Source organism: Rhinoraja longicauda, chromosome 3 (assembly GCF_053455715.1).
Source record: "Rhinoraja longicauda isolate Sanriku21f chromosome 3, sRhiLon1.1, whole genome shotgun sequence".
In the NCBI taxonomy this organism is placed as follows: Eukaryota; Metazoa; Chordata; class Chondrichthyes; order Rajiformes; family Arhynchobatidae; genus Rhinoraja; species Rhinoraja longicauda.
In genome coordinates this window covers 94,568,470-94,702,136 of record NC_135955.1, presented here as the reverse complement: position 1 = coordinate 94,702,136, position 133,667 = coordinate 94,568,470, and the positions used below count along the sequence as shown (strand labels likewise).

Below are 133,667 nucleotides of genomic sequence, written 5' to 3'. Positions count from 1 at the left end.
ACAATAGGTGCAGGAGGAGGCCATTCGGCCCTTCGAGCCAGCACCGCCATTCAATGTGATCATGGCTGATCATTGTCAATCAGTACCCCGTTCCTGCCTTCTCCCCATACCCCCTGACTCCACTATCCTTAAGAGCTCTATCTAGCTCTCTCTTGAATGCATTCAGAGAATTGGCCTCCACTGCCTTCTGAGGCAGAGAATTCCACAGATTCACAACTCTCTGACTGAAAAAGTTCTTCCTCATCTCAGTTCTAAATGGCCTACCCCTTATTCTTAAACTGTGGCCCCTTGTTCTGGACTCCCCCAACATTGGGAACATGTTTCCTGCCTCTAACGTGTCCAACCCCTTAATAATCTTATTCGTTTCGATAAGATCCCCTCTCATCCTTCTAAATTCCAGTGTATACAAGCCTAGTCGCTCCAGTCTTTCAACATATGACAGTCCCGCCATATGAAGGGATATGGGCCAAACGCAGGCAGGTGGGACTAGTGTAGATGGGACATGTTGGTCGGTCTGGGCAAGTTGGGCCGAAGGGCCTGTTTACACATTGTGTCACTCGATGACTCCTTAACAAAATATACTTAATAGCTAATGAAAAGGTAATGAAGTGTACATTTTTTAAGATGTTAGTGATGATTCGGATATTGATGATGATCACATATAATCTTTTAATTCTGAGGGAAGATTACTGTCACTGATCCAAGATTATTAGATTCTAATTGTTTTCCTGTCCCCATGGGGCTGAAATTCAAGTTTTGTAAATTTAAGCTGCAGTATAATCAAAAGCTTATTTTCCAGTTAAAAATAAGTAATCCTGTTCTTATTTCTTTTAGTTTAATGTTTTTAGTTTTGGAGATACAGCACGGAAACAGGCCCTTCTGCCCACCGAGCCGGAATGGGATAATGATTTTGGATGATCAGCCATGATCATATTGAATGGCGGTGCTGGTTCGAAGGGCCGAATGGCCTAATTCTGCACTTATTTTCTATGTTTCTACGTCCTGGGCACCAACCACCAATCCTCGCACATTAACACTATCCTACACCCACTAGGGACAATTTTACATTTAGACAATAGACAATAGACAATAGGTGCAGGAGTAGGCCATTCGGCCCTTCGAGCCAGCACCACCATTCAATGTAATCATGGCTGATCATTCACAATCATTTCCTGCCTTCTCCCCATACCCCCTGACCCCGCTATCCTTAAGAGCTCTATCTAGCTCCTTCTTGAATGCATTCAGAGAATTGGCCTCCACTGCCTTCTGAGGCAGAGAAATCCACAGATTCACAACTCTCTGGTTGAAAACGTTTTTCCTCATCTCTGTTCTAAATGGCCTACCCCTTATTAGACAATAGACAATAGACAATAGGTGCAGGAGTAGGCCATTCAGCCCTTCGAGCCAGCGCCGCCATTCAATGCGATCATGGCTGATCACTCTCAATCAGTATTCTTAAACTGTGGCCCCTGGTTCTGGACTCCCCCAACATTGGGAACATGTTTCCTGCCTCTAACGTGTCCAACCCCTTAATAATCTTATACGTTTCGATAAGATCCCCTCTCATCCTTCTAAATTCCAGTGTATACAAGCCTAGTCGCTCCAGTCTTTATACCGAGCCAATTAACCTACAAACCCGCACGTCTTTGGAAGTGTGGGAGGAAATTGAAGATCTCAGAGAAAACCCACGCAGGTCACGGGGGGAACGTACAAACTCCGTACAGACAGCGCCCGTAGTTGGGATGGAACCCGGGTCTCTGGCGCTGTGAGGCAGCAACTCTACCGCTGCGCCACCGTGCTGCATAATTGATGGCTGTTCTTTTCCACCAAACACTTGCGCTCTTTCCGCCCAGGTCAGCTGGATCTCCCAGTTGCCGACCATTTTAACTCTCTTTCCCGTACCCACACTGACAACAGAAAGTTGTGAATCTGTGGAATTCTCTGCCACCGAAGGCAGTGGAGGCCAATTCTCCGGATGTTTTTCAAGGGTGAGAGCTAGATTTAGCTCTTAGGGCAAAGGGAATCAAGGGCTTGTATACACTGGAATTTAGAAGGATGAGTGGAGATCTTATCGAAACGTATAAGATTATTAAGGGGTTGGACACGTTAGAAGCAGGAAACATGTTCCCATTGTTGGGGGAGTCCAGAACAAGGGGCCACAGTTTAAGAATAAGGGGTAGGCCATTTAGAACTGAGATGAGGAAAAACTTTTTCAGCCAGAGAGTTGTGAATCTGTGGAATTCTCTGCCTCAGAAGGCAGTGGAGGCCAATTTTCTGAATGCATTCAAGAGAGATCTAGATAGAGCTCTTAAGGATAGCGGAGTCAGGGGGTATGGGGAGAAGGCAGGAACGAGGTACTGATTGAGAATGATCAGCCATGATCATATTGAATGGCGGTGCTGGCTCGAAGGGCCGAATGGCCTCCTCCTGCACCTATTGTCTATTGTTTATTGTTTATTGATATGGGGGAAAAAGCAGGAACGGGTTACTGATTGTGAATGATCAGCCATGATCACAGTGAATGGCGGTGCTGGCTCGAAGGGCCGAATGGCCTACTCCTGCACCTATTTTTCTATGTTTTTATATTTCTATGTCGTGGGCCTCCTCCATTGACAGAGTGAGGCCACGCACACAAACTGGAGAAATACTGCCTCATGTTCCGCTGACACCCCGAGCCTACAACCCAATTCTCAACCCCATTCATCCACGACTCCTTTCTCCACCTCCCACCCCCTCCCTCCCCCTCCCTCCCCCTCCCTCCCCCTCCCTCCCTCTCCTCATCCTCCTCCTCTATGTCCCACCTGGACTCGCACCCGTTTCTCCCCTCCCCCCTCCCCTGCCACTTACATTCCTCCCTCTAGCTTCATAATTCACAACTCCAATCCTATTCTCTCAGACCTTCTGGCTTGTCGTCTCTGGCCTTTGTCCAACCATCACTCTGTCAAAAAAAACCCTGGCAACTGAACCATCCTATCACCAACTGGAGAGCAATCCTGATCTATTATCTATCTCATTGGAGACCCTCGGACTATCTTTATTCGGACTTTACTGGACTTTATCTTGCACTAAACGTTATTCCCTTTATCATGTACACTGTGGACGGCTCGACTGTAATCGTGTATTGTCTTTCCGCTGACTGGCTAGCACGCAACAAAAGCTTTTCACTGTACTAATAAATATGCAATATACAATAAACTAGCTTTTAACTATACAATAAACTAAACTCCTGTATCCACCTATCACTTGCCAGGCATTGTCCCGCACTCACCAGCTTTCCTCCCCACCACCCCCAACACGCTCAGTCTGAAGAAGGGTCCCGACCCGAAACGTCACCTATCCATGTTCTCCAGAGATGCTGCCTGACCTGCTGAGTTACTCCAGCCTTTTGTGTCTACCTTACATACGTGTACACATACAGTAGCTACAATCGTGTGTAGCTGGTGAATCTTGGCATGTCTATGCGGCATCTGTGGTACTGTGAAGATTTTGAAGATCTATTTGATTCAGGTCCCCACTGACAAAAGACCTTACCTCCTTGATCACAGAAACATACAAAATAGGTGCAGGGGGAGGCCATTCGGCCCTTCGAGCCAGCACCGCCATTCATTGTGATTATGGCTGATCGTCCACAATCAGTAACCCGTGCCTGCCTTCTCCCCATATCCCTTGATTAAGGATAGCGGAGTCAGGGGGTATGGGGAGAAGGCAGGAATGGGTTACTGATTGAGAATGATCAGCCATGATCACATTGACCAGATTGATCCCTGGGATGGCAGGACTTTCATATGAAGAAAGACTGGATAGACTGGGCTTGTACTCGCTGGAATTTAGAAGACTGAGGGGGGAATCTTATAGAAACATATAAAATTCTTAAGGGGTTGGAGAGGCTAGATGCGGGAAGATTGTTCCCGATGTTGGGGAAGTCCAGAACCAGGGGTCACAGCTTAAGGATAAGGGGGAAGTCTTTTAGGACCGAGATGAGAAAACATTTCTTCACACAGAGAGTGGTGAGTCTGTGGAATTCTCTGCCACAGAAGGTAGTTGAGGCCAGTTCATTGGCTATATTTAAGAGGTAGTTAGATGTGGCCCTTGTGACTAAAGGGATCAGGAGGTATGGAGAGAAGGCAGGTACAGGTTACTGAGCTGGATGATCAGCCATGATCATATTGAATGGCGGTGCAGGCTCGAAGGGCCGAATGGCCTACTCCTGCACCTATTTTCTATGTTTCTATGTTTCTATGCTGGCTCGAAGGGCCGAATGGCCTACTCTTGCACCTATTGTCTATTGATTCCACTAGCCCCTAGAGCTCTGTCTAAATCTCTTTAAAATCCATCCAGTTAATTGGCCTCCACTGCCCTCTGTGGCAGAGAATTCCACAAATTCACAACTCTCTGGGTGAAAAAGTTCCTTTTCACCTCAGTTTTAAATGGCCTCCCCTTTATTCTAAGACTGTGTGGCCCCTGGTTCTAGACTCCCCCAACATTGGGAACATTTGTTCCTGCATCTAGCTTGTCCAGTCCTTTTATAATTTCGCACGTCTCTATAAGATCCCTCTCATTCTTCTAAACTCCAGTGAATACAGTGAATAAACTAAACTAAACTGAACCGAACTGAAACAATTCAAATAGAATTGAATTGAAAACTAATCTAAACTAAACTAAACTAAACTAAACTAGACTAACATCGCCCGGTACGGCCGCGGGACGGTTCAGCGCCAGGTGCGGCTCGGCCGTGGGGCCTTCCATCGCCCGGCGCGGCTCGGCCGCGGGACTTTACATCACTGGTGCGGCTCGGCCGTGGGGCCTTCCATCGCCCGGTGCGGCTCGGCCGCGGGGCCTTCCATCGCCCGGTGTGGTTCGGCCGCGGGGCCTTCCATCGCCCGGTGCGGCTCAGCCGCGGGGGCCTTCCATCGATCGGTGTGGCTCGGCCGCGGGGCCTTCCATCGCCCGGCGCGGCCCGGCCGCGGGACCTAACATCGCCCGGCGCGGCTCGACCGCAGGACTTTACATCGCTGGTGCGGCTCGGCCGCGGGACTTTACATCGCTGGGGCGGCTCGGCCGCGGGGCCTTCCATCGCCCGGCGCGGCTCGGCTGCGGGACTTAGCTGCGCACAGTACGGCCGCGGGGCCTTCCATCGCCCGGCTCGGCCGCGGGATGTTTCAGCGCCCGGTGCGGCTCGGCCGCGGGGACTTCCATCCCCTTGCGGGGACTGTGCGGGTCGGTCGCGGACGAGCTGTCTGTCCGTGGGCGTGGGGAAGAGAGCGGAAGTTTTGTTGCCTCCATCACAGTGAGGGGGTGTTTGGAGTCACTGTGATGGACGTTATGTGTTGGGGTCATGTGTCTTGGGTTCTTTTTTTTGTGTGACTGCTGGTAACGTAATTTCGTTCGGTACCTCGGTACCGAATGACAAATAAAGCTCTGTATCCTAAACTAAACTAAACTAAACTAAACCAAACTAAACTAAACTAAACTGAGGTAGACACAAAATGCTGGAGTAACTCAGCGGGTCAGGCAGCATCTCAGGAGAGAAGGAATGAGTGACGTTTCGGGTTGAGACCCTTCTTCAGGTTGATAGAGCTCTAGGAGCTCTAGGGGCTAGTGGAATCAAAGGATATGGGGAGAAGGCAGGCACGGGTTACTGATTGAGAATGATCAGCCATGATCACAATGAATGGCGGTGCTGGCTCGAAGGGCCGAATGGCCTCCTCCTGCACCTATTTTCTATGTTTCTATGTTTCAGACTGATGCTAAACCAAATGTAAACTAAATCTAAACTAAACTAATCTAATCTAATCTATTCTATTCTATTCTATTCAAATCTAAACTAATCCAAACTGAACTAAGCTCTGGTGCACTGAATGTTTTCAGCGGAAGCCGTTTGATTGTAAAGTCTCCCTAGTTGCTTGTGCTGTGAATCTGTAGACAACCCCCCTGTGGGCAATTCACCGTTTGGGCTTCCATTAGGGGATAGGTCAGATGTGTACATCTTGTTTGATGAGTGAAAATGCCACAAGCAAAGAGAGATAAAGGTAGAGCGAGAGAGAGAGAGAGAGAGAGAGCAAATACTTGTGAGAGCTGTTCCTTTGTGAATGTCAGGTATCGGAGAGCTGGAATGTGCTGATAATCAAAGAACATTCACTTGCACACTTGGTTCAAGATGCCACGAACAATATCAATCATCTTCAAGTAACAAAGCCGCATTATTATAAATATAGCAAGCCTTCGGGAGCCGAAACCAAGTGATGTACACTTGTGCAGCGGCACCCATCTTTCATCTTGAACGCACTGCTAAGAGGGCGACATTTTAAAGCTTCCTTCACCTTGAAAGAAAGATTGAAAAGGAATCTCGAGTGGAAACAGGCCCTTCGGCCCATCTTAATGTCATACCAGCCAAAGGTAGTAGTGTTCAGAGTCGTGGAGTTGTACAGCATGGAAACAGGCCCTTCGGCCCAAGTCGACCATGCCGACCAAAAGGCCCCATCCATTCAAGGTCCATTTGCCCAAAACTGGTCCGGTTGAATTTTACCTATCCGCGTAACTATCTAAATGTTTCTTTAAATATTGTTATTAAGTCATCGTCACAGAGAGCTATTGAGTTATAAACTATTTGCAGAATCTGCGATGGATTAGTTTAGTTTAGTTTAGAGATATAGTGCAGAAACAGGCCCTTCGACCCACTGAGTCCACACCGACCAGCGATCCTCGTACACTAGCAGTATCTAACACACACACAGACACACACACACGGGACATGGAAACATAGAAAATAGGTGCAGGCCCTTCGAGCCAGCACCGCCACTCATTGTGATCGTGGCTGATCATCCACAATCAGTAACCCGTGCCTGCCTTCTCCCCACATCCCTTGATTCCGCTAGCCCCTAGAGCTCTATCTAACTCTCTTTTAAATTCATCCAGTGAAATTGGCCTCCACTGCCCTCTGTGGCAGAGAATTCCACAAATTCACAACTCTCTGGGTGAAAAAGTTCCTTCTCACCTCAGTTTTAAATGGCCTCCCCTTTATTCCAAGACTGTGTGGCCCCTGGTTCTGGACTCCCCCAACATTGGGAACATTTTTCCTGCATCTATAACACATTTACAATTTACAATTTTACAAAAGCCAATTAACCTACAAACCTGCACGTCTTTGGAGTTTGGGAGGAAACCGGAGCACCCGGAGAAAACCCAAGCACGTCACGGGGAGAACGTACAAACTCCGTACAGACAGCACCCGTGGTCAGGATGGAACCCGGGTCCCTGGCGCTGTGAGGCAGCAACTCTACCGCTGCGCCACCATACTGCCCTTAAAGTTCTGTGTGGGTTTCAGGAGTCCACATCAAACCACATTATCAATTATGGACACAAAATGCTGGAGTAACTCAGCGGGCCAGGCAGCGTTTCCGGATGGAACCAAAACGTCACCCATTCCTTCTAACCCAGAGATGCTGCCTGTCCCGTTGAGTTACTCCAGCATTTTGTGTCCATAATTGATAATGTGGTTTGATGTGGACTCCTGAAACCCACACAGAACTTTACCTTTGATGTAGGCCGGCATCTGCAGTTCATTCCTGCACATCATCAATGACTCAGATTCTCCCACCTGCCAAAACTTGCCCATATCCCTTTCTGACACTTGCAGCAAATTCCAGCTTTGTGGTAACAAAATTGGTGTCATTTATCATGGTGTGCGCTACGTGCCATGAAATGATCCCCTATCTGTCTCAGGGAGATGTGTAGAAGCTTCCTGTCCCGTCAGTCTAACGTCAGGAGGTGTTTAGGAGGCTGTGTTGGGACACTAATACCCCTCAGGTCCCTATTAAATCTTACCTCTCTCATCCCGGGAATGATTGGGTTAACGAGTGATGTGTGCCTGATGGCTCTGGGCCTGTACTCGCTGGAGTTTAGAAGGAGGAGTTCATGAATTCATCAGTTCCAGGAGCAGAATTAGGCCATTCAGCCCATCGAGCCCATACTCCGCCATTCAATCGTGGCTGATTTATCTCTCCCTCTCAACCCCATTCTCCTGCCTTCTCCCCATAACCTAGGGGTTGCCAACTATCTCACTCCCAAATACGGGACAGGGTGACGTCGCCGCCCCGCGACCCACGTGACCTCACCCAGCCAGCGGCCACGTGCTCCCGCTCCACCAATGGCAGCCGCCCGGGCCGGAAAGTGGGTTGCTGCACAACCTCCGTTAGGCGGCGCCCCGGGCCTGCACTGTCTGGACCTAGACTGTCCGGAGCTAAAATGTCGGAAACCTAGAGTGTCGGGACCTAAACTGTCCGGGCCTACATTGTCCGGGCCTACAGTGTCCGCGCCTACAGTGTCCGGGCCTACAGAGTCGGGACCTACAGTGTTCGGGCCTACAGTGTCCGGGCCTACAGTGTCGGGGCCTACAATGTCCGGGCCTACAGAGTCGGGGCCTACATTGTCCGGGCCTACAGTGTCCGGGCCTACAGTGTCCAGGCCTACAGCGCCCCCCGGGCCTAATACGGGACAAGGGTGGTCCCATACAGGACAAACCAATTTAGACAAAATACGGGATGTCCCGGCTAATACTGGACAGTTGGCAACACTGCCATAACCCTTGATGCCCGTAATAAAGGGGGGGACCTCATTGAAACTTACTGAATAGTGAAAGTCCTGGGCAGAGCGGATTTGGAGTGGATGTTTCCACTCGTCGAAGATTCTAGCACTAGAGGGCGCAGCCTCAGAATAAAAGGACGTACCTTTAGAAAAGAGATGAAAGGGAATATTTTCAGCCAGAGGGTGGAAGTGGTACAAAAAATGGCTCTCTTTAGCAAGGAAAATGCGTGATGTTCCGGTTATGGTGGCAGGACTTTAGACTTTTAGTAGAGATACAGCGCAGAGGGAGGCCCTTCAGCCCACCGTGTCCGTGCCGACCAGCGATCACCCCGCACACTAACACTGTCCTACACACACTGGGGACAATTTATGGTTTTATCTCCCCCCCCAGGGAATGAGCGCTGAAGGTGGCGGGGCCAGGGGAGGGCCGACAGTTGCCGGGACGACCAGAACGGTGGCGACGGCTGCAAGGGGCCTCTGCGTCCCGCTGTAGCTGAGACTGGGAAATGGCGCCAGAATCAATGGCACCTCTTGCGTGTGGACTCAGCGGGCTGTTCTGTACACACTGTACTAACCGAAGGGTTGAGCTTATGCGTGGTGACGGTCTTGCAGTACTACAGGGCCCTAGTGAGACCGCACCTGGAGTATTGTGTGCAGTTTTGGTCTCCAAATTTGAGGAAGGATATTCTTGCTATTGAGGGCGTGCAGCGTAGGTTTAATAGGTTAATTCCCGGAATGGCGGGACTGTCATATGTTGAAAGACTGGAGCGGCTGGGCTTGTATACACTGGAATTTAGAAGGATGAGAGGGGATCTTATTGAAACGTTTAAGATTATTAAGGGATTGGACACGTTAGAGGCAAGAAACATGTTCCCAATGTTGGGGGAGTCCCGAACCAGGGGCCACAGTTTAAGAATAAGGGGTAAGCCATTTAGAACGGAGATGAGGAAAAACAATTTCAGTCAGTTGTAAATCTGTGGAATTCTCTGCCTCAGAAGGCAGTGGAGGCCAATTCTCTGGATGCTTTCAAGAGAGAGCTAGATAGGGTTCTTAATGATAGCGGAGTCAGGGGGTATGGGGAGAAGGCAGGAACGGGGTACTGATTGTGGATGATCAGCCATGATCACATTGAATGGCGGTTTATTCACAAAATGCTGGAGTAACTCAGCAGGTCAGGCAGCATCTCGGGAGAGAAGGAATGGGTGACGTTTCGGGTCGAGACCCTTCTTCCTTGGGACTTGCCTGCGCCTCCATCTTCTGCCTTTGTACCAGCATCTGCAGTTATTTTCTTATACATTGAATGGCGGTGCTGGCTCGAAGGGCCGAATGGCCTACTCCTGCACCTATTATTTATTGTGTTTTGTCTATTGCTGAGCTGTATGCAAAAAAATGTATTTCACTGTACCTTAGGTACACGTGATAATAAAGAAACCGTCAACCATTGAAACAGTGAGAGAAATCTTAGATCGGTCTGGATAGTCATAGAGTGATACAGCGTGGGAACAGGCCCCTCGGCCCAACTTGTCCACACCGGCCTAGATGTCCCAGCTATATCTAGGGTTGCCAACTATCTCACTCCCAAATAAGCGACAAGGTGACGTCACCTCCCCGCGCCCCACGTGACCTCACCCAGCCGGCGGCCACGTGCTCCCGCTCCCGCTCCACCAATGGCGGCCGCCCGGGCCGGGAGGCGGGTTGCTACGCAACCTCCGTCAGGCGGCACACAGGCCTCCGGGCCTACAGTGTCCGGAACCTACACTGTCCGGGCCTACACTGTCCGGGCCTACACTGTCTGCACCTACAGTGTCCGGGCCTACAGCGCCCCCCGGGCCTAATACGGGACAAGGGCTGTCCCATGCGGGACAAACCAATTTAGCCCAAAATACGGGATGTCCCGGCTAATACGGGACAGTTGGCAACCCTGCCCATATCCCTCTAAACCTGTCCTATCCATGTACCTGCCCAATTGCCTCTTATACGTTGCGATAGTCCCAGCCTCAACTACCTCCTCCGGCAGCTCGTTCCATACACCCGCCACTCTTTCCGTGAAACAGTTACCCCTCAGATTCCTATAAAATCTTTCCCCCTTCACCTTAAACCTATGCCCTCTTGTTTTTGATTCTCCTATCCTGGGTAAGAGACTCTGTGCGTCTACCCGATCTATTCCTCTCATAATTTTATATTAATATTATTCTTCATAATTTTATAAGATCGCCCCTCAACTTCCTGCGGTCCAGGGAATAGAGTGCCAGCCTACACAACCTCCCCTATAGCTCAGACCTTCCCGTCCTGGCAACACGCTCGTAAATCTTCTTTGCACCCTTTCCAGCTTGACAACATCTTTCTCTCAACATGGTGCCCAAAACTGAACACAATACTCCAAATGCGCCCTCACCAACAACTTGTGCGGCACGGTGGAGCAGCGGTAGAGTTGCTGCCTTACAGCGAAAGCAGCGCCGGAGACTCAGGTTTGATCCTGACTACGGGCACCATCTGTACGGAGTTTGTACGTTCTCCCCGGGACCTGCGTGGGTTTTCTCCGAGATCTTCGGTTTTCTCCCACACTCCAAAGACGTACAGGTTTGTAGGTTAATTGGCTGGGTTAATTAAATGTAAAAACTGTCCCTAGTGTGTGTAGAGGATAGTGTTAGTGTGCGGGGATCGCTGGGCGGCGCGGACCCGGTGGGCCGAAGGGCCTGTTTCCACGCTGTATCTCTAAATCTAAAATCTTATTCAACTGCGATACGACCTCCCAACTTCTATACTCAATACTCTAACTGATGAAGGCCAACGTGCCAAAAGCCTTTTTGACCACCTGACCTACCTGCGTCTCCACCTTCAAGGAACTCTGTACCTGAGCTCCTAGAATCTGAAGAAGGGTCTCGACCCGAAACGTCGCCCATTCTTCTCTCCAGAGATGCTGCCTGACCCGCTGAGTTACTTCAGCATTTTGTGATACCTTCGATTTGTACCGGCATCTGCAGTTATTTCCCTGCACTCCTAGATCCCTCTGGACTACATTCAATGTGTATACACCGTACCATTCAATGTGTATACACTGGAATTTAGAAGGATGAGAGGAGATCTTATCGAAACGTATAAGATTATTAAGGGGTTGGACACGTTAGAGGCAGGAAACATGTTCCCAATGTTGGGGGAGTCCAGAACAAAGGGCCACAGTTTAAGAATAAGGGGTAGGCCATTTAGAACTGAGATGAGGAAGAACTTTTTCAGTCAGAGTTGTGAATCTGTGGAATTCTCTGCCTCAGAAGGCAGTGGAGGCCAATTCTCTGAATGCATTCAAGAGAGAGCTGGATAGAGCTCTTAAGGATAGCGGAGTCAGGGGGTATGGGGAGAAGGCAGGAACGGGGTACTGATTGAGAATGATCAGCCATGATCACATTGAATGGCGGTGCTGGCTTGAAGGGCCGAATGGCCTCCTCTTGCACCTATTGTCTATTGTCTATTGTCGGTCCTGCCCGCGTTAGACTTTCCAAAATGCAACAGCTCACATTTCTCTGTATGAATGATGTGAAAACACAGAACATTGACTCCTTCAATTGTAAATATGTCCTTTTTTTTTTGGTTTTAGTTTCGCTTTTACTGATACGTTCGAGGCATTCTATGGAGTCCAATTAACTATCACATCTGAGGTGGAAAGCACGGTATTGTGACTATTAGTCCAGATCTGAACCTGTGCAATTAGGGACAGGAATCTTTGCCCCTTCGCTCAAATCCGATACCAATAACGATGGTAAAATCCGGGAAGATTAAAGCAAATGTTTAGTGCCGTCACCACCCTCCAGAGCTGACGGAGTTAGCGTAACGTATTCCGAATCAGAAAAATTAGACCACCTAAATTACTCTTGGGAAAGTTATTGCAGAAACAAAGAGGTTTGTTAAAGAAATCCTGATCCATTTTTGCTGGAGACTTTCCTCTGCAGTTTGCACGGTGTCCCTTTTTTCCAAGTCCGCTTCGTAAGGCAGCGTTGTGGAATGGAAGATGTCACGTTTCTCTCCCCTGGTCTCCCCACTAGTCCGCTCGAGAGCGGGGTTTAGCATCCGCCCTGTAGCTGCAGGGAGGAAAGTCAAGTCAGGGGAGCAATGGAACACAAAGCCAGACGCAGGTCTTTTTCACCACCCTCTGACTGAAGAAATCTCCCCCTCATCTCCTTCCCAAAGGAACGTCCTTTAATTCTGAGGCTCTCACCGCTAACCAACACTTTCCTACACACCCCAGGGACAGTTTACGATTATACCAAGCCAATTGACCAACAAACCTGGATGTCTTTGGAGCGTGGGAGGAAACCGGAGCATCTGGAGAAAACCCAAGCTGGCTACATCCCACACCTTACTCCCCAATCTGACCAACTCCCAGTCCCGTTACTCCCCCATGCTGGCTACCTCCCAGTCCGTTACTCCCTAAGCTGACCAATTCCCAGTCCGTTACTCCCCAAGCTGGCTACATCCCAGTCCCATTACTCCCCCAAGCTGGCTACATCCCAGTCCCATTACTCCCCCACGCTGGCTACATCCCAGTCCCATTACTCCCCCACGCTGGCTACATCCCAGTCCCATTACTCCCCCACGCTGGCTACATCCCAGTCCCATTACTCCCCCACGCTGGCTACATCCCAGTCCCATTACTCCCCCACGCTGGCTACATCCTATCAATTTACTCCCCCAAGCTGACCAACTCCCAGTCCGTTACTCCTGCAAGCTGACTACATCCCACCCCTTACTCCCCCAAGCTAGCTACATCCCATTCTCATTACTCCCAAGCTGGCTTCCACCCATTACTTACTTCCGCAAACTGTCTGCCTCCCATCCACCTTACTCCCCCAAGCTGGCTACATTCCACCCCTTACTCCCCCAAGCTGGCTACATTCCACCCCTTACTCCCCCAAGCTGGCTACATTCCACCCCTTACTCCCCCAAGCTGGCTACATTCCACCCCTTACTCCCCCAAGCTGGCTACATTCCACCCCTTACTCCCCCAAGCTGGCTACATCCCATCCACCTTACTCCCACAAACTGGCTACATCCCATCCACCTTACTCCCACAAGCTGGCTACCTCCCATTCCCATTACTCCCCCACGCTAACTATCTCCCAGTCCGTTACTCCTGCAAACTGTCTACCCCCCATTCCCCTTACTCCCCCAAGCTGGCTACCTCCCACCCCTTACTCCCCCAGGTGGACTGCCTACAATTCCCCTTACTCCCCTAAGCTGTCTATGTCCCATTCCCCTTACTCCCCCAAGCTAACTACCTCCCAGTCCGTTACTCCTGCAAACTGGCTACCCCCCACCCCTTACTACCCCAAGCTGGCTTCCACCCATCACTTACTTCTGCAAACTGTCTACCTCTTAGAGTTTGTTGTTATATATATATATATATATATTTCTTTTATAAGACAAGGGGGATGTTGTGATATTGCCTGGGACTACTTTGTGTATCCCAAGGACTACTTTGTTTGCATGTGCAGGAGTGCGTATATAAGAGGTTGGTGTGATTGGGTGGTCACTCTGGATCCAGATGACCACGGAATAAACAGCCTGGAGTTGAGCTCCAGCATTGTAACCTTTTATACACGTGTACTTGTGGTCCGTCCAGAGTCACTAAAGGCACAACAGGTACCGGACCACGAAGTACAACACCTCCCATTCCCCTTCCTCCCACAAGCTGGCTGCCTCCCCATGTGATCATGGCTGATCATCCACAATCAGTATCCCCGTTCCCGGTTTCTCCCCATATCCCTTGATTCCGTTAGCCCGAAGAGCTCTTATCTAATTCTCTCTTGAGGAGAGAGTACTCACCAATACATTGGTTGCATCTGCGATATAGTTTCAGCGAGTGGTTTGTTGTGGGTCTCAGGCAACAATAAGCTTAACAATCCGGCCATTACCATGGAACACCCCATTAGAATGAAGGCCAAAATGCCACTATGTGCAACTGCAAGAACAGCAAGGCACAAATACATTTTCATACGTACACACATTGGAACAATGACATTCTTACTTCAGATCACTGAGTTTAGACCAGATCCAGTTAAAACAATCTAGCTGGTTCATATTCCACACAGTCTGAGGAAGGGTCTCGACCCGAAACGTCACCCATTCCTTCCTTCCCTCTAGAGATGCTGCCTGACCCGCTGAATTACTCCAGCTTTTGTGTCTATATCAACCTGAAAATTCTACCCTTTCAGGGACTAATATAGTCTAGAGAAGGGTCTCGACCCGAAAACGTCCCCTATTCCTTTACTCCAGAAAAGATTGTGTGACGAAGAATATTTTATGTTTCTCTCTTTAGGTTACAAAAAGAGACACAGAGTGCTGGAGTAACTCAGCAGGTCAGGCAGCATCTGTGGAGAACGTGGATAGGTGACGTTTCACAGAGTGCTGGAGTAACTCAGCGGGTCAGGCAGCATCTGTGGAGAACGTGGATAGGTGACGTTTCACAGAGTGCTGGAGTAACTCAGCGGGTCAGGCAGCATCTGTGGAGAACATGGATAGGTGACGTTTCACAGAGTGCTGGAGTAACTCAGCGGGTCAGGCAGCATCTCTGGGGAACATGGATAGGTGACGTTTCAGGTCAGGGCCCTTCTTCAAACTCACGCGGTTACGGGGAGATTGTGCGGCTCCCAAGGTCAGGATTGAACCAGGGTCCCTGTAGCTGAGAGCCAGTGGCTCTGCCAGCTGTGACACTGTGCTGCCCAATAAAAAGAGGGTGTCACGGTGGCACAGCGGTAGAGTCGCTGCCTCACAGCGCCAGAGACCTGGGTTCGATCCTGACTACGGGTGCTGTCTGTGTGGAGTTTGTACGTTCTCCCCGTGAGGTTTTCCCCAGGTGAACCAGTTTCCTTCCACCCTCCAAAGACGAGTTAATTGTCGTCTGTAAATTGTACCGAGTACGTAGGATAGAACTAGCGTACGGGGAGATCACTGGTCGGCACGGACTCGGTGGGCCGAAGGGCCTGTTTCCGCGCTGCATCTCCAAAGACTAAAGTCTAACTAGTTTACGGGGGGATCGCTGGTCGGCACGGACACGGTGGGCCGAAGGGCCAGTTTCCGCGCTGTATCTCTAAACTCGACTGAACTAAAAAAAAACAAAGACCTCACAGTCTACTTCCCAAGTTGACCTAACGCTTAAAACAGCGAAGACAGACACAGGCAGCTGGAGTAAACAGCTGGAGCAACAACTCAGTGGGTCAGGCAGCATCTCTGGACTATTCTTCAGACTTAGGGGAAAGGGCACTGAGAGATATCGATGGGACTTAGAACAAACGGATGGATATTCAAGGCAGGGAGGGATATGGAAGGTATGCAACAAAAAAAACGATGATCATGGAATGGTGGAGCGCACAATGGTCCATTGTTGGCTGTGGGAGAGGTGATAACGAGTTATACAGTTGTACAGGGCATTGGTGAGACCACACCTGGAGTATTGCGTACAGTTTTGGTCTCCTAATCTGAGGAAAGACATTCTTGCCATAGAGGGAGTACAGAGAAGGTTCACCAGATTGATTCCTGGGATGGCAGGACTTTCATATGAAGAAAGACTGGATAGACTCGGCTTGTACTCGCTGGAATTTAGAAGATTGAGGGGGGATCTTATAGAAACGCACAAAATTCTTAAGGAGTTGGAGAGGGTAGATGCAGGAAGATTGTTCCCGATGTTGGGGAAGTCCAGAACAAGAAGTCACAGTTTAAGGATAAGGGGGAAGTCTTTTAGGACCGAGATGAGAAAGTTTTTTTTCACACAGAGAGTGGTGAATCTGTGGAATTCTCTGCCACAGAAGGTAGTTGAGGCCAGTTCATTGGCTATATTTAAGAGGGAGTTAGATGTGGCCCTTGTGGCTAAAGGGATCAGGAGGTATGGAGAGAAGGCAGGTACGGGATACTGAGTTGGATGATCAGCCATGATCATATTGAATGGCGGTGCAGGCTTGAAGGGCCGAATGGCCTACTCCTGCACCTATTTTCTATGTTTCTATGTTTCTACAGACTATGGAACTCAACAGGACAACGGTAAAACTGGGATGGAGAGAGAGGGAAAGTAAGGGTTACTTGAAGTTAGAGAAGTCAATGTTCATACCGCTGGGCTGTAACCTGCCAAGCAAAATATGAGGTGCTGTTCCTCCAATTTGCGCTGGGCCTCTCTCTGACAATGGAGGAGGCCCAGGACAGACAGGTCAGTGTGGGAGTGGGAGGGGGAATTAAAGTGTTTGGCAACTGGGAGATCAGGTAGGTTTGGGCGGACTGAGCGGAGATGTTCAGCGAAACGATCGCCGAGCCTGCGCTCGGTCTCGCCGATGTACAGGAGTCCACCCCTGGAACGACGGATACAGTAGATGTGGTTGGAGGAGGTGCAGGTGAACCTCTGCCTCAACTGAAAGGACTGTCGGGGTCCCTGGACAGAGTCTAGGGGGGGAGGTACAGGGACAGGTGCAGCAACTCAAAACAGCTATGTTTCTTAACTACTGTATATATTAAGTGTGAGAGGAATAAATCGGGTAATGCACAGAATCTTTTGCCCAGAGTGGTGGGAATCGAGGACCAGAGGACATAGGTTCAAGGTGAAGGGGAAAAGATTTAATAGGAATCTGAGGGGTAACTTTTTCACACAGAGGGTGGTGGGTGTATGGAACGAGCTGCCAGAGGAGGTAGTTGAGGCTGGGACTATCCCAACGTTTAAGAGACAGTCGGACAGGTACATGGATAGGACAGGTTTGGAGGGATATGGGCCAAGCGTAGGCAGGTGGGACTAGTGTAGCTGGGACATTGTTGGCCGGTGTGGGCAAGTTGGGCCGAAGGGCCTGTTTCCTGTTTCCCTGTCTTTCAAGAGAGAACAAGATAGAGCTCTTTAAGATTTAGATTTAGATTTAGATTTGGAGATACAGGGCGGAAACGGGCCCTTCGGCCCACCGAGTCCGCGCCGCCCAGCGATCCCCGCACACTAACACTATCCTACACACACTAGGGACATTTTTTACATTTACCCAGTCAATTAACCTACGTACCTGCACATCTTTGGAGTGTGGGAGGAAACCGAAGATCTCGGAGAAAACCCACGCAGGTCACGGGGAGAACGTGCAAACTCCGTACAGACGGCGCCCGTAGTCAGGATCGAACCTGAGTCCCCGGCGCTGCATTCGCTGTAAGGCGGCAACTCTACCGCTGCGCCACTGTGCCGCAGGAGTCAGGGGGTACGGGGAGAAAGCAGGAACGGGGTACTGATTGTGGATAATCAGCCACGATCACATTGAATGACGGTGCTGGCTCGAAGGGCCGAAGGGCCGAATGGCCTCCTCCTGCACCTATTGTCTATTGTCTGTATCACTCTGTGACTCTACAAAAATTGCAAAATGCACATAAAGTCTGAATCTCTCACGTACCCATGTAGACAAAGTAGGGTGAGATGACAGTGCCGATTCTGGAGGTCATGGAACATGCTCCGACGCCCATGTTCCTGACCACAGTGGGGTACAACTCCAGTGAGTAGATGTAGATGATGGTGAAGGCCGCAGTCACGCCTGATTTTCCTGCCATCACCAACGTCGTAGTCACCAATTGAAGAGCTGTGGAACATGTGGATAAGTGTGAGGTTATCCACTCTGGTGGCAAGAACAGAAAGGCAGAGTATTATCTGAATGGTGTCAAGTTAGGAACAGGGTATGAAATGTAAAGGATATGAAATGTAAAGATTTAATGAATAATGATTGGGAGAAAAAGTTATGTTAGTCCGGGGGGGGGGCTGGAGAACCACCAATTGATGACTGCGGGATTCATGTGTGTATTCAGGGCGTGTGCCATGACCCGTAAAATGGAGGGAGGTAATGCTGTTTTCTTTTTTATAAACAGCATTAGTAGGGGGTTATTTTGGGGGGGGGGGGGGGGGGGGGGGGGTGTACAGCAACATGGTGAATTTTAAGGAAACTCCCCCAAGGAACCATGAGAAACGAGGTGTTATAGATAGGAGTAATTTTGTTAAGTATAATGGTTAAATTACTGAACTTTTTGAGTTTTAATGTTAATGGGTTAAATGGGCCGGTAAAAAGAAAAAGAATTTTAACATATATTTAAAAAATGAAGATAGATATAGCTTTCTTTGCAGGAAACTCATTTAACAGAGATAGAACATCAGACATTAAAAAGAGACTGGGTGGGAACGATTATTGCAGCTTCATTTAATTCAAAATCATTTAAATCATCATCATTGGTCCAAAAACGCTCACCAAATCCACCCAAAACTTCATCCTCAACATTGATGGTCTCCCAGTATCCACCTCACCTCACATCCGGAATCTTGGAATCATCTTTGATCAAACCCTCTCCTTCGACAAACACATCAAACACATCACAAAGACAGCCTTCTTCCATCTCAAAAACATTGCCCGTCTCCGTCCATCCCTCTCCTCCACAGCTGCAGAAACCCTCATCCACGCCTTCATCACCTCCCGTCTGGACTATTGCAACAGCCTCCTCTATGGCGCACCCTCAAAAATCATCAGTAAACTTCAATACATTCAAAACTCCGCTGCCCGTCTACTCACCCACACCCCGATCCGTGACCATATCACCCCCGTCCTTTACAAACTCCACTGGCTCCCCATCCCCCAGAGAATCCAGTACAAAATCCTCCTCATAACCTACAAAGCCCTCCATAACCTGGCCCCATCCTACCTGACCGACCTCCTCCACAGGCACACTCCCACCTGCACCCTCCGCTCTGCTGCTGCCAATCTCCTGTCACCCCCCATCCGGACCAAACTCAGATCCTGGGGGGACAGGGCTTTCTCCATCGCTGCTCCCACCCTATGGAACTCACTACCCCAAACCGTTAGAGACTCCTCCTCACTCACCACATTCAAAACATCGCTGAAGTCTCACCTGTTCAGTACTGCCTTCAACCACTGAAGGTCACCTCACCTTCTGTCTCCTTTCTCTGTTCGTTTATTTATTTACTTATTTATCTATTTATTCATTTCGCTATGTTCTCTAAATCTCTGTAAAGCGTCTTTGAGTATATGAAAAGCGCTATATAAATAAAATGCATTATTATTATTATTATTAAAAGCGAGGGGAGTTGCAATTTTGATCAATAAAACATTACCAATCAAAATACAAAATACAATTATTGATCCTGCGGGAAGATATGTGATTATACATTGCCAACTCTTTTCGGAATTATGGACCTTGATGAATATTTATGCACCAAATGAAAATGATATAAAATTTATACAAGAAACTTTTTTGAATCTGGCCGATCCATGCTCACGATAAAATACTAATAGGTGGAGACTTTAATTTTTGTTTAGACCCAGTTTTAGATAGATCAGTTAGGACAGTTACAAAAACGAAAATAGCAAAATTAACTTTGTCATTGATGAAAGATTTAAATCTAACCGATATATGGAGAAGACTTAACCCAAGAGAAAGAGATTATTCTTTTTACTCATAGAGACATAAAACTTATTCGAGGATTGATCTCTTTTTATTATCAACAAACATACAGGACAGAGTGAAAAATGTTGAATATAAAGCAAGAATATTATCAGATCACTCCCCTTTAACAATGTCAATGGTAATGATGGATAAAGAGGAAATGACTTATAGATGGAGATTTAATTCAACATTATTAAATCGAGAAGATTTTTGTGAGTTTATGAGAAGACATATTCAATTTTTTTTAGATACAAATTTATCTCAGTTGATGATAAATTTGTTATATGGGATGCAATGAAAGCATATTTGAGAGGACAGATAATAAGTTATACTTCCAAAATTAAGAAAGAATATATGGCCGAAGTAGAGCAATTGGAGAAAGAAATTACAAAATTAGAAAAAGAATCTCAAAGGTATGTAACGGAAGAGAAACGAAGACAACTTATCAATAAGAAGTTACAATATAATACATTACAGACATACCGAACAGAAAAAGCAATTATGAGAACTAAACAGAGGTACTATGAGTTAGGAGAGAGATCACATAAGGTCCTTGCCTGGCAGTTGAAAGCCGAACAGTCTTCGAGAACGATTAACGCCATTAGAATAAATACAAATAAAATTACTTATAAACCTTTAAAAATTAATGAAACCTTTAAAAAAAATTATTCTGAACTATATCACAGAATCACAAAAAGATACTAATGAGATAGAATTTTTTTTAGCACAAATAAACCTTCCTAAATTAAATTTAGAAGAACAGATGGGATTAGATATACCTTTTTCATTAAAAGAGGTCAAAGAAGTTTTAATATCACTACAGAGTAATAAATCCCCAGGAGAAGATGGGTCCCCACCAGAATTTTATAAAAAATTTAAAGAATTATTAATTCCTCCTTTTATGGAGGTAATACAGCAGGCGAAAAGAACACATAATAATAATAATAATAATAATAATAATAATAATAATAATAATAATAATAATAATAATGCATTACATTTATATAGCGCTTTTCATATACTCAAAGACGCTTTACAGGGATTTAGAGAACATAGGGAAGTGAATAAATAGATAAATAAGTAAACGAACAGAGAAAGGAGACAGAAGGTGAAGTGACGGTCAGTGGTTGAAGGCAGTACTGAACAGGTGAGACTTCAGTGATGTTTTGAATGTGGTGAGTGTGGAGGAGTCTCTGACGGTTTGGGGTAGTGAGTTCCATAGGGTGGGAGCAGCGATGGAGAAAGCCCTGTCCCCCCAGGATCTGAGTTTGGTCCGGATGTGGGGGGATAGGAGATTGGCAGCAGCAGAGCGGATGGTGCAGGTGGGAGTGTGCCTGTGGAGGAGGTCGGTCAGGTAGGATGGGGCCATAACCTCCCAGAGTCTTTTACGACAGCGATTTTAACAGTAATACCAAAAAAAGATAGGGACCCTTTAAAACCAACATCATATAGACCTATATCTTTGCTGAATACAGATTATAAAATAGTAGCAAAAATTTTATCTAATAGATTGTCTAAGTATTTACCAAAATTAGTACATATGGATCAAACTGGATTTATTAAAAAATAGACATTCTGCAGATAACGTAACTAGGTTACTTAGTATAATGCATTTGGCACAAAAGAGGAATGAAATAAGTGTAGCAGTAGCTTTGGATGCAGAAAAAGCATTTGATAGGTTAGAGTGGGATTTTTTATATAAAGTATTGGAAAAATATGGGTTAGGAACAACTTTTATAAACTGGATTAAAGCTCTAAATGTGAATCCCAAAGCTAAAGTAGTGACAAATGGCCAAATTTCAACACCGTTTCAATTACAAAGGTCAACTAGACAAGGATGCCCATTATCACCTGCTTTATTTGACCTGGCGATAGAACCGTTAACTGAACTAATTAGAACTGACCCAGATATTAAGGGTTTTAAAGTCAATCAGGAAGAATTTATGATTAACTTATTTGCAGATGATAATAATAATAATAATAATAATAATAATATTCATTTATTGTCATTGCAACGAGTACAACGAAATTAAAAAATAGCCAATCCTGACGGTGCGTACAAACATATATGCAATAAATGCAAAAACAAATAAATACAATTATATTAAGTACAAAGATTTTTTAACGGTGTTGCGTAGTGCAGAAGGTAGTGTTCAGTTCTCGTATGGCCCTGGGGTAAAAACTGTTCTTAAGTCTGTTTGTTCGGGATTTGATCGACCTGAAACGTTGACCAGAGGGCAGATGAACAAACAGACGGTGGCCGGGGTGGGATGGATCTTTTATTATTTTGCCTGCTCTACTGAGGCAGCGTAGGCTGAACAGGTGCTCCAGGGAGGGCAGTGAGCAGCCGATGATCTTCTGGGCCGTTGTGATGACCCTCTGAAGGGCCTTCCTGTCCTTTTCTGAGCAGCTGGCATACCATGTGGTTATACAGTATGCCAGCACACTCTCGATGGAGCAGCGATAGAAGGACATCATGAGCTTCTCCTGCAGGTTGGTTTTCCTGAGGATCCTCAGGAAGTGGAGTCTCTGCTGTGCCTTCTTTACTGTGGTGATGGTGTTGGTAGACCAGGTAAGATCCTCTGCGATGTGCGTACCCAGGAACCTGAAAGCGGGTACCCTTTCCACACAGACCCCATTGATGTAGAGTGGGTCGTATTCTGCACTGGTTTTCCTGAAGTCAATTATAAGTTCCTTTGTTTTGGAGGAGTTCAGGACAAGATTGTTCACTGAACACCATGCTGCCAGCCTTTGGATTTCATCCCTATAGGCTGTCTCATCTCCTTCTGAGATGAGTCCAACCACAGTCGTGTCATCCGCGAACTTGATGATGGTGTTGGTGGGATGGGTGGGGGCGCAGTCGTGAGTGTAGAGGGAGTAAAGGATGGGGCTCAACACACAGCCCTGTGGTGAGCCGGTGCTCAGTGTAATGGTGGAGGAGAGGTGAGGGCCTATTTTGACGGTCTGGGGGCGGTTGGTCAGGAAGTCCTTGATCCATTGGCAGATGGTTTGGGAAAATCCAAGGTCAGAAAGTTTGGTGACCAGTCTGCTCGGGATGACCGTGTTAAAGGCAGAGCTGAAGTCGAGGAAGAGCATCCTCACATAGCTCCCCTGGTGTTCAAGGTGGGTCAGTGCAGTGTGAAGAGCAGTGTCGATGGCATCCCCTGTAGACCTATTTGCTCTGTAGGCAAACTGGTGTGGGTCGAAGGTGGGTGGGAGGCTGGCTTTGATGTGCTGCAGGACCAGTCTCTCGAAGCACTTTGTGATGACCGGTGTGAGTGCTACCGGACGGTAGTCGTTAAGGCCGCTGATGACAGACTTTTTCGGCAGTGGGATGATTGTGGCGGACTTCAGGCAGGGAGGGATGGTGGATTTTAAAAGGGACAGGTTGAAGATTTTTGTGAAGACCTCAGATAATTGGTCTGCACATTCCTTCAGCACTCTGCCCGTCACACCATCGGGGCCTGCAGCTTTCCTGGGATTCACTGCTCTGAGCACGCGCTTAACATCATACTCCTGCACAGTGAAGGTGTTGCTGTCAGGTGCTGGAGAGGGTGTTATGTCTGCCACTGCAGCTTTCACCTCGAAACGAGCAAAGAAACAGTTAAGTTCCTCTGCCAGCGAGGCGTCGCCGTCGGCAGTCGTGCGGTTGCTGGTCTTGTAGTTGGTGATGTGCTGGATGCCTTGCCATACCCGCCGTGGGTCATTGTTGGTAAAGTGGTCCTCAATCTTCCTCTTGTAGGACGCTTTGGCATCCTTGATGCCTCTCTTCAGGTTGGTTCTAGCAGCACTGTATAGAGCTCTATCACTAGACCTGAAGGCGGTGTTACGGTCCTTGAGGAGAGACCTGACATCCTTTGTCATCCAGGGCTTCTGATTGGGATACAACCGGATACGTTTGTCGACGGTGACATTGTCAACACAGTTTTGGATGTAGCAGAGTACAGTTGATGTATACTCCTCTAAGTCCTGATCCTCAAAAATATCCCAGTTGGTCCTTTCGAAGCAATCCTGCAGCTGCGAGGAAGCTCCTTCAGGCCATGTCTTAACAGTCTTTATGGTGACTGGAGCTTTCCTCCTGAGTGGGGTGTATGCTGGAGTTAAGAATATGGACAGGTGATCTGACTGCCCCAGGTGTGGTAGTGGTGCTGACCTGAAACCCTTCTTAATATTTGAATAAACCTTGTCTTGTGTGTTTTCCCCCTGGTAGCACATCTTATGTGTTGTTCAAGTTTCGGGAGAACTGACTTTAGGTCTGCATGATTGAAGTCCCCGGCTATGATGTGGGCTGCTTCTGGATATGTGCTCTGTTGTGAGTTTATTGCACCGAGCAGGTAGCCTAAAGCTGTGCTAGCGTTAGCATTCGGTGGGATGTAGACTGCTGTTACTATAACCCCTGTAAATTCACGGGGAAGGTAAAAAGGGCCTGCATTTAACTGTTAGGGACTCCAGATCAGGAGAACAATGGCTATCTATGATTTGGATGTTAGTGCACCAGTTGTTGTGCACGTAAATGCATAACCCCCCCCCCCCCCCCCCCCTTGCTCTTACCGGAGTCGATGTTTCTGTCCCAACGAAACGCTGTACGCCCGGCTAGCTCAATGGCTCCATCTGGGATAAGTGGATGAAGCCATGTCTCTGTTACTAAGAGAATGCAACAGTCCTCCACGAGTTTGTTTGCTGATATCTGTAGTTTTAGTTCGTCCATTTTGTTGATGATGGATCTGGCGTTGGTGAGAAACATGCTGGGTAGCGGTGGTTTGTGTGGCTGTCTCTTTAGCTTGGCAAGTATACCGGACCGGCGTCCTCGCTTTTGCTTCCTGTTTCTCCTCCGCCTGCGACGCCTGTTCGCGCCGACAACTATCCACGGAGAGCCCGGTGTCCTGGCTATCTCTTCCGGTATATTTTGCGGGTGTGGAAATTCGCTCATAAGGTCCCGATTGCACTGGAATCCTATGATCAGAAGATCCTTGCGGTTGTAAGTAGGATTTGCCTGATTTGCCTGATTTGCATGACTAAAATTGACTAACAGACATAACACAGATAACACACATAAAACGCACCGAAAGGGAGAGCTGTGAGCCGCTGCGTCCGTGCGCGCCGCCATCTTGCAAATGGCGAATATACTTAACAAAACCATTAGATTTGTTGCGCAAACTATCTTTTAGATTAGAAGAATATGGAAAAATATCAGGTTATAAAATAAATTGGGATAAAAGTGAAATTCTACCCTTTACTAAAGGAGATTACACTCAATGTCGATTACTAACCCAATTTAGATGGCCATTAATTGGTATAAAGTATTTAGATATAAGAATTGATAATGATATGAAGAACTTATATAAATTAAATTATTTATTATTACTAAGAAAAATAAAAGAAGACCTTGATAAATGGATGACATTACCAATAACATTAATAGGAAGAGTTAATGCCGTTAAAATGAATATATTTCCGAAGTTACAATATTTATTCCAAACATTACCAATACAAGTACCACAGAAGTTTTTTCAAGAGTCAAATAAATATGTGCGGAAATTTCTCTGGAAAGGTAAGATGTCAAGAATATCGTTGGAAAAATTGACATGGAAGTTTGATTCAGGAGGATTACAACTTCCGAACTTTAAGAATTATTATAAAGCAAACCAACTGAGATTTATTGCATCTCTTTTTGAAGAAAAAAACCCGGCATGGACAAGAATAGAACTAGACAAAATAGGAGAAAATATACCAGAAGACTTTATATATAAATGGGAACCTAAATTGATACGGGGACTGAAAGAATCTCCATTATTAAAATACTTGATCGGATTATGGAATAAGGTAAATTTTGAGGATGAAACAAAAAAATCTTTATTAGGAAAGACTACTTTGATTCAAAATAGATTGATACCTTTTACAATGGATAATCAGCTTCTATATAGGTGGCATCAAAAAGGGATTAGATATATAGGTGATTGCTTTGAAAAAGGTATATTGATGTCATTTGAACAATTGAAAAATAAATATCATATATCAAATAATTCTCTTTTCTGTTACTTTCAATGAAGAGCTTATTTAAAAGATAAATTGGGTCAAACAATGTTATTGCCGAAATCTAAGGAAATTGAAAACCTAATTCAAAAAGGACAAATTAAAAAATTTACTTCTATTATATATAATCTAATTCAAAAAAAGGCCCCTAAACAAGGAATTCATATATCAAGGCGAAAATGGGAAACGGATTTGAATATTAATATTGATGGAACAAATTGGTCAAAACTATGCCTTGACAATATGAAAAATACAATAAATGTTCGGTTTAGACTAGTACAATATAACTTTCTGCATCAATTATATATCACACCACAAAAATTAAAGAGAATAAATTCAAGTTTATCTGACCAATGTTTTCGGTGCAATCAAGAAATTGGTACTTTTTTTCATTCTACTTGGTCCTGTTCAAAAATACAACCTTTTTGGACAAATTTAAGAAGTTTTCTAGAACAGATTATCGGAATACAACTTCCATACAACCCAAGATTTTTGTTATTGGGTGATGTTGAAGGAATAAGACCACAACGTAAAATGAATAAATATCAGAAAGAATTTATAAAAATTGCATTAGCAGTAGCCAAAAAAACTATCGCAGTTACTTGGAAATCAGATTCCTATTTAAGTATGGACCTTTGGAATAATGAAATTTCTAACTGTATCCCACTTGAAAAAATTACTTATAACTTAAGGAACAAATATAATACTTTTTAAAATATCTGGCGTCCTTATCTACAAAAGAGGGGCCTATATATATAGAAGAATTGTTCATATTCTCAATGGTTCTTTTGGGAGCGATGTACGTAAATATACAGTTTATTCTGTTTGGAATTCCATGGGGCGTGTGCAGGACCCCCAACACCCAGGCAATCTTTAATCTTTTTTTCTTTTCTTCTTTTTTCTTATTTGGGGTTAGTATAAGGGGGGGGGGGGGGGGGGGGGAAGGGTGGGAGGGCTTGTTTTCTAAAAAGTTCTGTAAAAAAATATATAATAATAAATAAATAAATAAATAAAGTTAGGAACAGGGGACGTACAACGAGACCTGGGTGTCCTAGTGCATCAGTCACTGAAAGGATGTAGGTACAGCAGGCAGTGAAGAAAGCCAATGGAATGTTGGCCTTCATAACAAGGGGAGTTGAGTATAGGAGCAAAGAGGTCCTTCTGCAGTTGTACAGGGCCCTAGTGAGACCGCACCTGGAGTACTGTGTGCAGTTTTGGTCTCCAAATTTGAGGAAGGATATTCTTGCTATTGAGGGCATGCAGCGTAGGTTTACTAGGTTAATTCCTGGAATGGTGGGACTGTCATATGTTGAAAGACTGGAACGACTAGGCTTGTATACACTGGAATTTAGAAGGATGAGAGGAGATCTTATCGAAACGTATAAGATTATTAAGGGGTTGGACACGTTAGAGGCAGGAAACATGTTCCCAATGTTGGGGGAGTCCAGAACCAGGGGCAACCAGAAGAAGGTTGTGATCCTTACTTGAAGGGACGAGGTGAAGGAGCAGCAGCATGGTGCCGCTGAACAGGAAGGGGACGGCCGTGGCGAACCGCCGCGGTGAGACGCGCATCAGCCTCCACACCATCACGTACACCAGGGTTTCGCTGGCAGCGGAGATGAAGCAGTTGATGTACGGGTCTCCGTGCAGGTTGGGCGTGTTGAGGGCCAACCCGTAATAGCCAATGGTACAGATCAGCCTGAGAGACGACAAAAGGAGACACAAGGTGTGTAAAGCTCATAGCGCTGACAGTAACAATGCAAGCACGGTAGAGTTGCTGCCTTACAGCGAATGCAGCGCCGGAGACCCGGGTTCCATCCCGACTACGGGCGCTGTCCGTGCGGAGTTTGCACGTTCTCCCCGTGACCTGCGTGGGTTTTCTCTGAGATCTCCGGTTTCCTCCCACACTCGAAAGATGTGCAGGTTTGTAGGTTAATTGGCTTGGTAAATGTAAAAATTGTCCCCAGTGGGTGTAGGATAGTGTTAATGTGCGTGGATCGCTGGTCGCCGCGGACCCGGTAGGCCGAAGGGCCTGTTTCCACGCTGTATCTCTAAACTAAACTAAACTAAACTATAGCAGGCGTGAAGAAAGCTAATGGCATGTTGGCCTTCATTGCGAGAGGATTTGAGTTTAGGAGCAAGGGGTTCCTTCTGCAGTTGTTCAGGGCCCTGGTGAGACCACACTTGGAGTAAATGTGTGCAGTTTTGGTCTCCTAATTTGAGGAAGGACATTCTTGCTATTGAGGGAGTGCAGCGTAGGTTCACCAGGTTAATTCCCGGGATGGCGGGACTGACATATGATGAAAGAATGGATCGACTGGGCTTGTATTCCCTGGAATTTTGAAGGATGAGAGGGGATCTTATAGAAACATGTACAATTCTTAGAGGATTGGACAGCTTGGATGCAGGAAAAATGTTCCTGATGTTGGGGGGAGTCCAGAACCAAATGTCACAGTTTAAGAATAAGGGGGAGGCCATTTAGGACTGAGATGAGGAAAAACGTTTTCACCCGGAGAGTTGTGAATCTGTGGAATTCTCTGCCACAGAAGGCAGTGGAGGCCAATTCACTGGATGTTTTCAAAAGAGAGTTAGATCTAAGGCTAATGCAAATCAAGAGATATGGGGATAAGTAGGAACAGGGTACTGATTATGGATGATCAGCCATGATCGTATTGAATGGCGGTGGTGGCTCGAAGGGCTGAATGGTCTACTCCTGCACCTGTTTTCTATGTTTCTAAAACTATCAGTGGAGTAGATCGGGTAGATCGGTTGAGCAGGCTTGGGCTGTTATAGCAAAGGTGTTATCGAGCTGGTAAGGGAGCAGAGAAAATTTACCAGGATGTTGCCAGGACTAGAGGGTGTGAGCTACAGGGAGAGGTTGAGCAGGCTGGGACTCTATTCCTTGGAGCGCAGGAGGATGAGGGGTGATCTTATAGAGGTGTACAAAATCATGAGAGGAATAGATCGGGTAGATGCGCAGAGTCTCTTGCCCAGAGTAGGGGAATCGCGGACCAGAGGACATAGGTGAGGGGGGTGGGGGGGAAAGATTTAATAGGGATCTGAGGGGTAACTTTTTCACACAAAGGGTGGTGGGTGTATGGAACGAGCTGCCGGAGGAGGTAGTTGAGGGTGGGACTATCCCATCGTTTAAGAAACATTTAAACAGGTACATGGATAGGACAGGTTTGGAGGGATATGGGCCAATTGCAGGCAGGTGGGACTAGTGTAGCTGGGACATTGTTGGCCGGTGTGGGCAAGTTGGGCCAAAGGGCCTGTTTCCATGCTGTTTCACTCTATGACTCTATGTCTCTTATGCCTCTCTGGCTTCACATTCTCCAGAGATGGTGCCTGACCCATGGAGTACTGTGTGCAGTTGTACAGGGCCCTAGTGAGACCACACCTGGAGTACTGTGTGCAGCTTTGGTCTCCAAATTTGAGGAAGGATATTCTTGCTATTGAGGGCGTGCAGTGTAGGTTTAATAGGTTAATTCCCGGAATGGCGGGACTGACATATGTTGAAAGACTGGAGCGACTAGGCTTGTGTACACTGGAATTTAGAAGGATGAGAGGAGATCTTATCGAAACGTATAAGATTATCAAGGGGTTGGACACGTTAGAGGTAGGAAACATGTTCCCAATGTTGGGGGAGTCCAGAACCAGGGGCCACAGTTTAAGAATAAGGGGTAGGCCATTTAGAACGGAGATGAGGAAAAACTTTTTCAGTCAGAGAGTTGTGAATCTGTGGAATTCGCTGCCTCAGAAGGCAGTAGAGGCCAGTTCTCTGAATGCATTCAAGAGAGAGCTAGATAGAGCTCTTAAGGATAGCGGAGTCAGGGGGTATGGGGAGAAGGCAGGAACGGGGTACTGATTGAGAATGATCAGCCATGATCACATTGAATGGCAGTGCTGGCTCGAAGGGCCGAATGGCCTCCTCCTGCACCTATTGTCTATTGTCTATAACACTGTGTACCTTTTATTTGTAAAGCAGCATCTGTGTCTAAGTTTATTGTTACTTCAGGTTACAACAGTTCAAAGGATACGTTCTGATGGGCTCCACGGCTACGCTGGGCCAGGCTGATCCTGCAACGTCGCCATGACAACGGGCCTTCATGGTCAGGCCAAGATCCCTGCACTTACAACAACTGGGACTTGGAAATGGCCCCAAACTGGCGGCTCTGTACACTGTCTCAGTGTACGACTGCCACACACCAGTACTGCACCTGAGATTCTTATCTAATACGTGTCTAAGTGTTTATGTACGGTGATACTTGTACTGAACTGTAGACAAAGATGAATTTCACTGTACCTCGGTACGTGTGAAAAAATAAAGTGCCATTGAACCGTTGAACCATTGAAGGCCACACTCACCACATCCATAACAAAATGAGTGTGACAATCCTGATGTTGGATGTGGCGATCAAATCCAGATAACTCCGTGAATGATTATTTGAGTCCTGTAGAGAAAATGCATTGGTCAGTTTAGGTTAGAGATACAGCACGGAAAAGGCCCTTCGGCCCACCGAATCCGCACCGAACAGCAATCCCTGCACACGAGCAACATAGAAACATAGAAGACAGGTGCAGGAGGAGGCCATTCGGCCCTTCGAGCCAGCACCGCCATTCATAGAAACATAGAAAACATATGCAGCGGGAGGCCATTCGGCCCCGTCGAGCCAGCACCGCCATTCATAGAAACATAGAAAGTAGGTGCAGGAGGAGGCCATGCGTGGGTTTTCTCCGAGATTTTCGGTTTCCTCCCACACTCCAAAGACATACAGGTTTGTAGGTTAATTGGCTGGGCAAATGCAAAAAATTGTCCCTAGTGGGTATAGGATAGTGTTAGTGTGTGGGGATCGCTGGGCGGCACGGACCCGGTGGGCCGAAGGGCCTGTTTCCGCGCTGTATCTCTGAATCGAAATCGAAATCGAAATCTAAAAAAACTCTACCGCTGCCCAGTGGCGCCCCCTTCTGCGTGTACGCGTTCTGTTCATTTAACTGCAGATGGTGGTGGGGGCCTGGAACACGCTGCCAGGGGTGGTGTTGAAGGCAGATACGAGAGTGGCGTTTAAGAGACTTTGGAATAGGCACATGAAAATGCAGGGAATGTATGGATATGCAATATGTGTGCAGGCAAGGTAAGAGTTGATCAGAGCATTAGGTTTGGCAATAGACAATAGACAATAGACAATAGGTGCAGGAGGAGGCCATTCAGCCCTTCGAGCCAGCACCGTCATTCAATGCGATCATGGCTGATCACTCTCAATCAGTACCCCGTTCCTGCCTTCTCCCCATACCCCCTCACTCTGCTATCCTTAAGAGCTCTTTCGTGCTCTCTCTTGAATGCATTCAGAGAATTGGCCTCCACTGCCTTCTGAGGCAGAGAATTCCACACCTTCACCACTCTCTGACTGAAAAAGTTCTTCCTCATCTCCGTTCTAAATGGCCTACCCCTTATTCTTAAACTGTGGCCCCTTGTTCTGGACTCCCCCAACATTGGGAACATGTTTCCTGCCTCTAATGTGTCCAATCCCCTAATTATCATATATGTTTCAATAAGATCCCCCCTCATCCTTCTAAATTCCAGTGTATACAAGGCATAGACATTGTGGCTGAAGGGCCTGTTCCTGTGCTGAATTGTTAGTCATAGAGTCACAGAGTGATACAGTGTGGAAACAGGCCCTTCAGCCCAACTCGCCCACACCCACCAACAATGTCCCAGCTACCACATTAGTAATCCACATTAGGCAGGAAATGGTTTTGTGTAGACTGATGGGACTGAAGGCGGATCAATCCCCAGGGCCTGATGGTCTGCATCCCAGGGTACTTAAGGAGGTGGCGCTAGAAATTGTGGACGCAATTTTCCAATGTTCTATAGATTCAGGATCAGTTCCTGTGGATTGGAGGGTAGCTAATGTTGTCCCACTTTTTAAGAAAGGAGGGAGAGAGAAAACAGGAAATTATAAACCAGTTAGTCTGACATCAGTGGTGGGGAAGATGCTGGAGTCAATTATAAAAGACGAAATTGCTGTACATTTGGATAGCAGTACCAGGATCGTTCCGAGTCAGCATGGATTTACGAAGGGGAAATCATGCTTGACTAATCTTCTGGAATTCTTTGAGGATGTAACTAGGAAAATTGACAGGGGAGAGCCGGTGGATGTAGTGTACCTCGACTTTCAGAAAGCCTTCGACAAGGTTCCACATAGGAGATTAGTGGGAAAAATTAGAGCACATGGTATTGGAGGTAGGGTACTGACATGGATAGAAAATTGGTTGACAGACAGAAAGCAAAGAGTGGGGATAAATGGGTCCCTTTCAGAATGGCAGGCAGTAACTAGTGGGGTACCGCAAGGCTCGGTGCTGGGACCACAGCTATTTACAATATACATTAACGACTTGGATGAAGGGATTAAAAGTACCATTAGCAAACTTGCAGATGATACAAAGCTGGGTGGTAGTGTGAACTGTAAGGAAGATGCTATGAGGTTGCAGGGTGACTTGGACAGGTTGTGTGAGTGGGTGGATGCATGGCAGATGCAGTTTAATGTGGATAAGTGTGAGGTTATCCACTTTGGTGGTAAGAATACAAAAGGCAGAGTATTATCTGAATGGTGTCGTTAGGAAAAGGGGACATACAACGAGATCTGGGTGTCCTAGTGCATCAGTCACTGAAAGGAAGCATGCAGGTACAGCAGGCAGTGAAGAAAGCCAATGGAATGTTGGTCTTCATAACAAGAGGAGTTGAGTATAGGAGCAAAGAGGTCCTTCTGCAGTTGTACAGGGCCCTAGTGAGACTGCACCTGGTGTACTGTGTGCAGTTTTGGTCTCCAAATTTGAGGAAGGATATTCTTGCTATTGAGGGCGTGCAGCATAGGTTTACTAGGTTAATTCCCGGAATGGCAGGACTGTCATATGTTGAAAGACTGGAGCGACTAGGCTTGTATACACTGGAATTTAGAAGGATGAGAGGGGATCTTATCGAAACGTATAAGATTATTAAGGGGTTGGACACGTTAGAGGCAGGAAACATGTTCCCAATGTTGGGGGAGTCCAGAACAAGGGGCCACAGATTAAGAATAAGGGGTAGGCCATTTAGAACGGAGATGAGGAAAAACTTTTGCAGTCAGAGAGTTGTGAATCTGTGGAATTCTCTGCCTCAGAAGGCAGTGGAGGCCAATTCTCTGAATGCATTCAAGAGAGAGCTAGATAGAACTCTTAAGGATAGCGGAGTCGGGGGGTATGGGGAGAAGGCAGGAACGGGGTACTGATTGAGAATGATCAACCATGATCACATTGATTGGCGGTGCTGGCTCGAAGGGTGGAATGGCCTACTCCCACACCTATTGTCTATTGTCTATTGTCTACCCTAGTCTCACCTGCCTGCACTAGGTCCATAACCCTCCAAACCTGTCCTATCCATGTACCTGTCCAATTGTTTCTTAAACGATGGGATAGTCCCAGCCTCAACTAACTCCTCTGGCAGCTTGTTCCATACACCCACCACCCTGTGTGTGTAAAAGCTACCCCTCGGATTCCTATTAAATCTTTTCCCCTTCACCTTGAACCTATGTCCTCTGGTCCTCGATTCCCCTACTCTGGGTAAAAGACTCTGCGCGTCTACCCGATCTATTCCTCTCATGATTTTGTACACCTCTATAAGATCTCCCCTCATCCTCCTGCGCTCCATGGAATAGAGACCCAGCCTACTCAACCTCTCCCTGTAGCTCACACCCTCTAGTCCTAGCAACATCCTCGTCAATCTTTCCTGAAACCTCTCAAGCTTTCACGTCCTATATTCTAATGGTCCTGTCATCAAGGAATCCACATTCGGTCAACAACCGAAATGTTCTTTACGTTTATGTTTAAGTTTGTTATTGGTACGTGTACCAGGTTTGAGAGAAAAGCCTTGTTTTGCGTATGATCCAAACGGATCAGATGTACCATAAAGGTTATGTTAAAGCTGTACAAGACCTTAGTGAAGCTACCCCTCATCCTCCTGCGCTCCAAGGAATAGAGTCCCAGCCTGCTCAACCTCCCCCTATAGCTCACACCCTCTAGTCCTGGCAACATCCTCGTATATCTTCTCTGTACCCTTTCCAGCTTGACAACATCTTTCCCTTCAACACGGTGCCTAAAACTGAACACAATACTCTAAATGCGGCCTCACCCACGTCTTATACAACTGCAACAAGACCTCCCATCAGCCCAACTAAACCTGCCCGACCCATGTGCCTGTCTAACTGTTAGTCCCTGCCTCAACCACCTCCTCTGGCAGCTCGTTCCATACACCCACCACCCTTTGCACAAAAGGTCCCTATTAAATCTTTCCCCACTCACCTTAAACCTGTGTCCTCTGATCCACAATTCCCCTCCTCCGGGCAAGAGACCCTGTGCATATAAGGGGCGTGGCTGTGTTCTGCAGCTGCGGCTCACCGGCAGTCTCTCCGTATTTTTTTGTGTTTTTTTGTCATTGTCGATGTTAAATGTACGTTTTGTTTTATTTTTAATTCTGTGTATGTAGGGGGGTGGTGGGGGGGGTGGGGGAAACCTTTTTTTAAATCTCCTCCTCAACGGAGATGCGACCTTTACCGTGTCGTATCTCCGTTCGCGCTACGGCCTAACATCGTGGAGTCGGCGGCCTCCAGCTGGGATCGACCTCGAAGACTCCGGTCGCAGGGCCTGGACTTACCATCTCGGAGGCTTCGGACCGTTGGGCCCTGCAGACCGCAACATCTGGAGCTCGCAGGTCCCTGGTTGGCGACCGGCTTTTGGGAGCTCCAGCCGTAGCAGCTTCGACCGCCCCGAAGCGCAAGGTACGATCAACCCGCCCGCAGGCCCTTCATCGCCCTGCTCGGCTCGGCCGCGGCATTTTCCATCACCCGGTGGGGGCTCAGGACTCTCATCGCCCTGCGTGGCTCGGCCGCAGCACTTTCCATCGCCCGGTGGGGGCTCAGGACTTTCATCGGCCTGCTCGGCTCGGCCCTGGGACTTTCCATCGCCCGGTGGGGGCTTCAAGGGGTTGGGAGCCTCGATCGCCTCGTGGCGCCACGGGAGAAGAATGAGGAGGAGATAAGACTTTGCCTTCCATCACAGTGAGGGTATGCCTGGAGCAATCACTGTGATGGCTCTTTTGTGTAAAAAATTGTATCTGTGTGTCTTGTGCTTTTTGATGTCTGCTGCCGGACCCTGACGTGAGAGGACGCTGGCGTTGAGTATTGGCCGCTTTTCCGTCAGGATAGTTTGTCTGTTTGTTTCTATGTTAATTGTATTTGTAAAGCGCTTTGAGCATGTGATAAGGCGCTATATAAAATAAATATATTATTATTATTATTATTATCTACCCGATCCATTCTGCTCATGATTTTATACACCACTGCAACGGATCGTTCGCACAGCTGAGAAGGTTGTTGGCTGCAACCTTCCCCCCCATTGATGAACTGTACACTGCAAGGGCCAGGAAGCGAGCGGGCAAGATCATCTCTGACCCCTCTCACCCTGGCCACAAACTCTTCGAAGCACTTCCCTCTGGAAGGAGACTCCGGACTGTCAAAGCAGCCACAGCCGGACATAAAAACAGCTTCTCTCCACGAGTGGTAGTTCTACTCAACAACCAAAGTCTGTAGTCTCTTTTTTGCTCTGGTTTATTTTCACCCACATGTTTAGACCGTAATGGTGTATCATTATTGTTTTGATGTGGTTATGTTTTATTCTTAATTGTTAACTGTATGTTTGTGTTGTCATTTGTGAGCGGAGCACCAAGGCACATTCCTTGTATATGCACATACTTGGCCAATAAACCTATTCATTCATTCATTCATTCATTCACTATAAGATCGGCCCTCAATAGACAATAGACAATAGGTGCAGGAGGAGGCCATTCAGCCCTTCAAGCCCGCACCGCCATTCAATGTGATCATGGCTGATCATTCTCAATCAGTACCCCGTTCCTACCTTCTCCCCATACCCCCTGACTCCGCTATCCTTAAGAGCTCTATCTAGCTCTCTCATGAATGCATTCAGAGAATTGGCCTCCTCTGCCTTCTGAGGCAGAGAATTCCACAGATTTACAACTGTCTGACTGAAAAAGTTTTTCCTCATCTCAGTTCTAAATGGCCTACCCCTTATTCTTAAACTGCGGCCCCTGGTTCTGGACTCCCCCAACATTGGGAACATGTTTTCTGCCTCTAACTTGTCCAACCCCTTAATAATCTTATATGTTTCGATAAGACCCCTCTCATCCTTCTAAATTCCAGTGTATACAAGCCTAGTCGCTCCAGTCGTTCAACATATGACAGTCCTGCCATTCCGGGAATTAACCTAGTAAACCTACGCTGCACGCCCTCAATAGCAAGAATATCCTTCCTCAAATTTGGAGACCAAAACTGCACACAGTACTCCAGGTGCGGTCTCACTAGGGCCCTGTACAACTGCAGAAGGACCTCTTTGCTCCGATACCCAACTCCTCTTGTTATGAAGGCCAACATTCCATTGGCTTTCTTCACTGCCTGCTGTACCTGCATGCTTCCTTTCAGTGACTGATGCACTAGGACACCCAGATCTCGTTGTACGTCCCCTGTTCCTAACTTGACACCATTCAGTTACGTCATCCTCCTGCGCTCCAAGGAATAGAGTCCCAGCCTGCTCAACCTCTCCTTATAGCACAGACCCTTGAGTCCTGGCAACTTCCTCGTAAATCTAATGTAGAAAATAGGAAATAGGTGCAGGAGGAGGCCGTTTGGCCCTTTGAGCCAGATGTGGTCATTACTTTACCATCTTTGCTATCACCACATGTTGCTTGTACACACGCCAGAATATTCTTCGATAACATTTAGACAGGTACATGGATAAGACGGATTTGGAGGGATATGGGCCAAGCGCAGGCAGGTGGGACTAGTGTAGCTGGGACATGTTGGCTGGCGTGGGCAAGTTTGGCCGAAGGGCCTGTTTCATATCATATATCATATCGTATATATACAGCCGGAAACAGGCCTTTTCGGCCCACCAAGTCCGTGCCGCCCAGCGATCCCCGTACATTAACACTATCCTACACCCACTAGGGACAATTTTTACATTTTACATTTACCCAGCCAATTAACCTACATACCTGTACGTCTTTGGAGTGTGGGAGGAAACCGAAGATCTCGGAGAAAACCCACGCAGGTCACGGGGAGAACGTACAAACTCCTTACAGTGCAGCACCCGTAGTCAGGATCGAACCTGAGTCTCCGGCGCTGCATTCGCTGTAAAGCAGCAACTCTACCGCTGCGCTACCGTGCTGTATCACTCTATGACTCTATAACAGATAATGAAAAGTGCTCAGTTACCATGTCACTGTGAATGGCGCTAAATATCGGTCCAACATGCGAGACTCCGTTTTTCCTGGCGGCATATTTCAGTATTGCCTCAGCGTCCTCCGTTCGACCTTGAGTGAGTAACCACCTGGGCGATTCAGGTATACACCTGCAATCAAACCGAAACCACCTCTGAGTTCAGGAAAGGAATGACACACCCAGAGAGCTGGAGTAACTCAGCGGGTCAGGCAGCATCTCTGGAGAACGTGGATAGGTGACGTTTCACAGAGTGCTGGAGTAACTCAGCGGGTCAGGCAGCATCTCTGGGGAGAAGGAATGGTGGGACCGGGGAAAAAGGTAGGAGGATCCTCATAAGCTCATAGGTTCTAGGAGCAGAATTAGGCCATTCGGCCCATCAAGTCCACTCCACCATTCGATCATGGCTGATCTATCTCTCTCCCTCTTGAAAGTATCACAAAATGCTGGAGTAACTCAGCGGGTCGAGCAGCATCTCTGGAGAGAAGGAATGGGTGACGTTTCGGGTCGAGACCCTTCTTCAGACCGATGTCAGGAGGGGCGGAACAAGGAAAGGATATAGGTGGAGACAGGAAGACAGTGGGAGAACCGGGAAGGGGGAGGGGATAGAGAGGGGAAGTAGGGACTACCTTAAGTGGGAGAAGTCAATGTTCATACTGCTGGGGTGTAAACTACCCAAGCGAAATATGAGGTGCTGTTCCTCCAATTTGGAGTGGGCCTCACTATGACACTGGAGGAGGCCCATGACAGAAACAAGGAGGCAGATTATTATCTCAATGGAGTTAGGTTAGGTAAGGGGGAGGTGCAGCGAGACCTGGGTGTCCTTGTACACCAGTCACTGAAAGTTGGCGTGCAGGTACAGCAGGCAGTGAAGAAAACTAATGGAATGTTGGCCTTCATAACAAGAGGATTTCAGTACAGGTGTAAAGAGGTCCTTCTGCAGTTGTATAGGGCCCTGGTGAGACCACATCTGGAGTATTGTGTACAGTTTTGGTCTCCTAATTTGAGGAAGAACATCCTTGTAATTGAGGCAGTGCAGCGTAGGTTCACCAGATTGCTCCCTGGGATGGCAGGACTGTCATATGAGGAAAGATTGAAAAGACTGGGCTTGTATTCACTGGAGTTTAGAAGGATGAGAGGGGATCTTATAGAAACATATAAAATTATAAAAGGACTGGACAAGCTAGATGCAGGAAAAATGTTCCCAATGTTGGGCGAGTCCAGAACCAGGGGCCACAGTCTAAGAATAAAGGGGAGGCCATTTAAAACTGAGGTGAGAAAAAACTTTTTCACCCAGAGAGTTGTGAATTTGTGGAATTCTCTGCCACAGAGGGCAGTGGAAACCAAATCACTGGATGGATTTAAGAGAGAGGTAGAGAGAGCTCTGGGGGCTAGTGGAATCAAGGTATATGGGGAGAAGGCAGGCACAGGTTATTGATTGGGGACGATCACAATAGACAATAGACAATAGACAATAGTGCAGGAGTAGGCCATTCGGCCCTTCGAGCCAGCACCACCATTCAATGTAATCATGGCTGATCATTTTCAATCAGTACCCCGTTCCTGCCTTCTCCCCATACCCCCTGACTCCGCTATCCTTAAGAGCTCTATCTAGCTCTCTCTTGAATGCATTCAGAGAATTGGCCTCCACTGCCTTCTGAGGCAGATAATTCCACAGAGAATTCCACAATGAATGGCGGTGCTGGCTCGAAGGGCCGAAGGGCCGAATGGCCTCCTCCTGCACCTATTTTCTATGTTTCTATGAATGAGTGGGTGAACCTAAGATAAGCGTTTGTCGGAACTGGGCCAGTACTCGCTGGAGTTTAGAAGAATGAGGGGGGGCCTCATCGAAAAATACAGAATAGTGAAAGGCCTGGATAGAGTGGATGTGGGGAGGATGTTTCCACTAGTGGGAGAGTCTAGGACCAGAGGGCTCAGCCTCAGAATTAAAGGACGTTCCTTTAGGAAAGAGATGAGGAGGAATGTCTTTTGTCAGAGGGCGGTGAATCTGTGGAATTCATGGCGGCACGGTGGCGCAGTGGTAGAGTTGCTGCCTTACAGCAAATGCAGCGCCGGAGACTCAGGTCCGATCCCGACTACGGGCGCCGTCTGTACGGAGTTTGTACGTTCTCCCCGTGACCTGCGTGGGTTTTCTCCGAGATCTTCGGTTTCCTCCCACACTCCAAAGACGCACAGGTATGTAGGTTAATTGGCTGGGGAAATGTAAAAATTGTCCCTAGTGTGTGTAGGATAGTGTTAGTGTGCGGGGATCGCTGGGCGGCGCGGACCCGGTGGGCCGAAGGGCCTGTTTCCGCGCTGTATCTCTAAATCTAATTTTTTTTTTAAATTGCCACAGACGGCTGTGGAGGCCACAAGTCAGTGGATATTTTTAAGGTGGATGTTGGCAGATCATTGATTAGTACGGGTGTCAGGGGTTATGGGGAGAAGGCAGGAGAATGGGGTTAGGAGGGAGAGATAAATCAGCCATGATTGAATGGCGGAGTAGACTTGATGGGCCGAGTGGCTTAATTTTGCTCCAAGCACTTATGGCCTTATGATGTTATGACCTAAATCCGATGAATGATGAATAAATCCACTTACCACCAGAGGGGGATGAAGAGAAACTCTGGCAGGGTCAGGGTTAGCAGCAGCATCCTCCAGTCTCGGATATAGTAGGCAAGAATCGGCAGGAGAATGTAGCCAAAGGCATAAAACATACAGATACCAAGTGTGGAGAAAGCAATCCTCTCCGATTTGCTGAGGATTTCAATCCCTGTCGCAAAAGAAAAGTCTATCAGTGAAGGCAAATTAGCAGCCAGCATCATCAGTAGGGACGCCAACTATCTCACTCCCAAATACGGGACAAGGTGGCGTCACCGCCCCGCGCCCCACGTGACCTCACCCAGCCAGCGGCCATGTGCTCCTGCTCCACCAATGGTGACGGCCTGAGCCGGGAGGCGGGATGCTACACAACCTCCGTTAGGTGGCACCCGGGCCTCCGGACCTACACTGTTTGGGCCTACAACGGCCCACAGGCCTACAGTGTCCAGGCCTACGCTGTCCTGACCTACACTGTCCGATCCTACACTGTTCAAACCTACACTGTCCGGGCCTACACTGTCCGGGCCTACACTGTCCGAACCTACACTGTCCGGACCTACACTGTCCGGACCTACAGTGTCCGATCCTACACTGTCCGAACCTACACTCTCCGGACCTGCACTGTCTGGACCTACACTGTTTGGGTCTACACTGTCCGGACCTACACTGTCTGGGCCTATACTGTTTGGGCCTACACTGTCCGGACCTACACTGTCCGGGCCTACACTCTCCGGGCCTACACTGTCCGGACCTACACTGTCCGGGCCTACACTCTCCGGGCCTACACTGTCCGGACCGACACTGTCCGAACCTACAGTGTCCGAACCTACAGTGTCCGAACCTACAGTGTCCGGACCTACACTGTCCGAAACTACAGCTTCTGAGCCTACACTGTCCGGACCTACGCTGTCCGAACCTGCAGAGTCCGGGCCTACACTGTCTGGGCCTACACTGTCCGGACCTACACTGATCGGACCTACACTGTCTGGACCTACGCTGTCCGAACCTACAGAGTCCGGGCCTACACTGTCCGAATCTACAGTGTCCGGACTTACACTGTCCGGGCCTACACTGTCTGGGCCTACACTGTCCGGGCCTACAGCATCCAGGCCTACAGCGTGCGAGCCTACAGTGTCCGGACCTATAGTCTCTGGGCTAATACGGGACAAGGGCGGTCCCGTACGGGACAAACCACTTTAGCTCAAAATACGGGATGTCCCGGCTAATACAGGACAATTGGCAACCCTAATCATCAGAGACCCGCACCACCCTGACTACCCCTGAAATCGGGAAGAAGGTACAGGTGCCTGAAAACGGTAACGTCCAGGTTCAGGATCAGCTTTACCCAACAACCTGCCACGTACACATCTAATCCAATTTTCAAATTCGCAGAAGACGCTACCATTGTGGGCCGGATGTCAAATAACGATGGGACGGAATACAGGAAGGAGATCGAGACCTTCGTGTCCTGGTGCCGAGACAACAACCTTTCCCTCAACGTCAGCAAGACAAAGGAGATAGTGATGGGCTTCGGGAAGTGAAGTGGTCTACACGCCCAGTCTGCAGTGACGGTGCCAAAGTAGAGACGGTCAAAATCTTCCAATTCCTAGGAGTCAACATCAAAAGATCATAAGGAATAGGAGTAGAATTAGGCCATTCGGCCCATCAAGTCTCCTCCACCATTCAACATGGCTGATCTATCTCTCCGTCCTAACCCCATTCTCCTGCCTTCTCCCCATAATCAAAAATCTATCTATCTCCGCCTTAAAAATATCAACTGACTTGGCCTCCACAGCCTTCTGTGGCAAAGAATTCCACAGATTCACCGCCCTCTGACTAAAGAAATTTCTCCTCAGCTCCTTCCTAAAAGAACGTCCTTTAATTCTGAGGCTGTGACCTCTAGTCCTAGACTCTCCCACTAGTGGAAACATCCTGTCCACATCAACTCTATCCGGGCCTTTCACTATTCTTCTAATATCACCACCATCTTCTCGGCTTCTTCTTGGCAATGACCAAGATAGCACACCAATGCCTCTACTTCCCTTAGAAGGCTTAGGATGTTCGGCGTGTCCCCTAGAACTCTCACCAACTTCTACAGATGCGCCGTAGGAAACATTTTATTGGGATGCATCACAGCTTGGTTTGGGAACGGCTCCATCCAAGACCGCAAGGATCTGCAGCAAATTGTGGACGCAGCCCAGACCATCACACAAACCAACCTCCCTTCCACTGACTCCATCTACACCTCACGCTGCCTCGGCAAGGCCAGCAGCACAATCAAGGACCAGTCTCACCCCGGCCACTCCCTCTTCTCCCCTCTCCCATCGGGCAAGATGTACAGAAGTGTGAAAACGCACACCTCCAGATTCAGGGGCAGTTTCTTCCCGGCTGTTATCAGGCAACTGAACCATCCTACCACAACCAGAGAGCAGTGCTGAACTAATAGAAACATAGAAACATAGAAAATAGGTGCAGGAGGAGGCCATTCGGCCCTTCGAGCCAGCACCACCATTCATTGTGATCATGGCTGATCGTCCCCAATCAATAACCCGTGCCTGCCTTCTCCCCATATCCATTGATTCCACTGGCCCCTAGAGCTCTAGCTAACTCTCTTTTAAATTCATCCAGAGAATTGGCCTCCACTGCCCTCTGTGGCAGAGAATTCCACAAATTCACAACTCTCTGGGTGAAAACGTTTCTTCTCACCTCAGCTTTTAAATGGCCTCCCCTTTATTCGAAGACTGTGTGGCCCCTGGTTCCGGGCTCCCCCAACATCGGGAACATTTTTCCTGCATCCAGCTTGTTCTACAATCTACCTCTTTGACAACTCTCAGACTATTCTTAATCAAACTGCACTGGCTTTACCTTGCACTAAATGTTATTCCCTCAGCATGTGTCTGTACACTGTGGACGGCTCGATTGTAATCATGTATTGTCTTTCTGCTGACCGGTCGGCACGCAACAAATGCTTTTTCACTGTGACAATAAACTAAACTAACGAACTTACAACCTTCGGGCTATTAAACACTAGAATCAATGAAGCCCTGAACTGGACAGAATGGATGTTGTGAGGTTGTTTGCACTAGTGGGAGAATCTAGGAGCACAGGTCAGAGCCTCAGAATGAAAGGACGTCCCTTTGGGAAGACGAGGAGGAATTTCTTCAGTCAGAGGGTTGGTGAATCTGTGGAATTCTTTGCCACAGACGGCTGTGGAGGCCACGTCAGTGGGTATCTTTAAGGCAGAGATGGATAGACTCTTGACTTGTACGGGTGTCAAGGGTTACGGGGAGAAGGCAGGAGAATGGGGTTAGGAGGGAGAGATAGATCAGCCATGATTGAATGGCGGAGTAGACCTGATTGACTAATCCTGCTCCTATCAGAGAGGGAGAGAGAATGAGAAAGATAAAGAAAGAGAAAGGGGGAAAGGAAGAAAAATGGAAAGATGGAAGGAAAGAATGAATGAAAGAGAGCATGGAAGCAGGCCTTTCGGCCCACCGAGTCCATGCCGACCATCGATCGCCCCTTCACACCAGTTCTATGTTATCCCACTCTCTCATCCACTCACGACACGCTGGTGGACATTTTACAGAGGACCAATTAACCTACAAACCCGCACGTCTTTGGGATGTGGGAGGAAACCGGAGCGCCCGGAGAAAACCCACGTGGTCAGGGGGAGATCGTACAAACTCCACAACCGCGCAGATGGCAGCAGGGGTCAGGATTGAACCTGGCTCCCCGGCGCTGTGAAGCAGCGGCTCTACCCGCTGCGCCACAGTCAGCTCGGTGAGACTGACGCCGTTTCCCTCATAGACACAGAGTGCTGGAGTAACTCAGCGGGTCAGGCAGCATCTGTGGAGAACATGGATAGGTGACGTTTCACAGAGTGCTGGAGTAACTCAGCGGGTCAGGCAGCTTCTCTGGAGAGAAGGAATGGGTGACGTTCTGGGTCGAGACCCTTCTTCAGACTGACGTCAGGGGAAAGGGAGGTACACAGATAAGGAAGTGATAGGGCGTGAAAACAGGGTCAAGGGAATGAAGTTCAAGGAAATGTAGAATAGATCATTGTTGGTGGAGAGCAGGTAACAGTAAAGCAAACAGAGATAAAATGTAGTGTTGTTTTCCTTTCCCTGCTCACTGCCAGACCTGCTGAGCGCTGACGGAATTTCCTTCAGTTGAGTTTAGTTTATTGTCCCGTGTACCGAGGTACAGTGAAAAGCTTTTGTTGCGTGCTAACCAGCCAGCGGAAAGACAATACATGATTACAATGGAATGTTGGCCTTCATAACAAGGAGTTGAGTATAGGAGCAAAGAGGTCCTTCTGCAGTTGCACAGGGCCCTAGTGAGACCACACCTGGAGTACTGTGTGCAGTTTTGGTCTCCAAATTTGAGGAAGGATATTCTTGCTATTGAGGGCGTGCAGCGTAGGTTCACTAGGTTAATTCCCGGAATGGCGGGACTGTCATATGTTGAAAGACTGGAGCGACTAGGCTTGTATACACTGGAATTTAGAAGGATGAGAGGAGATCTTATCGAAACGTATAAGATTATTAAGGGGTTGGACACGTTAGAGGCAGGAAACATGTTCCCAATGTCGGGGGAGTCCAGAACCAGGGGCCACAGTTTAAGAATAAGGTGTAGGCCATTTAGAACTGAGATGAGGAAAAACTTTTTCAGTCAGAGAGTTGTGAATCTGTGGAATTCTCTGCCTCAGAAGGCAGTGGAGGCCAATTCTCTGAATGCATTCAAGAGAGAGCTAGATAGAGCTCTTAAGGATAGCGGAGTCAGGGGGTATGGGGAGAAGGCAGGAACGGGGTACTGATTGAGAATGATCAGCCATGATCACACTGAATGGCGGTGCTGGCTCGAAGGGCCGAATGGCCTCCTCCTGCACCGATTGTCTATTGTCTATTGCCTATTGTCTATTGTCTACAATCGAGCCATTCACAGTGTACAGATACATGATAAGGGAATAACGTTCAGTGCAAGGTAAAGCCAGCAAGGTCTGATCAAGGATAGTCCGAGGGTCACCAATGAGGTAGATAGTAGTTCAGCACTGCTCTCTGGTTGTGGTAGGATGGTTCAGTTGCCTGATAACAGCTGGGAAGAAACTGCCCCTGCTTGCATTATCTTCACACGGCACGCTGGGAAGACAGTGAAAGGTAACATTTCCTTACCGAGTACAAACGTTGAGATATAACTTGAGATTTCTCCCATGCCAACAAAAAAATACAGAACGCAGAACATTTCCCAGCTTTGGGAAGCCAGTTGGAGAAGGCTTGGGATGGTCCTCAGGGCTATGGCTCCAAAGAGAACTATTTTTCGTCCATACCTTTGAACAACAAGGATAAATATCACTTCAAACACGAACAAGTTAGGCTCCAGTTTCAGATTCAGTTTAATTTATTGTCTCGTGTACCGAGCGAGGGACAGTGATAAGCTTTTGTTGCGTGCCAACCAGTCAGCGGAAAGACAATACATGATTACAATCGAGCCGTCCACAGTGTACAGATTACATGATAAGGGAATAACGTTTAATGCAATGTAAAGCCAGCAAAGTCTTAAGATCAAGGGACTGAGTCGTGAGGGCGTGCAGCGTAGGTTCACTAGGTTAATTCCCGGAATGGCGGGACTGTCGTATGTTGAAAGGCTGGAGCAATTAGGCTTGTATACACTGGAATTTAGAAGGATGAGGGGGGATCTTATTGAAACATATAAGATAATTAGGGGATTGGACACATTAGAGGCAGGAAACATGTTCCCAATGTTAGGGGAGTCCAGAACAAGGGGCCACAGTTTAAGAATAAGGGGTAGGCCATTTAGAACGGAGATGAGGAAGAACTTTTTCAGTCAGAGAGTGGTGAAGGTGTGGAATTCTCTGCCTCAGAAGGCAGTGGAGGCCAGTTCGTTGGATGCTTTCAAGAGAGAGCTGGATAGAGCTCTTAAGGATAGCGGAGTCAGGGGGTATGGGGAGGAGGCAGGAACGGGGTACTGATTGAGAGTGATCAGCCATGATCGCATTGAATGGCGGTGCTGGCTCGAAGGGCTGAATGGCCTCCTCCTGCACCTATTGTCTATTGTCTATTGTCTATTGACCCGCTGAGGTACACCCGCACTTTGTGTATTTAAAAAAAATAAACCAGCATCTGCAGTTCCTTTTGTCCCTCTCCATGTAGCCAATACCCTCTAATCCAGCCAGTATTCTGGTAAACCTCTTCTGCACTCTCTCCAAAGCCTCCACATATAAAATTCTTAAGGGGTTGGAGAGGCTAGATGCAGGAAGATTGTTCCCGATGTTGGGGAAGTCCAGAACCAGGGGTCACAGCTTAAGGATAAGGGGGAAGTCTTTTAGGACCGAGATGAGAAAACATTTCTTCACACAGAGTGGTGAGTCTGTGGAATTCTCTGCCACAGAAGGTAGTTGAGGCCAGTTCATTGGCTATATTTAAGAGGGAGTTAGATGTGGCCCTTGTGGCTAAAGGGATCAGGGGGTATGGAGAGAAGGCAGGTACAGGATACTGAGTTGGATGATCAGCCATGATCATATTGAATGGCGGTGCAGGCTCGAAGGGCCGAATGGCCTACTCCTGCAACTATTTTCTATGTTTCTATCTCTGGAGAACATGGGTGATGTTTTGGGCCAGGCCACTACTTCAGGCTGAGTAACTTCAGCACTTTGTATCTTCTGCAAGCTCTCCGGAGCAGTTGGGCAAGAATATGTAGGAAAAAAACTGCAGGTGCTGGTTTAAATCGAATGTAGAAACAAAATGCTGGAGTAACTCAGTGGGTCAGGCAGCATCTCGGGAGAGAAGGAATGGGTGACGTTTCGGGTCGAGACCCTTCTTCAGACTGAGGGGAGGGGGCGGGACAAAGGTAGGATGTAGTCGGAGACAGGAAGACTAGTGGGAGAACTGGGAAGGAGGAGGGGATAGAGAGGGGAAGTAGGGACTACCTGAAGTTGGAGAAGTCAATGTTCATACCGCTGGGGTGTAAACTACCCAAGCGAAATATGAGGTGGTGCCAAAGGGCCGAATGGCCTCCTCCTGCACCTATTGTCTATTGTCTATTGTCTCCTCCCTTATTCCAGTGATTGCAGTGGTATCTTGTGTCTCAAAACAAAATCCGGAATTGTCACATCGAACAGGAGGCCCGAGAGGTCAGGGCAGGAAAAAAAGTCAACTGTTGACAAATACAAGATGGATGTTAGCGTGCTCTTGCTTATAGCAGTCCGTACCTGTCGGAGATTTGTCCCGAGATTACCGAGCCCAGCAGCACTCCCAGGAAAAAGACCGATGTTGTAAATGGTCCTTTCCAGTTCTGGTCACAAACCAGATCCCACTACAGTCAAGGAGGGGAGACAAAGGCACAGAGATTACCGTGTGTATGTGGCTGTTAACTCTGTTAAAATACCTCAAGAAAACCTTTAAATATTCACTTCATCTTCTTGCAACGGTTCCCTGTGATTTGCTAAGAGTAAATCTAATAGTATTAGACCAAGTGGACCCGTTGGGCCCAAACCTCTCCTGCATCGGTGCAGCACCCTCTCCTCCACCCCTCTCCCCTCCCCCTCCGACCCTTCCCCTCCGCACACCATCCCCCTCAACCCCCCTTATCCCCCCTCCCCCTTCCCCCTGCCTCCCTCCTTCCCCTCCCCCCCTCTCCCCTCTCCACCCCTCTCCCCTCCCCTCCCTCTCCCACCCTTCCTCTCCCCCTTCCCCTCCCCCCACACCATCCCCCCATCCCCCTCCCCCTCCACCCCTCCCCTCCCCCTCCCACCCTTCCTCTCCCCCCTTCCCCTCCCCCCACACCATCCCCCCATCCCCCTCCCCCTCCACCCCTCCCCTCCCCCTCCCACCCTTCCCCTCCCCCCTTCCCCTCCCCCCACACCATCCCCCCATCCCCCTCCCCCTCCACCCCTCCCCTCCCCCTCCCACCCTTCCCCTCCCCCCTTCCCCCCCCCCCACACCATCCCCCCCATCCCCCTCCCCCTCCACCCCTCCCCTCCCCCTCCCACCCTTCCGCTCCCCCTTCCCCTCCCCCACACCATCCCCCCATCCCCCTCCCCCTCCACCCCTCCCCTCCCCCTCCCACCCTTCCCCTCCCCCCTTCCCCTTCCCCCACACCATCCCCCCCATCCCCCTCCCCCTCCACCCCTACCCCCTCCCCTCCCCCTCCCACCCTTCCCCTCCCCCCTTCCCCTCCCCCACACCATCCCCCCCATCCCCCTCCCCCTCCACCCCTACCCCCTCCCCTCCCCTCCCACCCTTCCCCTCCCCCCTTCCCCTCCCCCCACACCATCCCCCCATCCCCCTCCCCCTCCACCCCTCCCCTCCCCCTCCCACCCTTCCCCTTTCCCCCTTCCCCTCCCCTACACCATCCACCTCAACCCCCCTTATCCCCCTCCCCCTTCCCCCCCACCCCCACCCCTCTCCACCTCTCCCCTCCCCTCCCCTCCCACCCTTCCTCTCCCCTTCCCCTCCCCCCACACCATCCCCCCATCCCCCTCCCCCTCCACCCCTCCCCTCCCCCTCCCACCCTTCCCCTCCCCCCTTCCCCTCCCCCCACACCATCCCCCCATCCCCCTCCCCCTCCACCCCTCCCCTCCCCCTCCCACCCTTCCCCTTTCCCCCTTCCCCTCCCCTACACCATCCCCCTTAACCCCCCTTATCCCCTCCCCTTCCCCCCCACCCCCACCCCCCTCCACCTCTCCCCTCCCCTCCCCTCCCCCTCCCACCCTTCCCCTCCCCCTTCCCCTCACCCACTCCATCCCCCTCCACCCCTCTCCCCTCCCCTCCCCCTTCCTTCCCCTCCCCCCCCCACTCCATCCCCCTCAACCCCCCTTATCCCCCCTCCCTGCCCCCCCCTCCCTCCCATTAGAGGGAGAATCTGGAAGCAAAGGTCATGGCGTCAGAATAAAAGGACGTTTCTTTAGATAGGAGATGAGGAGGAATTTCTTTAGTCAGAGGGTGGTGAATCTGTGGAATTCTTTGCCACAGAAGGCTGTGGAGGCCAAGTCAGTGGATATTTTTAAGGTAGAGGTAGATAGATTCTTGATTAGTACGGGTGTAGATCATCTTTGATTGAAGGAGGGAGAGATAGATCAGCCATGCTTGAATGACTTGATGGGCCGAATGGCCTAATTCTGCTCCTGCAACGTGTGATCTGTCTGTTTGTGACTCTGCCAACCTCTATATTTAGTGTGAGCATACGAACCTAAACTGGCAATCTTGCATCGGCAGCGATGTAGGCCGAGGCCTCGTGATGACTCGAACACAGGGTTGAATGATTTGTGTGTCTGGTCCTGCACGTTCACTTGTGAGGAGCCTCGTCTCTGGGGTGTGGGAGGAAACCGAAGATCTCGGAGAAAACCCACGCAGGTCACGGGGAGAACGTACAAACTCCGTACAGACAGCGCCCGTAGTCGGGGATGGAACCCGGGTCTCTGGCGATGTGTGAGGCAGCAACTCTACCGCTGCTCCACCGTGCACCCTCTCCAAAGCCTCCACTTCTTCACAGTGATTAGTGTGGGCCTGTAAGGGAGGGTTGTGGAGCAGAGGGAGCAGGGAGTGCAGGCACTCAGTTTCCTGAAGGTAGACTCAAGTTAGTTGAAATTGGGGGAACAACGCCTCATTTTTCGCTTGGGCAGCTTGCAACCCAGCGGTATGAACATTGATTTAGTTTAGAGATACAGCGCGGAAACAGGCCCTTTCAGCCCACCGGGTCCGCGCCGACCAGCGATCCCCGCACACTAACACTATCCTACACCCACTAGGGACAATTTTTACATTTACCGAGCCAATTAACCTACAAACCTGCACGTCTTTGGAGTGTGAGAGGAAACCGAAGGTCTCGGAGAAAACCCACGCAGGTCACGGGGAGAACGTACAAACTCCGTACAGACAGCACCCGAAGCTGGGATGGAACCCGGGTCTCCGGCGCTGCATTCTCTGTAAGGCGGCAACTCTAACGTTACTCCAGCATTTTGTGTCTGTCTTCCTGAAGTACAGTTCCTACTTGCATCACAGGTAGGCAGGGTAGTGAAGAGGGCTTTTGGCGCATCGCTTGTCGTCAGTCGGGGAACTGGGTACAACAGCAAGGGACGCAAAAGAATTGCAGATGCTGGTTTACCAAAAAGACACAAAGTGCTGGAGTGACTTATCTGGTCAGGCATCATCTCTGGAGAGCGTGAATAGGTGAATAGGTGACGTTTCAGGTTGGTCACCCATCCACAGGAAGATGAGACATTATGTTCCAGTTGTACAAAACATTGGTGAGGCCGCAACAGACTAATTGTGTTCAGTCTTGGTCAAGCTTGTGTGGGAAGGATGCCATCAAACTGAAAAGAGTGCAAACGATTTTTGTTTAGGTTTCCAGGATACAAGGACCTGAGTTACAGGGGAGAGATTTGGCAGGCTAGGACTTTATTCCTTGGAGTGCAGGAGGCAGAGGGGCGATCTTATAGAGGTGTATAACATCACGAGGGGAAGTGATAGGGTGAAAGCACAGAGTCTCTTGCCCAGTGTAGCAGGATCAAGAACCAAGAGGACAGAGGTTTAAGGTGAGGGGGGAAAACTAGACCAAGTGGACCCATTGGGCCCAAACCTCTCCTGCATTGATGCCGCACTCTCTCCTCCCCCCCCTTCCCCAACCTCGCCCCCCTCCCCAACCTCGCCCCCTCCACAACCTCCATCCCCCCTCCCTCCCCCCTCCCCCCCCTCCCCTCCCCCTCCTCCCTCCCCAACCTCCCCCCCTTCCCCAACCTCCATCCCCCCTCCCCCCAACCCCCTCCCCCCACCCCCCTCCCCAACCTCCCCCCCTCCCCAACCTCCCCCCTCCCCAACCTCCATCCCCCTCCCCCCTCCCCCTCCCTCCCCCCTCCCCCCTCCCCAACCTCCCCCCCTCCACAACCCCCCCCCCAACCTCCATCCCCCTCTCCCCTCCCCCCCCTCCCCAACCTCCCCCCCCAACCTCCATCACCTCTCCCCCTCCCGCCCCCTCCCCTGCCCCTCCTCTCCTTCCCCTCCCCCCTTCTGCTCCTCCCCACTCCATTCCCCTCAACCCCCCCTTATCCTCCCTCCTCCCCCCCTCCCCCCTCCATTCCTCCCTCCCCCCTCCCTCCCTGGGAGATAGATTTAAACTTTAAAATGTGAATAACTTTAAAGATATAATGCCGATTTCAATTAAACCTTTTAAAAAAATTAATTTAATTTAAATTTCCATTGGCACCAAAGGGACGACGGTGAGTAAGGGGGGCCTAAAATTGTCGTGCTATCGTGTACCGTTTTGGCTGTAGTTCAGGAACAAACAAACAAACAAACACGAGTTTTAGTGTATAGATAGTCATAGAGTCATACAGAGTGGAAACAGGCCCTTCGGCCCAACCTGCCCATGCCGACCAACATGTCCCAGCTACATTAGTCCCACCTGCCTAAATCTGCCCCATATCCCTCCAAACCTGTCCTATCCAAGTACCTGTCTAAATGTTTCTTAAACGTTGGGATAGTCCCAGTCTCAACTACCTCCTCCGGTAGCTCGTTCCACACACCCATCACCCTTTGTGTGAAAAAATTACCCCTCAGATTCCTATAAAATATCTCTCCCCCCCTCACCTTAAACCTATGCCCTCTGATTCTCGATTCCCCTACTCTGGGCAAGAGACTCTGTGCATCTACCCGATCTATTCCTCTTGTAATTTTATACACCTCTATAAGATCACCCCTCATCCTCCTGCACTCCAAGGAATAGAGACCCAGCCTGCTCAACCTCTCCCTATAGCTCACACCCTCTAGTCCTGGCAACATCCTCGTAAATCTTCTCTGCATCCTTTCCATCTTAATAACTTTCCAATAACATGTAGCCCAGAACAGCTCAATACTCTAAATGTAACCCTCACCAATGTTTTATATAACTGCAGCATGACCTCCCAACTTCTGTACTCAATACTCTGACTGATGAAGGCCAATCTGCCAAATCTGAGGGGCAACGTTTTTATTCAGAAGGTGATTGGTGCATGGAACGAGCTTTCTAACTTCAGATAGCCCTTGCTTTCCCTCTCTCTCCACGCCCTCCCCCATCACAGTTCTCCTACCAGTCTTACTGTCTCCAATAGGGTTGCCAACTTCCTCACTCCCAAATAAGGGACAAAGGGTGGCGTCACCGCCCCGCGCCGCACGTGACCTCACCCAGCCAGCGGCCATGTGCTCTTACTCCACCAATGACAGCCGCCCGGGCCGGGAGGCGGGTTGCTACGCAACCTCCGTTAGGCGAACACACTTGGCCCAGCTCCCCGAATACATTCCATTAGCTTACACTGTCCCGGCCTACAGCAGCCCCCGGGCCTACAGTATCCCAGCCTACAGCGCCCCCTGGGCCTACAGTGTCTGGGCCTACAGTGTCCCGGGCCTACAGTGTCCGAACCTACAGTGTCCATGCCTACAGTGTCCGGGCCTACAGTATCCCGGGCCTACAGTGTCCGGGCTTACAGTGTCCATGCCTACAGTGTCCGGGCCTACAGTGTCCGAGCCTACAGTGTCCGGGCCTACAGGGGCCAAACACAAGCAGCTGGGACTAGCGTAGATGGGGCATCTTGGTCAGTGTGGGCAAGTTGAGGCGAAGGGCCTGTTTCCACGCTGTATCACTCTACAATGACACGGTGGCGCAGCGGTAGAGTTGCGGCCTGTCAGCGCCAGAGACCGAGATTCAATCCCGACTATGGGTGCCACCTGTACGGGGTTTGTACGTTCTCCCCGTGACCATGAGGGGTTTCCCCCCGGGTGTTCCGGTCTCCTCCCACACTCCAAAAGTCGTACAGGTTTGTAGGTTTAATTAGCATCGGTAAAACTGGACAAAACTGGGCCAATTGTGTGCGAGATAGTGTTGGTGTGGAGCTGATCATTGGCCGGCATAGACTCGGTGGGCCGAAGGGCCTGTTTCCACGCTGTATCTCGAGTTGTGAATCTGTAAGTCGAGTTGTGAATTTGTGGAATTCTCTGCCGCAGAGGGCAGTGGAGGCCAATTCACTGGATGAATTTAAGAGAGAGTTAGATAGAGCTCTAGGGGCTAGCGGAATCGAGGGGATACGGGGAGAAGGCAGGCACGGGTTACTGATTGTGGACGATCAGCCATGATCACAATGAATGGCGGTGCAGGCTCGAAGGGCCGAATGGCCTCCTCCTGCACCTATTTTCTATGTTTCTATGTAAGTACGGACACAGCCTACTGAGACCACTCGTGCCAGAGAGGCCAGGTTTTGGCGCAAGTGCCAGCACGCAGCTGGGCGTAACAGCCCGGTCTGTCCCGCGAACCCCCGTCCCCTCGTCCCCGCCTCGCCGCGCCGCGCCCCGCCTCACCTGCGTGACGATAGTGGAGGCGTATCTCTCCGTGCTGAACACCCATCCGTCCAGGCATCGCTCGGTGGCAAGTCCCGAGCGGTTGGAGCCAGCGTCCGACTGGCCTGCCTTGTACCTGGAGCACCGGCTGTACGCCCTCTGACCTCCCGCCTCGTCGGTGGGCAGCGGCAGGCTCAGGTTGTCGAAGAAGGCCTCCCCCCCCGCGGTGGAGTTACCCAGCCGGCAGCGGTGCGGGGGCGTGTCTGCCAGGAACACCATGGAGAGAGCCAGGTACCCATTGGGAATCATAATGACACTGAGAGAGAGGAAAACGCCCCTCTGATATGGCCCCCACTCCCCCAGGAAAGAAATCGCCTCGTCGTAACTTTCCATCCTCTCTCTTCAAAAAAAAACCACCGCTGTATTTTTCTCAACAATAGCCGTTTTGACTTCTTGGGCGAGTGGAATAAATGCAAACTTTGATTCCAGTCAGAGTTTAAAGCTTCCTCCCATTTATCACACCTGCTACACTGGACAATCAAAGGGGCTGATTTAGAAATGACTTTCAGTCTAGCAACGTTCAATATTTACAAAACGTGCTGTGGACTAATCTGCTCACAGTCTCCTCAGCTTTTCTTTTTCTTCAAAGCAGCACCGTGGGGTTTTAAATGCTCGCAAGGTTAATTCCACAGACGTTACTCGATCTAACAAAGTTCTTGGAAATGAACCAGTGCCTCCCACAGATTTCTTTTTAGTTGAAACCAAACAAAGGATTGGTTGATTTCTCGCGGTCCGTCAAGCTCTGCCTCTGTCCCTTCACCAATAGACGGTCCGACATTTCAGGAGTGGCGTTCCCTGAATGTGAATGAGACCAACAGCTGGAGATTTGGATCAGGGCCTCGTGAGTTCCCTAGACTGCAGGGTGCCTGCTGCAAAGATACCGCACGGAAACAGGCCCTTCGGCCCACCGGGTCCGTGCCGACCACCGACGGTCCGTCCGCATCGATCGCCCTCCGGGGGGGGGGCGGCACGGTAGGGCAGCGGGATAGTTGCTGCCTCGCAGGGCCAGAGACCCGGGTTTGATCCTGACCACGGGTACTGTCTGTAGTAGGGGTCGCCCAACTTTACAACTCCCAAATACGGGACAAGGTGACGTCACCGCCCCGCGCCCCACGTGACCTCACCCAGCCGGGCCTACAGTGTCCGGGCCTACAGTGTCCAGGCCTACAGTGTCCGGGCCTACAGTGTGCGAGCCTACAGTGTCCGGGCCTACAGTGTCCGGGCCTACAGTGTCCGGGCCTACCGTGTCCAGGCCTACAGTGTCCGGGCCTACAGTGTCCGGGCCTACAGTGTCCAGGCCTACAGTGTCCGGGCCTACAGTGTGCGAGCCTACAGTGTCCGGGCCTACAGTGTCCGGGCCTACAGTGTCCGGGCCTACCGTGTCCAGGCCTACAGTGTCCGGGCCTACGGTGTCCAGGCCTACAGTGTCCTGGCCTACAGTGTCCGGGCCTACAGTGTCCGGACCTACAGTGTCCGGGCCTACAGTGTCCGGGCCTACAGTGTCCGGGCCTACAGTGTCCGGACCTACACTGTCCGGGCCTACAGTGTCCGGGCCTACAGTGCCCCCCCCCCCCCCCAGGCCTAATACGGGACAAGGGCGGTCCCATACGGGACAAACAAATTTAGCCCAAACTACGGGATGTCCCAGCTAATACGGGACAGTTGGCAACCGTAGTCTGTACGGAGTTTGTACGTTCTCCCCGTGACTGTGTGCGTTTTCTCCGGGTGCTCCGGTTTCCTCCCACATTCCAAAAGCATACAGGTTTGTCGGTTAATTGGCATCGGTAAAGATTGTAAATTGCTTTCCAGTGTGTGCAGGATAGTGCTGGTGTACGCTGGCTGGATGGCTGGTCAGCACATACTCGGTGAGCCGAAGGGACTGTTTTCATGCTGTATCTCCAAACTAAACTAAATATTAACTCCACGTTATCCCATTTCCTTAACCAAGAAAACTGGTGGTGAGGACAAGCCAGAACAAAACAGAGCCGGCAACAGATGACCTCGGGAAGGGTGGAGCCCACAAAGGTCCATTGTTGGCTGGGCTAGTGGAATCAAGGGATATGGGGAGAAGGCAGGCATGGGTTACTGATTGTGGACGATCAGCCATGATCACAAAGAATGGCGGTGCTGGCTCGAAGGGCCAAATGGCCTCCTCCTGCACCTATTTTCTATGTTTCTAGTGCGGGTGTCAGGGGTTACGGGGAGAAGGCAGCAGAATGGGGTTAGGAGGGAGAGATAGAGCAGCCATGATTGAATGGCGGAGTCGACTGGATGGGCCGAATGGCCTAATTGTGGTCCTGACTTATGGTCTTACTGTGGTCAGTGCATGCAAGGCGGAGGGTTGCAGCTGTTACACTTGGCACAGATTCTGCTTCTGGGCTGAATCTGTGGTCAAACTGCCTCGGGAGAGAAGCCAACATAATCAAAGACTTGTCACGCTCCGGTCACTCCCTCTTCTCCCTGTACCTGCCCGGCAGAAGGTACAGAAGCTTGAAAGCTTGAAAGCGCGCACCACCAGACTCAGGGACAGCTTCTTCCCCTCTGTTATCAGGCTTCTGAACGGCCCTTCCATAAGCTGGTAGTTGAGGCCAGTTCATTGGCTATATTTAAGAGGGAGTTAGATGTGGCCCTTGTGGCTAAAGGGATCAGGGGGTATGGAGAGAAGGCAGGTACGGGATACTGAGTTGGATAATCAGCCATGATCATATTGAATGGCGGTGCAGGCTCGAAGGGCCGAATGGCCTACTCCTGCACCTATTTTCTATGTTTCTATGTTTCTAAGCTAGGGCACTGTCCGATTCACCTCTACCCGATTGCGGACATTGGACTTTGTCTCTGGAACTGATGTGCTATAATGCTGAGAACCATACACCGATCAGCGAAAACATTACGACCACTGACAGGCGAAGTGAATAACATTGACTATCTTGTTACAATGGCACCTGTCAAGGGGTGGGATATATTAGGCAGCAAGTGAACAGTCAGTTCTTGAAGTTGACGTGTTGGATGCAGGAGAAATGGGCAGGAGTAAAGACCTGAGCGACTTTGACAAGGGCCAAATTGTTATGGCCAGACGACTGGGTCAGAGCATCTGTGAAACGGCAAGGCTTGTGGGGTGCTCCCGGTCAGCAGTGGTGAGTACCGACCGACAGTGGTCCGAGGAGGGACAAACCACAAACCGGCGACAGACAGGGTGTTGGGCGCCCAAGGCTCATCGATGTGCGAGGGCAACGAAGGCTATCCCGTCTGGTCCGAACCGACAGAAGGTCGACTGTTGTCACGGGAGGAATGGGGCTGCACACGGAGGACAAACAGCATATTGGGCAGGTGGTCATAATGTTTTGGCTCGTCGGGTCATAATGTTTTGGCTGATCAGTGTGTATTCTGCACTCTGTATCTTCCCCTTTGCTCTACCTTATTGTACTTGAGTTTGATCTGATGGTATTTATGTGTGGTAATTTGCATTCTCCATACTGTAATAGTACCTTGCATTACCATTGTACCTGCTACCTTACTGTACCTTAACTGGTACACGTTACAATAAAATACCTTTGTTGTATCTGAACTACTTGGACTACTGAACACTCCCAGATTAGGGTGTAGTCCCGATCTTCCAACCAACCTCATTGCACACATTGGACTTTTTCTCTGTTACTGCAACTCCACAACACCGTAAAACTATATTCTGCACCCACAGAAATATAGAAAAATAGGTGCAGGAGTAGGCCATTCGGCCCTTCGAGTTAGCACCACCATTCAATACAATCGTGGGCGGCACGGTGGCGCAGCGGTAGAGTTGCTGCCTTACAGCGAATGCAGCGCCGGAGACTCAGGTTCCATCCTGACTACGGGCGCCGTCTGTACGGAGTTTGTACGTTCTCCCCGTGACCTGCGTGGGTTTTCTCCGAGATCTTCGGTTTCCTCCCACACTCGTGCAGGTTTGTAGGTTAATTGACTGGGTAAATGTAAAAATTGTCCCTAGTGGGTGTAGGATAGTGTTAGTGTGCGGGGATGCTGCCTGTCCCGTTGAGTTTCTCCAGCACTATCTCCAGTCTATCTTCAGTTGAAACCAGCATCTGCAGTTCCTCCCTCCACAACCTTGTAATTGAGGCAGTGCAGCGTAGGCTCACGAGGTTAATCCCCGGGATGGCGGGACTGTCATATGAGTACATATTGGAAAGACTGGGCTTGTATTCACTGGAGTTTGGAAGGATGAGAGGGGATCTTATAGAAACGTATAAAATTATGAAAGGACTGGACAAGCTAAATGCAGGAAAAATGTTCCCAATGTTGGGGGAGTCCAGAACCAGGGGCCACACAGTCTAAGAATAAAGGGGAGGCCATTTAAAACTGAGGTGAGAAGGAACTTTTTCACCCAGAGAGTTGTGAATTTGTGGAATTCTCTGCCACTGAGGGCAGTGGAGGCCGATTCACTGGATGAATTTAAAAGAGAGTTAGATAGAGCTCTAGGGGCTAGTGGACCAAGGGATATGAGGAGAAGGCAGGCAAGGGTTATTGATTGTGGACGATCAGCCATGATCACAATGAATGGCGGTGCTGGCTCGAAGGGCCGAATGGCCTCCTCCTGCACCTATTGGCTATTGTCTATTGTCTATTGAATGGCGGTGCTGGCTTGAAGGGCTGAATGGCCTCCTCCTGCACCTATTTTCTACGTTTCTATGTAACCTCACCCAATATTTGCTCATACAATGTTTTCACGTTTGCTTAAAACTATTCACAGCTGCACATTTCTCGAATGACGCAAAGTAAGACAGACGTTTATTAAGCAAAATTATATTTATTTAAAATGGTCATTACATTTTGAAATATAACATACAAAGTGTTTTTGAAACATTCATTCATTTCTGGCACACCCTACATTGAAGTAAGCAATCTTTTACAGTCAGTCAGACAGTATTTACTCTTCTGCGCTGTTTGCAGTTTGAGTTCTTAAATACTTTTATCTCCTTTTGTTTTGTCTCATTTCGGCTGCCTTGAATAACGTGCCAGGTTCCTGTGCTGCTTGTATAGTTTTTGCCTTATCTCTAGGCCGAAGGTCAGTCATTCTTGACGCAAATCAACATTTATTTTCCTCTCACAACATTTACTTGGGCTACTGAATTTTTGGATATTTCCAAAAGGGCGGCACGGTGGCGCAGCGGTAGAGTTGCTGCCTCACAGCGCCAGAGACCCGGGTTCCATCCTAACTATGGGTGCTTGTCCGTACGTTCTCCCCGTGACCTGCGTGGGTTTTCTCCGGGTGCTCCGGTTTCCTCCCACACTCCAAAGACGTACTGGTTTGTCGGTTAATAGGTTTCAGTAAAAATCGTAAATTGTCCCTAGTGTGTGTGTGTGTAGGATAGTGTTAGTGTGCAGGGATCGCTGGTCGGTGCAGACTCACTGGGCCAAAGGGCCTGTTTCTGCGCTGTATCTCTAAACTAAACTAAACTAGATAGGGTAGACAGTCAGAACCTTTTTTGTCCGCCGTGTGGAAACATTAAATACTAGAGGGCATGCAGTAGCTTTAAGTTGAGAAGGACGAAGTTTAGTTTAGAGATACAGCGCGGAAACAGGCCCTTCGGCCCACCGGGTCCGCGCCGACCAGCGATCCCCGCACACTAACACTATCCCACACACACTAGGGACAATTTTTACATTTACGCCAAGCCAATTAACCTACAAACCTGCACGTCTTTGGAGTGCGGGAGGAAACCGAAGATCCCGGGGAAAACCCGCGCAGGTCACGGGGAGAACGTGCAAACTCCGTACAGACGGCGCCCGTAGTCGAGATGGAACCCGGGTCTCCGGCGCTGCATTCACTGTAAGGCAGCAACTCTACCGCCGCGCCACCGTGACCGAGATGTGGCGGGGGCAAGTTCTTTTACACAGAGGGTGGTGGGGGCCTGGAACGCGCTGCCAGGGGCGGTGGTGGAGGCAGATACGGTAGTGGCGTAAGTCCCGCTGCTGTGAGACTGCACAACCAGCACTGCTCCCAGCAGACGAGTCAACAGTAACAGGTAAGAGCACACAGAAAACTGATGACAGTTTATGTATCTTTTATTTATAATGAATGCCCTCTTGCTATCCACTTTGCTGCTGCAACACTGTAAATTTCCCTGGTGTGGGACGAATAAAGAAATATATTATTATTATTATTATTATATGCAGGGAATGGATCACATGCAGGCAGGTAAGTGTTGTTCTTGGCATCATGTTCGGCACAGATGTTGCGGGCCGAAGGGCCTGTTCGTTTGCTGCACCGTTCCATGTTCTACATTCTAACGTTCGTGTTCATAAGTGATAGGAGCAGAATTAGGCCGCTCGGCCCATCGAGTCTACTCCGCCATTCAATCATGGCTGATCTATCTCTCCCTCCTAACCCCATTCTCCTGGCCTATTTGGTTAACTTTGCGTTATAACTGTTGGTCTGATGGAGAATCTGTGTGACAGAAATTGAGTAATTTTGTCCGTCGTTTTAGGTCTTCTAACTGTGCAGCGTATTAGATGTAAGATGTACAGAGGAATATATTCGGGTCCAAGTCCATAATTACCTGAAAGTGGCAACACAAAGTAGTTAGAATAAGAAAATAACTGCAGATGCTGGTACAAATCGAAGGTATTTATTCACAAAATGCTGGAGTAACTCAGCGGGTCAGGCAGCATCTCAGGAGAGAAGGAATGGGTGACGTTTCGGGTCGAGACCCTTCTTCAATGGGTGATGTTTCGGGTTGAAGAAGGGTCTCGACCCGAAACGTCACCCATTCCTTCTCTCCCGAGATGCTGCCTGACCCGCTGAGTTAGTCCAGCATTTTGTGAATTAAATACCTTCAAGTAGTTAGAATGGTAAAGAAGCCACATGGTTTAGTTTACTTTAGTTTAGTTTAGAGATACAGCGGGAAAACAGGCCCTTTCGGCCCACCGGGTCCGCGCCGACCAGCGATCCCCGCCCACTAACACCATCCTACACCCACTAGGGACAATTTATTTTTTACATTTACCAAGCCAATTAACCTACAAACCTGCAAGCCTTTGGAGTGTGGGAGGAAACCGAAGATCTCGGGGAAAACCCACGCGGGTCACAGGGAGAACGTACAAACTCCGCGCAGACAGCACCCGTAGTCGGGATGGAACCCGGGTCTCCGGCGCTGCATTCGCTGTAAGGCGGCAACTCTACCGCTGCACCACCATGACCGCCCTTGGTCTACCTCATGATATCCTCGTGTTCATCTGGTGAGGCGATGAGCATAAGAACCATGTTACAGCTTTATGGGACCATTGTAAGTCTGCATGTGGAGTGTTGTGCAGAAAGGAACTGCAGATGTTGGTTTACACCAGATGGACACAAAATGCTGGAGTAACTCGGCGGGTCGGGCAGTATCTCTGGAGAGGAGGAATGGGTGACGTTTCGGGTCGAGACCCTTCTTCATTCTGAGAGTCAGGGGGGAGTGAAACTAGAGGTATGTGAACAGCACCTCATATTTCGCTTGGGCTGCTTACAACCGATCGCTTGTAATGGAGATCTAGCAATGCATCCGGACAATTGTGTGGGAAAGGATGGGGATGGGGAGAGGGTATCGGGCATGGAGTGACGGTGGTGGGAGGAGAATAGAGTGGTCTCAAAACATAAAATGAACGACTGATCATAGTAAATGTTAGGTCTGCCGTGTATCACATCTATCCAAATTACAAATTGGCACAAGTTCAATCCTCACCCTGTTCAATCCTCACCTTGGATGCTGTCTGCGTGGAGTTTGCACGTTCTCACTGTGACGGCGTGGGTTTATTCTGGCTGCTCCGGTTCCATAGGTTCCCAAGTGATAGGAGCAGAATCAGGCCATTCGGCCCATCAAGTCTACTCCCCCTTTCAGTCAGAGGCTGCTTTACCTTTCCCTCTCAATCCTATTATAGAAAATAGGTGCAGGAGGAGGCCATTCGGCCCTTCGAGTCAGCACCGCCATTCATTGTGATCATGGCTGATCATCCACAATCAGTAACCCGTGCCTGCCTTCTCCCCATATCCCTTGATTCCACTAGCCCCTAGAGCTCTGTCTAACTCTCTCTTAAATCCATTCTCCTGCTTTCTCCCCACATCTGGAGTATTGTGTACAGTTTTTGTCTCCTAATTTGAGGAAGGACATCCTTGTAATTGAGGCAGTGCAGCGTAGGTGCACGAGATTGATCCCTGGGATGGCGGGACTGTCGTATGAGGAAAGATTGAAAAGACTAGGCTTGTATTCACTGGAGTTTAGAAGGATGAGAGGGGATCTTATAGAGACGTATAAAATTATAAAAGGACTGGACAAGCTAGATGCAGGAAAAATGTTCCCAATGTTGGGGGAGTCCAGAACCAGGGGACACACAGTCTTAATATAAAAGGGAGGCCATTTAAAACTGAGGTGAGAAGGAACTTTTTCACCCAGAGAGTTGTGAGTTTGTGGAATTCTCTGCCACAGAAGGCAGTGGAGGCCAAATCACTGGATGGATTTGAGAGAGAGTTAGATAGAGCTCTAGGGGCTAGTGGAATCAAGGGGTATGGGGAGAAGGCAGGCACGACTAATTGATTGTGAATGATCAGCCATGAACACAATGAATGGCGGTGCTGGCTTGAAGGGCCGAATGGCCTCCTCCTGCACCTATTTTCTATGTTTCTATAACCCCTGATACCCCTGTTCCCTTCCACATCCAAAAGACAAACGGGTATGTACTGCAGGTTAATTGTACAAAACGTTTGCCCCTGGAGTGAGTGCAAAAGTGGGAGAAGGTAGAACTCATGTGAACGGGTGGTCGATGGTCGGTGTGGAACCAGTGGGCCGAAGGGCCTGTTTCCATGCTGTATCTCTCAGTCAAAAACCTTCATCTTACCAATCCTGTTGAGTTTCCTGATGTTGTGTCAAAGTTTGCCGATAATTATTTTGGCATTTTAATTTGCTACAAGAAATTGTGCTGATTTCATAGACTATCGAGTTGGAAAGTACGAAGTTGGACAATGGTATGGCAACGCCACGCCTGGTGTTTTAGATTTTAGATTTAGAGATACAGCGCAGAAACAGGCCCTTCGGCCCACCGGATCCGCGCTGACCAGCGATCCCCGCACACTATCACTATCCTACACACACACTAGGGACAATTTTTACATTTGCCCAGCCAATTAACCTACAAACCTGTACGTCTTTGGAGTGTGGGAGGAAACCGAAGATCTCTGAGAAAACCCACGCAGGTCACGGGGAGAACGTACAAACTCCATACAGACGGCGCCCGTAGTCAGGATCGAACCTGAGTCTCCGGCGCTGCATTCACTGTAAGGCGGCAACTCTACCGCTGCGCCACCGTGTCGGTGTTGGTGGCAATCCCATCCACACTGCACGGAGCTTTGTCTCTGCCCTTCACAGCTATTGCCGAGTGTCAGAGAGTCACAGAGTGATACGGCGTGGAAACAGGCCCTTCGGCCCAACTTGCCCACACCGGCCAACATGCCCCAGATACACTAGTACAATCTGCATGCGCCTGGCCCATATCCCTCCAAACCCATCCTATCCATGTACCTGTCTAACTGTCTCTTAAACGTTGTGATAGTCCCAGCCTCAACTACCTCCTCTGGCAGCTCGTTCCATACACCCACCACCATTTGTGTGAAAAAGTTGCCCCTCGGGTTCCCAGAGCTAGATGGAGCTCTAGGGGCTAGCGGAATCAAGGGATATGGGGAGAAGGCAGGCACGGGTTACTAATTGTGGATGATCAGCCATGATCACATGGGGCTGTGTTCTGAGCCCCATGCTCTACTCCCTCTTCACACACGACTGTGTTCCTGCATTCGACACCAACACCATTGTCAAGTTTGCAGCACCATCGGGCTGATCACCAACGGGGATGAAACAAAATACAGAGCGGAGGTGCAGAACCTGGCGGACTGGTGCTCTGATAACAACCTGTCCCTAAATACCACCAAGACCAAGGAGCTGATCATCAACTTCCGTAGGTCACACAACGGGGAATACGCCCCGATCTTTATCAATGGGGAGTGTGGAGAGAGTGTCCAGCTTCAAGTTTCTGGGTACTCACATTTCGGAGGATCTCACATGGTCCAATAACACTGCTGCGCTGGTCAAGAAGGCACAGCAACGACTGTTCTACCTGAGAACACTGAAGAAGTCTGGTCTACCCCAACAGCTGCTGACGACATTCTACCGCTGCACCATAGAGAGCATCCTAACGCATGGCATCCCTGTGTGGTATCTCAGCTGCACGGAGGCAGAGAGGAAAGCTCTACAGCGGGTAGTCCATAGAGCTCAGAGGACCATCGGAACACAGCTACCAGCCTTGGAGGGCATCTACAACACACGATGCCTCAGAAAAGCCACCAGCATCCACAAAGACTCTTCACACCCCTGCAACAGTCTGTTCGAACTTCTACCATCGGGCAGACGATACAAGGCCTTCTACGCCCGCACCTCCAGACTCGGGAACAGCTTCATCCCCAGGGCCATAGCTGCTATGAACCGGTCCTGCTGAGCCGGATGGTCACATCGCACAGTGAACCGGCACAGATCTACTTGCACTTTATTCTGGTTTAAAACTGTTCTAATTTTGTTTCTCTGGGTTGTCTAAATTTCTGCTGATTAGCTAATTAATTTATTGCATCGTATGGGAGGCGCATTCCCAATCTCGTTGTACCCCTGTACAATGGCAATAAAGATATATTGTATTGTATTGTATTGTATTGTATTCTATTGGCCTCCTCCTGCACCTATTTTCAATGTATCTATGTTTCTATTAAATGTTTTCGCCCTTCACCTTGAACCCATGTCCTCTGGTCCTCGATTCCCCTACTCTGGGCAAGAGACTCTGAATGCATTCAAGAGAGAGCTGGATTCTGAATGCATTCAAGAGAGAGCTGGATAGAGTTCTTAAGGATAGCGGAGTCAGGGGGTACGGGGAGAAGGCAGGAACGGGGTACTGATTGAGAATGATCAGCCATGATCACATTGAATGGCGGTGCTGGCTCGAAGGGCCAAATGACCTCTTCCTGCACCTATTTTCAATGTTTCTATGTTTCTATTAAATGTTTTCCCCCTTCACCTTGAACCCATGTCCTCTGGTCCTCGATTCCCTTACTCTGGGCAAGAGACTCTGTGCGTCTACCCGATCTATTCCTCTCATGATTTTATACAGCATGATACACATTATAAGTTAACGCCAGACAATGAAACAACGAGATAACGAATCGCAAAACTATTAAGGCCAAAGAGCAGTTCTGTCCTGTCTTGCCACACGTTGGCAATGGCAGCCAGGGTTGTGGGAGGTGACCAAGGGCAGGGCAGATGGGGAAGTGCCTAGACAGAGATCAAGAAGGCATAAATAGCATAGTTCAACAACTCGAAGAGGCATAAACTAAAATAAGCATGATTCTATCCCATATAACAAGTGTTTTTCTCAGGTTATAGAGTGATATATGGTGATACAGCATGAAAACAGGATCTCGAACCAACTTGCCCACACCGACCAACATAGAAACACAGAAACTAGGTGCAGGAGGAGGCCATTCAGCCCTTCGAGCCAGTACCGCCATTCATTGTGATCATGGCTGATCATCCACAATCAGTAACCCGTGCTTGCTTTCTCCCCATAATCCCTTGATTCCACTAGCCCCCAGGGTTCTATCTAACTCTCTTTTAAATTCATCCAGTGAAATGGTCTCCGCTGCCCTCTGTGGCAGAGAATTCCACAAATTCACAACTTTCTGGGTGAAAAAGATTCTTCTCACCTCAGTTTTAAATGGCCTCCCCTTTATTCTCAGACTGTGGCCCCTGGTTCTGGACTCGCCCAACATTGGGAACATTTTTCCTGCAGTTAGCTTGTCCAGTCCTTTTATAATTCTATATGTTTCTATAAGATCCCCTCTCATCCTTCTAAACTCCAGTGAATACAAGCCCAGCCTTTTCAATCTTTCCTCATATGACAGTCCCGCCATCCCAGGGATCAATCTCGTGAACCTACGCTGCACTTCCCAATTACAATGATATCCTTCCTCAAATTAGGAGACCAAAACTGTACACAATACTCCAGATGTGGTCTCACCAGGGCCCTATCCAACTGGGCCCTATACACCAGGGCCCTATACAACTAAAACAAAACCAAACCAAACCAAACCAAACCAGGACTCCCCCAAACATCGGGAACATGTTTCCTGCATCTAGCGTGTCCAATCCCTTAATTATATGCGGCACGGTGGCGCAGCGGTAGAGTTGCTGCCTTACAGCGAATGCAGCGCCGGAGACTCAGGGTCGATCCTGACTACAGGCGCCGTCTGTACGGAGTTTGTACGTTCTCCCCGTGTCCTGCGTGGGTTTTCTCCGAGATCTTCGGATTCCTCCCACACTCCAAAGACGTACAGGTATGTAGGTTAATTGGCTGGGCAAATGTAAAAATTGTCTCTAGTGGGTGTAGGATAGTGTTAATGTGCAGGGATCGCCGGGCGGCGCGGACCCGGTGGGCCGAAGGGCATGTTTCCGCGCTGTATCTCGAAAGCTAAATCTAAATCTTACATGTTTCAATAAGATCCCCTCTCATCCTTCTAAATTCCAGCGTGTACAAGCCCAGTCGCTCCATTCATTCAACGTACGACAGTCCCGCCACAAGCTTATATCAAGTCTCCCTTCAACCCCCAACATTCCAGAGAAAACATTCCAAGTTTGTACAAACTCCCCCAGCAGCTAAAAACCTCCAGTCCAGATGTGGAGGGGGGATAAAAATGCAAATGGAATAACTTCATGTATTAACGAAGGATGACATTTTCAACTCACCACGTCGGGACTTTTGAATATTTGAGAAGTTTTCAAATGATGAACATAACCATTTGAAGAAATTATCTTCACAAATGGTGGCGCAGCAGTAGAGTTGCTGCCTCACAGCACCAGAGAAACATGTTCGATCCTGTTTGTACGTTCTCTCCGTGACCCGCGTGGGCTTTCTCCGGGCGCTCCGGTTTCCTCCCACACTCCAAAGACGTGCAGGTTTGTAGGTTAATTGGCTCCTGTAATATTGTAAATTGTCCCCGGTGTGTGTAGGATAGCGTTAGTGTACGGGGTGATCTCTGGTCGGCGCGGACACGGCGAGCCGAAGGGCCTGTTTCCGCGCTGAATCTCTAAAGTTTGAAGCGTAAAGAATGGGAGGTGAGTACAAGCTCGCAAAGAGGATCAGAGAAATCTGTTTGGCAAAGCGGCTTGTTAGAACCCAGGCTTGTAGAGACAGGGGCAACGTTAAATAAGCCGCAGAAAATAGAAACACTTTGAGAAACAAAAGGAACTGAGATTAATGTAGGCTACAAAGGTAGACACAAGATCAGCGGGTCTGTCGGCAGCTCGGGAGAGAAGGAATGGGTGATGTTTCGGGTCGAGACCCTTCTTCAGACTGATGTCAGGGGAGGGGGCGGGACAAAGATAGTATGTAGTCGGAGACAGGAAGACTAGTGGGAGAACTGGGAAGGGGGAGGGGATGGAGATGGAAAGCAGGCAACTCTCTGGGTGAAAAGGTTCCTTCAGTTTTAAATGGCCTCCCCTTTATTCTTAGACTGTGTGGCCCCTGGTTCTGGACTTCCCCAACATTGGGAACATTTTTCCTGCATCTAGCTTGTCCAGTCCTTTTATAATTTTATATGTTTCTATGTTTATATGTTTCTTGGGTGTAAACTACCCAAGCGAAATATGAGGTGCTGTTCCTCCAATTTGCGCTGGGCCTCACTCTGACAATGGAGGAGGCCCAGGACACAAAGGTCAGACTGGGAGTGGGAGGGGGAGTTGAAGTGCTGAGCCACCGGGAGATCAGGTTGGTTAAGACGGACTGAGCGGAGGTGTTGAGTGAAACGATCGCCGGGCCTGCGCTTGGTCTTGCCGATGTGAGGAAGTTGATGTAGACTGGACTGAGTGGTCTTTTTCTGTGCCATGATTTAAGTTTGGTTTAGTTTGAGACACAGCATGGAAACAAGGCCCTTCGGCCCACTGAGTCCATGCCAACCAGCGATCATCATTCACACAATCATAATCACAATCACAATCACAATAAAACTTTATTAGCCAAGTATGTTTTGTAACGTACGAGGGGAACTTCATTTGCCGTACAGTCATAACAGTAAAGAGCAACAGGACACACAAAATATATTTGAACATCAACATCCACCACAGTGACTCCTCCACATTCCTTACTGTGATGGAAGGTGAAAAACAGTTCAATCTCTCCCTCCCCTCCACTCTAGTTCTATGTTATCTGGCGGAGGACTCCACGGCCACGCTGGGCCAGGCCGACCCTGCAACGTCGCCATGACAACGGGCCTTCATGGTCAGGCCAAGATCCCTGCACTTACAACAACTGGGACTTGAAAATGGCCACAAACTGGTGACTCTGTGCACTGTCTCAGTGTACGACTGCCACACACCAGTACTGCACCTGAGATGCTTATCTAATACGTGTCTAAGTGTTTATGTACGGTGATACTTGTAATCAACTGTAGACAAAGATGAATTTCACTGTACCTCGGTACATAGAAACATAGAAAACAGGTGCACGAGGAGGCCATTCGGCCCTTTGAGCCAGCACCGCCATTCATTGTGATCATGGCTGATCATCCACAATCAGTAACCCGTGCCTGCCTTCTCCCCATATCCCTTCATTCCACTAGCCCCCAGAGCTCTATCTAACTGTCTCTTAAATTCTTCCAGTGAATTGGCCTCCACTGCCCTCTGTGGCAGAGAATTCCACAAATTCACAACTCTCTGGGTGAAAAGGTTTCTTCAGTTTTAAATGGCCTCCCCTTTATTCTTAGACTGTGGCCCCTGGTTCTGGACTCGCCCAACATTAGGAACATTTTTCCTGCATCTAGCTTGTCCAGTCCTTTTATAATTTTATATGTTTCTATAAGATCCCACCTCATCCTTCTAAACTCCAGTGAATACAAGCCCAGTCTTTTCAATCTTTCCTCCTATGACAGTCCCGCCATCCCAGGGATCAATCTCGTGAACCTACGCTGCACTGCCTCAATTACAAGGATGTCGTTCCTCAAATTAGGAGACCAAAAATGTACACAATACTCCAGATGTGGTCTCACCAGGGCCCTATACAACTGCAGAAGGACCTCTTTACTACTAGACTGAAATCCTCTCGTTATGAAGGCCAACATGCCGTCAGCTTTCTTCACTGCCTGGGGTGCGGCTCGGCCGCGGGGCCTTCCATCGTCCGGCGTGGCTCGGCCGCTGGACTTAACATCGCCCGGCGCTGCTCGGCCGCTGGACTTAACAGTGCCCGGTGCGGCTTGGCCGCGGGGCCTTCCATCACCCGGTGCGGCTCGGCCGCGGGGCCTAACATCGCTGGTGCAGCTCGGCCGCGGGACTTAACAGTGCCCGGTGCGGCTCGGTCGCGGGGCCTAACATCGCTGGTGCGGCTCGGCCGCTGGACTTAACAGTGCCCGGGCCGCGGGGCCTAACATCGCCCGGCGCGGCGCGGCCGCGGGACTTTTCATTGCTGGTGCGGCTCGGCCGCTGGACTTAACATCGCCCGGTGCGGCTTGGCCGCGGGACTTAGCTGCGCACGGCTCGGTCGCGGGGCCTTCCACCGCCCGGTTCGGCCGCGAGACGTCTCAGCGCCCGGTGCGACTCGGCCGCGGGGACTTCCATCCCCTTGCGGGGACTGTGCGGGTCGGTCGGGGACGAGCTGTCTGTCCGTGGGCGTGGGGAAGAGAGTGGAAGTTTTGTTGCCTCCATCACAGTGAGGGGGTGTTTGGAGTCACTGTGATGGACGTTATGTGTTGGGGTCATGTGTCTTGTGTTCTTTTTTGTGTGTGACTGCTATGTAGTTTCGTTCGGTACCTTGGTACCGAATGACAAATAAAGCTCTGTTGAACCGTTGAACTGTTGAACTTAAGTGGCACGTAAAGCAACGTACCATACCACGTTTGCATCCACTCCCCGCACAACACAGAAACATTTAAAAAAGCCAATCAACCTACGAACCCGCACGTCTTGGGAGGAAACCCACGTGGTCACCGGGCGAACCTGCAAACTCCACACAGTCAGCATCCGAGGGAGGTCAGGATTGAACCTGGGACCCTGGCACAGTCTGGCAGCGGCTCTACCAGCTGTGCCGCCATGCTGCCCTTACAGGCTGAGTCAAAAATCATTTTGAGGGGGGTTGGGGAGGTAGAACCAAGGATGCTGGTTTACGAAAAAGTGCTGGAATAACCTGTTCTCACCTATCCATGTTCTCCAGAGATGCTGCCTGACCCGCTGAGTTACTCCAGCACTCTGTGAAACGTCACCTATCCATGTTCTCCAGAGATGCTGCCTGACCCGCTGAGTTACTCCAGCGCTCTGTGAAACGTCACCTATCCATGTTCTCCAGAGATGCTGCCTGACCCACTGAGTTACTTCAGCACTCTGTGTCATAATTCCAGGGGAGGAGGGAGGGTGGAGAGGGGGAGAGGAGGGGAGGAGAGGGGGGGAGGGAAGGGGGGGAGGGGAGGGGTGGAGGGAGGTGGGGGGGTGGTTTGCCAAGATATTTTGCTTTGAATGGCAACCTCTGCCCAGGGTTGAAAGAAAACTGTAACAACGTGAACAGAAGGATGAATATAAAGAAAATTAACGAGGATTATTAGACCTACATTGGTCAGTACATTTTGTATCTGGGAATAGGATTTGATTTTTAAAAATCGATGATTAAAAAAAAAATCAAGCCTTTGTTTACTTTTACAGGCACCAACTGGAATTGACTTCTTGAGATAACAACGGTGGCGCAGCGGTAGAGTTGCTGCCTCACGGCGCCAGAGATTCGGGTTCCATCTTGACCACGGGTGCTGTCTGTACGGAGTTTGTACCTTCTCCCCGTGACCCACGTGGGCTTTCTCCGGGTGCTCCGGTTTCCTCCCACACTCCGAAGACGTGGAGGTTTGTAGATTAATTGGCTTCGGTGAAATTGTAAATTTGTCCCTGGTGTGTGTAGGATCGTGCTAGTGTACTGGATGATCGCTGGTTGGCGTGCACTCGATGGGCCGAAGGGCCTGTTTCCACGTTGTATCTCTAGCGTCTAAAGACTTTGAGGAATACCAAGTACACATGATAATAAATAAACTAGACTAAACTAAAAGAAATCTGTTTCAATGGGGCAACATATAATTAATCACAACTTAGCAAACCTGTAAACAACCTTGTACAAAACGCTCTTTTAGTATCATGTTATGATGTTTGTATGTACCTGCAACCTAGGAGTTACCTGCACCTCGGAGGTTTTACATGGTTCTCCATTGGTTTTCGATGAAGAAGACTGCAAAAAGTTGTGGACACTGCACCTCTGACCTTCGCACCATCGAAGGGATTTACTGGAGTCGCTACCTCAAAATGGCAGCCGGCCTCATCAGAGATCCACACCACCCTGGCCACGCTCCCATCTCACCACTGCCATCGGGAAGAAGGTACAGGAGCCTGAAAACCTTAACGACCAGGATCAGGAACAGCTTCTTCCCAGCAGCCATCAGGCTGTTAAACACCACAACCTCAAATAAGCTCAGAACTACAATAGGCTATTATTATTATTATTGCACAATAATTGTGCTTTTTATGTGTACGTATGTATGCACGTGTGTGTGTGTGTGTGTGTGTGTGTGTGTGTGTGTGTGTGTGTGTGTGTGTGTGTGTGTGTGTGTGTGCGTGTGTGCGTGTGTGCGTGTGTGCGTGTGTGCGTGCATGTATATATATATATATATGTATATATATGTATGTATGTGTGAGTATGTGTAAATATACACACACTGAACTTTTTCTGGTTTATTTTAGACAATAGACAATAGACAATAGGTGCAGGAGTAGGCCATTCAGCCCTTCGAGCCAGCACCGCCATTCAATGCGATCATGGCTGATCACTCTCAATCAGTACCCCGTTCCTGCCTTCTCCCCATACCCCCTCACTCCGCTATCCTTAAGAGCTCTATCCAGCTCTCTCTTGAAAGCATCCAACGAACTGGCCTCCACTGCCTTCTGAGGCAGAGAATTCCACACCTTCACCACTCTCTGACTGAAAAAGTTCTTCCTCATCTCCGTTCTAAATGGCCTACCCCTTATTCTTAAACTGTGGCCCCTTGTTCTGGACTCCCCCAACATTGGGAACATGTTTCCTGCCTCTAATGTGTCCAATCCCCTGATTATCTTATATGTTTCAATAAGATCCCCCCTCATCCTTCTAAATTCCAGTGTATACAAGCCTAATTGCTCCAGCCTTTCAACATACGACAGTCCCGCCATTCCGGGAATTAACCTAGTGAACCTACGCTGCACGCCCTCAATAGCAAGAATATCCTTCCTCAAATTTGGAGACCAAAACTGCACACAGTGCTCCAGGTGCGGTCTCACCAGGGCCCGGTACAACTGTAGAAGGACCTCTTTGCTCCTATACTCAACTCCTCTTGTTACGAAGGCCAACATTCCATTGGCTTTCTTCACTGCCTGCTGTACCTGCATGCTTCTTTTCAGTGACTGATGCACTAGGACACCCAGATCTCGTTGAACATCCCCTCTTCCTAACTTAGGAAGAAGGGTCTGTAGAAGGGTCTCGACCCGAAACGTCATCCATTCCTTCTCTCCCGAGATGCTGCCTGACCTGCTGAGTTACTCCAGCATTTTGTGAATGAATCAATGTTTCTATATCTGATGTGCTGCTGCAAGTAAGAATTTCATTTGTTCTATCAGGTACACATGGCAATGAAACTTGACTTGACTCTTGATTTTCCCACTGGTAGACACAAAATGCTGGAGTAACTCAGCGGGCCAGGCAGCATCCCTGGAGAGAAGGAATGGGCGACGTTTCGGGTCGAGACCCTTCTTTACCCTTCAGGTTAGATGCTGTAGTCTAGTTTAGTATAGAGATACAGTGCGGAAACAGGCCCTTTCGGCCCACCGGGTCCGCGTCGACCAGCGATCCCCGCACACTAACACTATCCCACACCCACTAGGGACAATCTTTACACATACACCAAGCCAATTAATCTACAAACCTGCACGTCTTTGGAGCGTGAGAGGAAACCGAAGATCTCGGAGAAAACCCACGCAGGTCACGGGGAGAACGTACAAACTCCGCACAGACGGCGCCCGTAGTCGGGATGGAACTCGGGTCTCCGGCGCTGCATTCGCTGTAAGGCGGCGACTCTACCGTTGCGCCACTGTGCCATGGTGAAGACTGGAACTGAGTACTTACGTTCACCGAACGAGTCGGCTGCTAGCACACGCCCGCCGTTTGGTCCATTTGTGGTGGCGAGGAGAAGCCGCCATCGTTGTCCGCGTGAACGTCTTGCGTTGGAGATGCATTGGGAACACTGGGTCCAGAAGGAGACGTGGCGCTGGAGGTGCAGAGGCTGAAAGGACGAAATTGGTGAACATAAGCAACCTTGGAGCTACAACAAATGCACGGGGACCGCCGGTCGGTCGGTGCGGGCGCGGTGGGCCGGAGAGACTGTTTCTGCGCTGTATCTCGAAATTAAACTTTCAAACTAAACTGTAACATAGAGTCATAGAGTCGTACAGCGTGGAAACAGTCCCTTTGGCCCAACGTGAATAGTTGATGACTTTCTTGGGCGGGTGTGCGTGTGTCAGGGGTTATGGGGAGAAGGCAGGAGAATGGGGTTGAGCGGGAGAGATAGATCAGCCATGATTGAATGGCGGAGTAGACTCAATGGTTTGAATGGCCTCATTCTGCTCCTAACACTTAGGAACATGAACTTGCCCACACCAACCAACATGCCACTTCTACACTGGAGGAGGGTCTCGACCCGAAAGACATTCTAGCCTTAGAGGGAGTACAGAGAAGGTTCACCAGATTGATCCCTGGGATGGCAGGACTTTCATATGAAGAAAGACTGGATAGACTAGGCTTATACTCGCTGGAATTTAGAAGACTGAGGGGGGATCTTATAGAAACATATAAAATTCCTAAGGGGTTGGAGAGGCTAGATGCGGGAAGATTGTTCCCGATGTTGGGGAAGTCCAGAACCAGGGGTCACAGCTTAAGGATAAGGGGGAAGTCTTTTAGGACCGAGATGAGAAAACATTTCTTCACACAGAGTGGTGAGTCTGTGGAATTCTCTGCCACAGAAGGTAGTTGAGGCCAGTTCATTGGCTATATTTAAGAGGGAGTTAGATGTGGCCCTTGTGGCTAAAGGGATCAGGGGGTATGGGGAGAAGGCAGGTACAGGTTACTGAGCTGGATGATCAGCCATGATCATATTGAATGGCGGTGCAGGCTCGAAGGGCCGAATGGCCTACTCCTGCACCTATTTTCTATGTTTCTATGTTTCTATGAAACGTCACCCATTCCTTCTCTCCTGAGATGCTGCCTGACCCGCTGAGTTACTCAAGCATTTTGTGAAATAACTGCGCCTTCTAAACTAGTCCCCCCTGTCTGTGTTTGGCCCATATCCCTCTAAACCGATCCTAACCATGTACCTGTCTAAATGTGTGTTAAACGCCGTGACGGTAGATTCGATATCTGTTTCTCGAGGGCGACTTACCGTTTACTTGGCTGTACCTGGTACACGGTTTCCGGAAGTGCTTGGTCTCGTGTCTCAGGCAGCAGTAAACAGAAGCTTCCAGCCATCAAAATTAACATGCCCATCAGCATGAAAGGCAGCTTCCGATCGTACATCCCTGAAGGACAGGCATAGACAACTTCATCAACAACTGCGAGCTGCCGACCGAGCCTTCGTTAACGTACGATGAGCGTTTGTCGGCTCTGGGCCTGTTCTCGCTGGAGTTTAGAAGGATGAGGGGGGGACCTCATTGAAACTTGCCGAATAAGTGAGCGGCCCGGATAGAGTGGATGTGGACAGGACGTTTCCACTAGTGGGAGAGTCTAGGACCAGAGGGCACGGCCTCAGAATTAAAAGGACGTTCTTTCAGAAAGTCCACAGTCTAAGAATAAAGGGGAGGCCATTTAAAACTGAGGTGAGAAAAAAACTTTTTCACCCAGAGAGTTGTGAATTTGTGGAATTCTCTGCCACAGAAGGCAGTGGAGGCCAAATCACTGGATGGATTTAAGAGAGAGTTAGATAGAGCTCTAGGGGTTAGTGGAATCAAGGGGTACGGGGAGAAGGCAGGCACGGGTTACTGATTGTGGATGATCAACCATGATCACAATGAATGGCGGTGCTGGCTCGAAGGGCCAAATGGCCTCCTCCTGCACCTATTTTCTATGTTTCTGTATGTTTTTAAAGCAGATGAGGAGGAATTTATTTAGTCAGAGGGTGGTGAATCTGTGGAAATCCCTGCCTCAGAATGCTATGGAGGCCAAGTCAGTGGATATTTTTAAGGCAGAGACTGACAAATTCTTGATTCGTACAGGTGTCAGGGGTTATGGAGAGAAAGCAGCAGAATAAGGTTGGGAGGGAGAGATAGATCAGCCATGATTGAATGGTGGTGTAGACTTGATGGGCCGAATGGCCTAATTCTGCTCCTATCACTTTTATGAACTTATGAAGCCTTGGGAATTTCAGTGTGGCAAATTAAATTTGAAACAAACTTGACCATTATTTTTACTTCTCAAATTATGTGCAGCCAATGGTTAAAACTTGTTGGCCTTGGTATTGGTTTATTACCGCCATGTGTACCGAGATACATTTACACCTCGCATAATCAAGGACCAGTCTCACCCCCGGCCACTCCCTCTTCTCCCCTCTCCCATCGGGCAAGAGGTACAGAAGTGTGAAAACGCACACCTCCAAATTCAGGGACAGTTTCTTCCCAGCTGTTATCAGGCAACTGAACCATCCTACCACAACCAGAGAGCGGTCCTGAGCTACCATCTTCCTCTTTGGTGACACTCGGACTCTCCTTGATCGGACTTTGCCTAACTTTACCTTGCATTAAGGTATTGCGTTCAGTTCTGGGCACCTTGTTGTCAAGTTGGAGAGGATTTACGAGGATGTTGCCTGGTCTGAGTTATAGGGAGAGGTTGAGCAGGCTGGGTCTCTATTTCTTAGAGTGCAGGAGGACGAGGGGAGATCTTATAGAGGTGTAGAAGATCATGAGAAGAAAAGATCGGGTAGATGCACAGAGTCTCTTGCCCAGAGTAGGGGAATCGAGGACCAGAGGAGATAGGTTTAAGGTGAAGGGGAAAAGATTTAATAGGAATCTGAGGGGTAACTTTTTCACACAAAGGGTGGTGGGTGCATGGAACGAGTTGCCAGAGGAGGTAGTTGAGGCTGGGACTATCCCAATGTTTAAGAAGCAGTTAGACAGGTACATGGATAGGACAGGTTTGGAGGGATATGGACCAAACACAGGCAGGTGGGACTAGTCTAGCTGGGACATGTTGGCCGGTGTGGGCAAGTTGGGCCGAAGGGCCTGTTGCATGTTGTATCACTCCGTGACTCTATTAAACGTTATTCCCTTTATCATGTGTTTGTTTGCACACTGTGGACGGTTCGATTGTAATCATGTATTGTCTTTCCGCTGGCCGGTTAGCACGCAACAAAAGCTTTTCACTGTACCTCGGTACAGGTGACGATAAGCTAAACTCAACTAAACTGAACAAACTCTCAGTCTTCCCACTGGGCTGTCATCCCCGAGAAGTTTGCAGGAGAGTTCAGCGTGGACATGGCCGCTGATCGAACCATCGCCTCCTCACTTACCCAGGAAGACAAAGTAGGGAGAGATAATGCTGCCAATCCTAGACGCCATGGAGCACACGCCAATGCCCATGTTCCTCACCACCGTCGGGTACAGCTCCGCAGAGAAAACGTAGATGATCGCAAAGGTTATCGTGATACTGGTTTTACCAATCATCACCAACACCGTAGCCAGAATATGAAGAGCTGCGGAAACAATGTTATCATCATTGAGTCATACCATAGAGTCAGTGAGACATACCATAGAGGCATAGAGTCAATTCCATAGTGACATAGAGTCATACCATAGAGGCATAGAGTCATACCATAGAGGCATAGAGTCATTCCATAGAGGCACAGAGTCACACCATAGAGGCATAGAGGCATAGTCATTCCATAGAGGCACAGAGTCATTCCATAGAGACATAGAGTCATACCATAGGGGCATAGAGTCGTAACATAGAGGCATATCATAGCGTCATATCATGGAGTCATACCATAGAGTCATAGTCATACCATAGGGTCATAGAGTCATACCATAGAGTCATGCCATAGAGGCATATCATAGAGGCATATCATAACCATACCATAGAGTCATAGTCATACCATAGAGGCATAGAGTCATTCCATAGTCATAGAGTCATATCATAGTCATAGAGTTATATCATAGAGTGATAGAGTCATACAGAGTGGAAATAAGCCCTTCGACCCAGTTCAGTTTAGTTTATTGTCACGTGTACCGAGGTACAGTGAAAAGCTTTTTGTTGCATGCTAATGTATATTTTTAAGTGTAGGAAGGAACTGCAGACACTGGTTTACTCCGAAGATAGACATAAAAAATGCTGGAGTAACTCAGCGGGACAGGCAGCGTCTCTGAAGAGGAGGAATGGGTGACGTTTCGGGTCGAGACCCTTCTTCAGAGATGCTGCCTGCCCCGCCGATTTACTCCAGCATTTTAGAAACTTAGAAACAAAGGAAATAGGTGCAGGACGAGGCCATTTGGCCCTTCGAGCCAGCACCGCTATTCATTGTGATCATGGCTGATCATCCACGATCAGTAACCCGTGCCTGCCTTCTCCCCATATCCCTTGATTCCACGAGCCCCTAGAGCTCTATCTAACTCTCTTTTAAATTCATCCTAGTGAATTGGCCCCCACTGCAGAGAATTGTGGCAGAGAATTCCACAAATTCACAACTCTCTGGGTGAAAAGGTTTTTCCTCATCTCCGTTCTAAATGGTCTACCCCTTATTCTTAAACCGTGGCCCCTGGTTCTGGACTCCCCCAACATTGGGAACATGTTTCCTGCCTCTAACGTGTCCAATCCCTTAATAATCTTATACGTTTCGATAAGATCTCCTCTCCTCCTTCTAAATTCCAGTGTATACGAGCTTAGTCGCTCCAGTCTCTCAACATACGACAGTCCCGCCATTCCGGGAATTAACCTAGTAAACCTACGCTGCACTCCCTCAATAGCAAGAATGTGCTTCCTCAAATCTGGAGATCAAAACTGCACACAGTACTCCAGGTGCGGTCTCACTAGGGCCCTGTGCGTTCTCCCTCAGTTCTCACCTCAGTTTTTAAAATGGCCTCCCCTTTATCCTGAGACTGTGTGGCCCCTGGTTCTGGACTCCCCCGACGTTGGGAACACGTTTCCCGCTTCGAGCTTGTCCGGTCCTTGTCGTGTCCGTTATAGATTTTGAACCACTTACTTGGGGGGATAAACTGGATGACAAGGAGAATCAGCCCGCCCAGCAGCAGCATGGAGGCGGTGGAGAGGCGGCGAGGCGCGTGGTGCATCATCCACCAAGCGATGGTGTAGGCTACGATCTCACTGACGGCAGAGATCAGGCAGTTGAAGTACGGGTCTCCATACATGTTTGGAGTGCCGAGTGTCAACACAAAGTACCCGATGGATGTAATCATCCTACGACAAAACAGAAGAGAAGCGAAAGGTCTTTCCCTGTCTCCCGCACAAGATCGACAATTCTCCGAGTGCATTCAAGAGAGAGCTAGGTCGAACTCTTAAGGATAGCGGAGAGGGGATCTTATCGAAACGTATAAGATTATTAAGGGGTTGGAGACGTTAGAGGCAGGAAACATGTTCCCAATGTTGGGGGGGTCCAGAACCAGGGGCCACAGTTTAAGAATAGGGGGTAGGCCATTTAGAACTGAGATGAGGAAAAACTTTTTCAGTCAGAGAGTTGTGAATCTGTGGAATTCTCTGCCTCAGTGGGCAGTGGAGGCCAATTCTCTGAATGCATTCAAGAGAGAGCTAGGTCGAGCTCTTAAGGATAGCGGAGTCAGGGGGTATGGGGAGAAGGCAGGAACGGGGTACTGATTGAGAATGATCAGCCATGATCACATTGAATGGCGGTGCTGGCTCGAAGGGCCGAATGGCCTCCTCCTGCACCTATTGTCTGTTGTCAACTCGCGATCGCCCAACTTCCCAACTTGGAGTCAGAGAGTCGGGAAGCATCTCGCTTGTCCAGTCCTTTTATAACCTTATACGTCTCTCTAAGATCCCCTCTCATCCTTCTAAATTCCAGCGTATACAAGCCCAGTCGCTCCAGTCTTTCAACATACGACAATCCCGCCATTCCGGGAATTAACCTAATAGTTCTGTTTCTAACATTGATATTCTTTTGTTTATTTAGTTTACAGACACAGCTCAGTAGCAGGCCATTTGGCCCACAAAGTCCGCGCCGACCAGCGATCCCTGTGTACTAACACTATCCTACACACACTGGGGACAATTTATAATTTGACCAAGTCAATTAACCTACAAACCTGCACGTCTGGGAGGAAACCGAAGATCTCGGAGAAACCCCACGCGGGTCACAGGGAGAACGTACAAACTCCGTACAGACAGCGCCCGTAGTCGGGATGGAACCCGGGTCTCTGGCGCTGTGAGGCAGCAACTCTATCGCTGCGCCACCGTGCCACCTATTGTCACGTGTTATGTTATTTATGATGGGTGTGTTTACAGGCCTGTAAGAATTTCATTTCCATTGTGAGCACATACACCGATGAGTCAAAACATTATGACCACTGACAAGTGAAGTGAATAACATTGATTATCTTGTTACAATGGCACCTGTCAAGGGGTGGGATATATTAGGCAGCAAGTGAGCAGTCAGTTCTTGAAGTTGATGTGTTGGATGCAGGAGAAATGGGCAGGAGTAAAGACCTGAGCGACTTTGACAAGGGCCAAATTGTTATGGCCAGACGATTGGGTCAGAGCATCTCTGAAACGTCAAGGCTTGTGGGGTGCTCCCGGTCAGCAGTGGTGAGTACCGACCGACAGTGGTCCGAGGAGGGACAAACCACAAACCGGCGACAGGCAGGGTGTTGGGCGCCCAAGGCTCATCGATGCGCGAGGGCAACGAAGGCTATCCCATCTGGTCCGAACCGACAGAAGGTCGACTGTGGCACAAGTCACAGAAAAATGTTAATGGTGGTCACGGGAAGAATGTGTCACAATACACAGTGCATCGCACCCTGCTGCGTATGGGGCTGCACACGGAGGACCAGCAGCATATTTGGCAGGTGATCATAATGTTTTGGCTCGTCTGGTCATAATGTTTTGGCTGATCGGTGGATGATAATTAAACACTCCTAACTTGACTATTTTCACTCTTGATGGTTCCAAGCAGGGATTTGCATTATTAATGAAAAGTCCTACGTTAAAATGCTAGCAATGTTGTTTGTCATGCCAGAAGATTTCATTCTAAGTGCCTTTTACAAAGTCTAATGCCAACATAGACAATCACCCATTATCCATTGTGGTGGAGCAGCAATTATGAATTATGCATTGGAGTGGATTATAACTTTTTTCACAAACCTCTCAAAGTTAATTGACTTGGTCAAATTATAAATTGTCCCTAGTGTGTTTAAGGATAAGGGGGAAGTCTTTTAGGACCGAGTTGAGAAAGTTTTTTTTCACACAGAGTGGTGAATCTGTGGAATTCACAGAGGGTAGTTGAGGCCAGTTCATTGGCTATATTTAAGAGGGAGTTAGATGTGGCCCTTGTGGCTAAAGGGATCAGGGGGTATGGAGAGAAGGCAGGTACAGGATACTGAGTTGGATGATCAGCCATGATCATATTGAATGGCGGTGCAGGCTTGAAGGGCCGAATGGCCTATTCCTGCACCTATTTTCTATGTTTCGATGTTTCTAAGTGCTCTCCAAAATGAATGTTTGGCTTGGCAATGGATAACATCCCAAAATATTTTCAAGGCAGATAAAAATCTACTTAGTTACCAAAGTTCACCTGAATAATGCTTTACGGAAATCATTTAGTTTAGAGGTACAGCGCGGAAACAGGCCCTTTCGGCCCACCGGGTCCACGCCGACCAGCGATCCCCGCACACTAACACTATCCTACACACACTAAGGACAATTTTTACATTGACCAAGTCAATTAACCTACGAACCTGCACGTCTTTGGAGTGTGGGAGGAAACCGAAGATCTCGGAGAAAACCCACGCAGGTCACGGGGAGAACGTACAAACTCCGTACAGACGGCACCCGTAGTCGGGATGGAACCCGGGTCTCTGGCGCTGCATTCGCTGTAAGGCGGCAACTCTGCCGCTGCGCCACCGTGCCGCCCTCAATTTACCATTGTACCGAAGCCAATTAGTTTACAAAACCTGTACTCTTTGGAGCGTGGGTGGAAACCGGAGCACCCGGAGAAAACCCACGCAGGTCACGGGAAGAACGGACAAACTCTGTACAGACGGCACCCGTAGTCGGGATGGAACCCGGGTCTCTGGCGCTGTGAGGCAGCAATTCTACCATCGTTGAGAACTAAACTTATGAAAAGTTTTGGCGTTACTACATTCCTCTGGTACCTGCTAGTAACAAGCGCAGTGTAGTTCTAGCACGGAACAGGCCCTTCGGCCCACAATGTCTGTGCCCAACATGATGCCAAGACCAACGCTTATCTGCCCGATCTCGTAATCCATATCCCTCCATTCCCTGCATATCTTCCTCCACCACCACACCTGGCAGCGCGTTCCAGGCCCCGACCACTAGGGGTGCCAACTTTCTCACCCCCAAATAAGGGACAAAAGATGACATCACCGCCCCGCGCCCCACATGACCTCACCCAGCCGGCAGCCATGTGCTCCCGCTCCACCAATGGCGGCCGCCCGGGGCCGGGAGGCTGGTTGCTAAGCAACCTCTGTTAGGCGGCGCCTGGGCCTCCAGGCCTACACTGTCCCGGACCTACAGCAGCCTCTGGGCCTACAGCGCCCCCCCCGGGCCTAATGCGGGACAAGGGTGGACCCGTACGGAACAAAATAATTTAGCCCAAAATACGGGATGTCCAGGCTAATACGGGACAACCCTGCCTAACGCCCTCTGTGTAGAAAACTTGCCCCACACATCGCCATTAAACTTTGCCCCTACTCACCTAATAGAGTACCAAACTTAAAAAAACACTTAAAAACACATAAAAACACATAAAAACACATAAAAACACATAAAAAAACACATATTTCTCTGTTTTCGAACTCGTTCTCTTTATCAGGAACAGTTACTTCAACTCTATGGTCAGACTTCTGAACAGTCCTTGAAAGCGCGCACCACCAGACTCAGGAACAGCGTCTTCCCCTGTGTTATCAGGCTTCTGAGTGGCCCTTCCATCGGCTCAATGGGGCAATGGGTCCTTTATTGTCACGTGAACTGAGGTACAGTGAAATGTGATTCACCACACAGACATACAAAAACAATCAACAAGAAACACAACTACGTAAAGATTAAACATAGACTGAAGCAGCCGGCACAGCGGCCTGCGAGAATCCCCAGGGCACGCAGCATAAGCAGAGACCCAGGGCCATCAGTCCAATGTCCGGGCCACACACACACACACGCGCTCCCTCACCGTGATGTGACCAGAGTTGTACCGACCGCTGTCACTCACTCTGCTGTCCCTGTCCGCCCGAACAGTCACAAAGCCGTCCCCACTCGCGCCAGGCTCCTCATGGTGCCTCGTCCCCGCAAACACCGAGATCACCGCGCTCACCGCGCTCCCTCCGAGCCCCCACCAGCGCAGGCCACACGGCCATCTTGTTTATCGGCGACCTCACATTCCCCACTGTGGTGGAAGGCGAAGAACGTGCACCTTCTTTCCTCCTTTTCTCCCGCGGTCGGGGCGATCGAACCATCTGCGGTCGGGGCGATCGAACCATCCATGGTCGGGGCGATTGAACCATCCGCAGTCGGGGCAGTCGAAGCACCCGCGATCGGGGCGGTAGAAGCTCCCGTGATCGGGGCAATCGAAGCTCCCGTGATCGGGGCAATCGAAGCTCTCGTGATCGGGGCAATCGAAGCTCCCGTGATCGGGGCGATCGTAGCTCCGGTGATCAGGGCGATCGAAGCTCCCGTGATCGGGGCGATCGAAGCTCCCGTGTTCGGGGCGGTCGAAGCTCCCGCGGTTGGAGCTCCCGAAGTCGATCCCTAACCAGGGACCGCCGGCTCCACGACGTTCAGGCCGCAGTGCGGACGGAGATACGATGTGGAAAAAGTCGCATCTCCGTCGAAGGTAAAAGATAACAAAGGTTTCTCCAAGCCATACATAATACAAACACTAAAGGCACACTAAAACATACAAGTAAACACAGACTGAAAACAACATCGGAAGGAAGGGTGTTGGCGAGGCTGCCATGTACGGCGCCACCTGGTGGGCACTGCCGATTCACCTCGACCCCATTGCGGACATTGGACTTTGTCTGTGGAACTGATGCGCTACGATGCTGAGAACTATATTCTCCACTCTGTATCTTCCCCTTTGCTCCACCGAGTGTACTTGAGTTTGACTTCATTGTATCTATGTAATTGTATGTATATCTCATCTGCTTTGATAGCAGACAAAACAAAGCTATTCACTGTACCTCTGTGCACGTGACTATAATAAACTTAACCCCTAATATACTTTAGTTTAGCTTTTAGTTTAGAGATACAGCGCGGAAACAGGCCCACCGGGTCCGCGCCGACCAGCGATCCCCGCACACTAACACTATCCTACACCCACTGGGGACAATTTTTGTTTACATTTACCAAGCCAATTAACGCACAAACCTGTATGTCTTTGGCGTGTGGGAGGAAACCGAAGATTTTGGAGAAAACCCACGCAGGTCACGGTGAGAACGGACAAACTCCGTACAGACAGCGCCCGCAGTCGGGATGGAACCCGGGTCTCCGGCGCTGTGAGGCAGCAACTCTACCGCTGTGCCACCGTGCCGCACAACTTGAGTTTGGCTTGATGATATTTATGTATGGTATTAACTGCTTAACCGGATGGCCTGCAAGAGAAAGCTTTTCACTGGATCTCATTACGTGTGACAATAACAAACCGAAACCTAACCAGGGACCTTCAGGACATTTTGTTCCCCAAACACGGTGAAAGGAATCGTCCTTGACGATTATTTTGTCCTCTGGTTGTTGAAAGATCTTTAGCTCTACTGCTCTGCATGTCTCAATCTGTACCCCGTCACACATACTGATTGTACGTTTCTAACGTACTCATCATTTCTTCTCCAAACCACTCTGCTACAAACCTGCACAGTTTGCAACGCTCCTCTGTTGCACGCGCTGCCTTATTAGATTGAAGACGGCATTCTGTTGCATTCACAGAAACATAGAAAATGGGTGCAGGAGGAGGCCATTTGGCCCTTCGAGCCAGCACCGCCATTCATTGTGATCATGGATGATCGTCCACAATCAGTAACCCGTGCCTGCCTTCTCCCCATATCCCTTGATTCCACTAGCCCCCAGAGCTCTAACCAACTCTCTCTTAAATCCATCCAGTGAATTGGCCTCCGCTGCCCCCTGTGGCAGAGAATTCCACAAATTCACAACTCTCTGGGTGAAAACGTTTTTTCTCACCTCAGTTTTAAATGGCCTCCCCTTTATTCTTAGACTGGTTCTGGACTCCCCCAACATTGGGAATATTTTTCCCGCATCCAGCTTGTCCAGTCCTATTATAATTTTACAAGTCTCTATAAGATCCCCTCCCATCCTTCTAAACTCCAGTGAGTACAAGCCCAGTCTTTCCAATCTTTCCTCTTATGACTATCCCGCCATCCCGGGGATTAACCTCGTGAGCTTACGCTGCGCTGCCTCAATAGCAAGGACGTCCATCCTCAAATTTGGAGACCAAAACTGCACACAGTACTCCAGGTGCGATCCCCACACACTAACACTACCCTACACACATTAGGGACAGTTTTACAATTATTTACACAAGCCAATTAACCTACGAACCTGTACGTCTTTGGAGTGCGGGAGGAAACTGGAGCACCCGGAGAAAACCCACGCAGGTCACGGGTAGAACGTACAAACTCTGTACAGACAGCGCCCCGTAGGCGGGATCGAACCCGGGTCTCTGGCGCTGTGAGGCAGCAGCTCTACCGAGACGCCACCGTGCCGTCCAATGTGTTTCTCCACTTTGCGTGTGGCCTCACTCTGACAATGGAGGAGGCCCAGGACGGAAAGGTCAGTGCGGGCAGACACAAAATGCTGGAGTAACTCAGTGGGACAGGCAGCATCTCTGGAGAGAAGGAAGGAATGGGTGACGTTTCAGGTCGAGACCCTTCTTCAGCTCAGTGCGGGGATGGGAAGGGGAATTAAAATGGTTGGCAACTGGGAGACTCAGCAGGCCTAGGTGGAAGTATCGGCGAAAGGGTGGCCAAGTCTACGCTTGGTCTTGCCGATGTAAAGGAGGCCACATGGGGGAGCACCAAATTAGTTTAGTTTAGTTTAGAGATACAGCGCGGAAACAGGCCCTTTCGGCCCACCGGGTCCGCGCCGACCAGCGATCCCCGCACACTAACACCATCCCACACACACACTAGGGTCAGTTTACAATTTTACCGAAGCCAATTAACCTACATACCTGTACGTCTTTGGAGTGTGGGAGGAAACCGAAGATCTCGGAGAAAACCCACGCAGGTCACGGGGAGAACGCACAAACTCCGTACAGGCGGCGCCCGTAGTCGGGATGGAACCCGGGTCTCCGGCGCTGCATTCGCTGTAAGGCGGCAACTCTACCGCTGCACCACCATGACCGCCCAGAGGTTAGAGAGGGTTGCACGTGAACTTCTATTTCACCTGGATACGAGTCACATTGGTCATGAACGCGGTGTAAAATGCCCAAAGTCCAAAGATCATGGCTTCATTCATGATCTCCTCAAAGACGCTCAACGTATATTTTGCTAGTCGCCACTACCGGAACTATAACAGGTGATACAATATTGTCCGGGGTGCATCATGCTGAGAGCTCTTTGCTAATACAGGCCCTACTCACCACACAAGGGAACTAAGAACTGTGACATTTCGTATATTTGAAGTTTTAACCAAATCCAAGAAACTATATGGATGCTTTTGGTTATCTGAGGAATCCAGAAGCTAAAAGAAAGCATAAAAGACAAATGAGTATTTAACACTTACAACAAGCACACATTTCTGTTTTGTGGGCGCTTCATATGTGTATTTCTTTAGACTCTAGAGATACAGCATGGAAACAGGCCCTTCGGCCCCCCGAGTCCATGCCGACCAGCCGGTGTACACTAACACACTGGCCTACACACGGTTTTTACAGAAGCCAATTAACCTACAGACCAGCACGTATGTGGAGTGCGGGAGGAAACCGGAGCACCCGGAGAAAACCCACGCAGGTCACGGGGGAGAACGTGCAAACTCCGTACAGACGGCGGCCGTAGTCAGGATGGAACCCGGGTCTCTGGCGCTGTGAGGCAGCAACTCTACCGCTGCGCCCCTTGTTTCTTTATCAATCTGTCCCAGTATTATCAGTGACATTGAAAGGTTTGTTTGGACTAAAACTAGGACATAAGAACATTTTAAAACAAACCTAACATTGAAGGTTAACAACCTCAAAGTAAAAGCCCTAAAGTAATTTCATAATGCTCAGTCACAGTACCACAGTGGTTAATTAGATGGCAATGTTAGTGTACGGACTTAAAGTCTTAGAGTCATAGAGTGTTACAGTGTGGAAACAGGCCCTTCGGCCCAACTCGCCCACACCGGCCAACAATGTCCCAGCTACCCTAGTCCCACCTGCCTGCGCTTGGTCCATAACCCTCCAAACCTGTCCTATCCATGTACCTGTCCAACTGTTTCTGAAACGATGGGATTGTCCCAGCCTCAACTACCTCCTCTGGCAGCTCGTTCCATACACCCACCACCCTAACCATACCCCTCGGATTCCTATTAAATCTTTTCCCCTTCACCTTGAACCTATGTCCTCTGGTCCTCGATTCCCCTACTCTGGGCAAGAGACTCTGTGCGTCTACCCGATCTATTCCTCTCATGATTTTGTACACCTCTATAGGATCTCCCCTCATCCTCCTGCGCTCCATGGAATAGAGACCCAGCCTGCTCAACCTCTCCCTCAAGCTCATACCCGCTCGACATGAATAGGGGAGGCAGTCAGAACCTTTTTTCCAGCATGGAAATGTCAAGAACTAAAGGTCTCAATGGTGTCAGATTAGGTAAAGGGGAAGTGCAATGAGACCTGGGTGTCTTTGTACACCAGTCACTGAAAGTAAGCGTGCAGGTACAGCAGGCAGTGAAGAAAGCTAATGGCATGTTGGCCTTCATAACAAGAGGATTTGAGTACAGGAGTAAAGAGGTTCTTCTGCAGTTGTATACGGCCCTGGTAAGACCACATCTGGAGTATTAGGGAAGTTTTGGTCTCCTAATTTGAAGAAGTACTTCCTTGCTATTGAGGCAGTGCAGCGTAGGTTCACGAGGTTAATCCCTGGGATGGCAGGACTGTCATACGAGGAAAGATTGGAAAGACTGGGCTTGTATTCACTGGAGTTTAGAAGGATGAGAGGGGATCTTAGAGAGATGTATAAAATTATAAAAGGACTGGACAAGCTAGATGCAGGAAACATGTTCCCAATGTTGGGGGAGTCCAGAACCACGGGCCACAGTTTAAGAATAAGGGGTAGGCCATTTAGAACAGAGATGAGGAAAAACATTTTCAGTCAGAGAGTTGTGAATCTGTGGAATTCTCTGCCTCAGAGGGCAGTGGAGGCCAATTCTCTGAATACATTCAAGAGAGAGCTAGATAGAGCTCTTAAGGATAGCGGAGTCAGGGGTTATTGGGACAAAGCAGGAATGGGGTACTGATTGAGGATGATCAGCCATGATCGCATTGAATGGCGGTGCTGGCTCGAAGGGCCGAATGGCCTACTCCTGCACCTATTGTCTATTGTCTATTGTCACACAGTCTAAGAATAAAGGGGAGGCCATTTAAAACTGAGGTGAGAAGGAACTTTTTCACCCAGAGAGTTGTGAATTTGTGGAATTCTCTGCCACAGAGGGCAGTGGAGGCCAATTCACTGGATGGATTTAAAAGAGAGTTAGATAGAGCTTCTAGGGGCTAGCGGAATCAAGGGATATGGGGAGAAGGCAGGCACGGGTTACTGATTGTGGATGATCAGCCATGATCACAGTGAATGGCGGTGCTGGCTCGAAGGGCCGAATGGCCTCCTCCTGCACCTATTGTCAAAATGTAAAGGAGATGTGTGGGGCATTGTGTTTTTGCAGAGGGTGGTGGGGGCCTGGAACTCGCTGCCAGGGCTGGTGGTGGAGGCAGATACGATAGTGGTGTTTAAGAGGCTTTTAGACAGGCACGTGGATATGCAGGGAGTGGAGGGATACGGATCACGTGTAGACAGAGGGGATTAGATTAATGTGGCATTATGTTCGGCACGGACACTGTGGGCCTGAGGGACTGCTCCTGTGCTGTGCTGTTCTACGTAGAAACAAGAAACTGCAGATGCTGGTTTACCCAAAAGGACACAGAGTGCTGGAGTAACTCAGCGGGTCAGGCAGCATCTCTGGAGAACATGGACAGGTGACGTTTCACAGTGCGCTGGAGTAACTCAGCGGGTCAGGCAGCATCTCTGGAGAACGTGGATAGGTGACGTTTCACAGAGTGCTGGAGTAACTCAGCGGGTCAGGCAGCATCTCTGGGGAACATGGATAGGTGATTTGTAAATTGTTCTTAGTGTGTGTAGGATAGTGTTAGTGTGCGGGGATCGCTGGTCGGCGCGGACTCGGTGGGCCGAAGGACCTGTTTCCGCGTTGTATCTCTAAACTAAACTAAACTAAAGTAAACTAATGCAGGAACAATATATTACGGGCGATTTTCTTTCTTCCATTTGTAAATGTAATGAAGTCATGTTGGTCTCTTGTTCTGATGATAGGGAGATACACTAGTGCTTGATTAGACTTTAGACTTTTAGAGACACAGCGTGGAAACAGGCCCTTCAGCCCACCGAGTCCGCGCTGACCAGAGATCGTCCCAAACATTAACGTGACCCTACACACCTGGGAGAATTGATAATTTACAGAAGCCAATTAACCTACATGTCTGGAGCATGGGAGGAAACCGGAGCACCCGGAGAAAACCCACGCAGGTTATGGGGAGAACGTACAAACTCCGTACAGACGGCACCCGTGGTCAGGGTGGAACCCGGGTCTCCAGCGCTGTGAGGCAGCAACTCTACCGCCGCGCCACCGTGCCGTCCTAGTGACTGTGCCATGGGTTAATAGCAATGCATAGCAAGGATCGCAGGTGAAATAATTACCGCATAGTCTCGTGAATCCGCGATCTCAAAGATCACCCCAACGTGAGTAATGCCGTTTTTTTCAGCAAAGCCTTGAACAATTTTTTCTGCTTCTTTCACCTGGCCTTGAGCGATGAGCCATCTAGGTGACTCCGGTATCAGCCTGACATAAAACAAAATAGGAACACAGAGGTCAAACTGGCAATTAAGGTCGCCAATTGTCCCGTATTAGCCGGGACATCCCGTATTTTGGGCTAAATTGGTTTATCCCGTACAGGACCGCCCTTGTCCTGTATTAGGCCCAGGGGGAGGCGCTGCAGGGCCGGACACTATAGGCCTGGACACTGTAGGCCCGGACACTGTCGGCCCAGACAATAGACAATAGATAATTCTAGCTCTCTTGAATGCATTCAGAGAATTGGCCTCCACTGCCTTCTAAGGCAGAGAATTCCACAGATTCACAACTCTCTGACTGAAAAAGTTTTTCCTCATCTCAGTTCTAAATGGCCGACCCCTTATTCTTAAACTGTGGCCCCTTGTTCTGGACTCCCCCAACATTGGGAACATCTTTCCTGTCTCGTTAGTACAGACAGCACCCGTTAGTACAGACAGAGAGACGTTAGTGTCCAACCCCTTAATAATCTTATATCTGGAGGTGGAGACAGGAAGATAGAGGGAGAACTGGGAAGGGGGAGGGGAAGAGAGGGACAGAGGAGCTATCTAAAGAGAAGTCAATATTCATACAGCTGTGGAATTCTCTGCCTCAGAAGGCAGTGGAGGCCAATTCTCTGAATGCATTCAAGAGAGAGCTAGATAGAGCTCTTAAGGATAGCGGAGTCAGGGGGTATGGGGAGAAGGCAGGAACGGGGTACTGATTGAGAATGATCCGCCATGATCACATTGAATGGCGGTGCTGGCTCGAAGGGCCGAATGGCCTCCTCCTGCACCTATTGTCTATTGTTCATATGTTCACGAGTTCTAGGAGCAGAATTAGGCCATTCGGCCCATCAAGTTTACTCCGCCATTCAATCACGGCTGATCTATCTCTCCCTCCCAACCCCATTCTCCTGCCTTCTCCCCGTAACCCCTGACACCCGCATTAATCAAAGATCTGTCTTTCTCCGCCTTAGAAATACCCACTGACTTGTCCTCCACAGCCGTCTGTGGCAATGGGTTCCACAGATTCACCACCCTCTCGGTCCGAAGGGCCTCTTTCCACGCTGTGTGACTCTAGCCGATTGTACTCTAGGAAAGATAATCCCAGCCTCTCCATCCCCTTATTCATAACAGCCCGATAAATGTTAACTCACCACCAAAAGGGAATGTACAAGATTTCCGGTAGAGTTAAAGCAAGCAGCAACATCCGCCAGGAACGGATATAATAGGCAAACAGTGGCAGCACAAGGTAGCCCACCGCATAGAACATGCAGACCCCCAGCGTGGAGAACGCTATCCTCTCTGCTTTACCCAGGAGCTCCGTCCCTGGAGAGAGAGAGAGAGAGAGACAGAGAGAGGGGGAGAGAGAGAGAGAGAGACAGAGAGAGAGAGACAGAGACAGAGAGAGAGAGAGGGAGAGACTGAGAGAGAGAGAGGGGCAGAGAGAGACAGAGAGAGAGAGAGAGAGAGAGAGAGAGAGAGAGAGAGAGAGAGAGAGAGAGAGAGAGAGAGAGAGAGAGAGAGAGAGAGAGAGAGAGAGAGAGAGAGAGAGAGAGAGAGAGAGAGAGAGAGAGAGGGACAGAGAGAGGGACAGACAGAGAGAGAGAGAGAGAGAGAGAGAGAGAGAGAGAGAGAGAGAGAGAGAGAGAGAGAGAGAGAGGAGAGAGAGAGAGAGAGAGGAGAGAGAGAGAGCGAGAGAGAGAGAGAGAGAGAGAGAGAGAGAGAGAGAGAGAGAGAGAGAGAGAGAGAGAGAGAGAGAGAGAGGGGCAGATAATTAGACACAGAGACAGAGACAGAGAGACATAGACACAGAGAGAGGGGGGTTAGGGGGAGAGAGAGGGGGGAGAGAGAGAGAGGGGGAGAGAGAGAGAGAGAAAAAATATTACAATCAATTGTCAATTCCTTGGTAAACACAAAATGCTGGAGTAACTAAGTAGGTCAGGCAGCATCTCTGGAGAGAAGGAATGGGTGACGTTTCGGGTCGAGACCCTTTGGCATTTGTATCTTCCTACAAAGGTTTTGTGTCTATATTCCGAATAAACCGAATGGTTTTGGTCTCCTAGTTTGAGGAAGGACATTCTTGAGGGAGTGCAGCATAGGTTCACCAGGTTAATTCCCGGGATGGCGGGACTGACGTATGATGAAAGAATGGGTCGATGTTGGGGCCACAACTGTTTACCATATATATTAATGATTTGGAAGAGGGAATTAGAAGCAACACTAGCAAGTTTGCAGATGACACAAAGCTGGGTGGCAGTGTAAACTGTGAAGAGGATGTTAGGTGGTTGCAGGGTGACCTGGACAGGTTGAGTGAGTGGGCAGATGCGTTGCAGATGCAATATAATATAGATAAATGTGAGGTTATCCACTTTGGCGGCAAAAACAAGGAGGCAGATTATTATCTCAATAGAGTTAGGTTAGGTAAGGGGGAGGTGCAGCGAGACCTGGGTGTCCTTGTACACCAGTCACTGAAAGTTGGCGTGCAGGTACAGCAAGCAGTGAAGAAAGGTAATGGAATGTTGGCCTTCATAACAAGAGGATTTCAGTATAGGAGTAAAGAGGTTCTTCTGCAGTTGTATAGGGCCCTGGTAAGACCACATCTGGAGTATTAGGGACAGTTTTGGTCTCCTAATTTGAGGAAGGACATCCTTGTAATTGAGGCAGTGCAGCGTAGGTTCACGAGATTGATCCCTGGGATGGCGGGACTGTCATACGAGGAAAGATTGAAAAGACTAGACTTGTATTCACTGGAGTTTAGAAGGATGAGAGGGGATCTTATAGAAACATATAAAATTATAAAAGGACTGGACAAGCTAGATGCAGGAAAAATGTTCCCAATGTTGGGCGAGTCCAGAACCAAGGACCACAGTCTTAGAATAAAGACTGAGGTGAGAAAAAACTTTTTCACCCAGAGAGTTGTGAATTTGTGGAATTCTCTGCCACAGAGGGCAATGGAGGCCAAATCACTGGATGGATTTAAGAGAGAGTTCGATAGAGCTTTAGGGGCTAGTGGAATCAAGGGATATGGGGAGAAGGCAGGCACGGGTTATTGATTGGGGACAATCAGCCATGATCACAATGAATGGCGGTGCTGGCTCGAAGAGACAAATCACCTCCCCCTGCATCTATTTTCTATGTTTCTATGTTTCTATGACTGGGCTTGTATTCACTGGAATTTAGAAGAATGAGAGGAGATCTTATAGAAACAAATAAAATTCTTAAATGATTTGACAGGCTAGATGCAGGAAAAATGTTCCCCATGTTGGGGGAGTCCAGAACCAGGGGTCACAGTTTGAGAATAAGGGGGAGGCCATTTAGGACTGAGATGAGGAAAAACATTTTCACCCAGAGAGTTGTGAATCTGTGGAATTCTCTGCCACAGAGGGCAGTGGAGGCCAATTCACTGGATGTTTTCAAGAGAGAGTTAGATAGAGCTCTTAGGGCTAACGAAATCATGGGATTTGGGGAGAAGGCAGGCAGGGGGTTACTGATCGAGGATGATCAGCCAGGATCATTTTGAATGGAGGTTCTGGCTCAAAGGGCAAAATGGCCTCCTCCTGCACCTATTTTCTATGTTTCTATGTTTCTAATTTTGCTGTAAAGGGCAACAAGCTGGGAAACTAATAGAATATTTCTTGAAGGTTCTTGAAGGCATTGAAATTAGCAAGGCAATATAATTGACACAGCATTGAAATTGACAAGGCATTGAAATCGACAAGGCAATTGAAACTGACAAGGTAATTGAAATGGACAAGGCATTGAAATCGACAAGGCATTGAAATCGACAAGGCATTGAAATCGACAAGGCATTGAAATCGACAAGGCATTGAAATCGACAAGGCATTGAAATCGACAAGGCATTGAAATCGACAAGGCATTGAAATCGACAAGGCATTGAAATCGACAAGGCATTGAAATCGACAAGGCATTGAAATCGACAAGGCATTGAAATTCACAAGGCATTATAATTGACAAGGCATTATAATTTATGGCATTGAAATCGACGAGGTATTGCAATCGACAAGGCAATTGAAATCGACAAGGCAATTGAAATTGACAAGGCATGGAAATTGACGAGGCATTGAAGTTGGCAAAGCCTTAAATTTGACGAGGCATGGAAATTGATGAGGCATTGAAATTGATGAGGCTTTGACATTGATGAGGCATGGAAATTGACAAGGCATTGAAATTGACGAGGCTCTGAAATTGACAAGGCATTGAAATTGGCAAGGCATTGAAATTGACGAGGCCTTGAAATTGACAAGGCATTGAAGTTGGCAAAGTATTGCAAACTCCGAAAACATGTAGTCAGGATGGAACCCAGATCTCTGGTGCTGTGAGGCAGCAACTCTACCACTGCGCCACTGTGCCGCACTACATCTCTGTAACATCCAAACAGTCTTTCCAGGTGAGGCAGAGGTTCACCTGCACCCCCTCCAACCTCATCTACTGTATCCGTTGTTCCAGGTGTCAACTTCTCCACATCGGCGAGACCAAACGCAGGCTCGGCGATCGTTTTGCTCAACACCTTCGCTCAGTCCGCCTTAACCAACCTGATCTCCCGGTGGCTCAGCACTTCAACTCCCCCTCCCATTCCAAATCTGACCTTTCAGTTCTGGGCCTCCTCCATTGTCAGAGTGAGGCCCAGCGCAAATTGGAGGAACAGCACCTCATATTTCACTTGGGTAATTTATACCCCAGCGGTTTGAACATTGACCTCTCTCACTTCAGATAGTCCCTGCCTTCCCTCTCTATCCCCTCCCCCATCCCAGTTCTCCCACTAGTTATCCTGTCTCCGACTACATTCTATCTTTGTCCCGCCCCCTCCCCTGACATCAGTCTGAATAAGGGTCTCGACCCGAAATGTCACCCATTCCTTCTCTCCAGAGATGCTGCCTGACCCGCTGAGTTACCTACAACAGTCCCTCTCAGGACCAGTCCCTCTGGCCCCTGATGTCCGTGACGAATATGATGCGCCAAATTAAACCTATCTCTGCCTGCATGTGATCCATCTCCCTCCATTCCCTGCAGATCCCTGCATTCTGGATGTGGAGAGGATGTTTCCACTAGTGGGAGAGTCTAGGACTAGAGGTCACAGCCTCAGAATTAATGGATGTTCTTTCAGGAAGGAGATGAGGAGAAATGTATTTAGTCTGAAGGTGGTGAATCTGTGGAATTCTTTGCCACAGGAGGCTGTGGAGGCCAAACGTCAGTGGATATTTTTAAGGCAGAGATAGATAGATTCTTGATTAGTACAGGTGTCAGAGGTTAGAAACATAGAAAATAGGTGCAGGAGAAGGCCATTTGGCCCTTCAAGCCAGCATGGCCATTCATTGTGATCATGGCTGATCATCCACAATCAGTAACCCGTGCCTGCCTACTCCCCATGTCCCATGATTCCACTCGCCCCTCGAGCTCCATCTAACTCTGTTTTAAATTCATCAAGTGAATTGGCCTCCACTGCCTTCTGTGGCAGTGAATTCCACAAATTCACAACTCTCTGACTGAAAAGGTTTCTTCTCACCTCAGTTCTAAATGGCCTCCCCTTTATTCTTAGAAAGTGGCCTCTGGTTCTGGACTCCCCCAACATTGGGAACATTTTTCTTGCATCTGGCCTTTCCAATCCTTTAAGAATTGTATATGTATAAGAAATATGTTTCTGTAAGTAACTCACCCAGGACAAAGGCAGCAACATAATTGGAGATATCTCCGAAACCAACGAAAAAACAGAGTATGCAGAACACCTCCCAGCTCCATGAGATGACTTGGATAAAACTCAATCCTGTCTGTATCAGCATTGCGCCAAAGAGAACTATTTTCCTCCCGTATCTTTGGAAGCAAGAAAAAAAATTTAGATTATATTTACAAAGAACTGTTTTACAAAGTTCATTTTAAAGCTCAGATTTATTTGCCTTCCCATCCGAACAGCCCCAAAATAAATTGAAGAGAGTTAACATAGAAAACATAGAAAATAGGTGCAGGAGGAGGCCATTTGGCCCTTCGAGCCAGCGCCGCCATTCATTGTGATCATAGAAACATAGAAACATAGGCCTGGAAACTGTAGGCCCGGACACTGTAGGCCCAGACACTGTAGGCCCAGACACTGTAGGCCCGGACGCTGTAGCCCGGACGCTGCTGTAGGCCCGGAAACTGTAGGCCAGGGGGCCCCTGTAGGCCCGGACAGTGTAGGCCCGGGCTGCCGCCATTGGTGGAGCGGGAGCACGTGGCCGCTGGCTGGGTGAGGTCACGTGGGGCGCGGGGGCGGTGACATCACCTTTTATCCCTTATTTGGGAGTGAGGAAGTTGGCAACCCTACCTGTGCAGGTCATGGGGAGAACGTAAAACTCCGTATGTAGGAAAATAACTGCAGATGCTGGTACAAATCGAAGGTATCACAAAATGCTGGACCAACGAGAGAACAGGCCATTCTAGACTGGGTATTGAGTAATGAGGAAGGGTTAGTTAGCAGTCTTGTTGTGCGAGGCCCCTTGGGCAAGAGTGATCATAATATGGTAGAGTTCTTCATTAGGATGGAGAGTGACAAAGTCGATACAGAAACAAGTGTTCTGAACTTAAAGAAAGGTAACTTTGAGGGTATGAGGCGTGAATTGTCCAAGATAGACTGGCGATTGATGCTGAAAGGGTTGTCGGTGGACATGCAATGGAAGGCATTTAAAGGTCGCATGGATGAACTACAACAAGTGTTCATCCCAGTTTGGCAAAAGAACAAACCAGGAAAGGTAGTGCATCCGTGGCTAACAAGGGAAATCAAGGATAGTATTAAAACAAAAGATGAAGCATACAGATTAGCCAGAAAAAGTAGCATACCAGAGGACTGGGAGAAATTCAGAGTCCAGCAGAGGAGGACAAAGGGCTTAATTAGGAAAGGGAAACTAGACTATGAGGCAAAACTGGCAAGGAACATAAAAACAGACTGCAAAAGCTTTTATAGATATGTCAAGAGAAAAAGATTAGTTAAGGCAAATGTAGGTCCCTTACAGTCGGAAACAGGTGAATTGATCATAGGGAACAAGGAGATGGCAGACCAATTGAACAAATACTTTGGTTCTGTCTTCACTAAGGAAGTCTGCCGGAAATAGCGGGGGACCGGTGGTCTAATGAGATGGAGGAACTGAGGGAAATCCAGGTTAGTCGGGAAGTGGTGTTAGGTAAATTAAATGGATTAAAGGCAGATAAATCCCCAGGGCCAGATAGGCTGCATCCCAGAGTGCTTAAGGAAGTAGCCTCAGAAATAGTGGATGCATTAGTGATAATTTTTCAAAACTCTTTAGATTCTGGAGTAGTTCCTGAGGATTGGAGGGTAGCTAATGTAACCCCACTTTTTAAAAAGGGAGGGAGAGAGAAAACGGGGAATTATAGACCAGTTAGCCTAACATCGGTAGTGCGGAAAATGCTAGAGTCAGTTATTAAAGATGTGATAGCATCACATTTGGAAAGTGGTGAAATCATCGGACAAAGTCAGCATGGATTTACCAAAGGCAAATCATGTCTGACAAATCTTATAGAATTTTTCGAGGATGTAACTAGTAGAGTGGATAAGGGAGAACCAGTCGATGTGTTATATCTGGACTTTCAGAAGGCCTTCGACAAGGTCCCACATAGGAGATTGGTGTACAAACTTAAAGCACACGGTATGGAGGGTTCAGTTTTGAGGTGGATAGAAAATTGGTTGGCGGACAGGAAGCAAAGTGTAGGAATAAACGGGTCCTTTTCGGAATGGCAGGCAGTGACTAGTGGGGTACCGCAAGGCTCAGTGCTGGGACCCCAGTTATTTACAGTGTATATTAATGATTTGGACGAGGGAATTGAATGCAACATCTCTAAGTTTACGGATGACACGAAGCTGGGTGGCAGTGTTAGCTGCGAGGAGGATGCTAGGAGGCTGCAGAGTGACTTGGATAGATTAGGCGAGTGGGCAAATGCATGGCAGATGCAGTATAATGTGGATAAATGTGAGGTTATCCACTTTGGCGGCAAGAACAGGAAAGCAGAGTATTACCTGAATGGTGACCGATTGGGAGAAGGGGAGATGCAACGTGACCTGGGTGTCATGGTGCACCAGTCATTGAAAGCAAGCATGCAGATGCAGCAGGCAGTGAAGAAAGCGAATGGTATGTTGGCATTCATAGCAAGAGGATTTGAGTTTAGGAGCAGGGAGGTTCTGCTGCAGTTGTACAGGGCCTTGGTGAGACCGCACCTGGAGTATTGTGTGCAGTTTTGGTCTCCTAACCTGAGGAAAGACGTTCTTGCCTTAGAGGGAGTACAGAGAAGGTTCACCAGATTAATCCCTGGGATGGCGGGACTTGCATATGAGGAAAGATTGGATAGACTGGGCTTGTACTCGCTGGAATTTAGAAGACTGAGGGGGGATCTTATAGAAACATATAAAATTCTTAAAGGGTTGGAGAGGCTAGATGCGGGAAGATTGTTCCCGATGTTGGGGGAGTCCAGAACCAGGGGTCACAGCTTAAGGATAAGGGGGAAGTCTTTTAGGACCGAGATGAGAAAACATTTCTTCACACAGAGAGTGGTGAGTCTGTGGAATTCTCTGCCACAGAAGGTAGTTGAGGCCAGTTCATTGGCTATATTTAAGAGGGAGTTAGATGTGGCCCTTTTTGCTACAGGGATCAGGGGGTATGGAGAGAAGGCAGGTACAGGCTACTGAGCTGGATGATCAGCCATGATCATATTGAATGGCGGTGCAGGCTCGAAGGGCCGAATGGCCTACTCCTGCACCTATTTTCTATGTTTCTATGTTTCTAACTCAGCGGGTCAGGCAGCATCTCTGGAGAGAAGGAATGGGTGACCCTTCTTCAGACTCAGTCCCAGGTCTCTGGCACTGTAAGGCAGCAGCTCCACTGTGTTGGGACTCCCTAGCTCGGGACTCCAGCCTAACTCAGTTACACTCTATTGCTACTCCAGCACTTTGAGTCTATTTTTGGTTTAAACCAGCATCTACTGTTTAGTTTGGTTTAGTGTAGAGATACAGTGCGGAAACATGCCCTTTCGGCCCACTGAGTCCGCGCCGACCAGCGATCCCCGCACACTAACACTATCCTACACACACAATAGACAATAGACAATAGGTGCAGGAGGGGGCCATTCGGCCCTTTGAGCCAGCACCGCCATTCAATGTGATCATGGCTGATCATTCTCAATCAGTACCCCGTTCCTGCCTTCTCCCCACACTATGGACAATTTACACATACACCGAAGCCAATTAACCTACAAACCTGTACATCTTTGGAGGGTGGGAGAAAACCGGAGCACCCGGGTGTCAGGGGTTATGGGGAGGAGGCAGGAGAATGGGGTCAGGAGGGAGAGAAAGATCAGCCGTGACTAAATGGCGGAGTGGACTTGATGGGCCGAATGGCCTAATTCTACTCCTTATGACCTCATGAGCGCACGATCCCAGAGAAAACCCACGCGAGTCACGGGGAGAACGTACAAACTCCGTACAGACAAGCACCCGTAGTCGGGATGGAAGCCGGGTCTCTGGCGCTGTGAGGCAGCAACTCTACCGCTGTGCCACCGTGCCGCGGTTCATTGTTATTACGTTGTACCTGTCGGATATATGCCCGGATATTAAGGCACCGCTTGTCATCCCCAGAAAGAATATTGACATGGTGAAGGGTCTTTTCCAGCTGTGTTCACAGACAAGATTCCACTGCAAGGAAGGCAAAAATAAATAATTACCAGGAAAAGAAGAATTAACCATAAAAGATCATTGATGATTCGTGCTCTATTATTGGAACACCGCTATAAGTTGGCAACTCCTTATGCACTGTCCCAGGCTACCTATTCATATTGGTATTTATAATGGGTGGCTCAGCGGTAGAGGTAGAGACCCGGGTTCCATCCCGACCACGGGGGCGCTGTCTGTACGGAGTTTGTACGTTCTCCCCGTGACAAGCGTGGGTTTTCTCCGGGTGCTCCGGTTTCCTCCCACACTCCAAAGACGTGCAGGTTTGCAGGTTAATTGGCTTTGGTGAAATTGTAAACTGTCCCTGGTGCGTGTGGGGTAGTGTAAGTCTGCCGGGATCGCTGGGCAGTGGGCCCTGTTTCCCCGCTGTCTCTCTCAACGAAACTTTTTCAGTCAGAGAGTTGTGAATCTGTGGAATTCTCTGCCTCAGAAGGCAGTGGAGGCCAATTCTCTGGATGCTTTCGAGAGAGAGCTAGATAGAGCTCTTAATGATAGCGGAGTCAGGGGATATGGGGAGAAGGCAGGAACGGGGTACAGATTGTGGATGATCAGCCATGATCACATTGAATGGTGGTGCTGGCTCGAAGGTCCGAATGGCCTCCTCCTGCACCTATTGTCTATTGTCTAAACTAAACTAAATTAAAACTGAACTAAGCGGGGCAGGCAGCATCTCTGGGGAACATGGACAGGTGACTTTTTGGGTCAAGACACTTCTTTAGACATCTGGAATCAGGTTCATCATGGACATTGTGGGCCGAAGGGCCTCTTTCTGCCTTATGTTCTACGTTCAGAGTACAGAGAAATGCCATCTTCTACTCGCTGGCACATTGTAGATCAAGGCAGGGTTGATAAGAATCTTTACTTGAGTTTAATTTAGTTTAGTTTAGTTTCGAGATACAGCACATAAACATGCCCTTCGGCTAGGGTTGCCAACTGTCCCGTATTAGCCAGGACATCCCTTATTTTGGCCTAAATTGGTTTGTCCCGTACGGGACAGCCCTTGTCCCGTATTAGACCCGGTGGGGGGGGGCTGTCGGCCCGGACACTGTAGGCCCTGACGCTGTAGGTCCAGACAGTGTAGGTGTGGACAGTGTAGGCCCGGACGGTGTAGGTCCAGACACTGTAGGTCCGGACAGTGTAGGTGTGGACAGTTTAGGTCCAGACACTGTAGGTCCGGAGGCCCGGGCGCCGCCTAACGGAGGTTGCGTAGCAACCCGCTTCCCGGCCCGGGCGGCCGCCATTGGTGGAGCGGGAGCACGTGGCCGCTGGCTGGGTGAGGTCACGTGGGGTGCGGGACGGTGACGTCACCTTGTCCTGTATTTGGGAGTGAGATAGTTGGCACCCCTACCCTCGGCCCACCAAAAGTTATGGAGAGAAGGCAGGAGAATGGCGGCTTCCAAGATGGCGTCCAACCCAGGCGACTATCTGCATGCCAGCCACAGAAGCAGATCTACAATCATGTATTACAACCGCTCCAAACTCTTAAATCCCCACTCCTACTAAATGCTATTCCCGTATCATGTATCTGTACACTGTAAATGGCACGATTGTAATCGTGTATTGTCTTTCCGCTGGCTGGTTAGCACGCAACAAAAGCTTTTCACAGAACCTCGCAACTCAACTCAACTGAGTCCTTGCCGACCAATCATCCTCATACACTAACACTAGGGACAATTGATATCAAGCCAATTAACCTACAAACCTGCACGTCTTTGGAGTGTGGGAGGAAACCGATCTCGGAGAAAACCCACGCAGGTCACGGGGAGAACGTACAAACTCCGTACAGATGGCGCCCATAGTCGGGATGGAACCCGGGTCTCCAGCGCTGTGAGGCAGCAACTCTACCACCGCGCCCACTTGGAAGAGATTTCTCAAAACGAAGGCTCATGTATTTATAGGCAGCGAAATATGTCAATTAACTTTCCCGATAAGATAAGGTTTTAATAATGCAATAGAGATGTTGAATCATATATTATGTTCACTAAAAATGGTCAATCTCTTCAGAGTTTTACTGAACTCAATCCCCTCCGGAAAATGATTTCAATCTTTCGTGTTCTTGTTCTATGTCTGTATAAAACTTGAGAGTCTTCAAGGTGCAACAGAAGTCTTTATTACATGAACTCAATGCTGGCAGCAAGACAACTAAAAATGGCTGCAACCACACGGTCTGACTACACATTCACACACTGTGTACAGACAGAGATAACCATGTCCAAAACATCTCCCTTTGTCCCGTGCAGCGCCACCTGCTGCACGGGAGGAGAGACGGGTCCTCCCACCCCACACTGTCCACCAAACATCACACCATCAGTCTGATGCGAAGAAATTAGACTTCACAAGTTCACAGGTTATAGGAGTAGAATTAGGCCATTCGGCCCATCGAGTCTGCTCCGCCATTCAACCGTGGCTGATCTCTGCCTCCTCCCTATAATCCTTGATGCCCGTTCGAATCAAGAATCTGTCTATCTCCGCCTTCAAAATATCCACTGACTCGGCCTCCACAGCCCTCTGTGGCGATGAGTTCCACAGATTAACCACCCTCTGACTAAAGAAGTTCCTCCTCACCTCCTTTCTAAAAGAGCACCCTTTAATTCTGAGGATTATGTCCTCTGGTCCTAGACTCTCCCACCAGTGGAAACATCGTCTCCACATCCACTCTATCCAATGAGGTCCACCCTCAACCTTCTAAACTCCAGTGAGTACGGGCCCAGTGCAGACAAACGCTCATCAAAAGCTAACCCCCTCATTCCCACTCACTTCTGTTATTACCTTTCTTTTCTCAACGTCAGTACTGTCGATTTTATAATTCCCTTGCAGCCTGCTTTCTCCAGCACAAATAGTCCCAGATGGGGCATGTTGTTCAAAGTAAGGCATTTGACTGCAACATAGAAACATAGAAACATAGAAAATATGTGCAGGAGTAGGCCATTCGGCCCTTCGAGCCTGCACCGCCATTCAATATGATCATGGCTGATCATCCAACTCAGTATCCCGTACCTGCCTTCTCTCCATACCCCCTGATCCCTTTAGCCACAAGGGCCACATCTAACTCCCTCTTAAATATAGCCAATGAACTGGCCTCAACTACCTTCTGTGGCAGAGAATTCCACAGATTCACCACTCTCTGTGTGAAAAAAAACGTTCTCATCTCGGTCCTAAAAGACTTCCCCGTTATCCTTAAACTGTGACCCCTTTTGTTCTGGACTTCCCCAACATCGGGAACAATCTTCCTGCATCTAGCCTGTCCAACCCCTTAAGAATGTTGTAAGTTTCTATAAGATCCCCCCTCAATCTTCTAAATTCCAGCGCTCATCATTAATTGAGAAGGCACTCAATTCCTCCACTGGTTGGAATGGAATCCAATCTCTACCTGGCCAGGGAAGGAAGGTAGGTTAATGGTATGTTGGCCTTCACGATGAGAGAATTTGAGTACAGGAGTAAAGAGGTCCTTCTGCAGTTGTACAGGGCCCTGGTGAGACCGCATCTGGAGTTTTGTGTGCAGTTCTGGTCTCCTAATTTGAGGAAGGACATCCTTGCTATTGAGGCAGTGCAGCGTAGGTTCACCAGGTTAATCCCCGGGATGGCGGGACTGTCATATGAGGAAAGATTGGAAAGACTGGGCTTGTATTCACTGGGGTTTAGAAGAATGAGAGGGGATCTTACAGAGACGTATAAAAGGACTGGACAAGCAAGATGCAGGAAAAATGTTCCCAATGTTGGGGGAGTCCAGAAACAGGGGCCACAGTTTAAGAATAAGGGGTAGGCCATTGGGAACGGAGATGAGGAAAAACCTTTTCAGTCAGAGTTGTGAATCTGTGGAATTCTCTGCGTCAGAAGGCAGTGGAGGCCAATTCTCTGGATGCTTTCAAGAGAGAGTTAGATAGAGCTCCTAATGATAGCAGAGTCAGGGGATATGGGGAGAAGGCAGGAACGGGGTACTGATTGTGGATGATCAGCCATGATCACAGCGAATGGCAGTGCTGGCTCGAAGGGTCGAATGGCCTACTCCTGCACCTATTGTCTGTTGTCTATAAATTCTAGCACCGTGCCACCCTTGGTTGGAATGGAACCCAATCTCTACCTTGCCAGGGAGGGAAGGTGAGCTTGTGAATTCTACACTAGTCCGTGACTGAATTATTTTCGCTGCAGAGTTTCTGGGAGGTTAAGCCTGACCTTCTCACTTATGCCAGATAGACAATCCATTTTGGATCAACATAAGGTACAGACAGGGATTTCTGCTTCAACAGGCAGGATCCAAGGATGGCGTGTTGCCTCCCTGGTGCCAGGGTCCAGGGACTCTGCAGAAAGACGAGGACAGGTTGGAAGAGTGGACAGAGAAGTGGCAGGTGGAATACAGTGCAGCAAAGTGTGGAGTCGTGCATTTTGGTCGTAGGTATAAAGGCGTAGACTATTTTCTAAATGGGGAGAGAATCCAGAAATCGGAGATGCAAAGGGACTTGGGAGTGGCTGGTGCAGGATTCCCAAAATGTTCCCAAAATGTATACATTGGAATTTAGAAGGATGAGAGGAGATCTTATCGAAACGTATAAGAATATTAAGGGGTTTTGACACGTTAGAGGCAGGAAACATGTTCCCAATGTTGGGGGAGTCCAGAACAAGGGGCCACAATTTAAGAATAAGGGGTAGGCCATTTAGAACGGAGATGAGGAAAAACGTTTTCATTCAGAGAGTTGTGAATCTGTGCAATTCTCTGCCTCAGAAGGCAGTGGAGGCCAATTCTCTGAATGCATTCAAGAGAGAGCTAGATAGAGCTCTTAAGGATAGCGGAGTCAGGGGGTATGGGGAGAAGGCAGGAACGGGGTACTGATTGAGAATGATCAGCCATGATCACATTGAATGGCGGTGCTGGCTCGAAGGGCCGAATGGCCTCCTCCTGCACCTATTGTCTATTGTCTATTGTTATTCTGCAAGTCGAATCGGTAGTAATTGCAACAAATCTGAAATTATCATCATTGGTCCAAAAACGCTCACCAAATCCACCCAAAACTTCATCCTCAACATTGATGGTCTCCCAGTATCCACCTCACCTCACATCCGGAATCTTGGAATCATCTTTGATCAAACCCTCTCCTTCGACAAACACATCAAACACATCATAAAGACAGCCTTCTTCCACCTCAAAAACATTGCCCGTCTCCGTCCATCCCTCTCCTCCACAGCTGCAGAAACCCTCATCCACGCCTTCATCACCTCCCGTCTGGACTACTGCAACAGCCTCCTCTATGGCGCACCCTCAAAAATCATCAGTAAACTTCAATACATTCAAAACTCCGCTGTCCGTCTACTCACCCACACCCCGATCCGTGACCATATCACCCCCGTCCTTTACAAACTCCACTGGCTCCCCATCCCCCAGAGAATCCAGTACAAGATCCTCCTCATAACCTACAAAGCCCTCCATAACCTGGCCCCATCCTACCCGAACGACCTCCTCCACAGGCACACTCCCACCTGCACCCTCCGCTCTGCTGCTGCCAATCTCCTATCCCCCCACACCCGGACCAAACTCAGATCCTGGGGGGACAGGGCTTTCTCCATCGCTGCTCCCACCCTATGGAACTCACTACCCCAAACCGTTAGATACTCCTCCACACTCACCACATTCAAAACATCGCTGAAGTCTCACCTGTTCAGTACTGCCTTCAACCACTGAAGGTCACCTCACCTTCTGTCTCCTTTCTCTGTTCGTTTACTTATTTACTTATTTATCTATTTATTCATTTCCCTATGTTCTCTAAATCTCTGTAAAGCGTCTTTGAGTATATGAAAAGTGCTATATAAATGTAATGCATTATTATTATTATTATTATTAAAGAAAGCAAACTCAATGCTAGCATTTAGTTCGAGAGGGGTTGTCTACGAAAACAGGGATGTAATGCCGAGGCTCTATAAGGCGCTGGCAAGGCGGCATTTGGAATATCGTGGGCAGTTTTGGGCCCCATATCGGAGGAAGGATGTGCTGGCTCTGGAGAGGGTCCAGAGGAGATTTACAAGAACGATCCCAGGAATGAGTGGGTTAACCTATGATGAGCGTTTGTCGGCAATGGGCCTGTACTCGCTGGAGTTTAGAAGGATGAGGGGGTGGATCTCAGTGAAACTTACAGAATAGTGAAAAGCCTGGATAGAGTGGATGTGGAGAGGATGTTTCCACTAGTGGGAGAGTCTAGGACCAGAGGGCACAGCCTCAGAATTAAAGGACGTACCTTTAGAAAGGAGACGAGGAGAAATTTCTATAGTCGTCAGAGGGTGGTGAAACTGTGGAATTTATTGCCTGTGGAACCCAAGTCAATGGAAAATGTTAAGGCGGAGATTGGCAGATACTTGATTACTGCGGGTGTCAGGGGTTACGGGGAGAAGGCAGGAGAATGGGGTTGAGAGGGAGAGATAGATAAGCCGTGATTGAATGACGGAGTAGACTCGATGGGCCGAATGGCCTGATTCTGCTCCTACAAGTTATGAACGTACGAAATGAGGCCCCACAATGATGAGAACACGCCGTGTCTCTTAAGTCAAAAGTAAAAAGTCCAAATCTTGGCGCGCCGAGATGGGTTAATAGCAAACTGAACATCTTTGTAAGGCCTGGCACAGTTCCGAGTGGTGACTTAGTCTTGGTGAGAAGCCAGGAAAAGTGGTATGAGGGTTTGGCATCAGTATTCACCACACACACTTCCTATAGAAACATAGAAAACAGATGCAGGAGGAGGCCATTCGGCCCTTCAAGACCGCACCTCCATTCATTGTGATCATGGCTGATCGTCCACAATCAGTAACCCGTGCCTGCCTTCTCCCCATATCCCTTGATTCCACTAGCCCCTAGAGCTCTATCTAACTCTCTTTTAAATTCATCCAGTGAATTGGCCTCCACTGCCCTCTGTGGCAGAGAATTCCACACATTCACAACTCTCTGAGTGAAAAAGTTTCTTCTCACCTCAGTTTTAAATGGCCTCCCCTTGATAGCTATGTGGAATTTCTCCAACTAGTTCTCCAACGAGTTTCATTACCCTCCTGGTTAAGTTTACTGTTCGTGTACCTCCTTGTAAACTTCCACATGGCTGACATTCTACATTTCCTTAGCAGCATCTGCTTTGATCTGTCGTTTTCACAGCTTACCCCTACACATGTTTTTACACTCCCTCTCCCCTGACTCTCAGTCTGAAGGGTTAATTCCCGGAATAGCGGGACTGTCATATGTCGAAAGACTGGAGCGACTGGGCTTGTATACACTGGAATTTAGAAGGATGAGAGGGGATCTTATCGAAACGTATAAGATTATTAAGGGGTTGGACACGTTAGAGGCAGCAAACATGTTCCCAATGTTGGGGGTGTCCAGAACAAGGGGCCACAGTTTAAGAATAAGGGGTAGGCCATTTAGAACGGAGATGAGGAAAAACGTTTTCAGTCAGAGAGTTGTGAATCTGTGGAATTCTCTGCCTCAGAAGGCAGTGGAGGCCAATTCTCTGAATGCATTCAAGAGAGAGCTAAATAAAGCTCTTAAGGATAGCGGAGTCAGGGAGTATGGGGAGAAGGCAGGAACGGGGTACTGATTGAGAATGATCAGCCATGATCACATTGAATGGTGGTGCTGGCTCGAAGGGCCGAATGGCCTCCTCCTGCACCTATTGTCTATTGTCAATTGTCTATTGTCTATTGTGATCGTCCCCAATCAATAACCTGTGCCTGCCTTCTCCCCATATCCCTTGATTCCACTAGCCCCCAGAGCTCTCTCTACCTCTCTCTTAAATCCATCCAGTGATTTGACTTCCACTGGCCTCTGTGGCAGAGAATTCCACAAATTCACAACTCTCTGGTTGAAAAAGTTTTTTCTCACCTCAGTTTTAAATGGCCTCCCCTTTATTCTAAGACTGTGGCCATTGGTTCTGGACTCCCCCAACATTGGGAACATTTTTCCTGCATCTAGCTTGTCCAGTCCTTTTATAATTTTATATGTTTCTATAAGATCTCCTCTCATCCTTCTAAACTCCAGTGAATACAAGCCCAGTCTTTTCTATCTTTCCTCATATGACAGTCCCGCCATTCCAGGGATCAATCTCGTGAACCTACGCTGCACTGCCTCAATTACAAGGATGTCCTTCCTCAAATTAGGAGACCAAAACTGTACACAATACTCCAGATGTGGTCTTACCAGGGCCCTATACAACTGCAGAAGGACCTCTTTACTCCTGTACTGAAATGCTCTTGTTATGAAGGCCAACATTCTGTGGAATTCTCTGCCTCAGAAGGCAGTGGAGGCCAATTCTCTGAATGCATTCAAGAGAGAGCTAAATAAAGCTCTTAAGGATAGCAAAGTCAGGGGGTATGGGGAGAAGGCAGGAACGGAGTAGTGATTGAGAATGATCAGCCATGATCACATTGAATGGTGGTACTGGCTCGAAGGGCCGACTGGCCTCCTCCTGTACCTATTGTCTATTGTCTATTGAAGGGTCTCGTCCCGAAACGTCACCCATTCCTTCCCTCCCGAGATGCCGCCTGACCCGCTGAGTTACTCCAACATTTTGTGTCTACCTTCCAATTTGTACCAGCATCTGCAGTTATTTACCTACATTCCGATTGCGAGAGAGTGGGGTTGAGAGGGAGAGATAGATCAGCCACGATTGAATGGCGGAGTAGACTCGGAGGGCCGAATGGCCTCGTTCTGCTACCCCCCCTTTCACTCATCTCACGATTCTGCCGCCTCTCAGATCGCTGATGCCCAGAGGCTCCTTATAAAGGTCCGAGCTTGTGATCCGATTTCACTGGTCGGTTTGCTTGTGACCACCCTTGACCGGTTCCATGACTCTGCACATTTTCCCAGCCCGCGCGGGCGGCCTCCTCAAGTTACCAGAGGGCTAAGTCAACATGTTTGCCATTTAAGGGACTTGCTTGACTGATCTAAGGTTTCCATTGCCTGCCTGTGGGACTGCCTGTTGCTGGGTTTGCTCTAACTCCAGCCCGATCAGTTGGCCACGCTTGCAAGGCAAGCAGAACACAGCACAGTGCGGGGCAGATGAACAGGCCCTTCGGCCCACAATGTCCGTACTGAACGTGACGCCAATCTAATCTCCTCTGCCTCTGTGTGATCCCGATCCCTCCGTCTCCTGAATATCCATGGTTTAAATCGAAGGGAGACACAAGAGACAATAGGTGCAGGAGGAGGCCATTCGGCCCTTCGAGCCTGTACGCACCGCCATTCAATGTGATCATGGCTGATCATTCTCAATCAGTACCCCGTTCCTGCCTTCTCCCCATACCCCCTGACTCCGCTATCCTTAAGAGCTCTATCTAGCTCTCTCTTGAATGCATTCAGAGAATTGGCCTCCACTGCCTTCTGAGGCAGAGAATTCCACAGATTCACAACTCTCTGACTGAAAAAGTTCTTCCTCATCTCAGTTCTAAATGGCCTACCCCTTATTCTTAAACTGTGGCCCCTTGTTCTGGACTCCCCCAACATTGGGAACATGTTTCCTGCCTCTAACGTGTCCAACCCCTTAATAATCCTATACGTTTCGATAAGATCCCCTCTCATCCTTCTAAATTCCAGTGTGTACAAGCCTAGTCGCTCCAGTCTTTCAACATAAAATGCTGGAGTAACTCAGCAGGTCAGGCAGCATCTCTGGAGAGAAGGAATGGGCGACGTTTCAGGTCGAGACCCTTCTTCAGACTGAGAGTCAGGGGAGAGGGAGTCTGACAGTCTGAAGAAGGGTCTCGACCCGAAACGTCGCCCATTCCTTCTCTCCAGAGATGCTGCCTGACCCGCTGAGTTACTCCAGCTTTTTGTGATACCTGTCATTCATTGTGATCATGGCTGATCATCCACAATCAGTAACCCGTGCCTGCCTTCTCCCCATATCCCTTGATTCCGCTAGCCCCTAGAGCTCTATCGAACTCTCTTTTAAATTCATCCAGTGAATTGGCCTCCACTGCCCTCTGTGGCAGAGAATTCCACAAATTCACAACTCTCTGGGTGAAAAAGTTTCTTCTCACCTCAGTTTTAAATGGCCTCCCCTTTATTCTTGGACTGTATGGCCCCTGGTTCTGGACTCCCCCAACATTGGGAACATTTTTCCTGCATCTAGCTTGTCCAGTCCTTTTATGATTTTATACGTCTCTATAAGATCCCCTCTCATCCTTCTAAACTCCAGTGAATACAAGCCCAGTCTTTCCAATCTTTCCTCATACGACAGTCCCGCCATCCCGGGGATTAACCTCGTGAACCAACTCTCGTCTTTGGCATTTGTAAACTGGAATAAAGGTTCTGACTCTCTACCCTATCTATGCCTCTCATAATGTTTACACACAGTAGTTAGCTACATCCTTGCACCATCGCCCATAACAGCCGGTGCAATCTCTACCACTCCCACAACACATGCCCTCCAACCCCTGCAGTCTACACCCACCAACCGCCCCCACGGTAGAGATTGCACAGCCCGTTTTGGGTGGTAGTGCAAGGATTTAGGTAACTACTGGGGTTGCCAACTGTCCCATATTAGCCGGGACATCCTGTATATTGGGCTAAATTGGTTTGTCCTGTACGGGACCACCCTTGTTCCGTATTAGGCCTGGGGGGCGCTGTAGGCCCGGACACTGTAGGCCCGGGCACTGTAGGCCCGGACACTGTAGGCCCAGACACTGTAGGCCCAGACACTGCAGTCCCAGGGGCCGCTGTAGGCCCGGACACTCTAGGCCCCGACACTGTAGGCCCGGCGTGGACCCACTGGGCCGAAGGGCCCGTTTCCACGCTGTATCTCAGAAGTCTAAAGTAAAATAAAGACTAAAGAATTGTGCCCAGCAAAACATCTCGGATGTCCTAGTATGGAACAACTCATCTTGGGCGCAGATGCGGCGTAGACGGAGGAATTGGGAGCAGGGGAGCCGCTGTAGGCCTGGACGCTGTAGGCCCGGACAGTGTAGGCCCGCAGCCTCGGGCGCTGCCTAACGGAGGTTGCGTAGCAACCCGCCTCCCGGCCCGGGCGGCCGCCATTGGTGGAGCGGGAGCACGTGGCCGCTGACTGGGTGAGGTCACGTGGGGCGCGGGGCGGTGACGTCACCTTTTGTCCCTTATTTGGGAGTGAGAAAGTTGGCAACCTTTAGTAACTACTAAATCTTACTCTGGTGGTGTCAAGGGCTTCTTCCCTTGGCACCACTAGACATTGCGGCCTGGCGTCACTGAGGCAGGAGAAGGTATCTCTGGGTATCATCAACATGGACTCCAGGGCCCCGTGGATGCCCAGTTTCCAAAGGCGGCTCGGTGGCTAACAGTAAAGTTGCTGCCTTACAGCGCCAGAGACCCGGGTTCGATCCTGACTACCGGTGCTGTCTGTACGGAGTTTGTACGTTCTCCCCGTGACCTGCGTGAGTTTTCTCCGGGTGCTCTGGTTTCCTCCCACGCTCCAAAGACGTGCAGGTTTGTGAGCTAATTGGCTTCAGTACAATGGCAAATTGTCCCATGTGTGTGGGATAGTATTGGTGCACGGGACAATCGCTGGACGGTGGTGGGCCGAAGGGGTTGCTACCGCGCTGTATCTCTAAAGCAAACTAAACTAACGCGTGTCCACCCTGCTCCACTCCCCTCTCTCAAACACTCATCTTGCATTGCCATGCCCATAATTTCCCTTCTATCCCCTCTCCCTCCCATCCCCATAGAAACAAACATAGAAAATAGGTGCAGGAGGAGGCCATTTGGCCCTTCGAGCCAGCACCGCCATTCAATGTGATCATGGCTGATCATTCTCAATCAGTACCCCGTTCCTGCCTTCTCCCCATACCCCCTGTCTCCGCTATCCTTAAGAGCTCGATCTAGCTCTCTCTTGAATGCATTCAGAGAATTGGCCTCCACTGCCTTCTGAGACAGAGAATACCACTGATTCACAACTATCTGACTAAAAAAGTTTTTCCTCATCTCAGTTCAAAATAGCCTCCCCATTATTCTTAAACTGTGACCCCTTGTTCTGGACTCCCCCAACATTGGGAACATGTTTCCTGCCTCTAACGTGTCCAACCCCTTAATAATCTTATACGTTTCGATAAGATCTCCTCTCATCCTTCTAAATTCCAGTGTATACAAGCCTAGCCGCTCCAGTCTTTCAACGTACGACAGTCCCGCCATTCCGGGAATTAACCTAGTAAACCTACGCTGCACGCCCTCAATAGCAAGAATATCCTACCTTCCGATGCGGCGTAGACGGAGAAATTGGGAGATGGGGATAGAGTCTTTGCAGGGAGCAGGGTGGGAAGAAGTGTAGTCGTGAGAGAGTTTGTGGCAGTCAGTGGGTTTGTAATAGACCCACGTCAGTCAGAAGGCTATTTCTTGTGATGGAGACTGTGAGATCAAGAAAGGGGAGGGAGGTGTCGGAGGTGGTCCAAGTGAATTTGAGTGCAGGATGGAAATTGGTGGTGAAGTTTGATGAAGTCCATGAGTTCTGCACGGGTGCAGGAGGTAGCACCAATGCAGTCGTCAATGCTGACTGGTCAGCACGCCACAAAAGCTTTTCACTGTACCTCGGTACACGTGACAATAAACTAAACTCTAAACTCTAATACGAATCACCATTAGACACAGGCGACTGGCAGCTGGCTAATGTTGTGGCATTCTTTGCATTTTGTACTATCGTAGCAGGCCCTTCGGCCCAACATGCCCCAGCTACACTCGTCCCACCTGCCCGCGTTTGGCCCGTATCCCTCCAAACCTGGACACTGTAGGCCCAGACACTGCAGGCCCAGGGGCCGCTCTAGGCCCGGACACCTGTAGGCCCAGACACTGTAGGCCCAGGGGCCACAGTAGGCCTGGACACTGTAGGCCCAGACAGTGTAGGCCCGGGAGCCGCTGTAGGCCCGGACACTCTCCAAATGTTTCGTAAACGTTGCGATAGTCCCTGCCTCAACTACCTCCTCCGGCAGCTCGTTCCAAACACCCACCACACTTTGTGTGAAAACGTTATCTCCTCAGGTTCCTCAGTTACCCACCTGCCTGTGTCTACCCGATCTATTCCTCTCATGATTTTGTACACCTCTATAAGATCACCCCTCATCCTCCTGCACTCCAAGGAACAGAGTCCCAGCCTGCTCAACCTCTCCCTGTAGCTCAGGCCCTCAAGTCCTGGCAACATCCTCGTAAATCTTTTCTGCACCCACTCCAGCTTGACAACATCTTTCCCTACAACATGGTGCCGAAAACTAAACACAATACTCGAAATGTTCTTCCTTTTTGCTTTAGGGGCGGTCACGGTGGCGCAGCGGTAGAGTTGCTGCCTTACAGCACCAGAGACGCAGGTTCAATCCCGACTACGGGCGCTGTCTGTACGGAGTTTGTACGTTCTCCCCGTGACCTGCGTTGGATTTTCTCCGATATCTTCGGTTTCCTCCCACACTCCAAAGACGTGCAGGTTTGTCGGTTAATTGGCTTGGGTTTGCATACTTGGTATAAGTGTAAATTGTCCCAAGGGTGTGCAGGCTTGTGTTAGTTTGCGGGGCTCGCTGGTCGGCGCCGAGGCGGTGGACTTTGACTAATGGCACCACAACATGGCAGCACCTGCATGTGCAACGTATGCAAAAGGAATTTCACTGTGCAGTTGTAAGAAGGTTGGTACGGTGGCGCAGCGGTAGAGTTGCTGCCTTACAGCGAATGCAGCGCCGGAGACCCGGGTTCCATCCCGACTACGGGCGCTGTCTGTACGGAGTTTGTACGTTCTCCCCCCGTGACCTGCGCAGGTTTGCTCCGAGATCTTCGGTTTCCTCCCACACTCCAAAGAAGTGCAGGTTTGTAGGTTAATTGGCTTGGTAAATGTTAAAATTGTCCCCAATGTGTGTAGGATAGTGTTAGTGTGCGGGGATCGCAGGTCGGCACGGACACAGTGGGCCGAAGGGCCTGTTTCCGCGCTGTGTCTCTAAACTAAACTAAACTAAACTAATGGAACAGTACAGCATAGGAACGGGCCCTTCAGCCCACAATAGAATTCAAAGCCACAGATGATCCCTTTCACTTTGAAGTTGTCTTTGACACTTCCACACTTGAAAAAAAGGTTCTGACTGTCTACCCTGTCTAAGCCTCTCATAATGTTCAGGTGTCTCTCCAGCCTCCGACGATCCAGACTAAAACAGTCCAAGTATCTCCAACTTTCCTTACAGCTAATACTCTCTAATCCAAGCAGCATCTCTTCTGCACCCTCTCCAAAGCATTCCACATCCTTCCTGTAATCCACTAATGGCGGCAAAAACAAGGAGGCAGATTATTATCTCAATGGTGTCAGATTAGGTAAAGGGGAAGTGCAACGAGACCTGGGTGTCCTTGTACACCAGTCACTGAATGTAAGCGTGCAGGTACAGCAGGCAGTGAAGAAAGTCAATGGCATGTTGGCCTTCACAACGAGAGGATTTGAGTAAAGGAGTAAAGTGGTCCTTCTGCAGTTGTACAGGGCCCTGGTGAGACCACACCTGGAGTATTGTGTGCAGCTTTGGTCTCCTAATTTGAGGAAGGACATCCTTGCTATTGAGGCAGTGCAGCGTAGGTTCACCAGGTTAATCCCCGGGATGGCGGGACTGTCATATGAGGAAAGATTGGAAAGACTGGGCTTGTATTCACTGGAGTTTAGAAGGATGAGAGGGGATCTTATAGAGACGTATAAAATTATAAAAGGACTGGACAAGCTAGATGCAGGAAAAATGTTCCCAATGTTGGGGGAGTCCAGAACCAGGGGCCACAGCCTTAGAATAAAGGGGAGGCCATTTAGAACTGAGGTGAGAAGGAACTTTTTTACCCAGAGAGTTGTGAATTTGTGGAATTCTCTGCCACAGAAGGCAATGGAGGCCAATTCACTGGATGAATTAAAAGAGAGTTAGATAGAGCTCTGGGGGCTAGTGGAATCAAGGGATATGGGGAGAAGGCAGGCACGGGTTACTAATTGTGGATGATCAGCCATGATCACAATGAATGGCGGTGCTGGCTCGAAGGGCCGAATGGCCTCCTCCCATTATGGCATTATGTTGCTAATGGGGTGATCAGAACTGCACACACTACTCCACATACAGACTCACCAAAGTCCTATAGAGCTGCATGATAACTTCAAGTCTCTTACACTCAGCGCCCCGACCGATGGAGGCAAGCAGACCGTAAGTCTTCTTTACTACTTAGAGTCACAGAGTGATACAGTGTGGAAACAGGCCCTTTGGCCAAAGTTGCCCACACCGGCCAACTACATTACACCAGCTACCCTAGTCCCACCTGCCTGCATTTGGTCCATATCCCTCCAAACCTGTCCTATCCATGTACCCGTTTAATTGTTTCTTAAACTTTGGGATAGTCCCAGCCTCAACTACCTCCTCTGGCAGCTCGTTCCATACACCCACCACCCTCTGTGTGAAAAAGTTACCCCTCAGATTCCTATTAAATCTTTCCCCCTTCACCTTAAACCTGTATCCTCTGGTCCTCGATTCCCCTACTCTGGGCAAGAGACTCTGTGCATCTACCCGATCTATTCCTCTCATGATTTTGTACACCTCTATAAGATCAGCCCTCATCCTCCTGCGCTCCATGGAATAGAGATCTAGCCTACTCAACCTCACCCTGTAGCTCACACCCTCTAGTCCTGGCAACATCCTCGTAAATCTTCTCTGCCCCCTTTACAGCTTAACAGCAAATGATCATTTCAATGCTTGTGTTGCCTTGGTTAAAAACCTATAGCTTATGATAGTTTATTCTACAGGACTTTGGTTAGGGTGCATTTGGAATATTGTGTGTCGTTCTGGCTACATGAAAGATGGAGGGGGCTTTGGAGAGGGGTGCAGAGGAGGTTGACCAGAACGCTGCCTGGATCAGAGGGGTTCAGCTCCAGGGTGAGGTTGGACAGACTTGGATCGTTTTCCCTGGAACCTTGAAGATTAAAGGGAGACTTGATGGCTGTATATAAAATGCTGAGAGGCATAGATAGGGTAGACAGTCAGAACCTTGCTCCCCAGGGTGGAGAAGCCCAACACTAGAGGGCGTAGCTGTAAGTTGAGAGGGGGAAAGTTTAATGGAGATGTTGGGGGGCAGGTTTTTTTTACACAGAGAGTGGTGGGGGCCTGGAACGTGCTGCCAGTGGTGGTGGTGGTGGGGGCCTGGAACGTGCTGCCAGGGGTAGTGGTGGAGGCCGATACGATAGTGGTGTTTAGTTTAGTTTAGTTTAGAGATGCAGCGCGGAAACAGGCCCTTCGGCCCACCGGGTCCGCGCCGACCAGCGATCCCCGCACACTAACACTATCCTACACACACTGGGGACAATTTTTACATTTATCCCAAGCCAATTAACCTACAAACCTGCACGTCTTTGGAGTGTGGGAGGAGACGGAAGATCTCGGAGAAAATCCACGCAGGTCACAGGCAGAACGTACAAGCTCCGTACAGACGGCACCCGTAGTAACATAGAAACATAGAAAATAGGTGCAGGAGTAGGCCATTCGGCCCTTCAAGCCTGCACCGCCATTCAATATGATCATGGCTGATCATCCAGCTCAGTAACCTGTACCTGCCTTCTCTCCATACCCCCTGATCCCTTTAGCCACAAGGGCCACATCTAACTCCCTCTTAAATATAGCCAATGAACTGGCCTCAACTACCTTCTGCGGCAGAGAATTTCACAGACTCACCACTCTCTGTGTGAAGAAATGTTTTCTCATCTCGGTCCTAAAAGACTTCCCCCTTATCCTTAAGCTGTGACCCCTGGTTCTGGACTTCCCCAACATCGGGAACAATCTTCCTGCATCTAGCCTGTCCAACCCCTTAAGAATTTTGTAAGTTTCTATAAGATCCCCCCTCAATCTTCTAAATTCCAGCGAGTACAAGCCGAGTCTATCCAGTCTTACTTCATATGAAAGTCCTGCCATCCCAGGGATCAATCTGGTGAACCTTCTCTGTACTCCCTCTAAGGCTAGAATGTCTTTCCTCAGATTAGGAGACCAAAACTGTACGGAATGGCCCATTCCTGTGGAGGAAGGAACGGCAGATGCTGGTTTTACACCGAAGATGGACACAAAAAGCTGGAGTAACTCAGCGGGACGGGCAGCATCTCTGGAGAAGAAGGAATGGGTGACGTTTCTGATCAAGACCTTCAGACTGAGAGTCAGGGGAGAGGGAAAATAGAGATATGAAGAGGTGCAAAGAATAATGAATGAAAGGTACGCAAAAGAACAACTCAAAGCCAGCAACGACGATCAAGGAAAGGTGGAGCCCACAATGATCCATTGTTGGCTGCGGGGAAGGTGAAACCAATGAGTGAAACTCAGGGCGCAACAGTGAAACTAGTACAACGACTATGGTGGGGGAGGGGCGGAGGGAGAGGGGATGAGGGTTACTTGAAGTTAGAGAAATCAATTCCTGGTCTTATAGACAATAGGCAATAGACAATAGGTGCAGGAGTGGGCCATTCGGCCCTTCGAGCCAGCACCGCCATTCAATGTGATCATGGCTGATCATTCTCAATCAGTACCCCGTTCCTGCCTTCTCCCCATACCCCCTGACTCCGCTATCCTTAAGAGCTCTATCTAGCTCTCTCTTGAATGCATTCAGAGAATTGGCCCCCACTGCCTTCTGAGGCAGAGAATTCCACAGATTCACAACTGTCTGAGTGAAAAAGTTTTTCCGTTCTAAATGGCCTACCCCTTATTCTTAAACTGTGGCCCCTGGTTCAGGACTCCCCCAACATCGGGAACATGTTTCCTGCCTCTAGCGTGTCCAATCCCTTAATAATCTTATATGTTTCAATGTTCTATGTTCTATGTTCTAGTAGCTTGCACATGTCCTTCACGTTCAGATTACCAACAATATATAAATGACCTTAAATAGACAGAAACACATTAGAGACACACAAGCTCGGTGCCCGTAGTTTAAATTCACAGCAACTGACATGAAAACAGGCCCTTCGGCCCACCGAGCCCATGCCAACAAGAGGCACAAAATGCTGGAGTAACTCAGCGGGTCAGGCAGCATCTCCGGAGAGAAGGAATGGGTGACGTTTCGGGTCGAGACCCTTCCTTCAGACTGACCTGAAGTCAGACTGATGAAGGGTTCGACCCGAAGGTTCACGGGGAGAGCCGTACAAACTCCGTACAGACAACACCCATGGTCAGGATCAAGCTGCCTACCCCTGTTCCGGGCTTACGTCCGTGCCCGCGTGTCCCTGGAGAGGGAACACGCGGTGTCCACGGGGACTCTGGTGGCCTTCCGGGAACGCTGGTCGCCGCGGGGGGGTTGAATGTATTGTTGACAGAGATGGCGGGATTTTAATGTGATAATTGTTTAATTTGTAAACTGCCGATACAGGCGGCTTTTGTTTGATCACATTTTGCTTAGTATGTTTGTATGTTTTTCTTTGGAATAAAACTTTTATATATAAAAATTAAAGAAATTAAAAAATTTTTTTTTTAAAGTGGTCAGGATCAACACCCGGGTCTGCAGCGCTGTGAGGCAGCGGCTTAACTAGATTGAATGACAGGGTGGAGAGGCCTATCAATGATTTGAACAATCTAGCGGAATCAAGGGATATGGGGAGAAGGCAGGCACGGGTTACTGATTGTGGACGATCAGCCATGATCACAATGAATGGTGGTAATAGACAATAGACAAAAAGTGCAGGAGGAGGCCATTCGGCCCACCGAGCCAGCACCACCATTCAATGTGATCATGGCTGATCATTCTCAATCAGTACCCCGTTCCTGCCTTTTCCCCATACCCCCTGACTCCGCTATCCTTAAGAGCTCTATCTAGCTCTCTCTTGAATGCATTCAGAGAATTGCCCTCCACTGCCTTCTGAGGCAGAGAATGCCACAGATTCACAACTCTCTGACTGAAAAAGTTTTTCCTCATCTCAGTTCTAAATGGCCTGCCCCTTATTCTTAAACTGTGGCCCCTTGTTCTGGACTCCCCCAACATTTGGGAACATGTTTCCTGCCTCTAATGTGTCCAATCCCTTAATAATCTTATACGTTTCGATAAGATCTCCTCTCATCCTTCTAAATTCCAGTGTATACAAGCCTAGTCGCTCCAGTACAGGCCCAGTCGCTCCAGTACAAGCCCAGTCGCTCCAGTTGGTGCTGGCTCAAAGGGCCGAATGGCCTATTTTCTATCTTTGTATGTTTCTAATCCTACATGAAGCTTTGAGGCCGTTATGAGCAAGGGGATGGGGGCATTCAGCATGTGGAACATGCCAGCTGTGAAACCTTACGGTCTATAAAGCTGACAGCCTGATCTCAGGAGATTGATTACTGTCTATGCCTGCAAGGGGTTATAATCCTGACCTAAACTACCGCAACAAGGTCATTGAATGTAAACGCTCTGACTCTGCTCCCCAGTCTCCGATGTTATGGCCTTGTGCTGGGACACAACCTTGTATCTCTCTTCAAAGTAAACTATACGGTGGCACGGCGGTAGAGTTGCTGCCTCACATCGCCGGAGACCCGGGTTCCATCCTGACTACGGGCGCTGTCTGTACGGAGATTGCACCTTCCCCGCCCGTGACCTGCGTGGGTTTTCTCCGGGCGCTCCGGTTTCCTCCCACGCTCCAAAGACGTTCAGGTTTGTGAGCTAATTGGCTTCTCAGTACAATGGCAAATTGTCCCATGTGTGTGGGATAGTATTAGTGCACGGGACGATTGCTGGACGGTGGTGGGCCGAAGGGGTTGCTTCCGCGTTGTACCTCTAAAGCAAACTAAACTAACACGTGGTCACCCTGCTCCACTACCCTCTCTCGAACACACTTCTTGCATTGCCATGCCCATAATTTCCCTTTTATCCCCTCTCCCTCCCATCCCCATAGAAACAAACATAGAAAATAGGTGCAGGAGGAGGCCATTCGGCCCTTCAAGCCAGCACCACCATTCAATGTGATCACGGCTGATCATCCACAATCAGTACCCCGTTCCTGCCTTCTCCCCATACCCCCTGACTCCGCTATCCTTAAGAGCTCTATCGAGCTCTCTCTTGAATGCATTCAGAGAATTGGCCTCCACTGCCCTCTGAGGCAGAGAATTCCACAGATTCACAACTCTCTGACTGAAAAAGTTTTTCCTCATCTCCGTTCTAAATGGCCTACCCCTTATTCTTAAACTGTGGCCCCTTGTTCTGAACTCCCCCAACATTGGGGACATGTTTCCTGCCTCTAACGTGTCCAACCCCTTAATAATCTTATATGTTTCAATAAGATCCCCTCTCATCCTTCTAAATTCCAGTGTAGACAAGCCTAATCGCTCCAGTGTTTCAACTGGACCACAGAGAGTTGTGGACGCAGCCCAAACCATCACACAAACCAACCTCCCTTCCACTGACTCCATCTACACCTCACGTTGCCTCGGCAAGGCCAGCAGCATCATCAAGGACTCGATTGTAATCATGTACAGTCTTTCCGCTGTCTGGTTAGCACGCAACACAAAAGCTTTTCACTGTACCTCAGTATACGTGACAATAAACGTAGAAACATAGAAAATAGGTGCAGGAGTAGGCCATTCGGCCCCTCGAGCCAGCACCGCCATTCAATATGATCACGGTTGATCATCCACAATCAGAACCCTGTTCCTGCTTTTTCCCCATATCCCTTGATTTCATTAGCCCTAAGAGCTAAATCTAACTCTCTCTCGAATACATCCAGTGAATTGGCCTCCACTGCCTTCTGAGGCAGAGAATTCCACAGATTCACAACTCTCTGGGTGAAAAAGTTTTTCCTTCACCTCAGTTTTAAATGGGCTACCCCTTATTCTTAGACTGTGTGTCCCCTGGTTCTGGACTCCCCCTAACATTGGGAAAATTTTTCCTGCATCTAGCTTGTCCAGTCCTTTTATAATTTTATACGTCTCTATGAGATCCCCTCTCATCCTTCTAAACTCCAGCGAATACAAGCTCGGTCTTTCCGATCTTTCCTCATACGACAGTCCCGCCACTCCCTGGGGATTAACCTGGTGAACCTACGCTGCACTGCCTCAATAGCAATCCCGTTAGAGTTCTACATGTTTCCAGGCGATTCTATAAGAGGAAACTAAGCGCCGCCGCGCGAGACCGAGAACGCTCACCTCACTGACTATGGTCGAGGCGTATTGGTCGGTGCTGTAGACCCATCCGTCAACACAGGGCTCCGTCTCTGTCTGGTTGAGTCCCTCTTGCCTCTTGAACCTGCTGCACCGGCTGTATGCCTGCTTGCCCCCGTCCTCCTGGAGGGGCAGCAGCAGGCTCTGGTTCACCAGGGCGGCGTGCTGGAAGCTGACGTTGCTGGAGGTGTTGGCCAGGCGGCAGTGGTGCTGGGGCGTGTCGGTCAGGAAGACCATCGACAGCCCCACGTATCCGTTCGGGATGATTCCCACGCTGAGCAGGAAGAAGATGCGCTTCTGGTAAAACCCCCACTCGCCCAGGAACGCTGTGGTCTTGTCGTAGTCCTGCATTCTCTGCTGCTCCCGAAGGCTAACGGGGCCACAGTCGGCCGGGATTCTTCACCTAGGGAGAGAGAGGGGGAGAGAGAGAGAGAGAGAGAGGCTCCTCGTTGGAAACTCCACCAGGAGTTTCTGTCCTGTCCCGTCCCGTCCCGTCTCGGAACAATTCCCGATCACAATAAGCGGAAACAAAGTGGACGAACCCGTCGCAGTGTTCAGCAGAGAGTTGACAGAGCGATCAGCTCGACAACAACATCTTCATTACCACACAGCAACTAATCTGTGCCTATTTATTGCATGTTAATGCTTTACCAGGTGAATCGATGCCTATCACTGAAATATCCTACTGTATCTGACCATTTGCAAAGTGGGCTTCTGGCTCCCCCCCCACCCATCCCGAATGTGCCTTAATTGGCTCCTACTCGATTGAGGGACATGGCTTCTCCAAGCCTATTAATATATATGCCTCCGATCTTTCAAAGAACGAGAGAATCTCGTTATTAATATCTAAATGATATCAGTAGCTGCGACAAGCTAATGGCTTTAACAGATTGCGCTGTTAAAATTATAAAAGGACCGGACAAGCTAGATGCAGGATAAATGTTCCCAATGTTGGAGGAGTCCAGAACCAGGGGCAACACACAGTCTAAGAATAAAGGGGAGGCCGTTTAAAACTGAGGTGAGAAAAAAACCTTTACACCCAGAGAGTTGTGAATTTGTGGAATTCTCTGCCACAGAGGGTAGCGGAGGCCAATTCACTGGATGGATTTAAAAGAGAGTTAGATGGAACTCTGGGGGCTAGTGGAATCAAGGGGTATGGGGAGAAGGCAGGCACGGGTTACTGATTGTGGATGATCAGCCGTGATCACAATGAATGGCGATGTTGGCTCGAAGGGCCGAATGGCCTCCTCCTGCACCTATTTTCTATGTTAAAACAATTTTGCTGCTGGTTCATGTAGGGCAACCTCAAATATATCACAACTTTTATATTTCTTCATTCTCTAACTTTGCCTTTAATGCTTTAATAACAGATTAGTGTAGTGTAGTGTCGTTTCGTGGAATATACGTTAGTGTCATTTAATGTAGTTTAGTTTGGTTTGGTTTAGTTTAGTGCAGTTTGATTTAGTTAGTTTAGTGGAGTTTATTTTAGTGTCCTTTAGTGCAGTTTAGAGTAGTTTAGTATAGCATAGTTTCGTGTCATCGAGACATGGAGTGATTCGCTGTATGAACAGGCCCTTCGGCCCAACTTGCCCACACCGGCCAACATGTCCCAGCTACACTAGTCCCACAACTCCCTCCTCTGGCAGCTCGTTCCATACACCCACCAGCCTTTGTGTGAAAAAGTCACCCCCCCAGGTTCCTACTAAATCTTTTCCCATTCACCGTAAAAGTTTAGTGCCACTTCGTGTAGATTTAGATTTAGATTTAGAGATACAGCGCAGAAACAGGCCCTTCGGCCCACCGGGTCCGTGCCGCCCAGCGATCCCCGCACACTAACACTATCCTACACCCACTAGGGACAATTTTTACATTTGCCCAGCCAATTAACCTACAAACCTGCACGTCTTTGGAGTGTGGGAGGAAACCGAAGATCTCGGAGAAAACCCACACAGGTCACGGGGAGAACGTACAAACTCCGTACAGACGGCGCCCGTAGTCGGGATCGAACCCGGGTCTGCGGCGCTGCATTCGCTGTAAGGCAGCAACTCTACCGCTGCGCCACCGTGCCGCCCACGGTGTGGTGGAGTTTAGTTTAGTTTAGTTTAGTTTAGTTTAGTTTAGTTTAGTGCAGCTTTGTCTAGCTCAGTTTAGCCTAGTTTAATTTAGAGTCATTTAGTTCAGTGTATTGTAGTTCAGTGCAGTCTTGTTTCGTGTCGTTTGTTGTCATGTGTACAGAGAAAGCCTTTTTTAGTCAAGTGCTATCCAGTCCGGAAAGATAATAGGTGATTACAATCCAGCCGTACACTGTGTACAGATACATGATAAAGGGAATGACGTTTCGTGCAAGGTAAAGTCCAGTGGGGGGTGTGATTAAAGATAGTCCGAGGGCCGCCTTCTCCATGGAGTTTGCACGTTCTCCCCGTGACCTGCGTGGGTTTTTTCTCCAATTTGCTTCCCGCATCCCAAAGACATGTGGGGTGAGAGCAAAATTGATCTCTCCAAGTTGCCCCTGATGTGTAAAGAGTGGAGGAGAACTAGGGTTGCCAACTGTCCCGTATTAGCCGGGACATCCCGTATTGTGGGCTAAGTTGGTTTGTCCCGTACGGGACCGCCCTTGTCCCGTGTTAGTAGGGTTGCCAACTTTCTCACTCCCAAATAAGGGACAAAAGGTGACGTCACTGCCCCGCGCCCCCACGTGACCTCACCCAGCCAGCGGCCACGTGCTCCCGCTCCACCAATGGCGGCCGCTAACGTGTCCAACCCCTTAATAATCTTATACGTTTCGATAAGATCCCCTCTCATCCTTCTAAATTCCAGTGTATACAAGCCTAGTCGCTCCAGGCAGCAACTCATATACTGACACGTTTCTGACCCTTGGAGGAGCACGGTGGCACAGCGCCAGAGGCCCGGGTTCTCTGGCGTTGCGTTGCGTTGCCCAACTCAACGCCCAAATCCTGCAAGAGACCCGTTCTATCCCCCTGGTGATTTTAAACGTGGTATAAAATAGTGTTAAAAGATATTTAGAATATTGTATTAAAGTTTTATATGATCGGCCTCTGATTTTAATAGCCAGCTCCTGACCGCTTGCTCCTAAATATAAACCTCTGGGGTCTGTCTGTGAGTCTGCCTCGGACTCTGCCAACTGTTCGGTTTGCAAAGCTCCACGAAGCGCACGACTAATGCCTCTCTCAGCTCACCCAGTCCGTCTGCCACGCACTAGGCCCGACCCTCGAGGAACAGCACCCAGCCATGTTCATCAGATCATGACTTTACAGGTGGTAGCAGCAGAATGAGGCCATTCGGCCCATCGAGTCCACTCTGCCATTCAATCACGGCTGATCTATCTCTCCCTCCTAACCCCATTCTCCTGCCTTCTCCCCGTAACCCCTGACAGCCACACTAATCAAGAATCAATCAATCTCCACAAAAATGTCTACTGACGGCCTCCACAGCCGTCTGTGGCAAAGAATTCCACAGATTCACCACCCTCTGACTAAAGAAATTCCCTCATCCCTAATTCCCCCCCATTTACTGGTGCCCTCCCCTAATTCCCCCCCATTTACTGGTGCCCTCCCCTAATTCCCCTCCATTTACTGTTGCCCTCCCCTAATTCCCCCCATTTACTGGTGCCCTCTGCTAATTCCCCCCATTTACTGGTGCCCTCCCCTAATTCCCCCCATTTACTGGTACAGTGCAGGTACAGTGAAAAGCTTTTGCGGCGTGCTAACCAGGCAGACAATATTTAGTACAGTCGAGCTATTTTGCAGCGTACAGATGCATGATAAGGAAATAGCTATTAGGGCAAGGTAAAGCACTAAAGATAATGTCCGATTAAAGATAGTCCGAGGGTCTCCAATGAGGTTTGCTGGTAGTTCCTAGGTCCTCTGGTCCTCGATTCCCCGACTCTGGGTAAGAGACTCTGTGCGTTTACCCAATCTAGCCCCAACATGATTTTATTTTCCAGTTGAGGTAGCGTTGTGAATATGCTCCTATCATCTGATCTTCCGTGTTGATGCAGGGGCTGGTGAAATGGATAACGTTCTTCCTTGCATGGGATGGTCTTGTTGTTTACATCCATGGGATAAATATTAACAGCTGCACGACTGTAAATAAGGCTCAATATACTTTGCGTATTGCGTATACAGAACCAGGAATTCTGGTTATTTATAGCACAAATGAACAGAGTCGTTAGCAGTTCTAAAACTATTGGAGCATAAGGGTTATGTAACTGGCAGCCACAACATATAAACCCAAGACCATGTCCCTGGGCATGCATTTCTCTGAAGATCTGTGCAGGAAGGAACTGCAGATGCTGGTTTACACCCAAGATAGACACAAAATGCTGGAGTAACTCAGGGGGTCAGGCAGCATCTCTGCAGAGAAAGAATGGGTGCCGTTTTTCGGTGTTGATAGTCTGTCTCCTGTGATGGAGACGGTGAGATCAAGAAACGGTAAGGAGATGTCGGAGATGGTCCAAGTGAATTTAAGTGTAGGATGGAAATATCTGAAGAAGAGTATAAGAAAATAACTGCAGATGCTGGTACAAATCGATTTATTCACAAAATGCTGGAGTAACTCAGCAGGTCAGGCAGCATCTCGGGAGAGAAGGAATGGGTGACGTTTCGGGTCGAGACCCTTCTTCAGACTGATGTCAGGGGGGCGGGACAAAGGCAGGATATAGGTGGAGACAGGAAGATAGAGGGAGATCTGGGAAGGAGGAGGGGAAGAGAGGGACAGAGGAACTATCTAAAGTTGGAGAAGTCGACGTTCATACCACCGGGCTGCAAGCTGCCCAGGCGAAATATGAGGTGCTGTTCCTCCAATTTCCGGTGGGCCTCACTATGGCACTGGAGGAGGCCCATGACAGAAAGGTCAGACTGGTAATGGGAGGGGGAGTTGAAGTGCTCGGCCACCGGGAGATCAGTTTTGTTAATGCGGACCGAGCGCAGGTGTTCAGCGAAGCGATCGCCGAGCCTGCGCTTGGTTTCGCCGATGTAAATAAGTTGACATCTAGAGCAGCGGATGCAATAGATGAGGTTGGAGGAGGTGCAGGTGAACCTTTGTCTCACCTGGAAAGACTGTTTGGGTCCTTTGATGGAGTTGAGGGGGGAGGTAAAGGGACAGGTGTTGCATCTCGTGCGGTTGCAAGGGGAAAGTGCCCGGGGTTGGGGTGGTTTGGGTAGGAAGGGACGAGTGGACCAGGGAGTTACGGAGGGAACGGTCTCTGCGGAACACAGAGAGGGGAGGGGATGGGAAGATATGGCCAGTGGTGGGGTCCCGTTGTAGGTGACGGAAATGTTGGTGGATGATATGTTGGATCCGCTGGCTGGTGGGGTGGAAGGTGAGAACGAGGGGGATTCTGTCCTTGTTGTGAGTGGGGGGAGGGGGAGCAAGAGCGGAGCTGCGGGATGTAGAAGAGACCTTAGTGAGAGCCTCATCTATAATGGAGGAGGGGAAGCCCCGTTTTCTGAAGAACGAGGACATCTCGGAAGCCCTAGTCTGAAACACCTCATCCCGGGCGCAGATGCGGCGTAGACGGAGGAATTGGGAGTAGGGGATAGACTTTTTGCAGGGGACCGGTTGGGAAGAAGTGTAGTCCAGATAGCTGTGCGAGTCGGTGGGCTTGTAGTAAATGTCCGTCACTAGTCTGTCTCCTGTGATGGAGATGGTGAGGTCCAGAAACGGGAGGGAGATGTCAGAGATAGTCCAGGTATATTTAAGGGCAGGATGGAAATTGGAGGTGAAGTGTATGAAGTCAGTGAGTTCTGCATGGGTGCAAGAGGTAGCACCAATGCAGTCGTCAATGTAGCGGAGGTAGAGTTCGGGGATGGGGCCAGTGTACGTCTGGAACAGGGATTGTTCGACGTACCCGACAAAGAGGCAGGCGTAGCTAGGGCCCATGCGAGTGCCCATAGCTACGCCTCTGGTTTGGAGGAAGTGGGAGGAGTTAAAGGAGAAGTTGTTGAGGGTAAGAACCAGCTTTGCTAGGCGGAGGAGAGTGTTGGTCGATGGGGATTGGCTGGTTCTATGGCCGAGGAAGAAACGGAGGGCTTCGAGACCATCCTTGTGGGGGATGGAAGTGTAGAGTGACTGGACATCCATGGAGTCGAGGTAGGTAGAGATAAGTTCGGTGGGGCATGAACAGGCAGAGACAATGGGTCTGCCGGGACAGTTCTGTTTATGGATTTTGGGTAGGAGGTAGAATCAGGCCGTGCGGGGCTGGGGAACTATGAGATTGGAGGCACTGGGGGGTAGATCGCCGGAGATGATGAGGTCCATGATGGTGTAGCTGATAAAGGTCTGGTGTTTATCGGTGGGGTCATGGTCCAGGGATAGGTAGGAAGAGGTGTCTGAGAGTTGTCGTCTGGCCTCGGTACGGTAGAGGTCAGCACGCCAGACTACCACAGCCCCTCCCTTGTCAGCGGGTTTAATGATTAAGTCAAGAAGAAGAGTCTCGACCCGAAACGTCACCCATTCCTTCTATCCAGAGATGCTGCCTGACCCGCTGAGTTACTCCAGCATTCTATGAAACGTCACCTATCCATGTTCTCCACAGATGCTGCCTGACCCGCTGAGTTACTCCAGCACTCTGTGGTCTGCAGTAGGCAGGAAGTGCAGATGTTGATTTATTCTGATGACAGACAGAAAGTGCTGCAGTCATAGAGTGATACAGCATGGAAACAGGCCCTTCGGCCCACCGGGTCCATGCCGACCAGCGATCCCCGCACACTAACACTATCCCACACACAGTAGGGAGAGAGAAGATATACTGGGACGTTGCCATGACTTGAGTGCCTGAGCTACAGGGAGAGGTTAAGCAGGCTAGGACTTTATTCCTTGGAGCACAGTCAGGAGGTTGAAGGGTGAGCTGATGGAAGTGTATAAAATCATAAGGGGGTAGACGTTTACCCAGGGTAGGGGAATCTTGACCCTGGACACGCTGCTGCATTCAGGAAGAAGGTACAGGAGACTGAAACGCACAACCACCAGGTTCAGCAACAGCTTCTTCCCAATAAACATCAAGCTGTGGAAAACATGCTCCACACTAACCTCGGCAACTTTGAACAGCCTTTGCTTGCATGAAGGACTTTGGTTTTTAAACTAGGATTATACAGTCATAGGGTCATACAGAATGGCAACAAGCCCTTTGGCCAAATGGCCTCCTCCTGCACCTGTTTTCTATGTTTCTATGTACCTGTCTCAACTACCTCCTCCGGCAGCTCGTTCCATACACCCACCACAGCTTGGTTTGGGAACAGCTCCATCCAAGACCGCAAGGAATTACAGAGAGTTGTGGACGCAGCCCAGACCATCACACAAACCAACCTCCCTTCCACTGACTCCATCTACACCTCACGCTGCCTCGGCAAGGCCAACAGCATAATCAAGGACCAGTCTCACCCCGGCCACTCCCTCTTCTCCCCTCTCCCATCGGGCAAGAGGTACAGAAGTATGAAAACGCACACCTCAGATTCAGGGACAGTTTATTCCCGGCTGTTATCAGGCAACTGAACCATCCTAACAACCACTAGAGAGTGGTCAATAGACAATAGACAATAGGTGAAGGAGTAGGCCATTCGGCCCCTCGAGCCAGCACCGCCATTCACCGTGATCATGGCTGATCATTCTCAATCAGTACCCCGTTCTTACCCTCTCCCCATACCCCCTGACTCCGCTATCATTAAGAGCTCTATCTAACTCTGGCGTTCTGAGCTATCTAACGTTCTTGAGCTACTATCTACCTCACTGGAGACCCTCAGACTATCTTTAATTGAACTTTACTGGATTTTATCTTGTATTAAACGTTATTCCCTATGTCCTGTATCTGTACACGGTGGATGGCTCGATGTGCGTTTTCACACTTCTGTGCCTCTTGCCCGATGGGAGAGGGGAGAAGAGGGAGTGGCCGGGGTGAGACTGGTCCTTGATGATGCTGCTGGCCTTTCCGAGGCAGCGTGAGGTGTAGATGGAGCCAATGGGAGGGAGGTTGGTTTGTGTGATGGTCTTGGTTGTGTATAGTCTTTCCGCTGACTGGTTAGCACGCAACAAAAAGCTTTTCACTGTACCTCGGTACACGAGACAATAAACTCAACTAAAGCAGGTGTTAAAACATTTGAGATTAAACTTGCTAAAAAATATCAGCAAAGGTATTAACTTCTGAGATATTGCCTGAGTTTTGACTGGCATTTCCAAATAATACATGATCATATTTTTAATGTCATCAATATTTTCTCACAATCAGCTACCTTGTTTCCAATAAACACTATGAACATTTCCTATGAACCCGATGAACATCTAAACACGTTAATTAGCAATGGATCTAATCTAGACCAAATATTTTCACTGCATTACCAAGGTAAAATTCAAGTACCGAGACAGGCATGTTATGGAATTTCAAACCAGGCTGATCGTTATCACCACAAACCCATTCACCCACACATTTTCACGTTAAAAAGCATAAAAATAGCACTGCTTATTTTTCTAAGCAATATTGATACTGATTCTGAAAGAACTTCCCTCTAAATTCTGCTGTGGTTTGAGTTTCCCCACTGACCAGCGATCCCTGCACATTAACACTATCCTACACACGTGTAGCTTGTCCAGTCCTTTTATAATTTTATACGTCTCTATAAGATCCCCTCTCATCCTTCTAAACTCCAGTGAATACAAGCCCAGTCTTTCCAATCTTTCCTCATATGACAGTCCCTCCATCCCGGGGATTAACCTGGTGAACCTACGCTGCACTGCCTCAATAGCGAGGACGTCCTTTAGGAGACCAAAACTGCACACAGTACTCCAGATGTGGTCTCACCAGGGCCCTGTACAACTGCAGAAGGACCTCTTTGCTCCTGAATTCAATTACAATTTTACCGAAGCCAGTTAACCTACAAACCTATACCCGATTGTTCCCGATGTTGGGGAAGTCCAGAACTAGGGGTCACAGCTTAAGGATAAGGGGGAAGTCTTTTAGGACCGAGATGAGAAAACATTTCTTCACACAGAGAGTGGTGAATCTGTGGAATTCTCTGCCACAGAGGGTCATAGAGTCATAGTCATAGAGTCCTACAGCACAGAAAGAGGCCCTTCGGCCCATCGTGTCCGCGCCGCCCGTTACCAAACAGTCTAATTTTAATCCCATTTTCCCGCATTTGGACCGTAGCCCTGAATGTTGTAGCATTTCAAGTGCCCATCCAAATGCCTCTTAAACGTTGTGAGTGTTCCCGCCTCCACCACCACCCCAGGTAGTGAGTTCCAGACTCCAACCACCCTCTGGGTGAAAAAGTTCTTTCTCACATCCCCCCGAAACCTCCCTCCCCTTACCCTGTATCTATGTCCCCTCGTTGTTGAACCTTCCACCAGTGGAAGAAGTTCCCCGCCATCTACCTTATCTATGCCCCTCATGATCTTGTACACCTCGATCATGTCCCCTCTCAGCCTTCTCTGCTCCAGGGAAAAACAACCCCAGTCTGCCCAGTCTCTCCTCATAGCCGAGGCCCTTCATCCCTGGCAGCATCCTGGTGAATCTCCTCTGCACCCTCTCCAAAGCTATCACATCCTTTCTATAATGTGGTGACCAGAACTGTACACAATACTCCAGCTGTGGCCTCACCAGTGTTCTGTACAATTCCATCATTACCCCCCTACTTTTATATTCGATGCCCCGGCTAATGAAGGCCAGTAACCCATATGCCTTTTTGACCACCCTGTCCACCTGTCCTGCTGCCTTCAAGGACTTGTGTACCTGTACTCCAAGGTCCCTCTGTACCCCTGTCTTCCCTAGGGTCCTTCCATTCATGGTGTACTCCCTCTCCAAATTATTTCTGCCAAAGTGCATCACCTCGCACTTTTCAGGATTAAATTCCATCTGCCACTGCTCCGCCCATCTGACCATCTGATCTATATCTTCCTGCAGCTTGCAGATCCCTTCCTCGCTATTCACCCCCCCCCCCCTACCTTTGTATCATCTGCAAACTTGCTGATCATGCCCTGTACGTTGACATCCAGATCATTTATGTAGATTACAAACAGTAAGGGACCCAACACCGATCCCTGCGGCACCCCACTGGACACCGGCCTCCAGTCACAGAAGCACCCTTCTACCATCACCCTCTGCCTTCTGTCACTAAGCCAGTTTTTTATCCATTTTGCCAAGGTGCCCTGGATCCCATGGGCTCTTACCTTCTTGACTAGTCTCCTGTGTGGGACCTTGTCAAAAGCCTTACTGAAATCCATGTATACCACATCCACTGCACTACCCCCATCTACCTCCTTGGTCACCCCTTCAAAAAATTCAATCAAGTTAGTCAGACACGACCTTCCCTTAACAAAGCCATGTTGACTATCCTTAATTAACCCTCGATCCCCAAGTGAAGACTGATTCTGTCCCTCAGAATCTTTTCTAGCAGCTTCCCCACCACCGATGTCAGACTCACCGGCCTGTAGTTCCCAGGTTTATTCCTACTGCCCTTTTTAAATAATGGCACCACATTAGCTATCCTCCAGTCCTCCGGTACATCCCCTGTTGCAAGAGAGGCTCTGAAAATTTGTGCCAGAGCCCCCGCAATCTCCTCCCTTGCCTCTCTCGGCATCCTGGGATATATCTCGTCACGGCCCGGAGACTTATCCACTTTTAAGCCTCCAGCACCGCCTCCAGCACCACCTCCCTGTCAATAGCAATATGCTCAAGAACATCACAACCCTCCTGCTCCATTTCTAAGTCCGCATCGCCCTCCTCCCTCGTAAAAACAGATGCAAAAAAATCATTTAAAACATCTCCTACATCCTCTGGCTCCACACACAGCTTTCCACTATGGTCCCTGATGGGCCCCACTCTTTCCCTCGTTATCCTCTTACCCTTGATATACTTATAGAACACTTTGGGATTTTCTTTTATTTTGCCCGCTAGTTCTATCTCATGGCCCCTTTTTGCTCCTAATTTCTTTTTTAAGAACCGCCCTACACCTTCTGTATTCCTCTAATGATGTCTGTGCCTTAAGTTCTTTATGCCTTCCAAAAGCCCCCCTTTTTTTTCGAATCAATCCTACTATATCGTTCGACATCCAAGGTTCTTTGGACTTGTTTGTCCCACCCTTAAACTTTAGGGGAACATGCTTCCTCTGTACTTTTACAATTATTCCTTTGAATGACTCCCACTGTTCTGATGCGGTCCTCCCCTCGAGAAGCTGATCCCAGTCCACCAGGGCCAACTTCTGCCTTATCAGATTAAAATCGGCCTTGCCCCAATTTAGAAATTTTCCTCTTTCCTCTGGTCCCTCTTTATCCTTTTCCATTACCACCTTAAATATCACTGAATTGTGATCACTGTCACCAAAATGCTCTGCCACTGACACTTCAGCCACCTGTCCGGCCTCATTTCCCAAGATTAAGTCCAATACCGCCCCCTCCCTTGTTGGACTTTCAACATATTGGCTCAAAAAGCCCTCCTGCATGACCCTTAGGAACTCTGCACCCTCAGGGCCCTTGACACTTTGGCTATCCCAAATAAAATATTCGGGAAGTTGAAATCCCCTACTATTACTACCCTGTTGTTTTCACAAACCCCCGAGATTTGCCTACAAATATGTTCTTCTATTTCCCTCTGACTGTTTGGGGGTCTGTAGTATACACCCAGTAAGGTGCATGCCCCTTTTCTATTTCTCAATTCCACCCAAATAGCCTCATTTGAGGAACCCGCTAATATGTCATCCCTTCTTACAGCAGAAATAGATTCTTTGATTAATACTGCAACACCCCCTCCCCTTTTTCCCTGCTCTCTGTCTCTCCTGAAGATTCTATATCCTGGAATATTGAGCTGCCAGTCCTGCCCTTCCTTCAACCATGTTTCCGTAATGGCAACAATGTCGTACTCCCATGTGTTCAGTAACACCTTCAATTCATCCCCCTTGCTTCCAATACTCCTTGCATTAAAATAAATGCCGTTCCGACTTGCCCTACCCCATTGTGCTGGGGCATTCTTGTTCTGCCTCCCAATCTAACCAGTTTTTTCCTCTATATTTTCCTTCTCCTCACCCCCTAAACTAGCTCCATGCTGTATCCCAACCCCCTGCCAAATTAGTTTAAACCCTCCCCAACAGTGCTAGCAAACCTCCCCGCCAGGATATTGGTCCCCCTCTGGTTAAGGTGGAGACCGTCCGGCCTATACAGTTCCCACCTTTCCCAGAAACAGGCCCAATTATCCAGAAAAACGAATCCCTGCCCCCTGCTCCAACTCCTGAGCCACACATTAAACTGCTCTATCCTCCTATTTCTATACTCACTATCTCGTGGCACAGGGAGTAATCCAGAGATTACAACCTTAGATGTCCTACACTTCAATCCTCTACCTAGTCCTTTTTTTAAACTCTCTTCCTAGCCCCCTAAATTCACCTTTCAGGACCTCTTCCCTTATCCTACCTATATTGTTGGTACCTATATGTACCACGACCTCTGGCTCCTCTCCCTCCCCTTTCAGGATATCCTGGACACGCTCAGACGCACCAGGGAGGCAAACCACCATCCGGGTCTCCCGACTGCGTCCACAGAATCGCCTATCTGACTCCCTCACTATAGAGTCCCCTATCACTATCGCTCTCCTCTTCCTTTCCCTACCCTTCTGAGCAACAGGGCCGGACTCCGTGCCAGAGGCCCGGGCACCGTCGCTGCCCCCAGGTAGGCTATACTCCCCAACAACACCTAAACAGGAGTATTTATTACCAAGGGGTACATCCACTGGGGTACACTCTCGTCCCTGCCTCTGCTCCTTGCCCCCCCTAACCGTGACCCACTTGTCTACCTCCCGTGGTCTTGGAGTGACCACCTCTTTATAACTCCTCTCTATAACCTCCTCACTCTCCCTGACCAGACGGAGGTCATCAATCTGCCGCTCCAGGTTCCTAATACGGTCCCTTAGGAGCCCCATCTCATCGCACCTGGCGCAGATGTGGATGTCTGGAAGACTATCAGACTCACAGATTCCCCACATCCGACACCCAGAACAATAAACTGCCCTGGCACTCATACTCCCCAAACAAAGCCCCGTGCTCGGTTACTAAACCTCCTGGGAGAGGCGAAAAACCGGATAAAAAACCCAGGCCAATTTGGGAAAACAAAATCCGGGAAATTCCTCTCCGACCCCAAGCTAGGCGATCGAAACTTGTCCGGGAGATCACACAGGTCTTACTCCTTACTATCTCCACACAATACTTCCGCCGCTGCTGCTGCGGCTGCTGATTGCTGCTGACTGCTGATTGCTGCTGACTGCTGATTGCTGCTACTACTGCTGCTGCTACTGCTGCTGCTGCTACTGCTGCTGCTGCTGCTACTGCTGCAGGGTAGTTGAGGCCAGTTCATTGGCTATATTTAAGAGGGAGTTAGATGTGGCCCTTGTGGCTAAAGGGATCAGAGGGTATGGAGAGAAGGCAGGTACAGGTTACTGAGCTGGATGATCAGCCATGATCATATTGAATGGCGGTGCAGGCTCGAAGGGCCGAATGGCCTACTCCTGCACCTATTTTCTATGTTTCTATGTTTCTATCTTTGGAGTGTGGGAGGAAACCAGAGGTCCCGGAGAAAAAAACATGCAGGTCACGGGGAGAGCGTACAAACTCCATACAGACAGCACCCGTGGTCAGGATTGAACCCGGGTCTCTGACGCTGTGAGGCAGCAACTCTACCGCTGCACCACAGTGTCGCTCTTCTTCAGAATGGTGGTGCAGAACTTCCGTCGGAGAGAGAACTTCTTCAAAGTCGGCATTCCTTGAGAATTTGCAATCGAGCCGACTGTTTCGTCCTACATATTTTGTCCCAGCTGAGTTACTCTGACCTGATCTGATAAGGGGACTCGAGGTAAAAGAGCCATTAGGAGGCAGTGATCACAATATGATAAGTTTTACTCTACAAATTGAGAGGGAGAAGGGAAAATCGGAAGTGTCAGTATTACAGTATAGCAAAGGGGATTACAGAGGCATGAGGCAGGAGCTGGCCAGAATTGAATGGAAGGAGGCCCTAGCCGGGAAGACTGTGGAACAGCAATGGCAGGTATTCCTGGGAATAATGCAGAAGTTGCAGGGTCAATTTATCCCAAAGAGGAGGAAAGATTCTAAGGGGAGTAAGAGGC

The 133,667-nt window shown here is 49.1% G+C and overlaps 2 protein-coding genes across 3 annotated transcripts; both read right to left on the bottom strand.

The window, feature by feature from the left end:
• Nucleotides 1-12,263: 12,263 nt before the first annotated feature.
• LOC144592489 (organic cation/carnitine transporter 2-like) lies at nt 12,264-54,007 on the bottom strand. 2 transcript variants are annotated; one of them, XM_078397087.1, is made up of 10 exons: nt 53,336-54,007; nt 47,221-47,324; nt 45,164-45,318; nt 39,990-40,161; nt 37,386-37,521; nt 30,430-30,515; nt 27,546-27,760; nt 17,979-18,197; nt 14,401-14,536; nt 12,264-12,656 (listed from the first exon to the last, which is right to left on the bottom strand). In XM_078397087.1, the coding sequence occupies exons 1-10, from the start codon at nt 53,705-53,707 to the stop codon at nt 12,617-12,619; spliced, it is 1,635 nt and encodes a 544-aa protein (XP_078253213.1). In that variant the 5' UTR covers nt 53,708-54,007; the 3' UTR covers nt 12,264-12,616. The 2 variants fall into 2 exon arrangements, with proteins under 2 accessions (XP_078253213.1, XP_078253214.1); XM_078397088.1 differs by having other exon boundaries at nt 17,979-18,161.
• Nucleotides 54,008-59,840: 5,833 nt separating this feature from the next.
• Nucleotides 59,841-119,902, bottom strand: LOC144592488 (organic cation/carnitine transporter 2-like). Its single transcript, XM_078397086.1, has 11 exons — nt 119,537-119,902; nt 98,349-98,452; nt 94,439-94,593; nt 89,919-90,090; nt 88,630-88,771; nt 85,314-85,414; nt 77,715-77,929; nt 76,029-76,211; nt 73,911-74,046; nt 72,602-72,758; nt 59,841-59,925 (listed from the first exon to the last, which is right to left on the bottom strand). The coding sequence occupies exons 1-10, from the start codon at nt 119,900-119,902 to the stop codon at nt 72,623-72,625; spliced, it is 1,710 nt and encodes a 569-aa protein (XP_078253212.1). The 3' UTR covers nt 59,841-59,925; nt 72,602-72,622.
• Nucleotides 119,903-133,667: the final 13,765 nt, after the last annotated feature.

What these genes read in the sequence shown, in the direction of transcription:
- LOC144592489 (XM_078397087.1), bottom strand. Translation starts at nt 53,707, where the DNA reads ATGGAAAGTTACGACGAGGCGATTTCTTTCCTGGGGGAGTGGGGGCCA. An exon ending in GCGCCATTCACAGTGACATG is followed by an intron (nt 30,516 to 37,385) that starts GTAACTGAGCAC and finishes TTTTCTCTACAG; the next exon opens with GACTCAAATAATCATTCACG. An exon ending in CAGATGCAACCAATGTATTG is followed by an intron (nt 12,657 to 14,400) that starts GTGAGTACTCTC and finishes TCCTCCCTGCAG; the next exon opens with CTACAGGGCGGATGCTAAAC.
- LOC144592488 (XM_078397086.1), bottom strand. Translation starts at nt 119,902, where the DNA reads ATGCAGGACTACGACAAGACCACAGCGTTCCTGGGCGAGTGGGGGTTT. An exon ending in CCTCGACCATAGTCAGTGAG is followed by an intron (nt 98,453 to 119,536) that starts GTGAGCGTTCTC and finishes CCTTCCTTGCAG; the next exon opens with TGGAATCTTGTCTGTGAACA. An exon ending in CAGGTACAGCCAAGTAAACG is followed by an intron (nt 72,759 to 73,910) that starts GTAAGTCGCCCT and finishes TCGTCCTTTCAG; the next exon opens with CCTCTGCACCTCCAGCGCCA.